This window comes from Bufo bufo, chromosome 8 (assembly GCF_905171765.1).
Source record: "Bufo bufo chromosome 8, aBufBuf1.1, whole genome shotgun sequence".
NCBI lineage: Eukaryota > Metazoa > Chordata > Amphibia > Anura > Bufonidae > Bufo > Bufo bufo.
In genome coordinates this window covers 29238033-29382211 of record NC_053396.1, presented here as the reverse complement: position 1 = coordinate 29382211, position 144179 = coordinate 29238033, and the positions used below count along the sequence as shown (strand labels likewise).

Sequence of the window (144179 nt, the reverse complement as noted above, 5' to 3'; positions counted from 1 at the left end):
GTTAGTAAAAGGGCTGGCGGGTACAGGACCAGGGATGGGGTCACAGTTAGCCGCTTGGGGTGTGCAGGGGTCAGTAGTACCGGGTAATGCGGAACGGACGGGGGGGAAAGGGGGTGCGGGGCCAGCGGGTCTTCGGGGGCATCGTTACATTGGCCGGAGGATACGGATGGGGTTAGTGAGTGAGGGTGGTAAGGATAAGGACGACGCGGCGAAAGGAGAGGTATATGTTTGCTTTGAGGGGCCTCTGGGGGCACACTTGAGGATGGAGGTAAAATAAAAAATTTGGAAGGGGGAATACATGGACATTTTTTTATTGCTGCCGCTTGAAAGGTTTAATTTGGATAGGGAGAGGAAGGATGATAAAAAGAAGGAAGACGAGGATAGGCGGTGGTACCGTTTGATTTCGCGGACGTTTTCCAACTGGATGCAGGCATTTGTGATCCTGGCCAGTGTCATTGGGGAGAAGGTGGCGGAGAATTGTTCCGCGCTTTTCTGTTATCTGGACGCGATAGGGGAGGCGTATAGGGTATATGGGGCTTGGGTGGTTGAGGTATGATGAGCAATTTCGGCAACGAAAAGCAGTTAGGTCTTGCATCCAGTGGGATCATAAGGATATAGGTTTGTGGATGGGGGTGATGGCTCCAGTCAGGGCGGGGCAGTCCTTTCCAGGGTGAGCCGGGAATTCTGGGCAATCGTAGCGCTCGCGGCCTCGCAAAAAGGATTATGTTTCCAGTTTAACGAGGGTGGATGCCGGTATGGGGATAAGTGCAAATTTAAGCACGAGTGTTCCTCATGTGGGGGGAATCATGGAGCGCAGCGGTGCTTCAAAGGTCGTAAAGGAAAAGGGAGGGGCGATGGATAAGGAAAAGAGGCGGACGCCAATTCGGGTAATGGCGGTGGAGGCGGCAGTGTTTTTGTTGGGGGGTTTTAGGGAGGGTTTTTGGATTCCGTTCGTTGAGGGAGAGTTTTGGCAAGGGAGAAAAAAGTCAGCAATGGAGCGTCCAGGGGTGGTGACTAAGAAATTGCAAAAAGAGGTGGAGTTAGGTCGCATGTCAGGGCCCTTTCTGGACCTGCCGATGCAGCATCTGCGGGTGTCACCATTGGGGGTTGTGCCAAAGAGGGAGCCTAATAAATTTCGCCTTATCCATCACCTTTCATTTCCAAAAGGGGGCTCGGTTAACGACGGGATTGCGCCGGAGTTGTGTTTGGTGGTGTATACATAGTTTGATGAGGCGGTTCGTTGGGTTCGGTTTTATGGGTGGGGAGCGTTGCTGACTAAGGTGGATATTCAGGTGGCTTTTCGTCTCTTACCGGTACACCCGGATTGTCAGCACTAGCTGGGTTGTTTTTGGGACGTTTTTTTTTTTGTTGATCGGTGTTTGCCTATGGGCTGTTCGGTGTCGTGCCCTTATTTTGAGATGTTCAGCACGTTTTTGGAATGGGTGGCGTGTGAGTGGTCGGGTTGGGGTTAGATTATCAATTTTTTTGATCATTTTTTGTTTATTGGGCCGCCAAGTTCGAATGGATGCTCTGTGATGTTGTCTACTTTTGAAGCCATGTCAGAACTTTTTGGGGTTCCCTTGGCGTGGGAAAAATGGAAGGCCATATGACGGTGCTGAGTTTTTTTAGTATCGTCATAGATACTTGAGCGATGGAGTGCAGGTTGCCTGAGGAAAAGTTGGATGATCTTCGGCGTGAGGTGTCGGCAGCGGGTGGGTGTAAAAAGATGCGGCTACGCGAGTTGCAGTCTTTGCTAGGTAAGCTGAATTTTGCGTGTCGTATTATGCCTATGGGGCGGATTTTTTGTGGGAAATTGGCCAGGGCGACAGCGGGGGTTCAGGCTCCTCATCATTTTGTGCGGCTTAATCGGGAACTGCAGGATGATTTAAAGGTGTGGGCTTCCTTTTTGGAAGGGTATAATGGGCTGTTGTCATGAATGGTGGCAGAGCTGGACTTGTTTACTGATGGGGCGGATGGGCACGGTTTTGGGGCGTATTTACAAGGTCGGTGGTGTGTAGGGGAGTGGCCGCTGAGATGAGGAGAAGAAGGCTGGGTGAAGAATTTAGTGCTGCTAGAGCTTTTTTCCCATTGTGGTGGCGGTGTCCATTTGGGGGGAATTTTTCAGAAATAGGCAGGTGCGATTCCATTGTGACAACTTGGGGGTGGTGGAGGCTATTAATTACATTTCGGCTTTATCTCCGCCATTTGTGTGCTTGCTTCAGCATTTGGTTTTGGGTTGTCTATCACTGAATGCTTTGATAGTAGCGACTTATGTGCCTGGGGTAAGTAACTCAATAGCGGATGCATTGTCTCGTTTTCAGTGGGACCGGTTTCGGGTGTTGGCACCGGAGGCGGACGAGCAGGGAGTGAGCTTTCCCCAGGAGCTGTGGAATCTGCCATTTGGTCGGTTAGAGAGGGGATCCTTGTCGGCAGGGACCTGGGCGGCATATGATAAGGCATGGGGGTTTTGGGAGGAATGGTGTCAGCGTTTTCAGGGGCACGGTTTAGAAGATGGGGTTCTGTTGTTGTTGTTGGTGGGGCATTGCAGAGAGGTGGGGTGGTCGGTGTTCAGAATGGGGAAGTTTATGGCGGGAGTGGCTTTTGGTTGTAAGTGTTGGGCTAAACTGGATGTGACAAAATCATTTTGGGTGTTGCAGGCATTAAAGGGTTGGAGGAGGCAGTCTCCCAGGAAGGATACGCGTAGGCCTATTTCCTTCACGCTTTTAGCGGACATGATGGAGCAGTTGGGTCAAGTTTGTGTGTTGGTTGGGGAGGTTAGGTTGTTTCAGTTAGCTTTTTCTTTGGCCTTTTTTGGGGCATTGCGCATTGGGGAATTGGCAAGTCCGAGTAAGAGTCGTGCGGGTGGCCTTCAGAGAGAGGATGTGGAGTTATTTGCTGACAATGTGGAATTTTGTATTAGGAGGTCTAAAACGGATCAGTTGGGTCGGGGTTGTCGGGTTGTTTTATACCAGGTAGTGGAATCGGTCACGTGCCCAGTTCAGTGTCTTAAAGAATTTTGGGGGGGCACAGTTGGGGGTCATGGGCCACTGTTGGTACATGAGGATGGGTCTTTTCTTTCACGTTTCCAGTTTTTAGCAGTGCTACGGGCTTGTTTGGCAAGGTTGGATAGAGACCACTCGCTGTTTGGGGGTCACTCTTTCCGGATTGGCGCGGCCACGGGTTGGGAAATGACGTCATTCGTCGCATTGGGCGATGGGAGTCTATCCGGTTCCGGTCCTATGTTAGGCCTGCGTTGTTATAAGAGGGGGAATGGAGTGTTGTCAGGGTCGGGTGGCATGTGAGGGACGTCCTTGTTGATATGTTGTATTTTGTAATTCCTGCAGGTGGTTCGGTGTGCCTGGTGTGGATCATGGGGCACTCGTACGTGTTCTGGGGAGCGTTGCGGGCAGCAGTTAGGCCGGATGAAAGGCAACTGGGTTTTCCGAGAGAGGTGGCAGTGATTCGCTGGTTGGGGATGAGAGGAATGCTGTGGAGTCGGGTTCTTCCAGAACTCCATAGTTTTGCAAGGTTAGATGTTTCCCCGGGGGTATTGGTGTTACATGTGGGGGAAGGGGGGATGATTTAGGGGTGCGCCCCCTTAGGGAGCTCACGAAGGATATTAGATTTGATTTGTTGCGTTTGTGGGCTCAGTTTCCAGGTTTGGTGACAGTCTGGTCGGATATTGTGCCACGGAAGCAGTGGAGGGACGCTAGGTCGGTGGGGACGGTCAACAAAGCCAGGATCAAAGTTAATAGGGCGGTAGGGCGTTTTGTGGTGAGGAATCACGGTTTTGCGGTGCGTCATAGGGATTTGGAAGTTGGAGAGGGGGCATTTGGAGGGGGGATGGAGTACACCTGAACGGGGTGGGGATTGATATATGGTGTTCGGGTTTACAGGGCGGGATTGAGTTGGCTTTGCGGGTGTGGCAGGACGCAAGGAGGTGAGGTGTCACCACCTTGGGTCGTGGGCGGTGGTGGGTCCTTGGAGTTGGTGGTTATGGTGGATCTTGCATGGTGGGGAGGGAGCCAAGTGGGCTCTGGACTCCCCAGGTACTGGAATTTGGGGCGTGATATGGCAGGTATCTGCCTATGTTTGTTGCCCATGGTTACCGTTTTCTGCCTCTGAGCTGGCGTTTATCGGCTAGAGGTAATTTAATTTAATTGAGGGGCAGGGCAGATACCCGTCAGGTTTGCAGGGCTCCAAGGACCCTCCCTGTGTTTTAGGTTTTCTTCGGGCGGGCCTTCAGGTGGGAAGGCCTTTTGGGGTTGGTTATATATATTTTTTATTGTATGTTTGTTATTTAATAAATGGCTGCTGTGGCAAATAAAATCCACCTCTGGTGTTGCGTCTTTATTTGGTTGGGAATAGGGGGGCATAGGGAAACGACTCGACAATACTCTTGACCTTATTCCAGATTACACTCCTGCCTTGTTCTTTGGATTGTTCCTCTGGGATCTGTTGGTTTGCTCCTGGTTCTGACCCTCGTCTCCATTCATGACTATGCTCCATCTCATACTTTGGCCTGTTGCATTCTCATTGATCTCCTGGTGATGATGACTCTTGGCTCAGTTCCCTTTCACCAATTTGTTACTATTCTGGGCAGTACCTGCGCAAGCTGCAATTGGCGTCACAAACTACTCATAGACTTATATGCACATATCCTGACCCACTGCATCATTGGCCACCGTACCACGGTCCTGGTCATTGCATTAAGTGGCGTCACGAACAGGATCTGATTGAATTGTGTACCTATCCCTGACAACAGAACCAGATCCAATTGTGTACTTAACCGGATCACAGTACTGCAAGTTCTGAGAAATGTACAAAACCCTGAAAAGTGACTTTATTGCCTTGTTGCTATGCCAGAAAGCGCTAAACGTGCACTCCAGCAGTCCAAGGGTCAATTCGCCATGCCCAGAAGCGGGAAAACACAGGAACGCCCTCTCAAGAGCGTGAAAATGATGACTACGCCCCCCTAGAAGCGGGAAATCGAAAGCCTGCCCACCAAGAACTTTGCAATGCGAGCCAAGGGAGTGCAGACTCCTCCCTCTGGGCTCCACCCTTACCTCCTGCAGGCACCAAGACGGAAAGAAAGATGGCCGCCGACGCTAAGCCTGCTCCTGCGAAGGACGCCGCCGACATAGTCGCCCAGGCTATGGACCAGCCTGCACCGCAGACGGCGATTGGACACCGCGATGACCACCAGGAGGCACCGGAACCAGCCGCCCGGCCGCAACATCAGGTAGGAGCAGACGCGCTCCCTGAGGCCCAGTCCGTACCTGCCCCTGCACCGCTCCCTGAGGGACCCGATACCTCCAACAGGCCTAGGCCTGCTACGCCAAGGACACTTACTGGTGCGGCTGAGGCGGCCAGAGCTCCCACTCCGCCGCCCAGAAGAGACAGCCCCAGGCCAGGCCACCTTCACCCAGAGGTCCCTCTAGAGCAGGGGTACTCAACTAGTTTTATTAAAGGTCCACATACCAGGGTCTGCAGTCAGGTGAAGGTCCGAGCTGAACGCCAACAGTAAAGATGCCATGCGATCATGTGATCCATGCACGTGGGGCGCTCTGATAGTGGAGCGCCCCGGGTAAGTCCCAGAATTAGTAATGGCCACATTAGTGCCCCAGTAAGAATAATGTCCCCATTAGTGCCCCCAGTAAGAGTATTGCCCCCATTAGTGCCCCCCTTCTCTGCTTTTGCAAAAAAATAAAAAATATTAGCATTCACCTGGCTGCGGTGAACATTCGCTGCTGACTGCAATCTCAGGACTGGTGCTCCAACGTGATGGCGTCTTGTAGGTCCTGTCCTGAGCTTCTAGTCAGCAGGGAGTGTTCTTCACAGCGTGAGCAAATGGAGGTGGAGGTACCGTAATACAGTGTTTCCCAACCAGTGTGCCTCCAGCTGTTGCAAAACTACAACTCCCAGCATGCCCGCACAGCCAAAGGCTGTCCAGGCATTCTGGGAGTTGTAGTTTTGCAACAGCTGGAGGCACACTGGTTGGGAAACACTGCCGTTATATATATATTTTTTTACTAGCACAAGTAGCGGTGGAGGTAAAGGCTGTACTAATGGGCGTTCCATGATGGAAGCGCTCATTAGTAAGGGTACTTTCACACTTGCAGCAGGATGGATCCGACAGGCTGCTCACCCTGTCAGATCCATCTTGCCACTACTTCGCCGTGCCGCTGCTCTGTGCCCATCGACTATAATGGGGATGGGGGCAGAGTTACGGCGCAGCACGGTGAGAGGCCGCCAGACTAAAAGTACTACATGTCCGACTTTTTCGTCTGGCGGCCCCCTCAATATAATAAACATTGGTGGCGCAGTGCGCCCCCCCTCAAAATAATAAACATTGGTGGCGCAGTGCGCCCCCCCTCAAAATAATAAACATTAGTGGCGCAGTGAGCCCCCCCATCACCCCAGTATAATAAACATTGGTGGCGCAGTGCGCCCCCCCTCAATATAATAAACATTGGTGGCGCAGTGTGCCCCCCAATATAATAAACATTGGTGGCGCAGTGTACCCCCCAATATAATAAACATTGGTGGCGCAGTGTGCCCCCCCAATATAATAAACATTGGTGGCGCAGTGCGCCCCCCTCAATATAATAAACATTGGTGGCGCAGTGTGCCCCCCAACATAATAAACATTGGTGGCGCAGTGTGCCCCCCAACATAATAAACATTGGTGGCGCAGTGTGCCCCCCAATATAATAAACATTGGTGGCGCAGTGTGCCCCCCAATATAATAAACATTGGTGGCGCAGTGTGCCCCCCAACATAATAAACATTGGTGGCGCAGTGTGCCCCCCAATATAATAAACATTGGTGGCGCAGTGTGCCCCCCAACATAATAAACATTGGTGGCGCAGTGTGCCCCCCAATATAATAAACATTGGTGGCGCAGTGCGCCCCCCCTCAAAATAATAAACATTGGTGGCGCAGTGCGCCCCCCCAATATAATAAACATTGGTGGCGCAGTGGGCAGTGCCAATGAGGGTTAAAAAATAATTTACTCACCTCCTCCAGTTGATCGATTAGCTGCCGGTCTCCAGTTCTTACTTCTTTCTTCAGGACCTGTGGTGACATCACTGAGCTCATTACATGATCCATCACCATGGTAATGGGCCATGTGATGAGCTCAGTGACGTCACCACAGGTCCTGAAGAAAGAAGTAAGAACAGGAGACCGGCAGTTAAGCGATCAACTGGAGGAGGTGAGTTAATTTTATTTTATTATTTTTAACCCTCATTGGCACTTCCCACTGAGCCACCAATGTTTATTATAATGGGGAAGGGGGGGGGCGCACTGCGCACCAATGTTTCTTATACTGGGGTGTTGGGGGGGGGGGGGGGCGCACTGTGCCACCAACGTTTCTTATACAAATACAGGAGGCGGGTGCCGGAATCAAATAGCCGGCACCCGACCTTTGTGACAGGGGGCTGCGATCAGCTACAATTAACCCCTCAGGTACCGCACCTGAAGGGTTAACTCAACTGCAGCTGATCGCAGCTCCCTGTCACAGAGGTCGGGTGCCGGCTATTTGATTCCAGCACCCGCCTCCTGTATTTGTAATACAGGTCAGTTTTCTTCATTGGTGGCGCAGTGGCCACAGCCCCTCCCCTCCTCCTCCTGTCTCTTCTTATTGGCAGCGGCGGGGGCAGCAGCAGCACAGGGGGGAGGGAGAGACTCCTCCTGCGCTGCTGAGAACTATCAGCTCCTGTGCCCCGCCGCTGTATTGAGCAGAGCTGCCAGAGTGTGCAGGAGGAGGAGCGCTACATGTGGAGGAAGCCCTGTCTCACTGCGCTGTGGGACAGGTGGAAGTGCGCCGGTAAGCTCCTCCTCCTGCACGGTACAGTGTGCAGGAGAGGAGCAGCGCTCTGAACGATGGCCGGGGTCCGGACAACTGGCGTCCGCGGTCCGTATTTGGACCGCGGTCCGCCAGTTGAGTACCCCTGCTCTAGAGATAACCAGCCTCACTACCAAGGCAGTACCAGGAACTGCCACAAGAGGTCAGCGAAGCTCTATCACAGCAGCTGCAGCCACAAGCATCATGCCTCTAACTACTGCCATAATAGAGTCAGAGAAGGACTGCCCTGTGGGCATTGTCATTGCCCCTAGAGACTTTCAACCATCAAACAGGAGCACTGCCCTGATGTGTGTGAGGATAAGGAGGAATCCACTGATACTGCTCCATGCACTCCGGAACCACCACAGAATCCAGAGCTTCTTGCTATGAAAGACCAAGGGTCTATCCTTTATTGCTGTCCTGAGAACCTGTCACCTGCCAGGAAAAAGCCAAGGCTTACAGAGGATTTTCCAGAGAAAGGTGATCCTGCAATTCCAAGTTCTGCAACAGAAAGCCACCAGGAGATTGCAGATGAAGTTTCTACTGGAGTTACAGCTGATGAGAGCACCCAGGTTAAAGAAGAACTTTTGCCTCCTCAAACATGAGATCAAGGAGGATGTTTTCCAGACTTTCCTGTGAGGAAAACTACCCATTGTGAAATTACCCACTACCTTGTGTGGATTACAATTAACTTTTATTGTTCCAGAGGAATACAAGTGACTTATGGACTTTTAGCTCCTGTCCACAGTCAAGCATATCAAGAAAAAAGACTCAAGTCATATTTGAGCGTATTGTTACACTGATATTTGCATAATGTTTTTGCACTAATTTCTTTACAAGTTTACCTGTTATGTAACGTTTAAGATAACCTGCCCATTGTGTATATTCTTATCCTAGGTGCCGCAATGTGAATTTATGCACTGTTTATGATGATTGCACTTAACCATTGCACTTAACAAAAATGTAGCAACTTACTTAAGTATGCCGTATTTAACAGCTCTTGTTCTCTCCCCCCTTTATACGGACTGTCTTCATACGGACGCTGAATACTAATGGCCTACACCCGGTGATGTGTACCCATAGGTACCCAGGGTAGGACCAAGTGGTAAGTCCTGGCAGATCCGGTAGTTACACAGGTACCCCTGCTGCTTCGGGAATCGTTAGAAGCCCTAGGCTGCTCCTTCCCGCTTGTTAAATGTTTGGGATTGTTCCCATCCTGAGGTGTCTCATTTCCAGGAGATCCATGGGATCGTACTGCCCTCCTCCTGTGACATTGCCAGAAGTATACGGAGACGATAAATACCTCCCCTTCTGAGCCTTTTGCCTAAGGTAAGGCGCCTCAAGCCTTAGAGCCATATTTTAGCTTCCCCTCAGTCATCATAGTGATCGTGCTTTAAGCCAAATTTCTTCAGGCTATGGTGCAGGAAAGGGAATACAGGATAAAGCCACCCTTTCATTTGCGGGCATTCTATTACATAATGGTGGGGTTACGGAGTAAAGACACCCCCATGCTTTCTTTGATGTCTACAGAGCTCAGGACATACAAAGTCAGTCAGTAATGTTTGCTTTGTGCAGTATTTAGGTTACCTGGTTATACCAAGAGAAGGAAACTGTGTGTTGGACACCTTACTCTAGCGGGCAGGAACCTGGGGAAAGCCGTTTTCTGCTTTGTCTTTGTATGTCATTATGTGTAATTCACGCAGCACTTTGTATTTTATTGGGTACCCAGAGCTGATTCTTTCTCACCCTCCTAAGCATACGCCGAGGACGGCTTCACTTAAAGTAAGGGGGAATGTAACATCCCAGAGAGGGGTTACTATACGCTTTGACCCCGCTGCAATCTGCTAAGAGCATTAATATTGTCATCTGATGTGATTTCCTCATGTCATTCACTACTGTGCAGTTGAAACCATTTTAAATGTTATATTTTCCTCTGTAATGTTTCAGGTCTACCAGCAGGTGGCGGCATCGTTGGTAGGCATAGTTTTAATGTTATGGCCATTCAGAATGGAACATTCCAGTTCTGTTCTGCCCCCCTGCTTAAGGGAAGTGGAGTTCCCCACGCCCTGCGGCAAGGGAGGGAAAAACCAGTTAGATCCAGTGTGTACCAGCCACCCCTGCCAGGGGAAGGCTGTGTTAGTAGGAGCTCCCAGTTACAGGGATCCCAATCCTGGAGCCAGCCTCGGCTGAGGCCAAAGATCTCCATTCCCAGACTGAGCCATCAGCCTCAGCTGGTCGACAAGCAAGCAGCACCTGCAGAACTCCACGATGAACCATTCCCTGTGAGCATAACTGTGAGTAACATCCAGAGACCAGGAGAAGCCAAATTCCTCCTCAGCTAGTCATTCCCATACACAGCAGAAGATAGACAGAGCAGAAGATATAGATTCCTGACTGATTCTCCAGGCACATTATAGAAGCAGAAGAGATATTGATCCCTGCCACATATTGTCAATACCTGCTGGGACCCAAGACCTATGCTGTACCCGTATGGATTCAAGCTGCCATTCAGTAAAGACAAGTTGGATTATATCTCAAGTCTGGATCTCATTTACTTCGACTACAACCCTCAATTACTCCTACTAACAACACTCAATTTATTGCAAGTGAGTCGGGATCCAGGAGTCCAGCCGTACCAAGGTAGGAGACACCGTTGACACAATACCTACTACACAGAGACATTATCCTCCTCTGGCATTCCTCACCTAGTACATGAGTTATTACATCTTAAAGGGCCCTGTTACAGTACCTGCGCAAGCTGCAATTGGCGTCACGAACTACTCATAGACTTATATGCACATATCCTGACCCACTGCAACATTGGCCACCATACCACGGTCCTGCTCATTGCAGATGTGACCTAGAAATCCTTCTGTAGAAAAGTCCACATCTACAGTACTGTAGCTGCAGTGGCTAGGGGACATTCTTAAAGGGTCACCAAGCCTTCCAAAATGTTTTGATATGTCATAGTGACATACCAAAACTTTTGATTGGTGGGTTAGAACAAGGAGAGAGAAGCAGTCTCATAGCAGAATAGAATCAATACTTCTATTGAGCCTGTCTCCTGCAGCAAGGACAGAAAGCGAGATATGTGATTAATTCTCACTCTTCGTTTTAGTGATCAGTGTCTCAGCACTCCACACCAATCAAAACCTTTGATAAGTTGCTATAACATATGAAAAGTTTTTGAAATCTCAGTGACCCTTTAAGGGTATGTCCATGTACAGTATATGGTGCAGGTTTTCCACTGTCAAAGCCTGCCAGAAAAATTGCAGTGCTTGACAGTAAAAGTGGATAAAATTTGAACAAATCTCATCTACATGGTGCACACACAAAAAATAAATCAAGGTGGAATTTGTACGGAAATTGATCCATGGTGTGAGTTTTTTAAATTAATCCGCAGCATGTGAATTTATGCTGTGCACTTCCACCACTGAGTTTCACAATGCATAGTGCTTAATCCAAAATCCACGACGAATCTACATGTAGCACATGTGGATTTTGTTGCGGAGTTTGCCGTGCAATTGACATACTGTGTGGAAATACCCCTAAGGCCCCTTTCACACGGGCGAGTTTTCCGCGCGGGTGCAATGCGTGACGTGAACGCATTGCACCCGCACTGAATCCGGACCCATTCATTTCTATGGGGCTGTGCACACGAGCAGTGATTTTCACGCATCACTTGTGCGTTGTGTGAAAATCGCAGCATGCTCTATATTCTGCGATGGGGCTGCGTGAAAATCGCAAGTATCCACAAGCAAGTGCGGATGTGGTGCGATTTTCATGCACGGTTGCTAGGAGACGATCGGGATGGGGACCCGATCATTATTATTTTCCCCTATAACATGGTTATAAGGGAAAATAATAGCATTCTTAATACAGAATGCATAGTACAATAGGGCTGGAGGGGTTAAAAAAAGAAAAAATTAACTCACCTTAATCCACTTGTTCGCGCAGCCGGCATCTCTTCTGTCTTCTTCTTTGAGGAATAGGACCTTTGATGACGTCACTGTGCTCATCACATGGTCCGTCACATGATCCATCACCATGGTAAAAAAAATCATGTGATGGACCATGTGATGAGCGCAGTGACGTCATCAAAGGTCCTATTCCTCAAAGAAGAAGACAGAAGAGATCCCGGCTGCGCGAACAAGTAGATTAAGGTAAGTTAAATTATTTTTAATTTTTTTTAACCCCTTCAGCCCTATTGTACTATGCATTCTGTATTCAGAATGCTATTATTTTCCCTTATAACCATGTTATAAGGGAAAATAATACAATCTACACAACACCTAACCCAAACCCGAACTTCTGTGAAGCACAAAACACATTGCACCCGCGCGATAAAAACTGAACAACGGAACGCAATCGCAGTCAAAACTGACTGCAATTGGGTACCTACTTGCGCGTGTTTGCCGCAACGCATCCGGACCTTATCCGGACACGCTCGTGTGAAAGAGGCCTAAGGCCTACACCTGTGTATTGTTGGCTGAATCTGCTGATAACAGCGGGTTGGGCCAATATTGTAATGTGTGTCCAGAGCCCCAAACTGTCCCCTGACAGATGATGTCGGGGTAGAGAAGAATTGAGTGAAGGGAAATTTTTTGCTGGATCCTTCTGTTCTCCCAGGAGATATGCTGCAGCCAGAGGTGTCTGGCAGTAGATTTTTCCTCTCTCCCCATTAAACACACACTTGCCGAACATGTATATCAATGGAGGAGCCAGGAAACAGTCAAAAGAGATAGCCGACAGCTTGTCACGAACCAGCGGGTGTGAACCCACTGTGCCACGTGTCCTACCTCCTCTAAGGGCATTGTCTAAGTGAACAACCCCGATCTTCACAGTACCCCTGATGGTGGGGATAGACTTTCCCGAGGGGAACACCAGGTCGCTACCTCTTGAGGAGTATGGGCACACAAGGCAGCTGGTCCAGGCGGACCAGGAGGTATCTGAGAAATGTACCAGAGGTTCAGGCATTGTCAGCAGGCTGAGTCGTAACCAGGATCAACAGTGCAGGACTGAAGGATGAGACAGAAGCGAAGTCAGACAGGCAATAGGTCAGGGCAGGCGGCACAGGTACAGGTCAGGCAATCTGGGTTGGCAACAGGAGAGTCAAGGCAAGCAGGCAGGGATGAAGCAGGTAGCAGAGTCCAGGAATACAAGTACGAGTCAGGAACACAGGAACACCAGCGGATATCAGGAACATTACTAGGACACAAGGACCTTGACACTGAGGCATCTGGGAAGGGGGCTGCTCCACTTATATATGTGCAGAAGGGCTAGGATTGGTTGGTGAGGTCACATGATTCAACCCACAAAACACAGGAAGTGACGCGTTCCAGCCCTTAAGGGAATGCTGCAGGAACCAAGCAGCAAGCATGCTGTGGCTAGGGCTGACCGGAAACACTGGCAGTAGATCACCGCTGAACACAGCGCCCAGGAACACAGCTATTGAATGTGTATGGACACCATTAAGGTGGACATACATATTAGATAGAAGTTGATGGGTGGTTGGACAGCAGTTGAACAATCATCTGGTGAACATATGTTTTGCAGGCACAGTCATACAGTTGGCCGTTACAGTTGTTCAAGCTGCCCATACATGTTCAATGAAACCAGGCAATAGACTAAAGATCTTTCATTTGTGAATAATCTTTCTTTGAACAAAAGATCTTTCCTCCAACTATTGGAGGAAAATATTAAGTTCTTTTCAAACGATAATTTCACCCAACAAATGTTCATTTTGGTTGAAATTGTTCCTTTTTATCAATTTTAGACTGTGTATGGCTACCTTTAGACCAGGGATGCCCAACCTGCGGCCCTCCAGCTGTTGCAAAACTACAACTCCCAGCAGGCCTGGACAGCCTACAGCTATTAGGGCATGCTGGGAGTTGTAGTTTTGCAACAGCTGGAGGGCCGCAAGTTGAGCATCCCTGCTTTAGACTCTGCAGACCAGTCTAGCCAGCAATTAATAGATTGCAATTTAGAGACTCCACATTCTGGTGCTTGACTGTAATCAAGTGCTTCACATCTATGTCTACATAGATTATAGTTCTTCACAAAATCATTTTGCTGGGGTGATAAACCAACCATGAGTGGACAAACATCTAACTGAAAATTTAGCTTTTGGCCAGATTTATGGAGCTCTACTTATCTTCAAAGCTTCATTTACTGTACATGAAAAGATCCATTCGAGAGATCCCACACTGTCCTCCTCTACTAGGCCGGGATAGAAGCCTGTTCTCATTAGACAATGAAGTATCTGTGATGAGGCTCTCGGGAATAACCATGGGAAAAATTGCATCTGTCCCCTGCATCACACAGTGACAATAGGGTAACTGAGCAGAGCCGTCCTGAGCCAGCCTTGGGTTTGTAAAGGAAATATAGCTACTATAGTATCGGAGACCACAGATGTTGGGCCTGGCCGTTTTAAGTCATCAGGACTATCTTGAGATGTGCATGTACACCAAGAAATGTAGCTTATGACTTTTGACTTCCAGGACATTTCTGTCCAGTTTGTGCTTATTTCTGCTAATTGGCCTTGATGAGTGACACAACCAGTGTGTAAGTCTGAAGAAAGTCTTGGCCAGCATTCACGGTTTTTCTAGGAACTGCAGCTTTTGCACAATTACATAAAAGTCACTCTCCATGAAAAATCACTATAAATCTCTGATAAAGGTGCCGGTTGAACAATATTCACATTAAAAGGGTATTCCCACCTAAAAATGTTATGGTATATCACTAGGATCTTACATCAAATTATGAGTGGTGTGGGTTTAAACAGTGGACCGTCCATTAGGTAATCCTAATCACGTGCAAGGAACTGCAACACTGCTCCACTGAAGTGAATCTGATGCAGTGCCCTACAGAACAGGTGGCAGGAGCATCCATGTGCAGAGAAATACTATGAAAGGTCTTCATTCTAAGCGTCTATGGGGTCCCACCAACATATTCTAGTGAGTCGTCAACACGAAAAGGGAGACTGTCACCAGGAAATCTACTGTTAAACCAGACACAAAGTCTTCTAGGGCTAGCTCAGCTGAATGTAATGATACCTTTCATTTAGCGATCATTCGGGAAAAAAAGTACTTTTAATCCATATGCAAATGAGCAGTTCAGTGCACAGAAGGCTGGCCCAAGTGCACCCTTGCTCCTCCTGCTTCCTCTGACAGACTCTCCCACTCCTTCTTCATGGACAGGGCCAGACAAGATAACCACGTGGGAACCTTGTACTGTCAATCCAAAAGGAGGGGCTGGCAGAGGAAGCAGGAAGAACAGGTGGGCTCACAGTGCCTGGGCCCGCCCTTGGTGCACTTAACTACTCATTTGCATAAGGATTAAAGGTATTTTTTCTCCAGAATGAAGCAACGGATCGCTAAGTGAAAGGTGTCATTATATTCAGCTGAACTAGCCCTACAAGGCGTTGTGCCTAGCTTAACTGCTGACAGGCTCCCTTTATATCGGGCCAGTAATTGGGAACAAACTTTTGTTTGGGGGTTTTCCAGGCTTTTAATATTGATGACCTCTCCTCAGGATAGGTCATCAATATCAGATCGACAGGAGTCCGATACCTGGGCACGTGCCATCTCCAGTCTCTTTTTCTGCTCGCTGTTGATAAATCTGATAGGTGGGGGTGTCGGATATTGATGACCTATCCTGAGGAGAGGTCATCAATATTAAAGGCCTGGAAAACCCTTTTAATGTACCGGTTATCAGTTGACAAACAAGTAAATAGCTGATCCAATCGTTTACACCGCAGGAAATATTACCATTTGTTGGAAACACATTGCCCGTTGTAAACAGAGATCTGCTGACAACAATTAAAGTGGGGATGAACAATCGTAGAAACGATCGTTTATCCCCATACAGCAGCGATCATTGCAACATGTCAATGCAGTTATCAAGCGAGCAATGAGAAATGTTCCTATAAATGTTCGTTCCTGATCATTGCCCGCCCTATAGACAATAGGGTCCTTAGCATTGTGAGAAAAGCCTTTCGACTACAGTTGGATCCAACATAAGTGGTGGCACAGCTTATTGTGTCCTGGTTCTTCCCCCCAGTCCTGGAACCCACTTAGGTCTTGTGAAACTTAGAAATCAGATTGTAAACCACACAGGACGAGGATCAAAGTGAACGCAGTCTAGCTCAGAAGAAGATGGTAATGAATAAATGAAGCCTGGGTCAACATTGACTTGGCCGATTACTCCATATCTACAGTACGGTCTACTAGAAAACCAAAAAAAGTTTACAAGGTTGATCAAATCCTTAAATGAACATCAGTGCAATAAATGAATCCTTCTTCTGGTGGGGTGTTTAATCTCTATTTCGGGGCAGTGGCGGGGTGAAGGTTCTGAGATGCTGAGGGTCTTCAGAGAAGCAACAAGCTTTGTAGTGATGCCAGTTGCGATTGTTGACTTTGAACAATGGAGGATTGAGCCTCAGGGTGGGTAGTCTGTAGCATGAATAGCATCTCTCACACAGCCCCAGCCCCCACAGATGGCCCTATAATAGCTCAGAGAGATTTCCTGCTGTTCGGCCTACAAGATTGGACACCATTAACTACTTCTCTTCCAGAGAGACCGCATTACATCTCCCCGGTGACCGTGAGCACTCTCGCCGAAAGGAAATGTGAGCCGGCATAAAACTACTGATGACTTTGCTGTAGTTTTTTTTCCTACTTTGTAAGCGGCGACATAATGCATGTATTGGTTTATTACAGTCCGTTCTGGGTGAAAGCTTGGCACCATCTGTCTTGGCACTGATTGCATTAGCCCACTGAGTGATATCATAGACCCAGTGACATCATGGAGGCCATTACAGACAATGATTGTGGGTCTATAAATGGGGAGGGAGCCGGGGCGGAGCGGTCAGTGCAGAAGAGACTAGGACCGAGGAGACACAAGGTACTGTGATTGCGGAGGTCATTTACCATGGGGAGCTCACAAACCACTAAGAGTTCAGAAACTCCTGTAGAACTGTTAGGTCCTGTAGCCTGCGAGAAACTCAATGTTATACAGGATGACATAGGGGGACATTGCCTACAAGGGAATGACATGCACTAGTTAACCATGTACACCCTTTGGTCTGTAGAAATAGAGAATGTATGTAATAGGTATAAGGATTATCTACTAGTAATGTCTGGTATGTAATTATAAGCAAATAACCATAGAGAACGAATAATAATATAATAAATACATCTCAGCTCCTAGATGACGTTGTAAACTATGGGGGAGATCTATCAAAACTGGTGTAAAGTAGAACTGGCATAGTTGTCCATAGCAACCAATCAGATTCCACCTTTCATTTTTTACAGCTCCTTTGGAAAATGAAAGGTGGAATCTGATTGGTTGCTATGGGCAACTGAGCCAGTTTTCCTTTACACCATTTCTGATAAATCTTCCCCTTTGAAGGTAGCCATTGTTAAATACACCTGGGGAGATTTTACTATTCCTGTCTAAGGGCTCCTTCAGACGGCCGTATCCGTTTCATGCGGTACGCAAATTGCAGATCCACAAAACACAGATACTGGCCATGTGCATTACGCATTTTGCGGAACGGCTAGCCCTATGGTAGAAGTGCCTATTCTTGTCCGCAATTATCTTTTTTTGCGGTGCTGCAGAACGGAACGCGCAAATGCGGACAGCACAGGGTGCGCCGTCCACATCTTTTGCGGTCCCATTGAAATGAATGGGTCTGATCCACAATTTTGATTGCGGACACAAATATACGGCCGTGTGAATGGGCCTTAAAGGGGTTGTCTCACTTCAGCAAATGGCATTAATCATGTAGAGGAAGTTACTACAAGGCACTAACTAATGTATTGCGATTGTCCATATTGCCTCCTTGGCTGGCTGGATTCATTTTTCCATCACATTATATACACTGCTCGTTTCCATGGTTACAGACCACCCTGCAAACCAGCAGTGGTGGTCGTGCTTGCACACTATAGGAAAAAGTGGCAGCCTATTTGGAGGCCTGGACCGTCGGAACGCACATAGGCTAGTGCTTTTTTCTATAGTGTGCAAGCACGACCACCACTGATGGATTGCAGGGTGGTCATAGCCATGGAAACGAGCCGTGTATAATGTGATGGAAAAATGAATCCAGTCAGCAAAGGAGACAATATGGACAATCACAATACATTAGTAAGTGCCTTGTACTAACTTTCTCTACGCAATAAATGCTATTTAGTGAGACAACCCCTTTAAGATTGAGACAGTGTGAACTTCTACTGTCTGTGAAAGTCTAAGGGTCCATTCACACGTTCGTATGTGTTTTACGGATCCACACGGACACCGGTAATGTGCGACATATTCTATATTTTTGCGGAACGGAAGTGCGGATCCGCAAATGCGGACAGCACATTCCGGCCCCATTGAAAATGAATGGGTCCGCACCCGTTCCGCAAAATTGCGTAACGGATGCGGACCCATTTTGCGGACGTGTGAATGGACCCTAAGGCCTCATGCACACGACTGCCGATCCGCATTTCTTTCACATCTTTAAAAATGTCCTACAGGACATGTTCTATCTTCTTTGCAGGCCAGCGGAATGGATACCATGGGCTGTCCACATTTTTTCCGGCCCCAATAAAATGAATGGTTCCGCATATTTGCTAATCAGATGCAGAACAAATTTACAATGTGTGCATGGGGCCTAAAGATCCACCGGATATACAGTATCAGAAGCAAGATGATAATCCTGGCCTGTCTAGACTACATTTACACCACCTATTAGGTGGCTTACTTTGAACCAAAATTTTGCACACTGTCGCATCTTACTAAGAACCTGTCAGCAGGATCAACCCCATTAAATCAGGCATCTTACTGGTTAAAATGATACCCGTCTTGTGAAAATTGCTTGTGGTGTTCTCGAGAAAAATAGACGTGTATTCTTCATGTAACTGAGGACTTGCATGCACCGAGGGGAGTGGCCAGCGCTGGAGAGCTGGGGAGCTAAGGTGCATTAAGGGGTTAGGTCCCGCCCATCAGTGCACTGAAGCCCTCATTTGCATAAAGAATAAGAGCCTTTTTTTCTCAAGAACCCCACAACCGATTTTCACAAGAAAAATATCACTTTACTCAGCGGGATCAACCCTTCCAGTATGCCTGGTTTAGCAGGGTATGATAGTCAATGGTGTCGAACTGCGAAATGACAGTTACAAAAAATTCATTTAAGTTGGATTTTTGTGCGACTGTCGCGTTATAGGGTTCCAAAAAAATTCCAAGCCCCAATACATATGGCCCCAGTCGACGGCCCCCCCGCCCCGCACTAGCACTAAAGACATTTTACTTGCTGCAGCACATACCTCTCACATCCAGGGCCTCCAGGTAATGTCTCCTCTGATGTAGATCTTCCCTGTCATCATCTTCTCCATTCGGTCCGGACATCTTCTCCCAGCCGCCTCGTCTCTGCAGAGTGTGACACACAGACAACTACGGCTACTTTCACACTAGTGTTTTCAATTCCGCTATTGAGATCCGTCATAGGATCTACATAGCGGAAGAAAATGCTTCAGTTTTGCCCCCATTCATTGTCAATGGGGACAAAACTGAACTGAACGAAACGGAGTGCACTAAAATGCATTCCGCTCCGTTTGGTTGCGCTCCCATCGCAAGCAGCATTTTTCTGTCCGCGATGTGGTGAGGAGCAAGACGGAACCGTCCTGGCACACAATGTAAGTCAATGGGGACTGATCCGTTTTCTCTGACAAAACGGATCCGTCCCCCATTGACTTTCAATGGTGTTCATGACGGATCCGTCATGGCTATAGAAGACATAATACAACCGGATCGGTTTATGACGTATGCATGCGGTTGTATTATTGCAACGGAAACGCTAGTGTGAAAGTAGCCTTAACTTCCTCACTTTTCCATCATCATCCCCCAACCTGGAGTACCCACAGTGTTATTTTGCTGCTCGCTGTGCTCCCCAATACCCCCAAATACTATCCTGAAGAAATATGAGTGCCCCCATAGTAATAGTGCTCCCCCCCTCATTACTAATACTGCCCCCTACAGTGATAACGCTCCCCAAGAGTGCCCCCATTATTAGAGGAGCCCTTCAGTAATACTAATACCCACACAGAGCCCACAGTAGTAAGGCCCCCCTATTGTGCCCCCCGTGGTAATAAAGCTCTCTACAGACACCAATGTATAAGCACTCCTATAGAGCCCCCTGTGGCAATCAGGACCCCTATAATGTCCCCTGTATTTATAATGCCCCCTGCAGTGCCCCCTATAGTTATAATATACCCTGTAGTACCCTCAGAAATGATAATGCCCCAGCCATTCCAACATACAGTCCCATGTAAATAACATCACTCCCCTGCCTTCAGCCCCTCCAACATACAGTCCCATGTAAATAACATCCCTCCGCTGCCTTTAGCCCCTTCAACATACAGTCCCATGTAAATAACATAACTTCCCTGCCTTCAGCCTCCAACATACAGTCCCATGTAAATAACATCCCTTCCCTGCCTTCAGCCCCTCCAACATACAGTCCCATGTAAATAACATTGCTCCCCTGCCTTCAGCCCTTCCAACATACAGTCCCATGTAAATAACATCACTCCCCTGCCTTCATCCCCTTCAACATACAGTCCCATGTAAATATTACTCCCCTGCCTTCAGCCCCTCCAACATACAGTCCCATGTAAATAACATCCCTCCCCTGCCTTCATCCCCTTCAACATACAGTCCCATGTAAATATTACTCCCCTGCCTTCAGCCCCTCCAACATACAGTCTCATGTAAATAACATCCCTCCCCTGCCTTCAGCCCCTCCAACATACAGTCCCATGAAAATAACATCACTCTCCTGCCTTCAGTCTCCAACATACAGTCCCATGTAAATAACATCACTCCCCTGCCTTCAGTCTCCAACATACAGTCCCATGTAAATAACATCACTCCCCTGCCTTCAGCCTCCAACATACAGTCCCATGTAAATAACATCACTTCTCTGCCTTCAGTCTCCAACATACAGTCCCACGTAAATAACACCACTCCCCTGCCTTCAGCCCCTCCAACATACAGTCCCATGTAAATAACATCACTCCCCTGCCTTCGGCCCCTCCAACATACAGTCCCATGTAAATAACATCCTTCCGCTGCCTTTAGCCCCTTCAACATACAGTCCCATGTAAATAACATCACTTCCCTGCCTTCAGTCTCCAACATACAGTCCCACGTAAATAACACCACTCCCCTGCCTTCAGCCCCTCCAACATACAGTCCCATGTAAATAACATCACTCCCCTGCCTTCGGCCCCTTCAACATACCGTCCCATGTAAATAACATCCTTCCGCTGCCTTTAGCCCCTTCAACATACAGTCCTATGTAAATAACATCACTCCCTGCCTTCAGCCTCCAACATACAGTCCCATGTAAATAACATCCCTCCCCTGCCTTCAGCCCCTACAACATACAGTCCCATGTAAATAACATCCCTCCCCTGCCTTCAGCCCCTTCAACATACAGTCCCATGTAAATAACATCACTCCCCTGCCTTCAGCCTCCAACATACAGTCCCATGTAAATAACATCCCTCCCCTGCCTTCAGCCCCTCCAACATACAGTCCCATGTAAATAACATCACTCCCCTGCCTTCAGTCTCTAACATACAGTCCCATGTAAATAACATCCCTCCACTGCCTTTAGCCCCTTCAACATAAAGACCCATGTAAATAACATCCCTCCCCTGCCTTCAGACTCCAACATACAGTCCCATGTAAATAACCACTCCCCTGCCTTCAGCCCCTCCAACATACAGTCCCATGTAAATAACATCCCTCCGCTGCCTTTAGCCCCTTCAACATACAGTCCTATGTAAATAACATCACTCCCCTGCCTTCAGTCTCTAACATACAGTCCCATGTAAATAACATCCCTCCACTGCCTTTAGCCCCTTCAACATAAAGACCCATGTAAATAACATCCCTCCCCTGCCTTCAGACTCCAACATACAGTCCCATGTAAATAACCACTCCCCTGCCTTCAGCCCCTCCAACATACAGTCCCATGTAAATAACATCCCTCCGCTGCCTTTAGCCCCTTCAACATACAGTCCTATGTAAATAACATCCCTCCCCTGCCTTCAGCCCCTCCAACATACAGTCCCATGTAAATAACATCACTCCCCTGCCTTCAGTCTCTAACATACAGTCCCATGTAAATAACATCCCTCCACTGCCTTTAGCCCCTTCAACATAAAGACCCATGTAAATAACATCCCTCCCCTGCCTTCAGACTCCAACATACAGTCCCATGTAAATAACCACTCCCCTGCCTTCAGCCCCTCCAACATACAGTCCCATGTAAATAACATCCCTCCGCTGCCTTTAGCCCCTCCAACATACAGTCCCATGTAAATAACATCCCTCCGTTGCCTTTAGCCCCTTCAACATACAGTCCTATGTAAATAACATCACTCCCCTGCCTTCAGTCTCCAACATATAGTCCCATGTAAATAACACCCTTCCCTTCAGCCCTAACATACAGAGGTGGTGTAAGAGAGGAGAACTACAACTCCCAGCATTCCTCTGGCTCTCACACTGAATCCATCCCTTCACTTACCTCTCCTCATGTCACAGAAGTCATCACAGGATCTTCTCCACTAGTTCTCCTCTTCACAGCTGAGCTCCGCCCCCTCCTGCACTGATCACATGACATCATCCCAGGTCCTTCACCACCCTGGAGCTCTGCCTCTAGCACAGCTCACCTGACTGTGATGTCATCACTGGTCCTTCATCTCCTGCAGTGCCTCCTGGTCAGTAGTCTCCCCTGTTTTTTCATTAGTAGGCAGTACATTCAGGGCCTGGGACAAAACATCTGAGCCCCAGGGCAGGCCCTAAATGTTTTAACCAAGTGAAACCTATGGTCATATAGCTAGAAAAACAGACAGAATGGCTGAATATTTTTAGTAAAGACCAATTAAAAAAAATTATTTTTAGCCCAAGATTAATAAAATACAATCATTAAAAAAAAATTGCCCCCGAAGGTGTACATAGCCTTTAACCACCTCAGCCCCCAGTGCTTAAACACCCTGAAAGACCAGGCCACTTTTTACACTTCTGACCTACACTACTTTCACCGTTTATTGCTCGGTCATGCAACTTACCACCCAAATGAATTTTACCTCCTTTTCTTCTCACTAATAGAGCTTTCATTTGGTGGTATTTCATTGCTGCTGACATTTTTACTTTTTTTGTTATTAATCGAAATTTAACGATTTTTTTGCAAAAAAATGACATTTTTCACTTTCAGTTGTAAAATTTTGCAAAAAAAACGACATCCATATAGAAATTTTGCTCTAAATTTATAGTTCTACATGTCTTTGATAAAAAAAAAATGTTTGGGTAAAAAAAAAATGGTTTGGGTAAAAGTTATAGCGTTTACAAACTATGGTACAAAAATGTGAATTTCCGCTTTTTGAAGCAGCTCTGACTTTCTGAGCACCTGTCATGTTTCCTGAGGTTCTACAATGCCCAGACAGTACAAACACCCCACAAATGACCCCATTTCTGAAAGTACACACCCTAAGGTATTCGCTGATGGGCATAGTGAGTTCATAGAACTTTTTATTTTTTGTCACAAGTTAGCGGAAAATGATGATTTTTTTTTTTTTTTTTTTTTTCCTTACAAAGTCTCATATTCCACTAACTTGTGACAAAAAATAAAAACTTCTATGAACTCACTATGCCCATCAGCGAATACCTTGGGGTCTCTTCTTTCCAAAATGGGGTCACTTGTGGGGTAGTTATACTGCCCTGGCATTCTAGGGGCCCAAATGTGTGGTAAGGAGTTTGAAATCAAATTCTGTAAAAAATGACCTGTGAAATCCGAAAGGTGCTCTTTGGAATATGGGCCCCTTTGCCCACCTAGGCTGCAAAAAAGTGTCACACATCTGGTATCTCCGTACTCAGGAGAAGGTGGGGAATGTGTTTTGGGGTGTCATTTTATATATACCCATGCTGGGTGAGAGAAATATCTTGGCAAAAGACAACTTTTCCCATTTTTTTATACAAAGTTGTCATTTGACCAAGATATTTATCTCACCCAGCATGGGTATATGTAAAAAGACACCCCAAAACACATTCCTCAACTTCTCCTGAGTACGGGGATACCAGATGTGTGACACTTTTTTGCAGCCTAGGTGGGCAAAGGGGCCCATATTCCAAAGAGCACCTTTCGGATTTCACTCCTCATTTTTTCCTGAATTTGATTTCAAACTCCTTACCACACATTTGGGCCCCTAGAATACCAGGGCAGTATAACTACCCCACAAGTGACCCCATTTTGGAAAGAAGACACCCCAAGGTATTCCGTGAGGGGCATGGCGAGTTCCTAGAATTTTTTATTTTTTGTCACAAGTTAGTGGAAAATGATGATTTTTTTTTTTTTTTTTTTTTTTCATACAAAGTCTCATATTCCACAAACTTGTGACAAAAAATAAAAACTTCCATGAACTCACTATGCCCATCAGCGAATACCTTGGGGTCTCTTCTTTCCAAAATGGGGTCACTTGTGTGGTAGTTATACTGCCCTGGCATTCTAGGGGCCCAAATGTGTGGTAAGTAGGTAAATGACCTGTGAAATCCGAAAGGTGCTCTTTGGAATGTGGGCCCCTTTGCCCACCTAGGCTGCAAAAAAGTGTCACACATCTGGTATCCCCGTATTCAGGAGAAGTTGAGGAATGTGTTTTGGGGTGTCTTTTTACATATACCCATGCTGGGTGAGATAAATATCTTGGTCAAATGCCAACTTTGTATAAAAAAATGGGAAAAGTTGTCTTTTGCCAAGATATTTCTCTCACCCAGCATGGGTATATGTAAAATGACACCCCAAAACACATTCCCCAACTTCTCCCGATTACGGAGATACCAGATGTGTGACACTTTTTTGCAGCCGAGGTGGGCAAAGGGGCCCATATTCAAAAGAGCACCTTTCGGATTTCACAGGTCATTTTTTACAGAATTTGATTTCAAACTCCTTACCACACATTTGGGCCCCTAGAATGCCAGGGCAGTATAACTACCCCACAAGTGACCCCATTTTGGAAAGAAGAGACCCCAAGGTATTCGCTGATGGGCAAAGTGAGTTCATGGAAGTTTTTATTTTTTGTCACAAGTTAGTGGAATATGAGACTTTGTATGAAAAAAAAAAAAAAAAAAAAAATAAGCATTTTCCACTAACTTGTGACAAAAAATAAAAAATTCTAGGAACTCGCCATGCCCCTCACAGAATACCTTGGGGTGTCTTCTTTCCAAAATGGGGTCACTTGTGGGGTAGTTATACTGCCCTGGCATTTTCCAGGGGCCCTAATGTGTGGTAAGTAGGTAAATGACCTGTGAAATCCTAAAGGTGCTCTTTGGAATATGGGCCCCTTTGCCCACCTAGGCTGCAAAAAAGTGTCACACATCTGGTATCGCCGTATTCAGGAGAAGTTGGGGAATGTGTTTTGGGGTGTCATTTTACATATACCCATGCTGGGTGAGAGAAATATCTTGGCAAAAGACAACTTTTCCCATTTTTTTATACAAAGTTGGCATTTGACCAAGATATTTCTCTCACCCAGCATGGGTATATGTAAAATGACACCCCAAAACACATTCCCCAACTTCTCCTGAGTACGGCGATACCAGATGTGTGACACTTTTTTGCAGCCTAGATGCGCAAAGGTGCCCAAATTCCTTTTAGGAGGGCATTTTTAGACATTTGGATACCAGACTTCTTCTCACGCTTTGGGGCCCCTAGAATGCCAGGGCAGTATAAATACCCCACATGTGACCCCATTTTGGAAAGAAGACACCCCAAGGTATTCAATGAGGGGCATGGCGAGTTCATAGAAATTTTTTTTTTTTGGCACAAGTTAGCGGAAATTGATATTTTTTATTTTTTTCTCACAAAGTCTCCCGTTCCGCTAACTTGGGACAAAAATTTCAATCTTTCATGGACTCAATATGCCCCTCACGGAATACCTGGGGGTGTCTTCTTTCCGAAATGGGGTCACATGTGGGGTATTTATACTGCCCTGGCATTCTAGGGGCCCTAAAGCGTGAGAAGAAGTCTGGAATATAAATGTCTAAAAAATTTTACGCATTTGGATTCCGTGAGGGGTATGGTGAGTTCATGTGAGATTTTATTTTTTGACACAAGTTAGTGGAATATGAGACTTTGTAAGAAAAAAAAAATAAAATTCTGCTAACTTGGGCCAAAAAAATATCTGAATGGAGCCTTACAGAGGGGTGCTAAATGACAGGGGGGTGATAAATGACAGGGGGGTGATCAATGACAGGGGGGTGATCAATGACAGGGGGGTGATCAATGACAGGGGGGTGATCAATGACAGGGGGGTGATCAGGGAGTCTATATGGGGTGATAACCACAGTCATTGATCACGCCCGTGTAAGGCTTCATTCAGACGTCCGGATGCGTTTTGCGGATCCGATCCATCTATCAGTGCATCCGTAAAAATCATGCGGACATCTGAATGGAGCTTTACAGGGGGGTAATCAATGACAGGGGGGTGATCAGGGAGTCTATATGGGGTGATCACCACAGTCATTGATCATGCCCCTGTAAGGCTTCATTCAGACGTCCGGATGCGTTTTGCGGATCGGATCCATCTATCAGTGCATCCGTAAAAATCATGCGGACATCTGAATGGAGCTTTACAGGGGGGTAATCAATGACAGGGGGGTGATCAATGACAGGGGGGTGATCAGGGAGTCTATATGGGGTGATCACCACAGTCATTGATCATGCCCCTGTAAGGCTTCATTCAGACGTCCGGATGCGTTTTGCGGATCGGATCCATCTATCAGTGCATCCGTAAAAATCATGCGGACATCTGAATGGAGCTTTACAGGGGGGTAATCAATGACAGGGGGGTGATCACCACAGTCATTGATCATGCCCCTGTAAGGCTTCATTCAGACGACCGGATGCGTTTTGCGGATCCGATCCATGTATCAGTGCATCCGTAAAAATCATGCGGACATCTGAATGGAGCTTTACAGGGGGTGATCAATGACAGGGGTGTAATCAATGACAGGGGGGTGATCAGGGAGTCTATATGGGGTGATAACCACAGTCATTGATCATGCCCCTGTAAGGCTTCATTCAGACGTCCGGATGCGTTTTGCGGATCCGATCCATCTATCAGTGCATCCGTAAAAATCATGCGGACATCTGAATGGAGCTTTACAGGGGGGTAATCAATGACAGGGGGGTAATCAATGACAGGGGGGTGATCAGGGAGTCTATATGGGGTGATCACCACAGTCATTGATCATGCCCCTGTAAGGCTTCATTCAGACGTCCGGATGCGTTTTGCGGATCCGATCCATCTATCAGTGCATCCGTAAAAATCATGCGGACATCTGAATGGAGCTTTACAGGGGGGTAATCAATGACAGGGGGGTGATCACCACAGTCATTGATCATGCCCCTGTAAGGCTTCATTCAGACGACCGGATGCGTTTTGCGGATCCGATCCATGTATCAGTGCATCCGTAAAAATCATGCGGACATCTGAATGGAGCTTTACAGGGGGGTAATCAATGACAGGGGGGTGATCAGGGAGTCTATATGGGGTGATCACCACAGTCATTGATCATGCCCCTGTAAGGCTTCATTCAGACGTCCGGATGCGTTTTGCGGATCCGATCCATCTATCAGTGGATCCGTAAAAATCATGCGGACATCTGAATGGAGCTTTACAGGGGGGTAATCAATGACAGGGGGGTAATCAATGACAGGGGGGTGATCAGGGAGTCTATATGGGGTGATCACCACAGTCATTGATCATGCCCCTGTAAGGCTTCATTCAGACGTCCGGATGCGTTTTGCGGATCCGATCCATCTATCAGTGCATCCGTAAAAATCATGCGGACATCTGAATGGAGCTTTACAGGGGGGTAATCAATGACAGGGGGGTGATCACCACAGTCATTGATCATGCCCCTGTAAGGCTTCATTCAGACGACCGGATGCGTTTTGCGGATCCGATCCATGTATCAGTGCATCCGTAAAAATCATGCGGACATCTGAATGGAGCTTTACAGGGGGGTAATCAATGACAGGGGGGTAATCAATGACAGGGGGGTGATCAGGGAGTCTATATGGGGTGATCACCACAGTCATTGATCATGCCCCTGTAAGGCTTCATTCAGACGTCCGGATGCGTTTTGCGGATCCGATCCATCTATCAGTGGATCCGTAAAAATCATGCGGACGTCTGAATGGAGCTTTACAGGGGCGTGATCAATGACAGGGGGGTAATCAATGACAGGGGGGTGATCAGGGAGTCTATATGGGGTGATCAGGGGTGATTAGGGGTGATCAGGGGCTAATAAGGGGTTAATAAGTGATGGGGGGGGGGGTGTAGTGTAGTGTAGTGGTGCTTGGTGCTACTTTACTGAGCTACCTGTGTCCTCTGGTGGTCGATCCAAACAAAGGGGACCACCAGAGGACCAGGTAGCAGGTATATTAGACGCTGTTATCAAAACAGCGTCTAATATACCTGTTAGGGGTTAAAAAAAACACATCTCCAGCCTGCCAGCGAACGATCGCCGCTGGCAGGCTGGAGATCAACTCTCTTACCTTCCGTTCCTGTGAGCGCGCGCGCCTGTGTGCGCGCGTTCACAGGAAATCTCGCGTCTCGCGAGATGACGCGTATATGCGTGACTGTGCGCAGCGCTGCCACCTCCGGAACGCGATCCTGCGTTAGGCGGTCCGGAGGTGGTTAAGGGGTTGTCCCATCTGGACATTTATGGTATATCAATAGGATATGCCATGAATGTTCAATAGGTGCCGGTCCTACCTCTGGGGTCCATTCCTACCTCACTGTGAATGGACAGCACCTTCCGCATGTGCAGCGTCCTCTTCATTCTCTGCAATGAGACTTCAGAAATTGCCGAAGTGAGCCTGCTGGTCTCAGCAATGAATGCAGAGAGCTGCACATGAGCAGCTGCCTGTCACGGAACCATGAACCAGACGTACAACAAGAGATAAGTGAAAATAAGAAGGCTTTATTGAAAATAAAGCTGTAAAGCAAAAGTCCAAACGGATGGTGAAACCGAGCAGAGTCTTTGCGAAGCCAGAGGTCAGGAACCAGGAGGGTAGTCAGACGAAGCCAGAATCAGGAACCAGCAGGGTAGTCAGACGAAGCCAGGATCAGGAACCAGCAGGGTAGTCAGACGAAGCCAGGATCAGGAACCAGCAGGGTAGTCAGACGAAGCCAGGATCAGGAACCAGAAGCAGCAGCAGTCTTAGAAGCATGTGAACACAAGAGGACCAAGCAAGGAACTGAAGCCACAGACCTCCTATATATATGAGCTAGGCATCCAGCTCCTCCCAGGGGAAGGAGGAGCCGCAGGGTGGAAGGCTACAAGAAACCCAGAAACCAAGATGGCCGCCAGCACATGTCAAACGAAGGAGAGCAGCAAGCAGGTAAGACCATGACAGTACCTCCCCCTCAAGGGCCCCTCCTCCGCGGAGCACAAAACGGTTTCTGAGGGAAGCGTGCGTGGAAGGCTCGGAGCAAGGCAGGAGCATGGACATCTGCGGAGGGAACCCAGGAACGCTCCTCTGGACCATAACCACGCCAATGGACCAAAAACTGCAACCGACCGCGGACCAGGCGTGAGTCCAGGATATTGCTCACCTCATATTCCTCACGATTGCCCACTTGGACCGGACGAGGCCGAGGAACCGAGGAAGTGAAACGATTACACACCAGTGGCTTCAACAGGGAGACATGAAACACGTTGGAGATCCGCATGCCAGGAGGAAGCGCAAGGGCATAGGCTACCGGGTTTACCCTGCGAAGCACTCGGAAGGGACCAACAAAGCGAGGCGCCAGCTTGGGAGTGGGCACTCGAAGGTTGAGGTTGCGGGTGGACAACCATACACGGTCTCCGACCTGGTAGGAAGGAGCAGGCGCTCGTCTGCGATCAGCCTGGAGTCTCTGGCGCTGCGCAGAGACCTCAAGGGACTTCTGGATCTGTACCCAAGAAGCACGTAGGACGGAAAGGTGATCCTCCACAGCCGGAATATCCTGGGGAGAGAATACCTCCGGTAACACGGCAGGTTGGAACCCATAATTGGCCATGAAGGGAGACGTCCCAGAGGAAGAGTTCACCGCCGTGTTCCTGGCAAACTCAGCCCAAGGCAGGAGGTCAACCCAATTGTCTTGGTGATCGGAGACATAGCAACGAAGGAATTGCTCCAAGGCCTGATTGGATCGTTCTGCGGCCCCATTGGACTGAGGGTGGTAGGCCGAGGAGAAGGAGAGATGAATCCCCAACTGGGAGCAAAAGGCGCGCCAGAACCTGGACACAAACTGACTCCCCCGATCCGACACAATCTCCTTGGGCAAACCGTGCAACCGGAAGACCTCCCTGGCAAAAATCGTGGCCAACTCTTGTGCAGAGGGTAACTTCTTGAGAGGAACACAGTGGCACATTTTGGAAAACCGATCCACAATCATGAGAATGACCGTATGGCCTCGGGATGCAGGGAGGTCCACAATGAAATCCATCCCCAGGTGTGACCATGGGCGCTCCCCGGTGGCTATGGGTTGCAGAAGGCCCAACGGAAGGTGCCGAGGGGACTTACTCTGGGCACAAACGGAGCATGCCGCTACATATGCGGCGATGTCGGAACGTAGGGAAGGCCACCAGAACAGACGTGAAACAGCCCAGGACAGCTGATTCTTTCCAGGATGCCCCGCGGTCTTGGAGTTATGGTAGGTTCGCAACAACCGAGTGCGCAACTCCTCAGGCACAAAACATCTGCCGTTGGGTCTCCCAGAGGGAGCACCAGATTGAGCCGCCAAAATCTGCTCACCCAGGGGAGAGGTCAGGCTGGTGCGAATGGCGGCCAGGATCTGATTCGGAGGTATGACCGAAGTCGGAATCGACTCCTCCCTGGACAGCTCGGAGTACTGCCGTGATAAGGCATCCGCCCTGATGTTCTTGGAACCGGGTAGGTAGGAGACCACGTAATTAAAACGTGACAAGAACAGAGCCCATCTGGCCTGACGTGGTGTCAATCTCTTGGCCTCAGAAAGGTAGGTCAGATTCTTGTGGTCCGTCAGGATGAGAACCGGAACCACCGAACCCTCGAGCAAGTGCCTCCATTCTTTAAGGGCCTGCACGATGGCCAATAACTCCCTGTCACCAATCTGATAGTTGCACTCCGCGGGAGACAGTTTCCGGGAGTAAAACCCACAAGGAAGCAGAGGACCCTCTGGTGTTCTATGCTGAGACAGAAGGGCGCCTACTCCCGTCTCAGACGCGTCCACCTCGAGGACAAAGGGCAACCCAGGGTTGGGATGCGACAGAATCGGAGCCGACACAAAGGCGGACTTTAGGGCCTCAAAAGCTCGGATGGCCTCGAGCGGCCAGACCTGGGAATTACTGCCCTTCCTGGTCAGATCCGTGAGAGGCTTGGCCAGCATGGAAAAGTCCCTGATGAACTTCCGATAATAATTGGCGAAGCCCAAAAAGCGCTGCAGGGAACGAAGACCACTGGGCTGGGGCCACTGTAAGACAGCCGAAACCTACTCAGGATCCATGGAGAACCCCTCAGCGGAAATGATGTAACCTAAGAAGGTTACCTGGGATCGGTGAAATTCGCATTTCTCAAGCTTACCGAACAGCTTGTTCTCTCGTAACCGTTGCAACACTCGTCTGACATCCAGAATGTGGGCCTCCATGGATTCAGAATATACCAAGATGTCATCCAAATAGACTACCACACACTGCTGCAACAGGTCACGGAAAACATCGTTGATGAATTCCTGAAAGACTGCGGGCGCATTGCACAACCCAAAGGGCATAACCAAGGATTCGTAATGACCGATCCTGGTGTTAAACGCGGTCTTCCACTCATCACCCGCCTTGATCCTTACCAGGTTATATGCCGCCCTCAGGTCGAGTTTGGTAAAGACCGTGGCCCCTTTAAGGCGATCGAACAGCTCGGAAATCAAGGGTATCGGGTAACCGTTCTTGATCGTGATGCGATTGAGACCCCTGTAATCGATGCAAGGCCTCAACTCACCGCCCTTCTTTTTCACAAAGAAAAATCCAGCCCCTGCCGGGGACGAAGATTTGCGAATGTGTCCGCGTGAAAGCGCCTCCCTCACGTACTCCTCCATGGCCTCATTCTCCGCTACCGACAGTGGATAGACTTTGCCACGAGGAGGAACGGCACCAGCTTGTAACTCTATGGCACAATCGTATGGGCGGTGCGGAGGTAGGGCAACCGCGCGCACCTTATCGAATACATCCCGGTACTCCTCGTATTCAGGAGGCAACAGAGAGTCCGAGGAAGTACACAGCAACTTGACAGACCCATGGATGCAACTAGCCCCACACTGCGGTGACCACGAGAGGATCTCGACCGATCTCCAATCGAAAGTCGGATTATGCTTCTGGAGCCAGGGGTACCCCAAGACCACCGAGTAGTGTGGAGACGAAATAACCTGGAGGCAGACCGACTCTCTGTGAACGGCACCAATGGCTATCCCCACTGGAAGGGTCTCATGAGTCACGTGTGGCGGCAGAAGGGGTCTGCCGTCTATCGCCTCAAGAGCCAGTGGGGAACCTCGAGCCTGCAGAGGAATGGAATTGGCGGCAGCGAACACACTATCAATGAACAAACCACCAGCACCAGAGTCCACCAACGCCTGGGTCGTCACCGAGCCCCCGACCCAGGAGAGGACAACAGTGATCAGTGGTTTGTCAACACGGGAAACCGGGGACGAGGAGACTCCACCCAAGATCTGCCCCCGACAGGATCTCAGGGTACGAGCGTTTCCCGGACGGTTCGGACATGCCAACCGAAAATGCCCACCGAGACCACAGTACATGCATCGGCCCTCGCGTCTCCGGAGTGCCCTCTCCCCCTCGGACAGGCGAGCAAACCCCAGCTGCATGGGTTCACCCCCAGACAAGTCATCCCCAGGAGGCGTGGGAGGAGAGGGAGGCACGGGTGGGACAGCAAACGTAGGCACCAATCTGTTAGAAGACCTCCGCAGGTTCTCCTTAAAGGAAGGTCTCTCCCTGAGTCTGGTGTCAATCAAAATCAGGAAAGAAATAAGAGACTCGAGCTCAACTGGTAGGTCCTTAGCTGCAACCTCATCCTTCAAGGCATCCGAGAGACCATGAGAGAAAGCAGCGACCAGAGCCTCATTATTCCAGCCCACCTCTGCTGCCAGGGTACGAAACTCAATGGCGTATTCAGCTACGGATCGTGAACCCTGTCTGATGGACATAAGGAGCTTCGCAGCAGAGGCAGCACGAGCCGGCACATCGAATACCTTCCGAAGAGAAGCAACAAAACCGGAAAACTCGGCAACCACCGGATTGTTGTTCTCCCATAAAGGGCTGGCCCAGGCCAAGGCCTTGTCCGAGAGCAGCGAGATCAAGAAGCCCACCTTTGATCTCTCAGTAGGAAAGGCATGTGGCAGCAACTCGAAATAAATGCCCACCTGGTTAAGGAAACCTCGGCACTGAGTTGGCTCTCCCCCAAAGCGCTGTGGAAGAGGGGCAGAACCGGTCATGCCCCGAAACACCGCAGGCGCAACAACAGGTGTCGGGGTAGACTCTGGCGCAACAACCGGAGCGGCAGTAGGAGCGAGCCCAGGAGCGACAACCGACCCATCGGCAACGGGAGCGAAATGAGCCGTGCGTTCAAGCAGGGTTTGCAACGCCACAGCGAACCGACCCAACAGGTGATCCTGCTGATCAAGTCTGGCAACCAGCGTGGGTAGCGAGGATGGCCCTGTACCGTCAGAATTCATGGCTTGGTCCTAATGTCACGGAACCATGAACCAGACGTACAACAAGAGATAAGTGAAAATAAGAAGGCTTTATTGAAAATAAAGCTGTAAAGCAAAAGTCCAAACGGATGGTGAAACCGAGCAGAGTCTTTGCGAAGCCAGAGGTCAGGAACCAGGAGGGTAGTCAGACGAGCCAGGATCAGGAACCAGCAGGGTAGTCAGACGAAGCCAGAATCAGGAACCAGCAGGGTAGTCAGACGAAGCCAGGATCAGGAACCAGCAAGGTAGTCAGACAAAGCCAGGATCAGGAACCAGAAGCAGCAGCAGTCTTAGAAGCATGTGAACACAAGAGGACCAAGCAAGGAACTGAAGCCACAGACCTCCTATATATATGAGCTAGGCATCCAGCTCCTCCCAGGGGAAGGAGGAGCCGCAGGGTGGAAGGCTACAAGAAACCCAGAAACCAAGATGGCCGCCAGCACATGTCAAACGAAGGAGAGCAGCAAGAAGGTAAGACCATGACACTGCCTCGGCTCACGGTGGGGCACTGTTCATGAGACTGGAACGGGTCGCAGAGGTAGGACCCACACCTTTCGGACATTTGTGGCATATCCGATACTATAAATGTCCAGATGGGAATATCTCATTAAAAGTGAGTTGCAATACCACATAAAACCTGCGGACAGGTGTGGCGCTATATATACAGTACAGACCAAAAGTGAAGGCATCAAAACTATGAATTAACACATGTGGAATTATATACATAACAAACAAGTGTGAAACAACTGAAAATATGTCATATTCTAGGTTCTTCAAAGTAGCCACCTTTTGCTTTGATTACTGCTTTGCACACTCTTGGCATTCTCTCGATGAGCTTCAAGAGGTAGTCCCCTGAAATGGTCTTCCAACAGTCTTGAAGGAGTTCCCAGAGATGCTTAGCACTTGTTGGCCCTTTTGCCTTCACTCTGCAGTCCAGTTCACCCCAAATCATCTCGATTGGGTTCAGGTCCGGTGACTGTGGAGGCCAGGTCATCTGGCGCAGCACCCCATCACTCTCCTTCATGGTCAAATAGCCCTTACTTTCAAAGTTTTCCCAATTTTTCGACTGACTGACTGACCTTCATTTCTTAAAGTAATGATGGCCACTCATCTTTCTTTACTTAGCTGCTTTTTTCTTGCCATAATACAAATTCTAACGGTCTATTCAGTAGGACTATCAGCTGTGTATCCACCTGACTTCTCCTCAACGCAACTGATGGTCCCAACCCCATTTATAAGGCAAGAAATCCCACTTATTAAACCTGACAGGGCACACATGTGAAGTGAAAACCATTTCAGGGGACTACCTCTTGAAGCTCATCAAGAGAATGCCAAGAGTGTGCAAAGCAGTAATCAAAGCAAAAGATGGCTACTTTGAAGAACCTAGAATATGACATATTTTCTGTTGTTTCACACTTGTTTGTTATGTATATAATTCCACATGTGTTAATTCATAGTTTTGATGCCTTCATAGTCATGAAAATAAAGAAAACTCTTTGAATGAGAAGGTGTGTCCAAACTTTTGGTCTGTACTGTATATATATTTTTTTTGGGGGAAGGGGGGGAGCGGCCACGTCTTAATCTAATCCTGTCCAACTAACCCCTTTAAAATGTGAATTCTAGGCTTATACATTAGGGGGTTGCAAATCATATTTTAAATACAGTATCTCACAAAAGCCAGGTCTAAAAAAGTGGCGTGGTGTGGCGTGGGTGTGTGGCGTGGGCATTGCACCCGCGCAGAATTCTCGCCCGTGTGAAAGGGGCCTTAGGGTCCATTCACACGTACGCAACTGTTTTGCAGTCCGCAAAATGTGGATCCGCAAAACACGGACACCGGCCATGTGCGTTCCGCATTTTGAGTACCACAAATGGCTGGCACTATAATAGAAATGCCTTTTCTTGTCCGTTGCTGCGGACAGGAATAGGACATGTTCTATTTTTTTGCGGAGCCATGGACCAGAAGTTCGGGACCGCGGAACGAAAGTGCGGATGTGGACAGCACACGGTGTGCTGTCCGCATCTTTTGTGGCCCCATCGAAAATGAATGGGTCCCCACCGTTCCGCAAAATTGCGGAACGGATGCAGACCCATTATGCGGACGTGTGAATGGACCCTAAGGCTATGTTCACACTTGCGTTGTTTTCCGGTATTAAGATCGGGCAGAGGATCTCAATACTGGAAAAAAAAACGTTTCCACTTAGTCCTCATGCATTCTGAATGGAAAGAGATCCGTTCAGGATGCATCAGGACGTCTTCCGTTCCGTTCAGCTGCAAGCTGTGGTTTGTGTCCGGTCATAAAAACAGAAAAAAAAATGGATGCGGCACTGAAAACAATGTAAAAGCCTAAAAAAAAACGGATCTGTCACCCATTGACTTTCAATGTATTTAGTGATGGATCCGTTTTTTTCTGTTTTGATTTCACACAACCGCACCCTAACGGAACGGATGCATCCTGATGTGCAAAATCAGAACAGACCCGTTTAATTCCGGTATTGAGATCCTCTGCCGGATCTCAATACCGGAATTAATAACGCAAGTGTGAAAGTAGCCTAAAGTATAAGCATTGCCCTCCTCCATGTGATTGTGACCTCACCCACGTCCGAGTCCTTGATAAGATGGTCAGTGATTCATCCTTGAAGATGTTCATGAAGGATCTGTGTTTGGTCCGCGTGTTTTGCTCTCCGTGTGTCATCCGTGTTTCACAGGTTCAAAAATGTATTTTCATTTCATCGTTGCGTTATTTTTTTTTACAGATCCATAGACTATAATGAGCATGATGGATCCGTGAACACGGACAAAATAGAGCGTGCTTCCGTGCTAAAAACACGGACCCATGGACAATGCTGAAACACTGATGTGCGGATACACACATTACAATGAATGGCCACGTGTGCTGTCTGTGGAGACCACGTACAGTACACGCCTGTGAATCACTGACACGTGAATGAGGCTTTAGTGGTGATTCACACGACCGCTCTCAGTCCGGTAAAAACGATCCGTGTGTCAGCTGCATCTCCCGGACCGACTGAGGCTCCTCTGACTCAAACTGACTGCATCATAGTAATTCATTATACAGTCAGTTCCTATCTGATCATGGGTCTACTGTACTGTACTCATATGATCATGTGATGATTAGTGTTGAGCGAACTTCTGTTTTAAGTTCGGCGTCTAAAGTTCGGCTTCCGGTTAGCGGAGAATCCCGATATGGATTCCGAATTCCGTTGTGGTCCGTGGTAGCGGAATCAATAATGGCCAATTATTAATTCCGCTACCACGGACCACAACGGAATTCGGAATCCATATCGGGATCCTCCGCTAACCGGAAGCCGAACTTTAGATGCCGAACTTAAAACAGAAGTTCGCTCAAGACTAGTGATGATCAGATAGAATAGATAAATCACTATGATGCAGTCAGTTCAAGTCAGGGGAGCCATGGTCGGTCCAGGAGATGTGGCCGACACATGGACTATTTTTACCGGACTGAGCACGGTTGTGTGAATCAGCCCTTACTGGAGGAGATCATGGATGAGGGCCGGTTTGGGGGAGAGATGAGAGACCTTTCCACACTAGTCATGGGCTAAGGACATACCGGGCAGCAGGGAGCTTAGGTGATTAGAGGGGACATCCTCATAGATAGGACAGCTTCATGGATGGTGTGGACTGCAGTAACGTTACGGTATAAGAGGAGGCAACTGCTGTGCCATTATAGTCTAACATGGCACCTCCTCCTGTCATGCAGCCTTAGGGTACAAAACGTAAGCACAGGCACCGGCCGCGTGAATCCCGTATTGCCCCATTGACCTGAATGAGTCCGCGATCCGCAATATAGGGCAATACAGCAATATACACAAACGTAAGCCACCCGTGCCAATGCATGGGCAGCGGCTGCGTGGATCCCGTGTTCCTCATTGACTTGAATGGGTCGTTGATCCGCAATATAGGGCAAAAGATAGGACATGTCCTATCTTTTGTGGTGCGGGGACATGGACCTAAAAACCCATGGAAGAACTTCCAATCCAGATCCACGCCTCCGCTCCGCACCACGCCGTTACTTGAGGATTGTGGACCCACTCAAGTCAAAGAGTCTGAAACCTTGATTCACACAGCCGGCGTCTGTATATATTGCGGATCAACCGTTTGCGGCCCTTAATACGGATGGGATGGCCTACGGTTGTGTGAATGGACCCTTACCCTGCACCAGTGGTGTACCTCCAATAGAGGCATACCACCAGCTGCTATGGGGCCCGTGGGGAAAAGGGGCCTGCAGTGAACTAAAGGCCCCGCCCCCCTATTTACACTCATTACTGTCCAGCTCCAGTATATTATGCTTATCATCAGTGGAGAAAGCTAAAGGACCTGTGATGATGTCATCACAGGTCCTGTACATCTAGTAAAGGAACTGCACAGAGCATGGTGTAGTTCCCAGGTTAGATTAGAGCATCTGCCAGGACCTGTGATGACATCATCATCAAGGAACTGCACAGAGCATCATCACAGGTCCTTCTGCAGTAGTAAGAGGAGGTCCTCCTCCGTTCTCTTCATTTGCCCCCCCATTCCCTATATATATATATATATATATATATATATATATATATATTATATACAGCAGTGTAATTTATATCTCATACCTCACATATCAGTACACTGCTGTATATACTGGCCAAGAATAGGTAGTGGGAGGGGCATGGGGGCCCAATTTAGATTCTTACTATGGGGCCCTGTGATTTCTATGTACGCCCCTGCCCTACAGAAAAATGTATTGCTAGACGGCTAGACCCGCCACAAATGACGAGCCAAACAGCAGGGGCTTGTGAGCTTCAAGTTGGTGACCCCTGATCTTCAGGAAGCTACAGGCAGACTGGAGCGTATTCGGTAAGAACAGCAGAATACACAGGGGTATGAAGATCAGTGGGGGCAGTGGACCCTCCTAGCTTAGGGGCCAGGTTCAATTGCGACCATTGCAGCCCCTATAGCTATGCCACCGGCTACGTCCCACCCGTGGCACTGCTGCATCTTGTGGTTGTCGTCAGGGGGGTAGTGCTTTATAATGCTGTATTTTGTAAGAGACACAGGGGCCCCATCAGGTACCAGGGCCTGGATAAGACTACTACCTCTGCAGCCCTAACCTCCTGCCCACAGCCTGGGGGCAAAGAACAGGAGTACCCAGCGTTGTTAAAGGGGTGGTTTTACCTTTAAAGGGGTTCTCTGGGCTTTTAATATTGATGAACCATCCTCAGGATAGGTAATCAATATCAGATCGGCGGGGGTCCGACGCCGATCACTGTATGAAGGGAAGGCGCGCGCTGTGTGCACGTGCCGTCTCTCTTCCTGCTCGCTGCTGCTATGTCTGTGGCGAGACGGGAGAAGGCACGTACAGACTGCGCGCGCCGTCTCCTCATACAGCTGATCGGCGGGGGTGTCGGGTGTCGCCGATCTGATATTGATGACCTATCCTGAAGATACATCATCAATATTAAAAGCCCGGAGAGACCTTTCCACACTAGTCATGGGCTAAGGACATACCGGGCAGCAGGCCGCAGGGAGCTTAGGTGATTAGAGGGGACATCCTCATAGATAGGACAGCTTCATGGATGGTGTGGACTGCCATAATTGTGAATTGCAGTGTTTTAATTATTTTTTTTTGTCTTTTTAGGAACGCAATTTTGCATGTCATTGCCCCAGAGCGATCAGTCACGTGCACACTTTTGGGGTCATTTATCAAACTGGTGTAAAGTAGAACTGGCTGAGTTGCCCTAGCAACCAATCAGATTCCACCTTTCATTTTCCAAAGGAGCTGTCAAAAATGAAAGGAGGAATCTGATTGGTTGCTATGGGCAACTCAGCCAGTTCTACTTTACACCAGTTTGATAAATGACCCCATTTGTTTTCTAGATACGTTTATTAACCCCTTAATGATCACCGATACGGCGGCGCAGAAGAAGCACAGGTCTTCTGCGCAGCGGAAAGCAGGAGCTTGGCTCCCGTATGACAGACGGGGCACCTGCTCTACTGTTTAACCCCTTAGATGCCGTAGTCAATATCGACTGTGGGATCTAAGTGGTTTCAGAGGGAGTGGGCTCCCTCTGTCAGGCATTGACACCCTGCAAATGAGAAATAGCAGCTGGAGATCTAATGAAGGCCCCCAGGCCTGCCCTCAGTGTATGCCTATTAGGCTGTGCCAGAGGCGCAGCCTGATAGAGTGCCTGTCAGTTTCCTACTGACAGCATAATACATTGTACTACAAGTAGTACAGGGTATTATAGAAGAGGATTGCGTGTCAAAGTCACCCTAAGGGCTCATGCACATGGCGGTTGCTCGTCCGTTCCGTGCATTGGGGATCGCAATTTGCGGTCCCCAATGCACGGGCAACATCCGTGCGGATTCCGCAGACTGATCCAGACCCATTCAACTTGAGGCACGGAGAGAAACACTACAGAGTGCTTCCAGGAGGTTCCGTGCCTCCCTTCCGCACCGGACCTTTCTGAATTGCAGACCCATTGAAGTGAATGGGTCTGCATCAGGGATGCGGTGCACAAACGGTCATGGCATGTATATTGCCGACCCGCTGTTTGCAGGACGTAAAACGGGCACGGCTGGCACACGTTTGTGTGCAGGAGCCCTAATAAAAAGTCTAGATAAGGGCTTGTTCACACGGCCGTTGTGGGTCCGTGGCTGTGTTGTGGCCAGCATACGGCGGGTCCACAATTCACTTGAATGGGTCCGCAATCACGGAAATGCGGAACGGAAGTACAGATTGGAACCCCACGGAAGCACTACGGAGTGCTTCCGTGGTGTTTCTGTCCTTTCCTCCACAATGGAAAAAAAAATAGAACTTTTTTGCGGTGCGGACGGATCACGGACCCATTCAAGTTGAATGGGTCTCGATCCGTCCCGGCTGCCGCACGGACGTTTCCCGTGCATTGGAGACTGCAAATTGCGGTCCTCAATGCAAGGAACGGCCGCACAACGGCCGTGTGAATAAGCCCTAAGAATAAAATAAAGTTTTAGTAATAAAAAATCTCCAAGTTTAAAAAAATACACTTCTTTTCATGAAAAAACTGCTTTTCGATGAAAACAATTGCAAAAAAAAAAAATCCCCTCCACATATTTGGTATCGCCACATCCCTAATGACCTGCACTACACAATTATCATGTAATTGGTCCTCCATGGTGAACACTGTAAAAAAAAAAAAAAAAAATGCCAGAATTGCTTTTTTTTACGTATCTGCCACAAAAAAATTAAATAAAAAGTGATTCAAAAAGTCTTACATACCCCAAAATAGCACCAATGAAAACTGCAAGACGTCCCGCAAAAATAAAGGCCTCACACAGCTCAGTAGAAAGAAAACAAAAAAAAAGGGTTTTATTGTGTAAAAGTAGTAAAACTTTACAATCTCTGTGGGGGTCATGTATCATGACTGGCGTTTCCCACATCGGTTTTGATTCCGCCTGCGCAGAGGGCCCAGGCCTCTCATAGATTTATTGCATCCTCTGACTGGCCTTGCGAAAGGAACCCCTAAGATGCCGCATTCCTCGCTGATTGCGGCATCTGACATTAATATTAAAATTAGGGATGAGCGAATCGACTTCGGATGAAACATCTGAAGTCGATTCGCATAAAACTTTGTTTCAATACTGTACGAGCGCTCTGTACAGTATTAAAATGTATTGGCTCCGATGATCCAAAGTTACAGTCAGGTCCATAAATATTGGGACATCGACACAATTCTAAAATTTTTGGCTCTATACACCACCACAATGGATTTGAAATGAAACAAACAAGATGTGCTTTACCTGCAGACTGTCAGCTTTAATTTGAGGGTATTTACATCCAAATCAGGTGAACGGTGCAGGAATTACAACAGTTTGCATATGTGCCTCCCACTTGTTAACTAACCAAAAGTAATGGGACACTTGGCTTCTCAGCTGTTCCATGGCCAGGTGTGTGTTATTCCCTCATTATCCCAATTACAATGAGCAGATAAAAGGTCCAGAGTTCATTTCCAGTCTGCTATTTGCATTTGGAATCTGTTGCTGTCAACTCTCAAGATGAGATCCAAAGAGCTGTCACTATCAGTGAAGCAAGCCATCATTAGGCTGAAAAAACAAAACAAACCCATCAAAGAGAGATAGCAAAAACATTAGGCCTGGCCAAAACAACTTAAAAAGAAGGAACGCACCGGTGAGCTCAGCAACACCAAAAGACCCGGAAGACCACGGAAAACAACTGTGGTGGATGACCGAAGAATTCTTTCCCTGGTGAAGAAAACACCCTTCACAACAGTTGGCCAGATCAAGAACACTCTCCAGGAGGTAGGTGTATGTGTGTCAAAGTCAACAATCAAGAGAAGACTTCACCAGAGTGAATACAGAGGGTTCACCACAAGATGTAAACCATTGGTGAGCCTCAAAAACAGGAAGGCCCGATTAGAGTTTGCCAAACGACATCTAAAAAAGCCTTCACAGTTCTGGAACAACATCCTATGGACAGATGAGACCAAGATCAACTTGTTCCAGAGTGATGGGAAGAGAAGAGTATGGAGAAGGAAAGGAACTGCTCATGATCCTAAGCATACCACCTCATCAGTGAAGCATGGTGGTGGTAGTGTCATGGCGTGGGCATGTATGGCTGCCAATGGAACTGGTTCTCTTGTATTTATTGATGATGTGACTGCTGACAAAAGCAGCAGGATGAATTCTGAAGTGTTTCGGGCAAAATTATCTGCTCATATTCAGCCAAATGCTTCAGAACTAATTGGACGGCGCTTCACAGTGCAGATTGACAATGACCCAAAGCATACTGCAAAAGCAACCAAAGAGTTTTTTAAGGGAAAGAAGTGGAATGTTCTGCAATGGCCAAGTCAATCACCTGACCTGAATCTGATTGAGCATGCATTTCACTTGCTGAAGACAAAACTGAAGGGATAATGCCCCAAGAACAAGCAGGAACTGAAGACAGTTGCAGTAGAGGCCTGGCAGAGCATCACCAGGGATGAAACCCAGTGTCTGGTGATGTCTATGCGTTCCAGACTTCAGGCTGTAATTGACTGCAAAGGATTTGTAACCAAGTATTAAAAAGTGAAAGTTTGATTTATGATTATTATTCTGTCCCATTACTTTTGGTCCCCTAACAAGTGGGAGGCACATATGCAAACTGTTGTAATTCCTGCACCGTTCACCTGATTTGGATGTAAATACCCTCAAATTAAAGCTGACAGTCTGCAGGTAAAGCACATCTTGTTCGTTTCATTTCAAATCCATTGTGGTGGTGTATAGAGCTAAAAATGTTAGAATTGTATCGATGTCCCAATATTTATGGACCTGACTGTATTACTTTGCATAATAACTTCATAAAATTGATTTATACTGGAAAAAAACATTTCCCGAATTCGGGTTCGGATCCAAGGTACCACTTGAAATAACTTCACTCATCGGAGCCAATACATTCTAATACTGTACAGATCGAGCGCTCGCTCCGTACAGTATTGAAACAAAGTTTTATGCGAAGCGACTTTGGATGTTTCCTCTGAAGTCGATCTGCTTATCCCTAATTAAAATGTAAAATAAAAAAATAAAATCATACTTACCTCATCCATTTGATCGCGCCCGCCTCCGCCATCTTTATTGATTCGTGTGGCCTGTGATGACGTCATACGTCACTACGCACGGGATTTTGCGTGGGATCTTCAATCAAGATGGCGGAGGGCTCTTTGCACTCAAATGGATGAGCTATGTATGATTTATTAATTTTTTTTCTAATACCATTTCAGTAAATATCGATTCGTAACTACAAAGCACGTGGAAATTCGGCTTTTCGGCGAGTTGAATTTTCCCTGAACTTCTGATCAACAATAAAGAGGCGACTATGGAAAAAAAAATGTATTAAAAAGTCACCGATCGCGACCTCTATTAATAATTAATTAATACATTAATGTTAAAGTGTAAAATAAAAAAATAAAAAAATCCTACTTACCTCATCCATCTGTTTGCGAAGAGCTGGTGTTCCGTTATTTTTTGCTACCCCGTTGTGACGTAGCCGTACCGGAAGGTTTGGAAGGAGGTGTGTCTCGCTGCTCGCCACCAGAGTGGCTGAGAAGGAGGTGTGTCGGCGCAGGCGCACAACAACGGGGTAGGCAAATTTCACACTTAGAGTTGGTGTGAACGCGCCGAGGGTAGGTAAAAATTACGCGCCACTGCGCATGCGCGCTGAGGGTAGGTAAAAATTATGGGCCATTGCTCATGCGCGCCGAGGGTAGGTAAAAATTACGCGCCACTGCGCATGCGCGCTGAGGGTAGGTAAAAATTACGCGCCATTGCACATGCGTGCCGAGGGTAGGTAAAAATTACGGGTCAAATTTTACGGGTAGCAAAAAATAACGGAACAGCAGCCATCTTAAATGAAGTTCCAGCGCCAAAGCCTTTTGAAGACGTCACCACGTCGGCCGGCATGGTGACGTCATGTGTCACCGCGCACTGGACTTCAAATTGGGACGGCGGCTGTTCGCGCTCAAGCGGTTGAGGTCAGTATGATATTTTTTTTAAAAATGTACTGCCATTTCAGGAAAAATCGAATGGAATTTTCCTTGAAATTCGTATGGGACTTCGATTCGCTCAAAACTAAATGAAAAAAAACAACAACAAAAAAACGGCCTGGTCACTAAGGGGTTAAAGGCAGGGCTCCCATGCAGTGCGCGCACAGGAGGTAAACACTCCCCTGCAGTGGCGCGTCTCCACCAGCAGGGGCCGCCTCCTCCTTCCTCCCGGCCGCACAGCCGCCTCACATGTCCGCGACACTTTGGGGTGTAAAGTGGACATGGCCGGGAGGTGACTGATGTGACGGGCGGACCTGCAGCCGGGGCACTCGCGGGGTAAGGCTTCCTCCGTGCACTGATATGTGTCTCTCCCTCCTCCTCCTCCCCAGACCTCCCTCCGCTCTCTCCCTCCTCGCCTGGCGATGAACAGCTGCCTTTGCATGAAAAGAAGGGACGGTTTTCCACGCCTTACAGTTAAGTGTCCTCTGGAGCCTCCATCTGCAGAGCTGCAGACCCGGTGCAGTGTGCTTGGTAACCATCAGCAGGCAGGCATTGTTGTCTTTGGTGTTTGCAGAGGATGCAGAAGGCCTCCCTGCTCATTGGATCTGGTGGGGGGGGGAATGCATCTGTTAACCCCTTCATGGCAGCAGGATGACAGAATTTCCTCTTGTGTCCTCCCTTCCTTCCTTCCTTCCTCCCTCCCTGTTTCTATGGCCGCAGGGCGATCATTCGGTGGCCATGATAACCGGGGGGGGGGGTCTGCAGAAGTCAGATGTGTTACCGGGGGGGCCTGCGTCTATCGGATCAGGGGACGCTGTGTTTCTGCAAGGGCTCGGATTCGTGTATTGGGGATGGAAAGCTGGCCTATAAGGCTTGCTGGCCTATAGATGTCGTCGTGAGGCCTCATTCGTATTTCCGTGTCCGTAAAAAAAAAATCAGTCCGTGTCGCACCCGTTTTTTTTGCCCACTGTGTGTCGTCCTTCTTCCGTGGACACTGCTCAGCTGAAAGGCCTTTTCCAGAGCAGTGGTCAGTGAAAAACGGACTGAACACGGACGCAGTGATTTTCACGGACCCATAGGCTAAAATAGTCGTGTGTATCTCCGTGACTTTTATTTATTTTATTTATTTTTCACTGACCCCCCCCCCCCCCCCCAGTTAGTAACAAAATACTGATGTGTGAACAGACACATTGAAATTAATGGGTACGTGGAAAATGCGGGCAACACACATGTCCGTGAAAAACGGAAATAGGAATGAGGCCTTATGGGGGGGGGGGTATTCACATGACGGTATGTATGCAAAAAATACAGAGGACATCCATGTTGCATCCGTTTATTTTATTTTATTTGCGGAACTGTTGTAACAGAACACGTCTTACTGGGCATTATCTTTTTTGCAGGGCCGCAGGGCGGGCGTACGGATGTGGACAGCGCACGGTGTTCTGTCCGCATCGTTTTTGGGGCTTCATTGAAATGCTGAACAGATGCGGGAAAAAAAATGCGGTTGTGTGAATGGGGCCTTAGGCCTCGTGCACACGACCAGACCGTGGCGAATCGGCAAAAAAAAAAACGGATGACTGTATTAGATCCGTGTTTTTTATTTTTATTTTTTTTGCCGGTCTGTTATAGCAATGCCTATCCTTGTCGGCAAAACGAGCGAGAATAGGACACGTTCTATATTTTTTTCTGGGCTACTTAACGGACGTACAGAGGCAGAAATGAAGGGGTCCGCAAAAAAAAAAATCGGAGTGGACACGGAAACAAAATACGCTTGCGTGCATGAGGCGTTCACACAGTGTTTGGTCAGTGAGGGTGCATTCACCCAACTTTATTATTTTTCGGTCTGCATTTTATTTTTTGCAGCATGCACATACAGATGCAGGAAGCGCACACAAGACCTTTCTGCATCCGTGTGTCCGTTCCGCGAAAGATAGAACGCATCCTTTTCTTGTCTGTAAATGCGAACCATGGACCCATTGAAGACATCTGAACGCAGATGTCACGTGGAGCTGTATTTTGCGGATCCGCGGCTTTATATACGGTCGTGTTATTGCACAAAACGCAGAACAGGGGCAAATCTTTCCATCGGGGCTCCCGCGCATGAACGTAGTTTGTTTCCGTGTCCGTTCAGTTTTTGCGGATAAGATGCGGACCTATTCATTTCAATCAGTCTTCAGAAAATGCGGACAGCGCACTGTGTGCTATCCACATCCGTAGGTCCGTTACGTAGCCTCAAAAAATAAAATAGAGCAGGTCCTATCCTTGTCCTTTTTGCGGAGGTCATCCGTATTTTTTTGCGGACAGCAAAACGCATATGGTCGTGTGACTGCAGCCTTAGGCTTCATGAATGTGACCGTATGTATTTTGCGGTCTGCAAAATACGGATTCTGGCTGTGCATCCCGCAATTTCTGCCAAAATGCCTATTCTTGTCCGCCTGGCTCTATCTCTTGCAGAACGGGTGTACGGATGCAGAAAGCACACGGGTGTTCTGTCCGCGGTTTTTCTGCCACCCATGTGTTTCATCTGCATCACGGACCAAAGTGGCGCGTTTTTCCACTGGACAACAACTGCTGTGTGACCAAACGCCTAAAAAGTCCACGGGTACTTGTGCTGTGGAGAAAGCGGTCAGGACGCGGTCAGACTGTGTGAAAGCCGCCTAAGGGGAGATGTTTATTAAAGAGGTTATCCGACCCGCGGTGGAGATCATACTTACCTGGTCTCCGCCGCTGGAGTTTCGCCTCTGCCGCCATTGATAGATGACACGCGACAACGTCCGTGTTATTCTTGGAAGTACATTCACGCGACCGTCTAAATTTATCCGTGTCCGATCCGCATTTTGCGGTATAGATGCGGATCCATTCATTCCTCTGGGTGAATAAAACGTGCGGACAACATTCAGTATCTTGTCCGCATCCGTGTTTCCGCAGTTCTCGTCCGCAAAAATAGGAAGCTTGTTACTACTATTGTCCGCACAGATCAGTCCGCAGCCTAATTCAAGTCAATGGATCCGCAAATTGCAGAAGACCTACGGAAACCATTTTTGCGGAACCGTTTCTGTGTAATCTAAGTCCCTGCTCCCTGAGCTTGGTGCAAAATGCGGACACACGGAATGGATGCGGAAACAAATTACGGACACATGATTCCGTTATTTGCGGATCGCAAAACGGAAAATAATTACTTACGGTCGTGTGAATGTAATTTCTAATTGTGTGAATTTCCACTATGCCGATGGCTACGTGGCACCGGGCGGCGCAGCGCTGGAGGAGATGCCCAGCCTGTGGTGACCACTCGCAGTCACTAATCCTATTATCGGACTACAGTGTCATAATGCGATGTCTGCAGCTTAAAGGGGAATCCTACCTTTACCAATGTGCTGGCAATTTGCGGAACGGCACGGACAGCCTTTAATATAACTGCCTATTCTTGTCTGCAAAGCGCGGACAAGAATAGGACAGGTTATATTTTTTTTGCAGACCACAGAACGGACGCGGACAGCACACTGAGTGCTGTCCGCATCTTTTGCGGCCCAATTGAAGGGAATGGGTCCGCATCCGAGCCGCCAAAACTGCGGCTCGGATGCGGACCAAAACAACGGCCGTGCGCTCCGTGGACTTATTGTGGACCGCATTTGCGGATCCGCAATAAACGGGCACCGTTCTGTGTGCATTCCGCATTAGATGCGGACCCATTCCCTTCAATCCGGAGATGCGGAACGGAGCCCTACGGAAGCAATACGGAGTGCTTCCGTGGGGTTTCGTCCCGTACTTCCGTTCCGCAAAAAGATAGGACGTGTTCTATCTTTTTGCGGAACGACCTGGTCGCGGACCCATTAAAGTGAATTGGTCCACGATCCACTGCGGCTGCCCCACGGTGGGTGTTCGTGCATTGCGGCTCGCAGTTTGCAGGCCACAGCACGGCCACGGGGCGCACACGTTCGTGTGCAAGAGGCCTAAGGGCTTGGGCTTCAGGTTGCAGCGAACACAGCCTGTTCTCACCCTGTTTCTGTGTTGGGATACAAGTTACTGACAAGGGGAATGGTAACCGCCTGATGTACATTTCCAGAAGGAATAATATTAGAACACTGCGATGTTTTTTTGAGGATTGTGGGATTGTTCAGTTGCCTCATTTTGGGTGACATTTAACGTAATAACTTGTTTTACTACTTTAGCGCCATAACTGCACATTTTTAGGGAAGAAAGAATAGATTTTTATTGCCACATTCCAATAGCTTTTTTAGTTTTCTTTAGATTTATGTTTTGAATTATTATTATTATTATTATTATTATTTATTATTATTATTTATTATTATTATTTTATGTAGTTTATGTGACATGTTAGGCTGGGTTCCCAACTGGGGCAGAGGTTCTGGTAGAAGCCCCTAACTCTTATTTGGTCAAACAGAAGAATGAAATACTGCAGCGGCCGGTATTCATGCCGGAAACCTGATGAGTCCCATTAGGGTCCATTCACACATCCGCAAAACACGGACAGCGGCAATGTGCGTTCCGCATTTTGCGGACCGCACATTGCCGGCACTATGAGAATATGCCTATTCTTGTCCGCTATTGCGGACAAGAATGGGGCATGTTCTATTTTTTTTCAGGACCGGAATTGCGGACCCGGAAGTGCGGGTCCGCAATTCCAGATTAGGGCCGCACGTCGTGCGTACGGCCCCATAGAAATGTATGGGTCCGCAATTCCGTTCCGCAAAATGTGGAATGGAATTGCGGATGTGTGAATGGAGCCTTATAGTGAATCGGGCACTGGTGGTGCCCGACGGAGGACCCCATTATAGTGAATCTGGCACTGGCGGTGCCTGACGGACCCCACTATAGTGAATTGGGCACTGGCGGTGCCTGACGGACCCCACTATAGGGAATCGGGCACTGGCGGTGCCTGACGGACCCCATTATAGTGAATCGGGCACTGGCGGTGCCTGACGGACCCCATTATAGTGAATCGGGCACTGGCGGTGCCTGACGGACCCCATTATAGTGAATCTGGCACTGGCGGTGCCTGACGGACCCCATTATAGTGAAGCAGGCACTGGCGGTGCCCAACGGAGGACCCCATTATAGTGAATCTGGCACTGGCGGTGCCCGACGGACCCCATTATAGTGAATCTGGCACTGGCGGTGCCCGACGGAGGAACCCATTATAGTGAATCGGGCACTGGCGGTGCCCAACGGAGGACCCCATTATAGTGAAACGGGCACTGGCAGTGTCCGACGGACCCCATTATAGTGAATCGGGCACTGGCGGTGCCTGACGGACCTCGGTATAATAAATCGGTGTCCGGCATGTGCCAGATCTGGTGACTCCAGTATATAGACTACAGCAATTTGAGATGAACTTAGCCTCAGGCCTCATGCACACGAACGTTGTTTTGGTCCGCATCTGAGCCGCAGTTTTTGTTCAGTATTGATGGCCTGTCCGATTCCCAGCACCATTATGTGTTTGAAGAGGCTGCGCCATTCACCACTTCCTAGGCCAGTGACGTCACATTCATCGGTCACGTGGCCTGTGTGCAACTCGGTCCCATTCAAGTAAATGGGCCTGGGCTGTAATACCAAGCACAGCCACTATACCATGTAGGGCGCTGTGCTCAGTGAGCTGTGAGGAGGACGTCGCGCTCACTCGAGCCACGAAGTCTCTTCAAACAGCTGATTGGCGTATCAGTCGTATCTTCACTGATCAGATACCGATATTGTAGACCAAGGCCTCATGCACATGGCGGTAAGTGTTTTACGGTCTGCGAATCACGGATCCCAGCTGTGAGCATGCCGTCCTTATTATTATTTTTTTCCCCGTCTAGAGAAAAGTCTGGAAAATATGTGTAAAATGTGGCGTGTTTTTTTTACGAGTCTGGTGTTTTTTGTAAAACGTTTTTCAGCCACATTTTTAACTATAGTACTTTTCCCAGAAGCGTTTTTTTTATTTTTTTATTTTATTTAATTAAATTAAATTTTTTAAATTTTTTTATTTTTTTGCGCTTTTACACGCACATCTCAGATGGTACGTTTTTTCAGCTTCCCATTAATTTGAATGGGCAAATCAGTGCTGATTCTGCGCCAAGATAGGACATGCTGCTTTCCATTGAAATAAATGGGAGGCTGTTTTGAGGCAGTTTTTTGGAACAGATCTGGAGCTGATTTTTTTTAGGCAGAAACGCTTCAAAATCAGTGGCAGAAAACTGTGTGTGTGAACACGTGTAAAAAAGAAGCAAGCAATAAAGCATGTCCTATATTGGGACAGAATTAGCGCTGATTTTCCCATTCAAATAAACGTGTGGGTTTTTTTCCGCTTCCCATTAGAGATGTGCACCTACGTGTGTTTTTGCGCATAAACGCACAAAAAAACGCTTGTGGGAAAAGTACTATAGAATTGAATAAAATCTAAAGCAATCGTCATTTTGAGGCGTAAACATTTGTTTGGATTCAGCACTGATTTATTTTGTATTATTTTTACACGTGTATTTTGAAAATCAGCTGTGTGAACTGACGGGGTGCATTCACACGACCGTATATATTTTGCGGTTTTCAAAAAATACGGAGGACATCCATGTGACGTCTGTGTTGCATCATTTTTTTTTTTTTGTAGACCCATTGTAAGGTCTCATGCACACGAACGTATTTTCTTTCCACGTCCGTACCATTTTTAAAAAATTTTTTGGGCCGCAAAAAAATGGAAGTTACTCCGTGTGCTTTCCGTTTCCGTATTTCTGTTCCGAAAAAAAATAGAACATGTCCTATTATTGTCAACGTTACGGACGAGGATAGGACTGTTCTATTAGGTGCCAGCTGTTCCGTTCCACAAAATACGGAATGCACACGGACGTCATCCGTATGTTTTGCAGCTCGCAAAATACATACGGTTGTGTGCATGAGCCCTACCAATGCCTATTCTGGTCCGTCAAATGGACAAGTATAGGACATGTTCCTTTTTTTTTTGCGAGGCCGTAGAACGCACAGGTTGGCTGTCCACGTCTTTTACAGCCATGTTGAGACAAATGGGTCCGCATCCGTTCCGCACCAAAACTACGGCCTTAGGCCTCTTGCACACGAACGTGTGCGCCCCGTGGTCATGCTGCGGCCCGCAAAATGCGGGCTGCAATGCATGAACACCATCCGTGGGGCAGCCGCAGCGGATCACGGACCCATTCACTTTAATGGGTTCGCGATCCGGCCGTTCCGCAAAAAGATAGGACATTTTCTATCTTTTTGCGGAACGGAAGTACGAGACGAAACCCCACAGAAGCACTCCGTAGTGCTCCCGTAGGGTTCCGTTCCGTGCTTCTGTTCCACACCATTCTGCATCTTCGGATTTGCGGACCCATTGAAGTGAATGGGTCCGCATCCGTGATGCGGAATGCACACGGAACGGTGCCCGTGTATTGCAGATCCGCAAATGCGGTCCGCAAAACGGCCACTGAGCGCACACGTTCATGTGCAGGAGGCCTTATCCTGAGTATAAAATCATTACCATTGATTTCCTGGAAGCCCCCTTTAGGGCTCATACACACAACCGTATTTTCTTTCCGTGTCCATTCCGCTTTTTTTTGCAGCCCGTATGCGGAACCATTCACTTCAAAAGGTCCGCAAAAAAAACGGAAATGACTGTGTGCATTCTGTTTCCCTATGTCTGAAAGTCTGTTCTGCAAAAAAATAGAACATGTCCTATTCTTGTCCGTTTTGGGGACAAGGACAGGCATTGTTACAATGGATCTGCAAAAAAAACGGATTCAACATAGATGTCATCCATTTTTTTTTTTTTTTGCGGATCCATGTTTTGCCGACTGCAAAATACATATGGCCGTGTGCATGAGCTCTTAATGAACTTTTCAGGTCTGTGGTTAAATCTGATGGTCTAGAGCAGGGATGTCCAACCTGCGGCCCTCCAGCTGTTGTAAAACTACCACTCCTACCATGCCCTGTTGTAGGCTGTCTGGGCATGCTGGGAGTTGTAGTTTTGCAACAGGTGGAGGGCAGATTTGGCATCCCTGCTCTAGAGTATGGATTAGGCCTCATGCACACGACCGTTCTGTTTTTTGCGGTCCGCCAACCGCGGATCCGCAAAAAACAGAAGCCGCCTGTGTGCCTTCCGCATTTAACAGAATGGGCGGCCCATTGTAGAAATGCCTATTCTTGTCCGCAAAACGGACAAGAATAGGACATGCTATATTATTTTTTATTTTTCATTTTTTGCGGGGCCACGGAACGGTGCAACGGATGCGGACAGCACACGGAGTGCTGTCTGCATCTTTTGCGGCCCCATTGAAGTGAATGGGGTCCGCACCCGAGCCGCAAAAAATGCGGCTCGGATGCGGACCACAAAAACGGTTGTGTGCATGAGGCCTTACTCTACTGACTTCATATTGTTCTCACAGGGTTAAAGTAGAATGGATGTGAATTGGTTATGACAGGGGGCTCATTAACAAAGTCAGTCAACCATAATTACATCAAAACAAAGAATTTTTGCATTTTTTCCTCCTAATCTGTTCAGAGAAATCGTGGCAGCAAATTCTTTGTACTTTTAGTAAGGCCTCATGCACACAACAGTGTACGTTTTGCGGTTCGTAAACCAAAGGTGCAGCAAAAATACAGATGCAATCTGTTTGCCTTCCGTACACTTTTTGTGGACCCGTTGACTTCATTCCGTAGTCCGCATAGTGGTTCGCAAAAAAAATGCAGATGCAAAACGGACGGTATTCGCATTTTGCAGACCTGCAATTTGCAGAGGTATAAGTTGCATAGTTGATAAGGATGAAAACCATGGGCCCATCACTTCCTGCAGTTTTTTGTGCATCACATCCACAGCGTAATACAGTACCAGCGAAGTAGATGAGATTTTTGAAATTTCATGTACACGGTGCCCAAATTGTGGAAATTGACCTGCGGTGAGGATTTTGAAAACCACAGCATGTCAAATGGATCTGGGGCAAATCTGTGTCAAAATGGTAACATGCATATTTTGGTGTGGATTTGACACGGTGATTTATGATGCAGAGTCTGTGTCTGACTGCTGGTCTACTGTGAGTACAGTACAATAGTACCTGTGGTCTGATAGGAACTCGCTGTATCGTAAATACCTATAAAGCAGTGAGTTTGCTCAGAGGAGCCGCTGTCGGTCCAGGAGATGCGGCCAACACACGGACCATGTGTCCCGGACTGAGCATGATCATGTGCATGAGCCCTAAGCACCATAAATGATACGTCGGGTTATTAAAAAGGTTATCCAGAAATTGATACTTATGACTTATCTTCAGGATAGGTCACCATTATTCTATAGGCCGGGGCACCCCCACAGATCAGCTGCTGGCTCACCGGAGCTCTGGAGGGCGAAACTGGCTCCCGGCAGCTGTCCAAGCATAGTGCCGTGCTTGGGATTGCTGCTCAGCCCCTTTGATGACTTGCAATTGCGTAGGTCATGTGACCAATGTATGGTGACCTCACAAGACCTAGGAAGAGGCTGAGGCGCTCGCGAATCTCCGGCCTCTTCTAAAAGCTGATGGGCGTCGGACCCTCTCCCGTCTGATATTGATGACCTATCCAGAGGATTTAAATTAGTGGATAACCCCTTTTAAGAACAACAGTTGGGGGGGTAGTGGCGGTCAGTTTTACGCTCAAGGCTTCTTGGCCTAAGGTGAAGTTTGTCACATTTCATATTTCGTTGGGGAATGTTTCCCCCACTCTCTTGCGCTTTGATCCAATCTTTATTTCAATCTGAAAAGACATAGAGAAGAATGGATATCTGACGTAAACCTAGCCTTGTTCTCAAGCAGTCTTTTTGTAGAGTGGTTGCCGATTTCTCAGCAAAGCCCCATTGTCTCTGGCTTGATGGATCATGCTTGTTGGAGATGGTTTGGACAGCTGCCTGCTGTGGTTTCTTGTTCCTTACTTTTTTTTTCTTGCCTTACAGCTTGGGTTTCCATTGTATGGCAGTGACTATGGACAGTCTGTTTTTAAGTGTTTTTGTCCTCCAAAAAGTCTTTTAGAATGCGGATCACACAGTGGCCTACATTGTCTGGCATGGCTACTAAATATCTGAATCGGCAATCTATCCTATTAGAGATCTTTTCCCTATAAATCTGATTATTGTGCACCCCTTAGAAAAATCAGATGGACTGGTCCTGAACATAAAGTCACTGGCTCAAATTTACTAATCCTGTAGAAGCCATAAACTTAGACGTCTAGACGTACATCGGATTTATCACTGGTTCAGGCTGGAGGATAAATCTGTCTAACTCTATACCAACTATGGGTTGGCTTACTTGTTTAAGACAGATTTTTAAGCCAGAATCTCGCCTTACCGATCAACCTTCCCCCAACACTCCCATTCTGATGCCACCACTGTCCTCCTCCGGTATCTACGGTACTTCCTGGTCCCACTCAACAGTCAGGAAATAACCACTTAGACTAGTTTCCCACTAGCCAGAGCTCTCTGGATCCGGATTTGCCCGGCTAAGTGCCCGCCGGCCTCATTAACTATAATGGGGACTGGTGGAGATCCCCCCCCCGCAACCTGGCAAATACCGCTGCGTGCAACTCTTTTTGTCCGTCTGATTCTCAGCATATTTCCCAGGTGGTGGCCGGGTCTCCGCCAGTCCTCATTATAGTTAATGGGGCTGGCGGGCATCACTTAGTGTCCGGCAATGCCAGAACCAGAGCCCTCCGGTAGGCTACTTCTTGCTGGAACAACTTACAGGATCTCTTTGACTAAGGCTAGTTTTACACTAGCGTTAAGCACAGTAATTGGCTGAGCGTTCTTTGTCTCGAAAGGGACCTGAAAGTAGAGACTGGCGAAGGACTGGCCACATATTACATAGCTGCTCATTCAGTTGAGTGAGCACCATGTTTATCCACATCTTTCTCAGGCGATCAGTGATATATCCGGATTCACTGGAGAACATGATGTGAAAAGTTCACTTGACAGGATAAATCTTTTTGAAACAGTTGACTGTTCTTGGTTGAATTTGCTGTATAGGATTTAAAGGGTAATGTAGGAACGATATTTGCATGTAAAAGAACACGACTTGCTTATGAAATACATTTATTAAATTATTCCCAGGACATCCACCAAACAATTTGTTCCCCTCTCCCCGGCCATGAACAACTGTTGCTCCTCGTTGCTTCTACAGGCAGCCATTTAGGATGTTCATAAAACTTGTAAAAAATTATTACTTCACCTTTGGGTTGACAAATAAAAATCCCCAGTGTCTGTCTAAGAGCATTATAAAAAGTTAATGTTCAAGCTGTATCTTCTGTTTGGCTCTGTGTTACTATGTGGAATTAGTGTTTGATGTGAGTTCATCTTCGATGAAAGGCCCATTTGGTGCAGAGAAATTTCTTGGATTTTGTTTACAGTTGTGCCAGTGGAGGAAAGCGTGACGTGCGGGTGGGGTGGGGTGGTAGGAATGGGCCTATGGGTGTGATTGAATAGGGTAGTAAATGAAGAGCTCTGTGATAAATTGTACCTTTCTTTGCAGGAACGCACTATAATGCCTGAGGTTCGGGACCTTTCAGATGCTTTGTCTGACCTGTCTATGGATCCCATCACTGGTGTTGGGGTAGTAGCATCAAGGAATAGAGCACCTACAGGCTACGACGTGGTAAGTATTGGTCTGGCAACTTCAGAACAGGATATAAGAAATTCTGCTTTCCTCTATGTTGTGTTTTTTTTTTGTGTGTTCTAGGCATGAACCTGATGTGCCTGGTCAGGATCTGACTGGCCCACCAGAGGACTCTCTGGTGGGCCCAGGCTCTAGTACCATAATAGGCCCCAAAGATCCAGGAGAAAAAACTCTTTTGTCTGCCTTTGGAACAAATTACTTGCCACTAGGGTCTATTACTTTGATTTAAAACCTTTTAAATGTTAATGCATTTGATTTTGCAACATCAAAGTCCTGTCAAAGTGTTGTTTTTTTTTGTAAAATGGCCCTACATGAATTAGGTAACATACCTTGGTCCTTGTTTTTTATGTCCTCAAATGCTTTTTATTATTTTTTAGATTATCCTTATAAATCCTGTGTGCTTCTACAGGAATCAACCACTGCTGTTCAGTTTTGGTATCTGCAGAAATTGCCAAACAACATCTCCTGTTTATCAGTGATGGCTTCTAAATGTGAGGAGGCAGATACACGACTGGACTTTGATGTTGCATTTAGCCATTAGGTTAAACAGATTACCAAGAAGTTGTCAAGCAATAAAAAATGCACTACCAACAACACAAAATATATTCTAAAAATGGTAAACCAATCTTCCAGTGGTGAAGGTGTCTACTACTTTCTCCAAAGAGGTCTACAAGACACCTACTGTACAACTCCTTAAAGGCTATGTACACCTTTGGGGGTAATTTTTTTTATTTATTGCATTGTACTCATTTTGAGCTAAAATTAATTTGATTAAAAATAGGGTGTTCTTTTTGCTTAGATGCTCTAGTGGCACCCTTTGGATTTTCTGTATTTTCCGTCGGACCAGGAGCTGATGGGCTCCTTATCTCTGCTCTCTGACCTCCTAAACACTCATTATAGCTCAGTTCTTATCTTACTGATAAAAATGTAGCCTAAATAAGTGTTTATGACCTCTTAGTAGTTTAGAGATGAGGGTTATTAGATGACCAGCACAAAGAACAGCTCAATATTTTTAATAAAGGTCAATTGAGAACAATTTTTCGCCAAAAATAAGTAACATGCACTCATAAAAATTGCCTCTGAAGGTGTACGTAGCGTGACAGTTAGATTTTAAGTATGAAGGAAGTGATTAATCAGTTGTCTGTAGATCAGTGATTGAGGAGGTGTGGTTCTGACCAACTCTGCTACCACCTCGACAGCAGCAGTAGTTTTATACCCACACCCCGTCCCTATCCGTTATCCTTGTGGTTGGGGAGGAAAGGCCCAAGATCTGTTGAGTGATCTTTCACTAAAAGTGGTGATGAATTGGAAGGTTGTATAGCTTTATGATCTCATACTTATGAGATACTTCCACAAATACTCTATGCAGATAAGTTACTGACTTGTATGTACTACACTCTTGGTGTTTTGAGAATCATTGATGTAAAAAATTCTCCAGGCAGCAGATATCAGTTTGGTGGGGGTCTGACACCCAGCAACCCCAATCAGCTGTTTCGGGCTGCAGTGGAGCCGGAAACATTACTGTGAGCAGACAGCTCCGTACACTGTGTAGTGGCCAAATAGGGTACTGCAAGCTTAGCTCCCATTCAAGTGTCCAGGATTTTTCTGTGGAGACGTCAGGCAAATGTGCACTTTGCCAATAAAGCTGAGGATGGGGCATCTTGCCTCACCGCGCATGTGCCCTAATGTGCAGTGCATGTGCATTGAAGCAAGAAGTACCATTCTTGGCTTCGTAAAGCCTCTGTGGAAGAGTCCTGGACTCTTCTCTTGGTAAGCTTGAATTTCATTTACTTTATTTTGGGGGAATAGTTGTGCAGGTTGGGACCCTGAACCCTCGGCTGCATAACGCTGGTGGTTTCATGACCCCAAATCAGGTGACGGGTTCCCATGAAGAACTGTGATCTACTCCAGTATGGTTTCTCACGTTGTCATGCAACTCTATACCCTCCCCACTTTCTCATTTGGAACTCGCTTGTCTTTATATAGACATGCCTTTACCGCGGTGCTATTTTTATGTCTTCTACGATAGCCTGCTGCACCATATACACGTATGCACTCTCCGAGGGGCACATTTCTCTACTGATTCATTAGACCTCAGCAAAATAAAGGAATAGGAATTTGTCTTGACTGTAAAATATTAACAGATGTTCACAATCCTGACATTTGCCAATTGGAGTAGAAGTTGCTTGTTTGTGAATTGCACTCGAAATGTCAACGTTTCACCACGAAGGGGGTGCCTACGAGTTTGTGGCATCAGATTTCAAGCTAGAAATGTTGAGGGACTGCTGCAAATGTGAAGGAGATATTTTATCAGATTTTTTTTTCTTCTGTAGGATGGAGGAGGGGAGTCGCTGAGCTCAGGAATATATAGCTTTCTATCATTTCATTCAAGGTTTCCATGTACAGTGCTGCCCATAATTATTCATACCCCTGGCAAATTTTGACTTAAAGTTACTTTTATTCAACCAGCAAGTAATTTTTTGACGGGAAATGACATAGGTGTCTCCCAAAAGATAATAAGACGATGTACAAGAGGCATTATTGTGGGAAAAAAAACATTTCTCAGCTTTTATTTACAAAAGTGTCCAGTCAAAAATTATTCATACCCTTCTAAATAATCAATAGAAAAGCCTTTATTGGCTTTTACAGCAATCAAACGCTTCCTATAATTGCAGACCAGCTTTTTGCAGGTCTCCACAGGTATTTTTGCCCATTCATCTTTAGCAATGAGCTCCAAATCTTTCAGGTTGGAGGGTCTTCTTGCCATCACCCTGATCTTTAGCTCCCTCCATAGATTCTCAATTGGATTCAAGTCTGGACTCTGGCTGGGCCACTCCAAAACGTTAATGTTGTTGTCTAACTATTTCTTCACCACTTTTGCCGTGTGTTTTGGGTCATTGTCATGCTGAAATGTTAAGGCCAAGTTTCTCTGCAGACTGCTTGATGTTGTCGTTGAGAATCCTCATTATTGCTCTTTTTTCATGGTGCCGTTTACTGTGATTAGGTTCCCTGGTCCATTGGCTGAAAAACACCCCAAAGCATTAGGTTCCCACCACCATGTTTGACAGTGGGGATGGTGTTCTTTGGGTTGAAGGCTTCTCATTTTTTACGCCAAATGAAGGAAACATCATTGTGACGAAACAATTCAATTTTTGTTTCATCTGACCATAACACAGAAGACCAGAAGTTGTCTTCTTTGTCCAGATGAGCTAAGCGAGCTTTTGTGTGCCTTATCTGGAGAAGTGGCGTCCTCCTTGGTCTGCATTGTGCAGTGTCCGTTGGATTGTCTGCCTTGAGACATTGCCACCACCATCCCAGATTCACCAGGATGGCCTTGGTGGTGATCCTTGGATTCTTTTTCACCTCTCTAACTATCCTCCTGGCCAGCACAGGTGTCCCTTTTGGCTTCCGACCACGTCCTCTGAGATTTTCCACAGTGTGGAACATCTTGTATTTTTTGCTCAAATGTTAATAAAAGCTGAGAAATGTTTTTTTTCCCACAATAATGCCTCTTGTACATCGTCTTATTATCTTTTGGGAGACACCTATGTTATTTCCCGTCAAAAAATTACTTGCTGGTTGAATAAAAGTAACTCAAAATTTGCCAGGGGTATGAATAATTATGGGCAGCACTGTATAATCTTATCAGGAGAGAGAGCCTGGGAGCCCTATGTACAGAGGCATACGAGAACATGTGGGAAATAATGAACATCTATATATGCCGAACATATCCCCCTGTGATAACTGACAGATCCACCTTGTGGACATGTAACCGCTGAAGCCAGTGGTTGGTGGCAGCAGAGCAGGTGACCATGCCCACCCCCTGGAGTAAGTTAATGCGTTGCGGACCGGAAGATAGACGTGAGCGAGGCAGTGCGCAGGATCGGAGTAGGTAAGTATGTTTCTTTCCAAAGCAGACGCAGGCCTGGGGCCATCCTGGAAAAGTTCATTATTCCCAGACAACCCCATTAAAGTAGGTTATCTATAGGCAGAGGAATATATATGTTTGTATGCTCCCCATAGTAATAGTCCCAATGTCCCTCCTGGTGCATGTTCATACCCTTGTATGCATTTTTGCTCACCTTGAAGAAGAACATAGATTTTGGTCCTGTTTCTTGGACCTTTCTTTGAGGGGTCTTGGTGACATGGAGATCTCTGTATAAGCCCATTTAGCCTATGACCTATGTGATGAGGGATAGGTGGTAACCTGAGTTAGGACCACTCTTTCATTGCACATAAAACGGTTAGCCATAGCATTAAAGGGGTTGTCTCATCATGGACAATGGGGGCATATTGCTAGGATATGCCCCCATTGTCTTATAGGTGCGGGTCCCACCGCTGGGACCCGCACCTATATCTAGAACAGAGCCCCGCAAGTGGAGGAGGGCGCACTGCGCATGTGCAGTCGCCCTCCATTCATTTTCCATGGGGCCGGCGAAAATAGCCGAGCGCTGGCTCGGCTATTTCTGTCGGCCACATAGAAATGAAATGGTGGCCGCGCATGCGTGGTACGCTCCCATTCACTTCTATGGGGAGCCGGCTTGGTGGTGGCCGGACTTGAGTCCTCCAGCCATCACCTTGCGGGGCTCCGTTTTCGATATAGGTGCGGGTCCCAGCGGTGGGACCCGCACCTATAAGACAATGGGGATATATCCTAGCTATATGTCCCCATTGTCTACGATGAGACAACCCCTTTAAATCTAAGCCTAAAGTAAATAATACTGATTATCTTGTGACAGCGGCTCCTGTCATGATGTGGGATATACTATATTAGGTTATTTCTTGAAGTTGATGATTTGGAAGCAGGAAAAATGAGCAAGAGTAAGGATATGAGCAGCTTTAACAAGATCTAAATTGTAAAGGATGGACAGCCAGGTTGGAGAATCTCTGAAACTACACGTCTTGTGGGATCATCCTGTTATGCAGCGGTTGGCACCTCCCAAAAGTGGTCCACAGAAGGACAACTGGTGATCTAGTGATGGGGTCATGGGCACTCGGTCTCATTGATGCACATGGACGGTAAAGGCTAGCCCATTTGGTCTGATTTCATGATTAACTATTTTGGCACAATTTTTTTTTTTTACGGATATTATCCCTGTCAGAACATACAGTGTATCACAGCTTGCTGCAGATGGCCACACTGCAGAAGTAGTTCAGGAATGGTTTGAGGAACCTGAAAAAGAGTTCTAGCAGTTGACTTCACCTCCAAATTTCCCAAGTCTCTGTCTGATCAATCATCTGTGGGTTGTGCTGGAAAACCAGTCCAATCCATTAAGGTTCCAGCTCACAACTGCTGCAAACATCCTAGTGTCAGATACCACTGGACACCTTCAGAGGTCTTAGGCCTGTACTTTGGGTCAGAGCTGTTTTGGCAGCATGGGGCGGGGGCCTACACAACATTAGGTTTTAATGTTATGACTGATCGGAGAATACTGCATGTGGTTGAAATCTAGCAAACTCTCGTGAAGCTATTTTGGACAATCTAATGATCAGAAGTGCAGTTACATTGTAGCTCACATAGTGGATTAATCCTCAGCTTTCTTTGAAGCTTTCTCCACCATCTGCAGGATGTTAATTTCATATAATGCCTATTAGATTTCTTCTGAATCCACCTCTTCATGGACCATTTAACAGAATAGACCTCCAAGGTCATCTTTATAAAGCTGGTGGAGGTACTCGCACCTAATACACTGCCTCACAAATTGTCGAATGGGTGGTCTGAGTACAACTTTCCTCGTACAGTAATGACCTATCCTGAGAGAAGTAGTCGTGTAATGTACACAAGGCTTTGTTTCTCAATGAAAAATCTTCCTCAACGCCTAGTGCAAATAAACAAGAAAAACCCATTTCCTTTCAGGCTCAGAGACATCTGGAAGTTGTACTTCATCAGCAGCACGTTTACCTTGGTTGAAAGTCTTTTAGTTGTCCTTCTTGTCTTTTGTTCCTTTACTTCTTTTACCTCCTTCACTCAGCCTTAATACAAAAAATTTAATTTAATGTTTGTGTGTTATAGTGGATACTGTCAATATCTTTTAACAGTAACATCTACAGCACCCCGCTGCCTTAACGGTGAACTCCACAGTGCCCCGTCTCCTTAAAATGGGACCTCCACAGCAGCCCAACCCCTTCACTTTGACCTTCACAGCAGCCTGCCCCTTTAACAGTGAGTTTCACAGCACACCATCCCCTTGACAATGACCTCCACAGGGGCCACCCCCTTAACAGTGGCCTTTACAGCAATCTGTCCCTTAACACTGACCTCCACAGCAGCCTGCCCCTAGGGTGGCCAGAGGTCCAGTTTTAGGCCGGACAGTCTGGCTTTCAGACTCGCTGTCCTCCGTCTGGCACAGGGCCTGGACGGACTCGGGGATGTCCTTTTGAACAGCTCACTCTCAGACAGCAGCACTAGGGCTGCAGTAAACTAATATTTTATTAATCGAGTATTCTATGCATTTTATTTTGTATGATTAATCGAGTAATCTAAGAAACACCTTCTTAAAATAATGTATTGCTTTATAAAAACAATATTTTTATTTATTACATCAGATTTTCATTAGACTATCACAGATCTCAGTCACAGATAACCCCCCCCTCCCCAAGTCAGTCAGTATTGCCCTCAAATCAGTCCCCCCATGCCGCAAGCCCACGATCGGACTCCCATGCCACCATGATCAGACCGCCTGCCACCATGATCACACCCTCCCTTGCTGCAGTACAATCAGCCAGACCCCCATGCCATCTATTGCCATGTCCCCCAGTGCCATTAGATCAGCAGCCCCTCCATGCCATGTCCCCCAGTGCCCCATAATGGCACTGCTATCAGCCCCTTCATGCCATCCAGATTGCCATGATGTCCCCCTTCCCCTGTGCCTCCATGCCATCCACTCCCACGCCATGCCACCATGTCCTCCACTCCCCCAGATCAGCCCCTCCATGCCAAATCACAGGTGCCCCCATTAACCCCTCTCCAAACCAATAACTTTATACATGCCAAATCACAGGTGCCCCGATTAACCCCTCCCCCCTCCAATAACTTTATACATGCCATTGCCAAATCACAAGTGCCCCCATTAACCCATCTAAGCCCCCCCCCAATAACTTTATACATGCTAAAATCGCAGGTGCCCCCATTAACCCCTCTCCATCCCCCACCTCCCTCTCATATCTCTTTATACATGCCAAATCACAGCCTGAAGCCCCAATTAACCAGTCTGCCCCCCCTCCCCCCATCACGGCCAATAACATTCCATTGCCAATTCACAGGTGCCCCAGTTTCCCACCGGGCCCGCCGCTGCTGGTGCTGCTAACTTTATACTTAGCTTTAATGGCAGTGCGGCGTGCGCTGGCACATGGAGTCCGCAGGAGACGCGTCTTCATCCCAGCATGCCCTGGGACCTGACGTCACATGCGCAGATCTTTTAAAAATATTTGAAAAAATAGAAACGGATCTGTTTGTCCGTTTCACAAATGGACAGGCGGATCCGTTCTTGTAATGCATTTGTGAGACTGATCCGGATCAGTCTACAAATGCTGTCCATTTGCATGCAGATTGCTGGATCCGGCAGGGAGTTCCAGCGACGGAACGGCTTGCCGGATCACTCTGCTGCAAGTGTGAAAGTACCCTGCGCTGCTGCAGTCCCATAAAATGAGTATTCCGTACTGTGTACATTGCTGACAGCTCAGCGGTGTAGGGAGAACCGAGTTTTAGCGCATGGTGCTCTTTAGGGGTGAAAAAGTATTTTAGTTTTCTATTTTTACCATAAAGTATATTAGCAAAAGATTTCTTAGTGGATTAGGGACAACATATTAAAAGTTAGTATAAAAGTTTAGTTACTCTTTTTTAAAGAGGCATTCCCATCTCATTGATGGCCTATCACTAGGACATGCTCCTCTTTCCAGAATGGGCCCCCCAAGGAGATCACACTGCACTAGCGAGGACACCCTTCATTTGCTGCTGTCAGTTCCAAAAATAGCAGAGTGCTCCCTTAACTATGTCTAGCCTGAGCTGTGCGCTCTCTATTCGCTTCCTCTGCTGTTCTTGGAATTCTCCCCGCCGACATTCGTGTTGCATTCTCCTTCGCTTGGGGGGCCAGTTCTAGACACAGGAGTAGGTCCCAGAGATGGGACCCGCACCTGTCTGACTTTGATGGCATATCCTGGTGATTATGTCGCCAATGTCTGAGATGGTTACAGCCCTTTTAACCCCTTCTCATCACACCCAGTGGTAGTTTTTTTTATATTCTTCTAAGAGCTAGAACTTTTTATTTTTATTTTTTTACTTTTTTCTTCTTCAACATAGCTGTATGGGACCATTTAATATACTAAGAATCTATTTTATAAAATTATTTTTGGTTGGAATGGAAAAAGGCAATTCTCGTGTTTTTGTTTTTATGGCGTTCACTGCGCAGTAAAAGACATTGTTAACTTTATTGTACTGGTCATTGCGGTTGTGGTGATACTAGTTTGTCACAGTATTTATGATGTCCTCTACTACCTTTTGAAAGAGAGAAAGTTGCTATAAAGTTTTTATAATTTTTACCATTGCGTCTTTAGACACAGAGTAATGGGTTCTCTGTCAGTCTAATGCCTCACGCCAGCCGGAATGTCTTTAAATGTGCTGTGCAGATGCCGTGTTGGATGTGGGATGGAAAACTGAAGAAGTTTCCAGTCATGTAGGGAATGTGACACTCCTTAAATACTGGATAATCTGGAAAGACGAGATGGCCTGCCATGGAACCGTATCTTGTAATATGATGCTAATCTTTGGCGTTTTAGCCATTTATTTTCGAACTGCTGCAGTGTTATGATCCATTCGAGACTTGGGCTAGGTTCACATAGGCAGTGGAGGTTGTTACCGATTCCCAAAAGCCGTCGGGAGGCAGCAGTATTTTGTCCAGCAGAATTAAGGAAAAATAACTGAAATCCTTACAGACCCCATTCTAGTCAGTGGGGTCCGCCAAATGCTGTTGGTGTTTGGTCCAACACCACAACAGCCCAGCCTTAGGAGGCATCCATACAGTGCCCTGCAGTCAGACCAGTCATCAGGTTCTCGGCCAGGTTTATTAGAAAAAGAAATGTCCTGGTGACACCAACTATATAAAGGGGTTATCCATAAAAAAATATTACTATGCAATGAGTACGGCATTTCAAATGAAGTACTAATGTCCTCCAGCCATCACTTAGCGGGGCTCCGCTCTCTGTATAGGTGTGAGTCCCATCGGTGGGACCCGCACCTATAAGACAATGGGGGCATATCCTAGAAAAAATGCCCCAATTGTCTGTGATGAGACAACCCCTTTTAGGAATTAGAAAGCCAGGACTCCTATCTTCCAGAAACTTCCCCACTCTTGTTTGTGGGATGTCCCCGGTAAGGTAGTTTAATATTCTTCAGGTCAGTGGTGATGGGCTGCATTATCTGAGATCGCCCATGGCCAAGAATTTCACAGTTTCTTGAAGAAAGCGGCCATGTTTTTCTAGACCTTCAATACTTGTATGTTGACTTTGCTTATTTTCTCAGTAGATTGTATGGGAAAAACTGTGTACCAAAGTTTAGATTCTGTATCGTAGTAGTTGTGTGTGCTGATGTGTATAATCCCTTTTTATAAATGTCTTTGTTTCAGACAATCTGGTTCCTCATCGAAAACCACCACGTTCATCTCTGGCGACTGTGGCTTACAAATCCACCTCAGAGATCAACACATTCCTTCAGATTATGTCTGACAGCAAGTTTGCTCATGTTGTGGTTGACTTGTACAGCTCTAGAGGTTTGCAAATTATAGAGGTGTTCTACAACTTGGCTATAAAAGTGGTATGTTAAAAAAAAAAAAAAAAACTAGATAGGAATCAGAACAGTAAACAGACCCAAATTTTGGCCTATGGTGTTTCTCAACCGTCAGGATTTTCAACAGCTTCATCAACACTGGTGTTCATTTCAGGGCAAGTCTTAAGACACTTGACTTTCTGTGGCAAATGGAGCAGTGGGGGAGGGGGGCTTCTGCATCAGCCAGTTGTCTTACTGCTGGAGACGGGCCTCATCTTAGTTTTCTGAGGCGTGATGGACATTGATTTTATTTTAGTGTTATTTTTCAGTTTTAGACTGTCCTAAGGGTACTTTCACACTAGCGGTTTTTTTCTTTTCCGGCATAGAGTTCCGTCAAAAAGGCTCAATGCCGGAAAAGAACTGATCAAGCATATCCCCATGCATTCTGAAAGGAGAGTTATCCGTTCAGGATGCATAAGGATGTCTTCCGTTCAGTCATTTTAGCATGCTACGGTTTTATCTTCGGCGAAAAAAAACTGAAGACTTGCCGGCATTTCTTTCCATAGGAATGTATTAGTGCCGAATCCGGAATTCAAAATACCGGAATGCCGGATCCGTCCTTCTGGTCTGCTCATGCGCAGACCGAAAAAAAAGGCGAAAAATAAATAAATGCCGGATCTATTTTGCCGAATGACACCGGAAAGACGGATCCGGCATCTCAATGAATTTTTCTGATTGATCAGGCATTTTTAAGACTGATCAGGATCCTGCTCAGTCTTACAAATGCCATCAGTTGGCATCCGTTTTGCCGAATCACTCTGCCGCAAGTGTGAAAGTAGCCTGAGTGAACCTTTATATTTTTTACGTGACTTTCAGTACAAATCGGAGGATACAGTTTTAAGGTATGCTTTTAAAAGTATATGGCCCCTTCCAGGCAAAAGGCACTTTTCACATAGGTTGGGATATGGCTATTGGATAACTTTGTTCCATGCTCTTGCTTGTGTAAAAATGTATGAACTTGATGATAATATAATATAGTATATCCAGTGCCTTGAAAAAGTATTCACACTCCTTGAAACTTTTCCACATTTTATCACGTTATACCAACAAACTTAAAGGGGTTATCCCATGATTATTATTAAAAATGAAAATCTGACCTCATATAGGACATGACAATCTCTTTCTAACAAAGCTAGAACCAGCCCTATACCTCACATGGATCCAGAGATCTCCAAAATCATTGCTCTGCTCGATTTATATCAAGCTGGCAGCTCAAGGGGAGTGTCTTTTCTTCTTTTCTTCTGCAGCTCAGGGGGCGTGTCCATGCTCTCCCTATCACAGCTCAGGGGTCGTGTCCATGCTCTCCCTATCACAGCTCAGGGGGCGTGTCCATGCTCTCCCTATCACAGCTCAGGAGGCAGTTGAAGGATGAAACTGAGCATGTGCGGCCTTCTCAGTGAGCAGGTCAGAGAAATAAAAATAAAATAAAACGGCAGGTGACACTGTACAGATTCATTTTATTGAATAACTTAGTGACTGCAATTATAAAAGTATTCAGATCCAGGTGCTGGTTTGAAAACTGAAGAATATTTCTCGTTGGACAATGTATTTTTATTGGGATTTTATGGAATAGATCGGGGATCAGCAACCTTCGGCACTTCAGCTGCTTTGAAATTACAACTCCCAGCATGCAAACCTGCTCAGCTGTTCCTCTAACTCCCACAGAAGTGAATAAAGCATTCTGGGAGTTGTGGTTTCTGAACAGCTGGAGTGCCGGAGGTTGCTGATCCCTGTGATAGACCAACACAAAGAACCAAGTATCCCTGACCTGTCTGTGTTCCTTGGTTTTCATCATGATGTTTGATCATCTGTGGCAAGGCTTGAGAATTGCTGTTTACAGACGCTCTCCATCCTATCTGACTGAGCTTGAGCTATTTTGCAAAGAAGAATAATGGGCAAAAATTTCAGCCACTAGATGTGCAAAGCTGGTAGATACATACCCCAAAAGACTTGCAGCTGTAATTTTTAGTGAAAGGCGGTCCTACAAAGTATTGACAGGTAGAATTATTTTTACAATTACGTGCAGCAGTAGCTCCAGAAGTTCCCTTTTCAGGATGTTCAGTTCTGAAAATAAATTTAAAGAGTGGCTTCACATTTGTACATGTGTAAGCATTGATTTGCTTTGCTCTGTTGTGTTGTCTGATCATGGAGAGATTTTCCGTGGCAGACGTGACTGTAAATTAAATGTACAGTAATTGTAATGTGTCATTGGTGGGGGGGGGGGGGGGTCCAGTCATAATGACCTGATAGGTTCGAGATGCGTGGGAGAAGACCACATTGGTGCTAGACTGCTCTAGAAGGTTTGTCTGTTTGTGGCATTTTAAGTTTTTCATAGTTTTTTCTTTTTTAGCTTTTCCATTGACTAGGACTTAGCACGGAGGGACACCTCTTGAGCCAAACCAAATTCCCTTCTCGTAAAAATGTTATGCTCTCAAGGGAAAACGTTACATGTTTTTTGAGGTTTTGAACTTGGCTGGTGAGTTATGAAAATCACATGAAATTATGGAAATAGTGAATCCACTCCAACCCTAAACCTCCAGAAAATATGTTCAAGAGCCAGAAATGCACAATCCAAAGCCATGTGGGACCTGATTCAGATTCTGCTCCTTTCTACCAGAAGAGACTTGGTCATTTTATTACGATAGCTTAGGTTCATGCACATGTCCATACAGTAGCACAGTGCTGGACAGGATCTGTATATTAGTGGCAAAGATGGGATCAGATCATGGCCTAAGGACTCTCTCCAAATTGTCTACTGATTCTGTGCAGTAAGTTAGGTGCTGCCCTTAGGAATAAACAGTGGAAAGAGAAAGATTGGGGGGGGGGGAAGCAAGACACTTGTCCGGCATGTGATCCAGGAAGTACCCACAGCGTACATCAGGGAATGCAGCGCTGGCCCAATAGGACTGTTAAAGTGTGTAGCGCGCGCTAAAAGGAATTTTAAAAATGAGGATAACTCCTTTTAAAATTGTTTTCACACCATTCTGACGTGGAAACCTGCCAGATGTCTATAGACAATGTCCACCACCATGGCTTGTCCATAAAAGTGTAGGTGATGTGGAATCAGAGTGCACACTGTCATTCATATGTACCTGTTTATTCAGGTGTATGTGAGCACAGGAAGCAATAATTATTTTATGAGAGGCACTGCAAACACCATAGTTTAGGTGGCCTTGGTTTTTACAGGTTTTTATTGTATGTGTAAAGTTTTCAGGAAGAACTATGTCATAGGATCACCATCTTGGTGGCACAAAGACTAATTCATGGCACCAAGAACTTTTCAATAGTTTAGAGGATTGTCGTTCAGACGGACCTCAACCAGCTTTACTTTGCTTCTCATACAGACAAAGAAAGCATCAACACAAAAAAGAAAATCCAAGGCTGACCACTAAATATCTCCCTAGCTGTCGGGATTTAGGCCTACTGTCCAAAGTCTCAAAAACAAGTCAGCTGAACATACTAGAGTTCTTGTCTCCTGCATCACCTGCTGTGAGGAACTGTGGCAGTAGCTCATCCCTTTCGTTTGGTTTTGATACTTCATATTACACCTGCCCTAATGATCTTCTGTCAGTCACAGGCAAAGTTATCTTTGTACAATAATTGAGGAACATGTTGTCATTTTTGGGGAAGCATTTCACTTGCCTCAGCGATCTGTTCTTGAAAAATGTGCACAAAGTCCTGCACTTTTATTTCAGCTTTAGCTTTGGTCCTGACACTTTTCACAGTCAGAGCACAACGGGTGCCTGGATGAAGACCAGGGAGTGATGAGTACACTCAGCGTGAGCAGCACTATATGCACTATTATATTCTTTATAAGACGCACTGCCATTTTCCTCCCACTTTTAGGGCAAAAAAAGTGCGTCTTATTAAGTGAAAAATATAATAGACTCAACCATCCATAACTGGCCATAGCTAAAAGATAATTATTGGTAAGGCAGTCATTGAGATCTTGTTACTCCCTTCCTGGAATAATTCCACTAAAGTACTACTGTTTCTGCTGTGGCCTGTACAGGAAATAACAACTTGGCACTCTTTTTTGTCTCCTTAGACTTTGTCATCCTCTATGTCATCCCTTGAGAAATTACAAACTCTTGCATTTCTCAAATACAAAAAACTGTATGTTAGATTGTAGCTATCTCAGTACTAATTTCCTACTTGTCCATGTCACGTTGCAGGTTTCTCAGACAACAGACGGCCTGGATGCAGATCTTTGGAAAGATGGTTTATTTAAGTCCAAGGTGACAAGATATCTTTGCTTCACGAGAGTCTTCTCAAGAGAAAATGTAAGTTTGAACAACTACTGATGACCCAGTTTCCTCTCGTTAGCTGTCAGCTACTCACCTTCTTCTGGTTCTTCCACAGAGCCATTTAGGGAATGTCTTGGTAGACATGAAATTGATTGATATAAAGGACACATTACCTGTTGGCTTTATACCCATCCAAGAGACAGTTGACACACGTAAGTATTTGTCAGTCTTAAAAATGAAAATATAACTAAATATAAAAAGTCCCAAACCAATGTTCCATTTGGAGCGCTGCAGGTTTGTCGTGAGGTGGGTACCTTTCACACACAGTCTGCAAAAATTATATAAAACCACGCTTCTCAAATCCAACAGTAGAAAATCACGCCCACAGAGAGTACCTCGGATATGGTGGGTTCCTGGTTAGGTAACCTCGACTTCCTCAATTATAAGGGAAACGGCCCGACATAGGGAAGTCCCACAAGTTCTTTATCTTATACGGTTATTTTGTTATACTCACAAATTTCCATAAAATCTCAAATGCTTATCAGTTCTTTCGCCAAATGCCCAACCCGGCTTTCGCCTGCGCTTCGTCAGGGGCATCTTAGAGTCATATGATTATAGGGGATAAGAGCACCGAATATTGTGGAAGTTGAGGTTACCTAACCAGGAACCGACCATATCCGAGGAACTCTCTGTGGGCGTGATTTTCTACTGTTGGATTTGAGCGGCACGGTTTTATATAATTTTTACAGAAAGTATTTGTCAGTGTTGAATGTCCTAAAATAGCTTTAGTTAGATTGTGGTTTCCATTGAAGACCAACATGGGTAAAATAAACATCAGAACATTCTTCAGAATTTGGGCTTTGAAGTTATCTTAGACATTGGCTTAACTGGGCTTTAAAGGGGTACTCCCGTCTTGTGAATCCGGTGTAATTAAATTCCAAATAGCATAAATGATAACTTACTAAATATATTAAATTTTCAGTCTTCGATCCTTTTTCAGATATCAGGACTTTGATCTTTGTTGTGTTTATACTTGGGAGCCTATAGTTATGGCCACCACAGCGATACAGCAGTGGTGGCCACGATTGTGCAGCTTCTTGTAGCTGTGCTGTTTTCCATGAGTGGCCGGCACCTTGGGAGCGCGCACGTTAGAGCTTTCTGCCCGGCCACCTCTACTCAGCTGCATTAGATGTTTATGGAAGGCTTCAGGGCATGCGCTGAAGCCCTAAAACTGTTCTATAGAAAGAGTTATAGATCTGCCAGCCGCTCCATCCTCCACTGATCAAAGAGCACTAGCTGTAGATGAGATCTGCAGTGAGTTTGTCTCTAAATTACTGTCATCTCTATATGTAAATATAGAGATAACAGTGTTTAGTTTAGAGACTGCTCGGTCTCTGTCTCGGCAGCACCTCTGCAGGGACCGAACAATCTAACCCGTGACAGCCACACTTTTCAATGGTAGTTGTCACGATCCAAAAGCCTGCTACACTATTCTTGTTTTTCCACATGCTGCTACACTACCAGCAGCGGGAGCGTGCACGATCTGCCAGACAAACTGTCAATCAAAAGCAAGCATCCCCCCGCCCACAGCACAAGTGCAGGCAAAGAGGGAGCTGAAAGAGCAGGCAAAACAGGCAGATAGGAAAACCCCTTTAAGTTATCTGATGGTTGGAGGTCCAATTCCTTACATCATCTTCAGCGGGACGAAATGAAAATGTAGAGTTGTCTGTGAAATAGTCCTTCAGTAGATGGTTCAATGGATGTTCAACCATCAGCCTTCTTCTATCTAATGTCCATGGCCACCTTTAGACATCAAGCCTGCAAGCACTGAAGGAAACCTTTTTGGAATCTTAAATTTTAGTTGACCATACCTGGCTTTTTTTTATTTATTTTTTTATTATTATTATTATTTTTATTCCTATAGAGGAAGTTGCCTTTCGAAAAAAGCGTCTGTGCATTAAGTTTATCCCAAGAGACTCCACGGAGGCTGCCATCTGTGACATCCGCATCCTGAGCCGCTCAAAACAGGCCCCACCTCAGTATACGTTCATAGGGTGAGTATGATTGGTTTGAAGACTTCTGCAATGCCATTCCTGCATATTGCCTCGTACGCTGGTACAAAAAAATCCACTTGGTGATTTCCAGAAGTTTTAATGAGCAGCTCATGGTGAAAAAGAGCGAAAAGGAACTATTTTATAAAAGACTCATTAAAGGCTTTGGGCACCTTTTTGGAGCAATTCTTTTTAAAAGATTGCATTTTTCATTACTCATTTCTTCTAATGTTCTTTTATTAAAAAATTTCTGTTATTTTTGTGATACTGATTTTTAACCACATATATTTGTAGACTATCCCTCCTGAGTTCCATCAGCTGTCGGCTCATGTGAAGCCTTATCTCTGATCTCCTGACCTCATAAACACTCATTATAGCTAAGATCATATGAAACTGATAAGAATATGGTTTAAACGGAGCAAGGAGCAGCCGATTATCTTGAAGGAAGCATTCCTTCCCAACAACTGGCCGCTCCTACAGTATTGCGATCGCTCGTCCTCATACGGCTGCATTATTTCTGGACAGGAGAGTGCTGTCCTCAAATGATGATTTTAGGTGCCTGCAGGAACTACAGTTTCACCCAATGGATGAACTTATTGCTCACCGGCTACACCTTTACCACGCGAAGATTGTTGGCACCAGTGTTGGCAAGAACGCTCATCCCCGATAATCTGCCCGACTATCAGGCTACCATTAAATGGTAGCTTGTTCCGTATTTCATTACAGAAGTTAGGTCGACACTGTTTGATCTTGATCCTGCTGTCGTGTTCCTGAGGTCAAAATGGTCAAAGTGAGGATTCGTTCACATCTGCGTACGGGATTCTGGAGAAGCAGAATACCGGACTTGTATTTTTCCAGCAGAAAACCGGAAACGGATCCCATTATGGTGAATGAGTATCCAGCGGGCCCTTGCTGGGTCCAGCTATGCTGGATACGGCTATACCAGTATTCCGGCAGATGATCACCATTTTTTATGGGGTATTCCAATTCTGGCAAATAAAGCATATTCATTGCATGATGAAAAGTTATGCAGTTTACCAAAGTAGCGTCAAAATATCAATTTCTCCCAGTTTTCAAGTTCTTGGTTTGCCATCAGTTAAAGGGGTTATCCGGGATGCCACAGGATCCCATTCGGCAGTTGATCCCTGCTTGGGATTACAACCTGCAGCGCATATAAAGCTCTACTGAAAGATTCAGACTCGCGTATGCGCTGCGGGTTCTAATCTTATCCATCTTGGATAACCCCTTTTAAATAAGTGTCCGTTACTATGTCTAGTGAATGAAAACTTCTCCCGGTCATGTGGTGATACGGCTGTGATAACTACTGTAATGAGCCATGCACCCGTGTGTCCTATCAAATGACCACAAAGGAATTGTATCCATTAGACGTATGGTAGGGATGACTGCAAGCAGAGATCTTGAAAGAACATTTTAAAAAAATGTATACGGAAAATTTTATTATAAAGTCTTATAACTTTTCATTATATGATGAGACATGTATATTTGTTAAAACCTTAATATCCCTGTAACATTTCAGCACGGAAACCCATAACGTCACGAATTTCATCGGTCTGGCACATGAGAACTTGGAGGACTCTTCTCAGCAGATCACTGCTACCTTTAAAATATAGCTTCCTGGCATTAGAGGAAACATTTCCCCCCCAAACCACCAGGAGTGCCTGACCGTTCTGCCCCTGCGGTGTCCTTATTTCTGTCGGCAGATATCTTATTTTCCAGAAATCGTGGCCCGGCGCTGTATGCAAATGAACGGTTTGGAATCAAGATGGTGGGAACATTGAGAACCATCTTCAGTCGTAACTGATGTTCCTTAGGACAGGAACGTCATCAGCATCCCTCTTGCTAAAGCCAAGGCAAGTCCACCCAGCTTCACTGCACAGGCGCGCCAGATTAGGACACAGCGGCGCATGCGCAGGATCTTGGGAGGTCTGCTGAATGCGTTTCATGTTCTCATGGATGTCAGTCAAGATTGATGGGGTGGGATATGGGCATAGCAAGCTTGACTTTAGTTCTCAATGTCTTCACCTTGTTAACGCCAAACCATTCATTTGCATGAGGTGCGAGCATAGATTAAAGTGGATTTATGGCAAAATGAGGCATCTGCTAAGGCAATTAAAGGGATTCTGTCACCTCAAACATTGGTGGCATATCGCTATTTCTAGAACAGGGCCCGCATGCGTTCTCCGTTCACTTCTATGGGAGTTCTAAAACGTACTGCCAAATTTTCGGAAGTTCTAGAGAAACGAATGGCGCACGCAAGCGCGTCCACCGCTCCATTCACTTCTTTGGGACTACTAGAAATAGCCAAGACAGTGCTCATCTATTTTCAGAACTCCCATTGAAATGAATGGAGGGTGATCGCTTATGTGCGATGTGCTCTGCGTTCACTTTGGGGGCTCCGTTCTAGAGAGAGGTGTGGGTCCCGCATCTGTCTGACATACGTAGGTAGCATATCCTAGCAAAAATGCCACCAATGTCTGAGATGAAATCTAAAATATTGTGCCGCACAGGATGAGCCTAAGATCAAATAAGGTGCTCTCAGTAAAGTAGATTCACCCGATCTACTCAATATAGACAGAAATGCACTGGGCGCTTTCTGATATCTCCACCAATACTGAATGTATTAGATATACGAAGTGCTACCCTATAGTGAGGGGTACTAGGCACAATAAAATATCGAATATAACCTAAAAATCGAGGACATCAACAATAAAATCGGTAACATAATCTATAAAAAAATCGCTGAATAAAACAAAATGCCTATGATTTTTCGAACCATAAATGCAACAGCATACACAATAGCAGCACTAACCGGTGTGGAATGCAAAACCTTTAAGGCTGGGTTCACACCTGAGCGTATTCGATAAGCGCTTTTTACAGGCGTTTTTATCGGGCGTTTTTGTATTTTGGAAACGTGCGTAGTACGCGCGTTTGTGTGATTAACCACAGAGGCATCCAATGAAAAACTGCCACAATACGCCCCAAAGAAGCTCCTGTACTTCTTGGGGCGTAGGGCGTTTTACAGCGCATTCGTACGCGCTGTAAAACACTCAGTTGAGAACCATGCCCATAGGGAAACATTGTTTTTTGCCTGAGCGTTTATGCCCGCTATGTTAAAAGCTCAGCGGCGTCCCGCCGAAACACTTAGCTGTGTGTTCCCAACACACATAAGCCGGCATAAAAAATCTAACAGTCTTACCGTTCAATGAAGCGAATGCCCATAAGTTGCTCTCGACGTTGGTCTTTCGGTAAAATCGACCGTAGTCTTACGAGTTTTCCGAATTTCTTCCGTCCGGATCCCCACGCCGGCGGCTTGTTTGCACGTGAACCTCGATGGCTGTACACGGTCTTTAATTCGGCAAGTTTTGAGTCGCCTATTGCGCGGCAGACGGTATTGGACGGGCAATTTCATATAATATTACTTTATCACCCTTGGCAAGAGATCCTTTGGGGGGGTTTAAACCAGACGCGTTTCGGGGTATTGCATAACCCCTTCCTCAGTGGTTCAAAGGTTTTGCATTCCACACCGGTTAGTGCTGCTATTGTGTATGCTGTTGCATTTATGGTTCGAAAATCATCATAGGCATTTTGTCTTATTCAGCGTTTTTTGTTTTTTTTATAGATTATCGATTTTATTGTGATGTTTTATTGTTGCTGTCCTCGATTTTTATGTTCGATATTTTATTGTGCCTAGTACCCCTCACTATAGGGCAGCACTTCGTATATCTAATAAATTCAGTATTGGTGGAGATATCAGATAGCGCCCAGTGCATTTTTGTTTATAATGTCTGAGATGAGACAACTCTTTTTTTAAAGGGGTTATCCAGGAAAGGATAATGATGACCTATCCTCAAGATAGGTTATCATTATCACATCGGTGGAGGTCCAAGTCCCGGCACCCCCGGCGATCATCTGTGTCAAGGAGCAGCCATGCTAACTGCGCGCAGCAACTTTCCGAGCATGGCGCTGTACATTGTATAACGACTGCATGCTATTGCAGCTCAGCTCCATTGACTTGAATTAGGCCATGTGACAGGTGCGCAGTGACCTCACTTTGCCTAGGAAGAGGCTGCGACGCTCATGGAGAAGCCGGCAGGGGTTCCGGGTGTTGGACCCCCACCAATCCGATATTGAAGACCTATCCAGACGATATCCATTTCTGGATAACCCCTTTAAGGGTACCACCATGCACAAGAGGAGCAGAATGGTCAGGTACCCCTGGTGGCTTGAAAGGTGATATCTAGCTGAGGGGTTCCCTTTAAATCACCTTTTGAGGTAACCTTTTGCTTTCTGCGTTTTTGAATGGAAGATTTTGATGACAAAAGGGTTAAATATTTGTGGTAATGATGTTGAAGAACTGTTCTGCCCGTACTCCGGTTTCTTTGTCTACAATCAGAATATGTTTAAAGACCAGAGTCGGTCAACTGTGACCAATCTGCAGTAAGGAAGGGAAAGTCTGAAGGTTTGTACGTTAACTCTTAATTCACCTGCCTGCACCATGTCTTAATTTGTTCCTCCGTCGTACAGGGAGCTGAACAGTATGGGCATCTGGTATCGAATGGGGAGAGTTCCACGGGCTCCAGAGTCTCCACAACCTTCAACGCCTTCATCCCCATCTGCAGTGGTCACATCTGCATCTGCTCCAAACCTCCCAAGGTGATCTCCTCTCTCCTTATTAGCTGTGTTGTGTGATTAATATTTAAATGGAAGCCAGCTTGGCGACTAGTCTACTTTCACACTGGCGTTTTGGCTTTCCGTTTGTGAGATCCGTTCAAGGCTGAAATGGATCAGTTTTGCCCTAATGCATTCTGAATGGAAAAGGATCCGCTCAGAATGCATCCGTTTGCCTCCGTTCCGTCTCCATTCCGCTTTGGAGGCGGACACCAAAACTCTGCTTGCAGCGTTTTGGTGTCCGTTTGACGAAACTGAGCCAAACGGATCCGTCCTGGCACACAATGTAAGTCAACGGGGACGGATCCGTTTTAACTGACATAATATGGCACAACAGAAAACGGATCCGTCCTCCATTGAATTTCAATGGTGTTCAAGACAGATGCAGATGGTTGCATTATCTGAACGGACCCGTCCATGACGGATCCGTACAAAACGCGAGTGTGAAAGTAGCCTTAGTTGTTATTGAAATCGGTGATCGAGCCGGTAAATTGAGGAAGTGCCAGGTCGTCTGCTACTTTCACATTAGCGTTTTTCTTTTCCGGCATAGAGTTCCGTCACAGGGGCTCTATACCGGAAAAGAACTGATCAGGCATATCCCCATGCATTCTGAATGGAGAGTAATCCGTTCAGGATGTCTTCAGTTCAGTTGTTTTGACTGATCAGGCAAAAGAGAAAACCGTAGCATGCTACGGTTTTATCTCCGGTGAAAAAAACTTTTTTCCTTAGGAATGTATTAGTGCCGGAGCCGGCATTCAAAATATCTGAATGCCTGATCCGTCCTTCCGGTCTGCGCATGCGCAGACCTTTTAAAAATGAGAAAATAAATACCGGATCTGTTTTGCCTGATGACACTGGAAAAACGAATCCGGTATTGCAATGCATTTTTCTGACTGATCAGGTATTTTTCAGACTGATCAGGATCCTGATCAGTCTGAAAAATGCCTGATCAGTCAGAAAAAATGACATGCGTTTGCATACAGTTTGCCTGATCAGGCAGACAGTTCAGGCAACGGAACTCTATGCCGGAATCAAACAACGCAAGTGTGAATGTACCCTTAGCTAGCTTTCCATTCTGGCTCCTAGATGGAAGTTTTGAGCATGGTAACTCCCTCCGTGATGTCCATATGCATTAGTCGTTCATATGGACAGGGGTGGTCATCTTTAGGCAACCCGTTTATTACCCCTGTACTGTAACTTTTAAAGGAGTTATGCCATGATTGATGTAAAAAATGAAAATCAGACATAATATAGTACATGACAATCTCTATCTAACAAAGCTAGAACCAGCCCTGCACCTCACATGGAGCCAGAGATCTCCTCATTGATTGTTTCTGTTCTGCTAGATTTATTTCAACCTGGTAGCTGAGGGATTGTGTCCTTTTAAACTGAGCGCGTGCGACCACCTTAATGAGAAGGACAGATAAATAAAGAAAAGAACAAACAGCAGGTGGCGCTATACAGATACATTTTTATTAAATAACTCTGTGGCTATGCAAAAATTTTATTTGCATGCAATGAGAAAAGTATTCAGATCCAGGTGGTGCAGGTTTGAAAAATGTATAATTTTTTTTTCATGGCCTAAACCTTTTAATGTTCTGTGGAATTCTAACCCATGGTTTGGGGAAATACTGACCTAAGTTTAAGGGTTCCCACACACGACCGAATTTTGCATCTCCATTTTTTTGCAGATTGCACACGGACCCATTCACTTCTGTGGGTCCCCAAAGAAACAAAAATAACGGACAGCACGCAGACGTCTTCCTTGTGCTGCCCGCAATCGTGTGTCCGTTTCGCATATTACAGAACATTTCCCATTCTGTAAAGAATAGTAATTTCTAGTGATGGGAGTGAGCACAATGCGGATCGCACATGGAAGGCGTTCATACTTTGCAGAGAAGTGGTTTGTGGACTGCAGTACGGACACGGTCACGAGGCCTAAATGGAATGTGTTATCAAATGAGCTACAATTTAAAGGGGTTCTCCAGGCTTTTACTATTGATGATCTATCCTCAGGATAAGTCATTAATATCAGATCTGCGACACCCGGCACCCCCGCCGATCATCTGTATGAAGGGAAGGTGCGTGCATTGGGCTCGTGCTGTCCTCTTTTCCTGCTCGCCATAGACCTGGCAGGAAGAGAGAAGGGGGACGGCATCGGACCCCCGCCGATCTGATACTATCCTGAGGATAGGTCGTCAATATTTAAAGCCCAGAGAACCCTTTTAAAGCATACGTGCCAACTTTTGAAGGTTTGTCTCTAGGAGGTGGAGAGCTGTGGCATGATGACACTGCCCCTCCATCTACCAGTATGTTATAGGTAGCAGCATCAGCCAAAGTTAACATTAGGCTGGTCCAGTGGGCGTGGCTACAATTATCATCAAAAAGTGCCCACGTTTTTTTATTTAAAGATTTGTGCGTAATCTAGGGAATCTTACAGCAAAACAGAAGATCATTGGGAGTGCGAGGTGTCGAACAGATATTGATGGCTTTCAGTATAAAAGAAAGGGTCAGCCACTTCTAAATTAAAATATATTGGCCCACCAATTTACACATTTTTTTAAAGAATTTTTTTCTGTAAAAAATAAAAATTAAAATCCTTAAATTATTCAGCCTTGACTCTGGCAATTAAGCCTCACAATAGGCTGACTCCTGTCCTTCCTTTTCTGCCCATATTATGTTTCAGCAGTCACCTCATTATCATCACCGGTGGGATTACAATGACAGATAACACAGGATACACCATTCTCAATAGGTGATGATCACAGCTCATCTCCTCCCCCCTTCGCTGAAAATGTCAGAGCAAGCCCATAATACATGCCCATGTAGGCTGTTGGGCCCTCCCCAGACCTCAGGTTCCTATGGTCCATGTGGCTGTTGGCACTGAGGCAGATCGGATGCCCCCATAATCATGTACAGAAATAGGAGAGGCCCGTCTCCTTTCCCATTTTCTACGCCTGGTTTAGGCGTAGAAAATGGTCTTTATGTAAGACCGCAAGGAAGCCGTCTTACATTTAGAAGCGGCGGTGGATCCACAGAAGTTATGTAGAGGCCGGTGCCTCTACATTACTGCGGCAGATCCAGTGCAGGGCCTTATTAAGACCGCCGATCTTAATGAATGTGCCCCAGTGTTTATTAGTATCATCCAAGACCCCCTTGGAGTGAATTGGCCTAAGGGTCATGATCAGGGTTTGGAAGTAAACCCTAAATCCGCCTGTCGTGGGTGATGGAGGGGGCCCACAGTAATCTTTAAAGTGGTTTTCCGGGACTCCTATATTGATGACCTGTCCTCAGGATAGCTCATCATTATCTGATCGATGGTGGTCTGACACCCAACACCGCCACTGATCAGCTGCTTGAAGAGGACAGCGCCATACATTGTATAGTGGCTGTGCCTGGTATTGCAGCCCAGTCCTATTCGCTTGAATGGGACTGAGCTGCACATAGGTCATGTGGCTGATGAACGGGATATCACAGGCCTAGGAAAAGATGCCCAAGTCCCAGTGTACAGGCCACACCCTTACCCATTGACAAACCATGGTCTTTTTATGTAAAAACGGACAAAATGTTACATTTTTGCAATTTTTAGAATGGGAGCTGAATACTGTCTCGCACCATCCTGATCTCTGCATGGCGTAATCCAGTCCGGGTAACGCTCCTACAATTTAAACGTGTATAAAAGGACTCATTATTCATCATTGATCAGTTAACGGCGGCTCATCGCCTTGGAAGTGAGACACGCCATCCTCCGCATGATTGAATTGGCATCTCTATCCTTCTCGAATAACCTGATTCATCTTGGACTTCATGTCTCGATGCAGTTTACGGCTTTGCCGGGAAATTGAATCAGTTTTGTTTTACTCGACAAATAAAACAAGCGTCAGAATAAAATGTATTGTAATCTGGTTGAGTTAAAACGCGCTGTGTTCTGCGGAATAATTGAAGGTTCAATTAATGGGGTACGGTAAAACCTGTCTGTCTGTCTGCAGATGTATGACATCGCTTGGCGTGTGTGTAATGAGCGGCCGGCTCCTCTGACAAGATGTTTATTTCTCTCCCAAAGTTATCATGATTTTATGAGCTGCATGGGAGACAAATGCCCTGCGCCACTTATCATGTTTGAACAGTGGGGAATATTTACTGGCGCGCTGCAGCAAGGGCTTGTGGGTATATGAATTCAGAACTGGTGATCTATATTACAGGCTTTCCAGCAACATAAAGAAAATCCCATCAGTATAGGTTTCCGGGTAGATATGCTCCATAATGTGCCTCTGGAGCAGCATATATATAATGTGTAGTAGCAGTTTTCTAGGGGGACGTTTTAAAGAGGACCCATCGCCTCTCCTGACATGTCTGTTTTAGAACCTACTTGCATTCTCCATGTAATAAGCTTCTATTCGTATGGCTTTGTTATGCTATTCCTCTGTTATTATTACTGGAAGTTCATGAATTTGTTTCCAAAAGTCCATAATGGATCCAACTGGGAGTGTGTCCCTGCACACTCTGATACTGGAAGCACTAATTGGGTAGTCTCAGACTGTGCAGGGACACCCCCCCCCCCCCCCCGGCAAGACCCAGTCAGTCCTTTATTGCAGACGGCTGGTAATTTATTCTTAAACTTCTGGTAGGAATAATAGAGGAATAACACAACGCAGAGTCATAAGACGAGATGCTCCAGAACTGTTATTGCATAGGGAATGCACATGTCAGGAGAGAGGGGGCAGGACCTCTTTATCCACTTCACGTTATCACATACGTGTACGTGATAATGGGTAAGGGATTATATGGAGCACCCGACCGCAATGACTGGGATCGGCGATGCCCAACCCGGCCATTTAACATCTCAGTTGCTGCTTTCAGTAACGATCGCGGCATCTGTGGAGTTAAGCAGAGGAAGGAGCCCTCCGATCGGAGCCCCCGCAGTGAAAACACGTGGCTTTGATCAGTTACCATGACAGCTTGGGGCTTGCTTAAAGGGAACCTGTCACCTCTACTATGCTACCCTCACTGAGCGTTTCTAAATGTTCATCGTGTTACCCTGAACGTATAAATTACACTTTTAATTTCATTAGCAGACGAATTCAATAAGTATTATGCATTTTTGTACTTCCCGCCTTTTATGCAAATTAACATAAGAGTCATATCTTATTACTTGTGTGACCAGAGAAGAGTCATATTTTCAAGCTCTGACTCATCTCAGGTCAATTTGCATATGTATCAAATCGGTTTTTATACACACTAAAAGCACACAGAGCTATGGGGACTGGGTATTGCGGATGTGCTAGCGGCCATGTCCTCAGCTCTATACATCAAATCCCGGTGACAGGTTCCCTTTAGGCCTCTTTCAGACGGGCGTTGCGGGAAAATGTCCGGGTGCGTTGCGGGAACACGCGCGATTATTCCGCGCGAGTGCAAAACATTGTAATTCTTTTTGCACTCGCGTGAGAAAAATCGCGCATGTTTGGTACCCAAACCCGAACTTCTTCACAGAAGTTCAGGCTTGGGATCGGTGTTGTGTAGATTGTATTATTTTCCCTTATAACATGGTTATAAGGGAAAATAATACATTCTGAATACAGAATGCATAGTAAAATAGCGCTGGAGGGGTTAAAAAAAAAAATGTAACTCACCTTAATCCACTTGATCATGCAGCCCGGCTTCTCTTCTGTCTTCTTTGCTGATTGTAGGAACAGGACCTGTGGTGACGTCACTCCGGTCATCACATGATTCATCACCATGGTAAAAGATCATGTGATGACCGGAGTGACGTCACCACAGGTCCTGTTCCTACAATCAGCAAAGAAGACAGAAGAGAAGCCGGTCTGCGCGATCAAGTGGATTAAGGTGAGTTACATTTTTTTTAACCCCTCCAGCGCTATTTTACTATGCATTCTGTATTCAGAATGCTATTATTTTCCCTTATAACCATGTTATAAGGGGAAATAATAATGATCGGGTCTCCATCCCGATCGTCTCCTAGCAACCGTGCGTGAAAATCGCACCGCATCCGCACTTGCTTGCGGATGCTTGCGATTTTCACGCAACCCTATTCACTTCTATGGGCCCTGCGTTGCGTAAAAAACGCAGAATATAGAGCATGCTGCGATTTTCACGCAACGCACAAGTGATGCGTGAAAATCACCGCTCATGTGAACAGCCCCATAGAAATGAATGGGTCGGGATTCAGTGCGGGTGCAATGCGTTCAGCTCCCGCATCGCATCCGCGTGGAGTACTCGCCCGTGTGAAAGGGGCCTTAAGGTTCCCATAAACTGCCTGTAAAGCTGTGTGTGAAGCACAGCTTAGCAGGCAAAGCGTCAGAATCCCATAGACCATAATAGTTCTCTGTTATAGTCTATGGGACAAATGATCAGAAGATTGCAGGTTCTAGCCCCCTAAGAGCTACAAGTTATGTAAAAAAAAATTCAAGTCGTGATCCGTTTTTCCAGTCCGTGAAAAAAGTATGACCTGTCCTATTTTTTTCACGGACAACGGTTCACGGACCCATTTTTTTTTTTTATTAATTTTTAGATAGTGTTCCTTTTTTTTTTTTTTTTTTTTTTGTATCTGCAGTAAATTTTTATACTGCAGTGTCTGCACGGACGCACCAAACGTTAGCTTGAGTGCGTTCTACAGGCCTGAGCACCAATAAGTACCTTTTTTTTATTTTGTGCTCAGTTTTCGTATATTTTTTTTTTTGGGGCGTAAAAAATACATTTTTGTGTTTAAATAGAAATCAATTTTAGGTAGTGTTAGTGTAGATTTTTGCACGCACATAATGTGTGCGTGCGTTCTGCACCTGCTGAGCGCTGACATCCATTTTTCTGATCGGTCTGCTTAATTTACTGTGCAGATTTTTTATTTATTTTTTCGTGTAGTGTGTATGTATATGTGTGTGTATGTGTATGTGTGTGTGTATATATATATATATATATATATATATATATATATATATATATATAGATATAGAATTCCATTTTTTCCATTTTAGTTAGGTAGTGTTAGTGTCGATTTTTGGACGCATTTTTGTGTGCATCCCGCAATTTTTTTTTTTTACTTTTTTTTTTTCTCTACTCCTTTTCTCAATATTTCAAATTTATTACAAGCCCCTTCACATGTGAAAACACTACATACACACTCCATACTAAATAAAGGTTTACACATTTCACACGTTACACCCCAATAAAATAAAAATGGCCCATCCATCCCAACGAGTATACTCAGCTGAAGAAGCATACGCCTATCTTGCCTCTGATACTGAGTCTGCCAGTGAGGGAGAAGATGCCACTTTCCTCTACTCCTCTACCCCCTCATCATCATCCGCTGATGAGGGACCCTCTAGAAGGCGCCCTAGAACAACAGCGGAGGCAGCCCCCCAGAGTGAGCCCATATGGACCCCACCCCCTGACGATTATCAGCCCCAAATTCCAGATTTTGTGGGCAACTCCGGAATACAGATACAGTGCGGGCTTCACAGAACAAGATTTTTTTTAAATTTTCTCTGAAGATTTTGTAAATTTAATGGTGGCCCAAACCAATTTATACGCCCAACAATTTATAGCTCAGAACCCTACCTCGCCATACACTAGACCCCTAGGTTGGACCCCAGTAAGTGCAGCAGAGATGATGAAGTTTTGGGGACTCTTGCTGCATATGGGTGTAGTAAAGAAGTAGGGGTGCACCGAAATTCCGGCAGCCGAAAATATCGGCCGAAAATGCACCCAATCCACTTCGGCCGATATTGTTACATATCGGCCGAAAATATGGGGTGTGGGATTTTTCACCCACCATCTGCGGGCGGGCGCCGGGCGGGCGGTTTACTTTGTCACTGCATCTCCCTTACAATCGTGAGGCTCCAGTAACTAACAACTCTGCAGGCAGAGCGGAGGCCGGCGTAACGTCACTTACTCACGTGACGCGCCTGCTCCGCCCACTTTATGAATGAAGGAGGCGGAGCAGGTGCGTCACGTGAGTAAGTGACGTTACGCCGCCCTCCGCTCTGCCTGCAGAGTTGTTACTGGAGCGTCACGATTGTAAGGTAAAAATGCAGTGAGTGATGCTGTGAGCAGCAGGGCCGGGGCTGTTATGGGTAGGGGGATCGGTCTATGGCACTGCTATGGGGAGGGGGGATCTGTGCACTGTTATGGGGAAAGGGATCTGTGCACTGTTATGGGGAAAGGGATCTGTGCACTGTTATGCCCATAACAGTGCACATATCCCCTTTCCATAACAGTGCACAGATCCCCCTCTCCATAACAGCGCCACCCACAGATCCCCCTCTCCATAACAGCGCCACCCACAGATCCCCCTCTCCATAACAGCGCCACCCACAGATCCCCCTCTCCATAACAGCGCCACCCACAGATCCCCCTCTCCATAACAGCGCCACCCACAGATCCCCCTCTCCATAACAGCGCCACCCACAGATCCCCCTCTCCATAACAGCGCCACCCACAGATCCCCCTCTCCATAACAGCGCCACCCACAGATCCCCCTCTCCATAACAGAGCCACCCACAGATCCCCCTCTCCATAACAGCACCACCCACAGATGAATTTCATTCATGAAAAATAATTATTAATAAAATCATTAAAAAAAAAGTTATTTTAAAGTATTTGGGCAAAAAGGCAGTTTCGGTTTCGGTTTTCGGTCAAGGGAATCCTGAATTTTCGGTTTCGGTTTCGGACCAGAATTTTCATTTCGGTGCACCCCTATAAAGAAGCCAAACGTCAGACAATATTGGAGTTCGGACATTTTCTACCAGACTCCAGTTTACAGTCAGACCATGACCCGGAAGCGTTTTGAGTCAATTCGGAAATTCCTACACTGCAACTACAATACAGTGCCCACCCGAAAACGACCCGACTTTTTACCCGTCTGTTCAAGGTTAGGCCCGTCCTTGACCACTTTAACACTAAGTTTGCTGAGGTATACACCCCTGATAAAAATATATGTGTAGATGAGTCCCTGTTACTTTTCAAAGGGAGGATTAGATTCCGCCAGTACCTGCCTAGCAAACAGGCAAGGTATGGCATAAAAATGTACTAACTTTGTGAGAGTAGCTCCGGGAACACCCAACATTTCTGCGTTTATGAAGGGGAAGATTCCCGCATAGAACCCCCAGAATGCCCCCCCATCCTAGGAGTCAGTGGAAAGATTGTGTGGGAGTTACTGCACCCACTGCTGGATAAGGGTTACCATCTCTGTGGATAACTATTATACCAGCATACCCCTATTCAGGTCCCTAACTGCCAGAGGTACTGTGGCTTGCGGCACAATGCGCAAAAATCAGAGAGTCCTCCCTAGATCCCTGGTAGGGCAACCACTGAGAATGGGTGGTGATTAAGTACAAGGACAAGAGGGACGTCCTTGTACTGACCACCATTCACACTAACGCCAGCTCCCCTGCCCCTGTACGAGGTACCACTACCCCCAACCAGTTTGTATCCTGGACTACAACAGGCACATGGGAGGGGTGAATCTTTCAGATCAACTTATGAAACCCTACACGAAAAACCAAAAGAGTGATACAAAAAGCTGGCCGTACACATTGTACAGATGGCAATGTGCAAAGCGTACATCCTATTTCATTCTGCAGGCCACAGAGGAACTTTCCTTCAGTTCCAAGAGGTGGTTATCAACGCCCTAATTTTTCAAAGCCAGGCTGGAAAGGGTCCCAGTACTTCAGGAAGTCATGGTGCCCGTGTTGTACCAGGGCAACATTTTCCAGGTCAAGTCCCTCAGACAGCAAGGAAGGGAAGGACCCAAAAAAGATGCAGGGTGTGTTCTAAAAGGGGGATAAGGAAAGACACCATTTACCACTGCGAAACCTGCCCTGAAAAAACCTGGCCTGTACATGCAGGGGTGTTTTAAAATCTACCACACATCCATGGAGCATTAATTTAATTTCATCCATGATGTACCCTGTAGTTTTACCACCTCATATCTCTGATTTAGTCCGCATAGCTTACAGATCCATTTTTCACCAACCACTACAGGAATTTTTTTACTTGCAACATGGCACCTAAAATCCATTTCTGTTTTATTCAGGCCTGCAAAAACCATATTTTTTACTTTGCCTCTAGAGCCCTGCTGTGCGCCCATACATCATTTTTTGAGCACATATGGGGTGTTGCCGTATTCGGGGGGGAAATGGGGAACAAAATGGTGGGTGCATTTTGTCTTGTTACCCTTTGGGAAAGTGAAAAATATGGGCGTAAAGCAACTTTTTTGTGAAATTTTTCATTTTCACTGCCAAGTGTTTCCTATTTCTAGGAAACACCTTTTGAGGTCAAAGTGCTACACACCTCTAAAGATTCCTTGAGGGGTGTAGTTTCCAAAATGGGGTCACTTTTTTGGGGGTTTCTTCATGTGACATAGCTCCCATTTACCATTCCAGCTAAATCCGCTCTCCAAAAGCCATATGGTGCTCCTTCCATTCTGAAGCCTGCTGTGTGCCCATACATCAGTTTTTGAGCACATATCAGGTGTTTCTGAAAACTCCAGATTCAGGGTAAGGCCTCATGCACACGACCGTTGTGTGCATCCGCGGCCGTTGTTCCGTTTTCCGTTTTTTTTTTTTTTGCGGACCCTTTGACTTTCAATGGGTCCGTGGAAAAATCGGAAAATGCACCGTTTGGCTTCTGTGTCCGTGATCCGTTTTTCCATTCCGTGAAAAAAGTATGACCTGTCCTATTTTTTTTCACGGACAACGGTTCACGGACCCATTCAAGTCAATGGGTCCGTGAAAAATCACGGATGCACACAAGATAGTCGTCCGTGATCCGTGTCCGTTTTTCCTATAATTTTCAATGCAAACTTGACTTATTTTTTTTTTTTTCACTTTTCATGTCCGTGGATCCTCCAAAAATCAAGGAAGACCTACGGAAGAAAAAACGGTCACGGAACAACGGAAATCCGTTTTGCGGACCGCAAAAAAAAACCGGTCGTGTGCATGAGGCCTAATAGATTTTGAGTTTTGTTTGGCTGTTAACCCGTGGTGTGTTGCAGAAAAAATAAATAAAAAAATTACAATCTGCAAAAAAAAGTGACATTTTGAAATTTCATTCCCATTTTCCTTTATATCTCGTGGGGCACCTAAAGGGTTAACAACGTTTGTAAAATTCGTTTTGAATAGCTTGAGGGGTGTAGTTTCTAAAATGGGGTGATTTATGGGTGGTTTCTAATATGTAAGCCCCACAAAGTGACTTCATAACTGAACTGGTCCTTTAAAATATTGGGTTTTGGAAATTTTTCTTAAAATTTTTAAGATTTGCTTCTAAACTTCTAAGCCTTCTAACGTCCGAAAAAAATAAAATGTAATTTTCAAAATGATCCAAACATGAAGTAGACATATGGGGGATGTAAAAGTAATAACCATTTTTTGAGGCATTACTATCTATTATAAAAGTAGAGAAATTGAAATTTGCTAATTTTATTTAAAAAAAAAAAAATTTGGTATTTATTTATATATAAAAATGAAATATTTTGACTCAATTTTACCACTGACATGAAGTACAATATGTGACGAGAAAACACTCTCAGAATGGCCTGGATAAGTCAAAGCGTTTTAAAGTTATCACTACATAAAGTGACACTGGTCAGATTTGCTAAAAATCGCCTGGTCCTTAGGGCTCGTTCAGACGAACGTTTTTTGTGTACCGTATACGGAACCATTCATTTCAAAGGTTTAGCAAAAAAAAAAATGGAATGTACTCTGTATGCATTCCGTCTCCGTATTTCCGTTTTTCAATTCCATTCAAAGATAGAACATGTCCTAGTATTGCCGCAAATCACGTTCCGTGGCTCCATTCAAGTCAATAGGTCCGCAAAAAAAACGGAACACATGTACTCCGTATGTCTTCCGTATCCGTTCTGTTTTTGCAGAACCATCTATATGTAATTACTGTATACTGTATATGCCATATGGAAGAACGGAACCGGAAACACTGCTGAAACGAAAAACGGATGCGTTAAAAACGGCCCGCAAAACACTGAAAAAGCTATACGGTCGTGTGAACGAGCCCTAAAGGTGAAAAATGGCAGGGTCCTGAAGGTGTTAAAATGCTCTGTTCATTGTAAAGTAATATATTTTGTGCGATTACTCCGTTACACACAGATTTTTGAATTTTATATATTTTTTTAATGTATTTTTATATATAATTTTTTTTAATAGTTGAGGTATCTTCTAACTTCTTTACAATCTGTTCTGATTGGGGTGACACTAACAGCCCATGGTGTGAAATCCCCGGGCACCCTTGGAACAACTCTTCTTAATGTTCATGTTTGCATTAAGGTTATTGTAATTGTTTCAGCCTTCGCCTAATATGATGGAGTTTATTCTAATTACAAATGTAGAGCGGTTGTTTGTGTCAGTTTAGTTCCTCCAAATGATGATTAATTGTAAAGACTGTAATTTGAATGGAGACATGTCCCAGATTATTTCCTGAGGGGGACTAGTCTTTATACTGGTATTTGATTTGCCATATGCTCCTGCTCCATATGCAGAGGAGCGATGGAAGCTCAGAGTCTGGAAAGCGGCTTCTCGTCTTTCAGTGCAGTCACTTTTTCTTTATGTATGGGAAGCTAGATGATACGGTATCTGGGAGATTCCATTCCTCTTTTTTACAGACTGTATGCAGTCCTGTTTTTCTCATCCTGAATCCAAATCATTTAATTAGAAATAATTGTTAAACGCCTGATTACCTGCAGCCACCACTAGGGGGAGTTTGCTTACTGCGTACAGTTTTTTTTATTTTTATTGAATTCAGTTTATCAACAGTATGCGATAAGCTCCTGAGCTCCCTCTAGTGGTGGCTGCAGGTAGCCACCCATTTATCATTTTAGCTATGCCTGTATGTTGAATTTGTAGCTCTGCATTCAAAGGGTTTTACACTGGATAGGTCATCGAATAGGTTATCTGATCGGTGAGGGATCAGCTTTCCTTTCACGCTTTTATGACCTAGGCGTAGCTCATCCCCATTGAAGTGAATGTGGCTGGACTGCAATACCAAGCACGGCCACTATACAATGTATGGCGCTGTGCTTGGTTTGCAGAGAGAAGGCCGGGGCGCTACTGTGAGTGCCGATGTCTTCTCAAACAGCTGATTGGCTGGGGTCCCAGGTGTCGGACCTCCACTGATCAGATACTGATGACCTATCAAGAGGATAGGTCATCAGTATAAAACCCCTTTTAAGGGTCAGAGTTTTCATAACACTTGTGATATGTCATAGATTGTGGGGGTCTGAGTGCTGAGACCCCCACCGATCGCTAGAACAAGCACATATCACACTCTCTGCTTGCTGCAGGAGACGGGCTCAATACAAGTCTATGGGCCAGTCTTTATTCCATCTTCTACAGCGAGGTTAGAGAATGGAGTATGCACTCGGTTCTACCAGTCGGTGGAGGTCTCAGCACCTAGGCCTCCAACGACCAAAACTTTTGATAGGTCTATAAAAAATTGAGCTCCAACCCCTAAAAATATATATTAGAGGAGTTGTTCAGGCAGTGGACATTGGGTGTGCCAGTGTTCCCATCTGATATTCTTCAAGTATCATACATGAGTCCCATTAATTAGAATAGGGTGCCTTTTAACAGATCTGATTATGTCTAATATCACCACTTTACACAGCGTTGGTGCGGCCTCATCTGGAATATGCAGTTCAGTTCTGGGCACCAGTCCATAGAAAGGATCCTCTTGAGCTGGAAACAGTACAAAGGAGAGCAACTAAACCTATAAGGTGCATGGAGGGTCTTAGTTATGAGGAAAGATTAAGAGAATTAGATTTATTTAGTCTTGAGAAGAGACGTCTAAGGGAGGACATGATTAACCTATACAAATATATAAATGGGCCATACATAAAATATGGCGAAAAGCTGTTCCATGTAAAATGTGCTCAAAAGATAAGAGGGCACTGCCTCCGACTGGAGAATGAAAAAGTTCAGTCTCAAGAAGCGTTGAAGCTTCTTTACTGTAAGAACTGTCAATTTGTGGAATAGTCTACCTCAAGACGTGGTCACAGCAGGAACAGTAGATGGTTTTAAAAAAGGCTTAGATGAATTCTTAAAATTAACATTAATGCTTATGAAAATGTGTAGAAGTCTGGGTCTCCCTCCCCTTTTCTAAAATTTAACTGGTTAAGGCAGCCTCATTGTCCTCCTCATTCCCACCTCAGAACCACATATCTCCAACGCATTCGCCACTCTAATACAGGCAAGTTCATACTCATCCCTCCAGGGATTGTGGTGCCTTACCCACTAACCCTAGGAGCGCCTTCTCCCTCTTGGCGTTTCACGTTCTAAAATTCACATCCCTACCCATTCTTTGGTAGAACTTGGACTGGTGTTTTTTTTTCTCCAACGGTATGAACGATATGACTTGACTGGCAGTACTGGTATTAGATGGACTGTTGTACGTTCTTACATTACTGCCACTGGTATTAATCATGCTGTGTACTTCTCCTTTCAGACATATATCTCTGACGCTTCCTGCCACATTCCGAGGTAGAAATAATACCCGTCCAGACTTTGAAAATCAGCAGTCCAACCTGTATGCAATATCAGGTAAGCCCCTGATTATTACAGAGGTGGAATGCTGTAATAATGCTTGCTAGTGACTTGGCCTACATGATCATTTTGTTTTTCCAGGTTTTTTTGTTTTATCGATTTTTTTTTTTTTTTTTTTTTTTTTTTTTGTTAGTTTTCTTAATTGGTATTTTGCTTGTTATTGAAGTGGGACAAATTCTGGTCAGAACAAATGAATCACGGGAATGTAATAATACATGGATAATAGCCATGATCAGAACCTCTCTGACACCCGACAACTGCCTGTCGTTTTCTCCTCTTTGTTCCACCACCATCTCCATGGCCCAGCAGATTTCACTTGGCTAATGTATTTTATATTTATAACTTTCTTTCATTGGGAAAACAGTCTATGACACAAAGCAATGTATTCTTACCGTGGTTCAGCTGTAGATTAAACATTCCTTTCATAGTACTTTTCTCCAGGTGCTCCAGAACGTCATAACACATGCCCTTACTTCTGCAGAACGTTATAACACATGCTTTTAATACTTCAGAACTTCATACCATGATCTTACTGCTGTAGAACCTCATAACACAGGCCCTTACTGCTGCAGAACTTCATGATACATGCCCATTGTGCTCCATAACTTCATAACCTATATTCGTAATGCTGCAGAACTTCATGACATGATCTTACTGCTGTAGAACTTCATAACACATGCCCATACTGCTCCAGAACTTCATAACTCATACTTGTACTGCTGTAGAACCTCATGACACATGATCTTACTGCTGCAGAACTTCACACATACTGCTCCAGAATGTCATAACACATACTTGTACTGCTGTAGAACCTCATGACACAGGCCCTTACTGCTCCAGAACTTCATAATTCATACTTGTACTGCTGTAGAACCTCATGACACATGCCCTTACTGCTGTAGAACTTCATAACACATGCCCTTACTGCTGCAGAACTTCATAACTCATACTTGTACTGCTGTAGAACCTCATGACACATGCCCTTACTGCTGCAGAACCTCCTTACACATTCCCTTACTGCTGCAGAACCTTCTTACACATGCCCTTACTGCTGCAGAACCTTCTTACACATGCCCTTACTGCTGCTGAACCTTCTTACACATGCCCTTACTGCTGCTGAACCTTCTTACACATGCCCTTACTGCTGCAGAACCTTCTTACACATGCCCTTACTGCTGCAGAACCTCATGACACATGCCCTTACTGCTGCAGAACCTCATGACACATGCCCTTACTGCTGCAGAACCTCATGACACATGCCCTTACTGCTGCAGAACCTCATGACACATGCCCTTACTGCTGCAGAACCTCATGACACATGCCCTTACTGCTGCAGAACCTCATGACACATGCCCTTACTGCTGCAGAACCTCCTGACACATGCCCTTACTGCTGCAGAACCTCCTTACACATGCCCTTACTGCTGCAGAACCTCCTTACACATGCCCTTACTGCTGCAGAACCTTCTTACACATGCCCTTACTGCTGCAGAACCTTCTTACACATGCCCTTACTGCTGCAGAACCTTCTTACACATGCCCTTACTGCTGCAGAACCTTCTTACACATGCCCTTACTGCTGCAGAACCTTCTTACACATGCCCTTACTGCTGCAGAACCTTCTTACACATGCCCTTACTGCTGCAGAACCTCATGACACATGCCCTTACTGCTGCGGAACCTCATGACACATGCCCTTACTGCTGCGGAACCTCATGACACATGCCCTTACTGCTGCGGAACCTCATGACACATGCCCTTACTGCTGCGGAACCTCCTGACACATGCCCTTACTGCTGCAGAACCTCCTGACACATGCCCTTACTGCTGCAGAACCTCCTTACACATGCCCTTACTGCTGCAGAACCTCCTTACACATGCCCTTACTGCTGCAGAACCTCCTTACACATGCCCTTACTGCTGCAGAACCACTTTCAGAAAAGTTAGAGAAGCTTCATGTTTTTTCAGTCATGGTCATGAAGCTCCACCGTCTACTTCCAAAATAGGTTATTGTTCTATTATTCAGCACAATGTAAACTACTATACAAGTCTCATGTCTGTGGTCACATGATTATTTGCGTGTTAAATTCCCAATTGACTTCTACTGTCCCATATAAAGTGCTTGTCGCATTGTCCTGTATACCCCGTGTCGATGTATTTGCTGTAAGTCTTGTCTTAATGAATGAATGAATACTTCTATAATTGAAAACCTAAAAATGACACATACTGTACATTGCAATTAGAACTTTCATGCCGATGTTATTCTCGCAAACAATTACATTTCACACTCGTGTTTTGTGCGGATCCGTCATGGTCGGATCCGTTCAGATAATACAAGAGTCTGCATCCGTTCAGAACGGATCCGTTTGTATTATCTCTAACATAGCCAAGACGGATCCGTCATGAACACCATTGAAAGTCAATGGAGGACGGATCTGTTTTCTATTGTCAGTGAAGACGGGTCCGTCCCCATTGACTTACACTGTGTGTCAGAACGGATCCTTTTGGCTCAGTTTCATCAGACGGACACCAAAACGCTGCAGGTAGCATTTTGGTGTCCGTCTCCAAAGCGGAATGGAGACTGAACTGGTGCATTCTGAGCGGATCCTTTTCCATTCAGAATAAATTAGAATGCAAACTGATCCGTTTTGGACCGCGTGTGAGAGCCCTGAACGGATCTCACAAACGGAAAGCCAAAACGCCAGTGTGAAAGTAGACTAAGAAGAAAAAAGTCATTTTTTTGCTGCAGTTGTGCAGTATTCAGACACTGGAGAGCCCCCTATTGTACAAAGACAGGTACTTCTAGTATCTGCTCTCTATATGGACCATAATGGTGAAAAAGAATATCAGGATATGGCATATACACATAAAAAGAGGTGCCACATTTTTCTTTAGGCTGCCAGAATAGTACCATATGCATTGCAGACCTGCTTTTAGTAGTGAACACGGGCTTTCAGGTAGCTCTGTTGAATATAGTAGGAGTGATAGTCCTATCAGCATCTTTCATCTGTCTGCACATAAACTGCAATTGTAGCTTTAAAAAAAAAAATTCCTGCAACAACTAAATACAAATGTAAAATATAATGTACATATATCGGAAACGGAGCCCCGCACCAAGCGAGCTCCCCATAGAAGTGAATGAGAGCGCACTGCGCATGACCACCCACCGCTCCCATTCACTTCTATGGACGAAAATGGCAGCGCTCGGCTATTTTCGGCGGCCCCATAGAAAATGAATGGAGGGTGGCTTTGCATGCACAGTGCACCCTCCACTACTTTCAAGGCTCCGTTCCCGATATAGGTGCGGGTTCCATCGGTGGGACCCACACCTATAAGACAATGGGGGCATATGCTAGCGCCATGCCCCCATTGTCTGTGATGAGACAATCCCTTTAATAACTTGCGGCAATGCGGAGTGTGCAGAGGTCCTGTCAGGGAACAGCCTGCTGGATCTATGACGCTAGTCTTCAACCAAGTCCTGCATAGACATATCACCTGGCCCTGTCAATCAAGACAGAAGGAGGTTCTGTGCACTTGACTGCTCATTTGCATATGGACTAAAAGCACTTTTTCTCCAGAATGAAACAACGGATCGCTAAGTGACAGTTATTCCTACTAGGCACTGTGCCTGGTTTAACCACAAATCTCCTGGTGATAGACTTCCTTTAAGAGCTTATGTTGGAAACGTGCAGCATGTTCTCTATTGACCTCACTGGGGTACGTTGGGCACGGTTTGGATCCATCACAGCATCATAGACAAGTTTTAAAAAAGTGTTTTTGCATTGCGGCATCCCAGGACCCATAATTTTTTATTTTTTTACTGTTTACAGAGCTGTGTGAGGGCTTGTAGTTTTCGTTAGTATCGTTTTGGGGTGGATAACACTTCTTAATTGCTTTTTAATCTATTGTTGGCCAAAAAAGTAAGATGCAGCAATTCAGTTTTTTTTTTTTATAATTTTTTTTACGAAGTTCACCGTATGGGATAAATTACATAATTGTGTAGTGCTGGTCGTTGTGGACGCTGCAATACCACATATGTGGAGGGGGATTTATTTTTGCAATTTCTTTCCAACGACAAACTTTTTTTTTTTTTCAATGGAAAAAGGTGTATTTTTTTAAAAAACTTTTGTTTAATAAAACGTTAACCTTTTTTTTTTTTTTTACCATTTACTAGTCCCACAAGGGTACTGTAACAGGCGATCTATTGATCGCTTCTATTAGGGATGAACCGATTATCGGAGTTACCGATATTATCGGCCGCTATTCATGATTTTTAAAGTTATCTAACCTTGCCAATAATGCGTCCAGTGCGCTATCACAGAACATAAGCAAGCTACTGTCAGCGCGCTCATGTTCCCTCAGCAGCACAGGGGAGGAGGAGTCCCTCTCCCTCCCCCCTGTGCCGCCGCTGCTGCCAATGAGGAGACAGGAGGAGGGGCGGGCGCACTGCGCCACCAATGATAATTAACGTCTAATACAAATACAGGAGGCGGTGCCCAGCCTATATGACAGGAAGCTGCAATCAGCGGCAGTTTACGATGCGGCACCTGAGAGGTTAACTGCTGCCGCTGATCGCAGCTCCCTGTCAGAGGCAGGGTGCCGGCTATGTGATTCTGCGCTGACACACCCACCTCCTCATTGGTGGCGCAGTGCGCCCCCCCCAGCCCCCAATATTAAAAACATTGGTGGCGCAGTGCGCCCTTCCCCCACCCCGCAGTATTAAAATCATTGGTGGCGCAGTGCGCCCTCCCCCCACCCCCAGTATTAAAATCATTGGTGGCGCAGTGCTCCCCTTCCCCAGTATTAAAGTCATTGGTGGCAGTGCCACAGGGTTCCCTCCCCTCCTCTTCATTGGTGGCAGTGGCCACAGGGTCCCCTCCTCCTCATTGGTGGTGCAGTGGCAGCTTCTGATCGGAGCCCCAGCAGTGTAATCCTGGAGCCCCGATCGGTTACCATGGCAGCCAGGACGCTACTGAAGCCCTGGCTGCCATGGTATCTTCCCTGCTGCTGTGTGCACTATGCACAGGGCAGCAGGGAGAGTGTGAAGTCCTAGTCACCCTAATAGAGCTCTATCAGGGTGAATAGGACAAGGGACTAAAAGATCCCAGGTAAGGGGAGAGATAGTTATTAAATAAAAGGTTAAAAAATAAACACCAAAATATTAAGTATAAATCACCCCCTTTCCCAATTTTACATATAAAATATATAAACAATAAATAAATAAACATCACATATTGCCACGTCCAAAAAGTTCAAACTATCAAAATATTTTAAAAAAATCTCCTATGTGGTGAACGCCGTAACAGAAACCATTTTTTTATTTTTTTTAAAACTGAAAATGCACAGAATATCGGTATAAGTTATCGGCTATCGGCCTGAAAGTTCACAAAGTTCAATATCTGTCGATCCCTAGCGTCTATAATGCATTGTGCAGCCTATGCTATATAGTGCATTACACCGTCAGTGTTATACTTACAGTCACCATTAGAGTGGGCCAGAGAGGCGCACTTCATTAGGTCCTAGGCTGTCATGGACAGATATCGGCGCAATCTCGTTCGTGGGGGCCGATGGGAAACGGAGGGAGTCTGCTTTCTCTGTAACCACTTAGATGCCTCGGTCACGTGGCATCTAAGGGGTTTAAACGGCCCTGAGCAGAGCTTCTGCCGATCCAGTCCGTTAGACCATGACACCGGCTCTCGTGTGAGAGCAGAGCCCACGCTTTCTGCTGCACAGGAGACCCACGCATTGCTTATCCTAGACCGCTGTAAAAAGACGGCGGCCTGAAATAAAGCTCATTAATGACCACCATAAAAACACGTATCGGCGTTTAATAAAGCGTAAAAGGAGCGCCGATCGACTTGTATGTCATCAGGTTGCCACTCATTTATTGCTTTACTCCTTATTGTACATTGTCTAGAAATTGAGAATGGATTTGCTGAGTGAGCAGTTGGGCAAGAGTGAGCGAGGAGGTCACCGGCTTCATAACTGGAGCAAATTTTGTTAGAGATTGATTTTATCAGTTTTCTGTTGAAAAGACAAATTGTCTGTCAGGATAAAGTGTATAGTTCATATGTGGACATGGGCACACCGGCTCTATTGTGTTATTTGTAAGCGGTTTTGGAGGGTAAATTTAATATCTTCTGGTTTGAGAAATGAATGGGGTTGACTTGCCTTGAAGGGTTGAAGAAGCGAGATGATGGCCCTTACTAATTGGATGAAGGTAGGTGAGCAACTTGTCCTGCAGGGGCTGCTGAAGAAGGGACCCCGTCTTGCTATAGAGGTCCATGCATTCTGTCTCCAGAGAAGTCATTCTACAGTGAACTTGTCATTACTCATTTCCTTTCGATGTGAAAAGCAACAAGAGAGTTAATGGTAGGATGATGTTGCTCTGAAATGCGTTGGGTTCTTATTGTGTTCAAGTCCTCAAATCATAGCCTTGGGCGAGGTTTACACATTAGGATATTTCTCCCAATCAGGCCATCATGCTAATAATTCTTTATTGGTACTGCAGTCTAAGTTGCCCACAGATATTTTGGCTCGATAGGAAAATTATTTCCACTGGAGCAAATTAAATTTGCCAAACGGAGGTCTTCACTGATGTCACCACTTATGTGTTCTGGAGATGGATAGGATCATCTTGCTCATTTACACGCTATAGTGGACTACTGTGGAATCGATTTAGGGTTAGATTATAGAAAGCCAAGGGTTCTGCTCAATTCTGGGCAAGAATAAAAAGTTAAAGGCTATGTACACCTTTTGGAGACAATTTTTGTTTAGGATTACATTTTACTCATTTTTGGCTAAGGCCTCTTTCACACTTGCGTTGTCCGGATCCGGCGTGTACTCCACTTGCCGGAATTACACGCCGGATCCGGAAAAACGCAAGTGTACTGAAAGCATTTGAAGACGGAACCGTCTTCCAAATGCGTTCAGTGTTACTATGGCACCCAGGACGCTATTAAAGTCCTGGCTGCCATAGTAGTAGTGGGGAGCGGGGGAGCAGCATACTTACCGTCCGTGCGGCTCCCCGGGCGCTCCAGAATGACGTCAGAGCGCCCCATGCGCATGGATGACGTGATCCATGCGATCACATGATCCATGCGCTTGGGGCGCCCTGATGTCACTCTGGAGCGCCCCGGGAGCCGCACGGACGGTAAGTACACTGCTCCCCCGCTCCCCGCTACACTTTACCATGGCTGCCAGGACTTTAGCGTCCCCGCAGCCATGGTAACCACTCTGAAAAAGCTAAATGTCGGCTCCGGCAATGCGCCGAAACGACGTTTAGCTTAAGGCCGGATCCGGATCAATGCCTTTCAATGGGCATTAATTCCGGATCCGGCCTTGCGGCAAGTGTTCCGGATTTTTGGCCGGAGCAAAAAGCGCAGCATGCTGCGGTATTTTCTCCGGCCAAAAAACGTTCCGTTCCGGAACTGAAGACATCCTGATGCATCCTGAACGGATTTCTCTCCATTCAGAATGCATTAGGATAATCCTGATCAGGATTCTTCCGGCATAGAGCCCCGACGACGGAACTCTATGCCGGAAGACAAGAACGCAAGTGTGAAAGAGCCCTTAAAATAATATTTTTAATTGGCCTTTATTAAAAATATTGAGCCATTCTGTTACTAACGATTAACAATTTTTTTTTTTGTCTAAGGGCTCAAATTGCAGTCCCCACTGCACCGAACGGTTGGACAATGGCCGTGTGCATGAGCCCTAACTCTGTGACTGGTACTTTCACTTTGTGCCGGTCATCTAATAAACCTTATCTCTAAACTACTAAGAGGTCATAAACACTTATTTAAGCCACATTCTTATCAGTAAAGATAAGAACTGAGCTATAATGAGCGTTTATAATGTCAGAGATAAGGAGCCGTCAGCTCCCCAACTGATGTAAAAGAGAGAAAATCTAGAGGCTGATTCTACAGATTCTCAGCTCTGTCCCAAAAAAAAGGGAAAAAGGCTCCATATTTTTAATAAAGACCCAATTGAAAAAATGATTTATCGCTCAAAATAAGTACAATGCAATAATAAAAAAAAATTGCCCCCAAAGGTGTACATAGCCTTTTAAGTCAGTAATCAAAGCTAATTGACCCCAAATCCCACACAGTACAGTACACTTCTTCTATAATTCCAGCACCTTTAAGAAGGGTTCTTATCAGACACGGTTCCTTTAGGCCTCATGTGCCAGGGACGGCTCAGTAAAAAACTAATGGTTTTTCGTGCAAGTGGAATCAGGTTTGTCTGCGATCGCCTTCAGGATTGCATCCGTTTTGCATCCATGAAGAAAACCTGAAGAATAACATGCAGCACCTTCTAGCAACCATTACCCTCAGTTCACACCTGAGCGTTTTACAGCGCATTCCTACGCGCTGTAAAACGCACAACAAGGAGAAACCAATGCTTCCCTATGGGAATGGTTCTCACCTGGGCGTTTTACAGTGCGTACGATCGGTCTGTAAAACGCCCGACGCTCAAACAAGTACATGAGCGTTTTTTTGGGCATTTGTCGCGCATTCCCGTACATAGACTTTCGGGAACGCGCGACAATGTGTGTTCGCTTGTCTCTGTATGCGCGATTGTAAACGCCCGTACAATCACGCATACAGAGCGCTCCTTTCAGAACGCTCAGGTGTGAACCCAGCGTTAGAGAGAGACTGAACGCATCCGGATGCCTTTGTGCAGGGAATTGACAACCATTTGTTTTGTGTCCGGTCTGTGATTTGTGTATTGGCTGAGGCCTTATTCACATCTCCGCTCTGTGCCGGACCAGCCTGCCAGATTTCCCAAATCCAGTGTTGCAGGATCCTCTACTCCACCACTGGATCCCCATTGACTGCAATGGGATCTGGCAGTGATCCGGACAATTTCTGTCATAAATGCTTGGTTTGAACCGGACATAAACCAACATAAACCAGCGAAACCCGTCATTTAGGGCTCATTCAGACGGCCGTATGCTGTCCGCAAAAATGCGGAACCATTTTTTTTTGCGGATAAGATTCTGCCCCATTCACTTATAAGGGGCCCTTTTCTTTCATTGCACGGCTCGGCAAAACAAATGAAATATGTCCTATACTTGTCAGTGAAAATCAGGACAAGGCCCCATTGAAGTCTATGGGTCAGCAGACATGCTCAACTGTCCTCAAAAAACAGATCTAGGCCACAACAGCCTGCCAGATCTCCAAACGGAGAAGTGAACGAGGCTTTGCAAAGTAAATAAAAAAGGCTGGTTGAACATCCCATAATCTGTAGCAGGGGTCAGCAACCTCCGGCACTCCAGGTGTTGTGAAACTACATCTCCCATCATGCACACTTGCTTGGCTGCTCTCTAAACTGGAAAGAGCATCCTGGGAGTTGTAGTTTCTTAACAGCTGGAGTGCCGAAGGTTGCTGATCCCTGATCTATAGTACGTTACGGGTTGTACTTCTTTGGCCACACTCTGGCTACCATTGTAAATTTTCTCATTGATTTCAGTTCGCGCTCATGCACACGACCGAAAGTATTTTGTGGTCTGCAAAAAACACAGATGACGTCCATGTGCATTCTGTATTTTGCGGAACGGAACAGCTGGCCCCTAATAGAACAGTCCTATCCTTGTCTGTGATACGGACAATAATAGGACCTGTTCTATTTTTTGCGGAACGGAAATATGGACATACGGAAACAGAAAGCACATGGAGTAACTTCCATTTTTTTTGTGGACCCATTGAAATTAATAATTCCGCATACGGGCCGCAAAAAAAACCCGGAACAGACATGGAAAGAAAATTAGTCAAGTCCTCCAGCACTCAGTAAGGTGCTCCCTTTTAAATTGTATTTTTACACTTGTGCCCCAGCAGGTTCTTCCATAATAATAATTATTATTATTATTATTATTATTATTTTTTAACATTCTATAGTGTTTTCCTCTAATTGATTTGGGAAAACTGTATGGCATTAATTAAAATGATTGTCTTTCATTTGTTTTAGTTACGTTTCACTAAGGACTTGGTCCTGGGTTCTTAGATGACTTAAAGGCACCTTCTCCATATATTTGTATAAAAAAACATTTTCCGCTAACTTGTGCCAAAAAAATAAAAAACTTCTATGAACTAGCCATGCCCCTCACTGAATACCTTGGGGTGTCTTCTTTCCAAAATGGGGTCACTTGTGGGGTATTTATACTGCCCTGGCATTTTAGGGGCCCTAAAGCGTGAGAAGTACTTTGGAATCCAAATGCGTAAAAAATGCCCTGTGAAATCCTAAAGGTACTCATTGGAATTTGGGCACCTTTGTGCACCTAGGCTGCAAAAAAGTGTCACACATGTGGTATCGCCGTACTCAGAAGAAGTAGGGCAATGTGTTTTGGGGTGTATTTTTACATATACCCATGCTGGGTGAGAGAAATATCTCTGTAAATGACAACTTTTCCCATTTTTTTTTTTTATACAAAGTTGTCAATTTACAGAGATATTTCTCTCACGCAGCATCGGTATATGTAAAAATACACCCCAAAACACATTGCCCTACTTCTCCTGAGTACGGCGATACCACATGTGTGACACTTTTTTGCAGCCTAGGTGCGTAAAGGGGCGAAAGTCCAACGAGTCCCTTTAGGCTTTACAGGGTTGCTCACAATTTAGCCCCGCCAAAATGCCAGAACAGTAAACACACCCCACAAATGACCCCATTTCGGAAAGTAGACACCCCAAGGTATTCACTGAGGGGCATAGTGAGTCCGTGGGAGATTTTTTATTTTTTTTGCCAGAAGTTAGCAGAAATGGAAAATGTATTTATTTTATTTTTTCCTCAAAGTGTCATTTTCCACTAACTTGTGAAAAAAAATTAAATCATACATGAACTCACCATGCCCCTCCGCGAATATTTTGGGGTGTCTTCTTTCTAAAATGGGGTCATTTGGGGGGTATTTATACTATCCTGGCATTCTAGCACCTCAAGAAACATGACAGGTGCTCAGAAAGTCCGAGCTGCTTCAAAATGCGGAAATTCACATTTTTGTACCAAAGTTTGTAAACGCCATAACTTTTGCGCAAACCAATAAATATACACTTATTGAATTTTTTTTTAATCAAAGACATATAGCACAATAAATTCTGACACAAACTTGTATAGAAATGTAATTATATTTGAACAATTTTACCCGAAAAATTTAAAAATACACTTTTTTTGAGAAAATCTGCGGTCTATTTTGATATCAGAAAAACGAAAAATGTCAGCAGCAATCAAATACCACCAAAAGAAAGCTGTATTTGTGAGAAGAAAAGGAGGTAAAATTCATTGGGGTACCAAGTTGCATGACCGAGCAATAAACCGTTAAAGTTGTGGAGTGCCGATTTGTAAAAAAAAGTGCCTGGTCACTAGGGGGGTATAAACCTGTGGTCCTTAAGTGGTTAAATCAAATCCACCCTGGCTAAAAGTAATTTTTTCAATTGTTTTTTATTTAAAATTTCCAATCGTGTTTGTGATGGACTGAATTTTAACCACACCTATTTGCAGACTATCCCTCCGGAATTCCTTCAGCTGGCAGCTCATATGTGATGATCTGACCCCATAAACACTCATTTAAGCCATATTCCTTTTAGTTTGATAAGAGATTAGCTATAATGAGTGATCATAAGGTCAGGAGATCAGAGATAAGAGCTTTACATGAAGTCAGCTGACAGATCTCTGGAGGGATAGTCTTCAAATAGACTGATTTTGTTTTAATTTTTTTAACCACATGTATCACAAAAACTGCTAAAACATTTTTTTTAATAAAGACCAATTCCAAAAATTATTTTTAGCTCAAAATGAGTATAATGCAATCATTAAAAAAATGCCACAAAGGTGTCCATAGCCTTTTAGCTGGCCATATACGTTAGTTGACTGCCAGCTATAGCTGCCAATTTTTGCGGGATCGGCCTAATGTACGTAGTCTGACCTCAAGCTTCGTCCTCCAATGGCAGATGTTGGGGAAGATAAAGATCCGGTAGTTGGGTTGCAGTATGCCTGGTCCTTTTGTTTCCAAGGTAGATAATTTTCCACCTTAGGTGTGTGTGTGTGTGTATGATGGCTTACTCCGCTCTCCCTTTTGGGAACACATGCATGCTTGGCCGACCTATGTGTATAGGCAAAGGGTCAGAAGGAATAGCTGAGAGTTGGTAATGGTTATCTAAGGCTACTATCACATCTGCGTTTTCCTTTCCGGTATTAAGATCTGTCATAGGTTCTCTAAACCGGAGGAAAACGCTTTCGTTTTGTCCCCATTCATTGTCGTGAACGGAACGGAGTGCACCAGAATGCATTCCGTTTGGTTGCGTCCCCATCACGGACACAAAATTGCTGCAAGCAGTGTTTTTGTGTGCGTCATGGGATACTGATCAAGATGGATCTGGCCTGAAACACAATATAAGTCAATGGGGCCAGATCCATTTTTTTGGACACGAAAAAAGCCATATTCGGCACTAAAGCCAATGTAAGTAATGGACGCTGGACCGTTGTGTGTTTTTTTTTTTTTTTTTTTTTTTAATTTTAAATATAATACAACCGGATCTTTTCAGAATGGGTGCAGCCGGTTGTATTATAATTACGGAAGCGTTATTGCCGATCCCCTGCCGGATCCAGCAAAAACGCCTAATATGGTGGGCTTTAGGAAGTCGAATAAAGATGGAGAGCTACTTTTAGAACATGCATAATAAGCTCTCTTCTAGAGTATCTTTCTCCGATCCCGGTGTATTCACCGTGCACGTACCTGTTGGCGCACGCCCCTGTTTTTGCAATAGACCTGGCTTGCGAGAGGTTAATGTGGGCATCCATGCCATTGTTAACAGAATGGCACTCGCCAGATTGCTTCAGCAGATTTTGATGCCCAAAATTGTTTTGCATTTCGCCATCCGCTCGCAGCAGCTCGACAACAATGAATGCGCGCTTCCCACGTCCTCTCGGAAATCCTTAATACGCCGTCTGCATCTGCTTTTAATTTACTCCTAATAATTGAAAGATGCAGCCGAGTTTTCCAATTAAAGCCCCGCTCTCTGCTGTTTGTGAACGCTCCGCCATATCGCTGATTGCAAACTGACAGGTGAACCTGCCCATGAATTATACATGAGGCCCGGCGTGCGGCGTCCGCGCTAAAACCTGTGCCATCCTGGAGAATTTTAAATACAGGATGTCATTTGCATAATATTAATTTCTTTATCAAGTGTTCTCCTGTATTCAAAGCTAAAATCGCTCTGACAAGCCGCAGAAAATAGCGCCCCCCCTTTCCGTTTTTTTTTTTGTTTCGCTGAGGATTTATTACTTGTATAATTCCAGATCCCTACTAATATAATATGAACGGCTCTCAGATTTCTATAGAAGGCTTGTTAATTGTTCCAGATGGCACTTGCTGATTATGCAAAATGATTATAATATTTTTTTTTTTTTATTCCTCTGGAGATATTTTGGACCAAATTAATTTTTTTTTCTATCGCTCTGTATCAACGCTGAGTTTAATCTGTTCTTACATTTTGTCTGGGTTGTGTCTCCTTGTTCCATTTTCTCTCACTGACAAAGAAGGATTAAACCCATTTTTCCCCTTTTGTGAATCAGTACAATGAAACGCTGTATTTTTTTTTCTTCGTCAAATTCATTTTCAAATACTGGACAAAAGAACAGGAAGTAGAGCAGAGAAGGAGTCTTTATTCTTTAGATCGGCAACTTATCTTATTGATCTGAAAAGGGTTTTCCGAAAGGCATCTTAAACTTGTTATGCAACTTCTTAAACTTTTTTTTTAATTTTATTATTTTTTGATTTTTTTTAACAGACCCCAGGGTGGCTGAACCCGCAATGGTGATTATACTTACCTGGTCCTCGCCTACAGGTTCCGGCTCCGTGGCCGCCTCCGCAGTTCTCCGGTCTCTCGGAATCGGCATCCCGTTGACAGAGGTCATGTGACCGCTTCAGCCAATCACTGGCCGCTGCGGTGACCTGTCAATCGTGCAGCACGTCGCTGGGTCACATTCAGCGTGGGTGACAGGTGACTTCAGTGGCCAGTGATTGGCTGCAGCGGTCACGTTAACCTAGGTCAACAGCATGTTTAATCCGAGAGACCTGGGACCTATGAAGGCAGCCGTGGAGCTGGAGCCCAGCGGCGGGGACCAGGTAAGTATGATCACCACGGCGGTTCCAGCCACTCTGTGAGATCTGTAAAAAAAAAAAGATAAAAAGTTGCCCAACCCCTTCTTAAGGAATTTTCCAAAATTTCATATGCAATTGGTGGGATCTAACTCCTCCCGCAGATCAGCGGTTTGAAGAGGTCACGGTGCTCTGGTGAGCGCCATGGCCTCTTTGTAGGTCAGCGACATGACATTCATCAGTCACATGACCTATGGCAGGTGCGGCACTTTCCTGTTCAAATGAATGAGGCCGAGGTGCAATACCAGTGGATGGCACTGTGCTCTGTAAGCTAAGAGGAGGCCGCATCGCTCACCGGAGTGATGCAGCCTCCTCAAACAGATGATCGGAGGGACTGCTTGGTATCGGACTCCCATTGATCACAAATTGAGTGATAGGCCTATAGTATGAAAAACTCAGAAAATCTCTGGGCTAGTCTAGAAGAAGGGCTAGAAAACCCAATGGTATCTAGTGTTTACACTTTGGTAGGAGCCATTTTGGAAGATGACATAGATGAGTTGGACATGATCATGTAGACTAGGACCAATTGCCAATAGCAACGGTCTTTACTTCTTGTATGCTTTTTATGACTCCTAATATGAATAAGATCTGTCAACAGCAGCTTAAATATAGTTTTCTTATTATATAGATTTTTCTTCTATGCTGTATAAAATGGAAAAAAAACCTAAGCTAATATAAGAACATACAATATTATAAAATTAGTCATGTACCATAAGATAATAATAGTTTTGCATAGACTTCATATAGCGCTGGGTGCAACATATTATTTTTTTTTCTCTGAACTTAACATTTTTTCTTTGAAATATTCAACACCCTTGACATATGTGTTTTAGGGCAAGGAAGTCACAATCTCTTGCCACTGTTGCTTCAACGTTCCCATGTGTGGGCCTTGCTGTAAAGATAAAAACCTCCATCTAGCTCATATTTTATAAGTACAGCAAGGGCCATATGTCAAGGGATATTCTCATCATAGACACTTATGCCATATCCACTCCTCTTAGCTGTAGGTCCCACCTCTGGGACCAGCCCCAGTCTTTAGCACAGGGGTCCCTCAATTCCTTTCCTTGTTCAGAGTGACATCACACCTGCATAAAATGTGGTTGTGCAAGTGTAGCTCTCTCCATTCAGTTCTACAGGAGTCCCAAGAACAGCTGACTCTCTGCCAGTCTCCGAATTCCCATGGAGGGGAATGGAGAAGCCAAGCTTGTGTTGCCACTCCTCCACTTACTGCGCCACCGGTCGAAACAGTGGGACAACGAACCTTCTTCCTGTAGATAGGTGAAGATCTCAGAGGTCTCAGGCACGCATCGCTGAGACGTTTGCTATAAAAGTAAATGATGAGAATACCCCTTTAGTGTTTGGGGTTGATCTATGACCAACATATTGTCACGTTATTGAGCCTCACAACCTTACTTCAAGAGATTAATGTAGCTTTCTCGTGGAAGTGCTCCATAAAGGTCTGTATAATATTTCCTTATCGTGGTGATGCCAATGATTGCGTTCCATCTTGCTCCAGACACTTCTCCAGTGCATCTTCCGAGATGACACTTTCTTATACATTAACATTCTACACTTTTCATCACGAACCATCATCATCTTCTCGTTCCTCAGTAGAGAGTCTTAAGAAGCCTTGAGTGTGTAATTATGTACTCTAGTGAAAGACGTGTTATTAGGTCTACTTGTAGTTGGATGAACGTTTGGATCAACATCACTTGAAGACCCCGTAAAGGCTGAGGAGAATGATAGTACATGCTGTCATTTGCTTCACTTAGTCCACACCAAACTATAATCGACTATAATGTCCTGCTGAAATTGATCTTTAGTTGGCAGTGATATGTGCTAAACCATAGCACTTAAAGGGGATGTGTCGTCAGAAAATGTCCTATTCTTTAAATCACGTTCTTATGTAAAACATATTTTAAAAAAATTTGATATTTTACTTTTCCATGCCAGTATCTATATTTAAAGGGCTTCTCTTGGAAATAAGATAGGTGACCTATCCTCAGTTGTAAGACCCCCGCCAATCAGCAGTTAGGAGAGGCTGGACATCGCATGAGTACCGCAGCCTCTTCCTAGGCCGTTTGACGTCACTGTACATCGGTCACATGGCCTAGTTGCAGCTCAGCCCATTGAAGTGAACAGAGGTGAGCTGCAATACCAAGTACAGCCGCTATACAATGTATGGCGCTGGGCTTGGTGAGCTGCTGGAGCTCCGGTGAGTGCGGCGGCCCCCTCACAGCTGACTGGCGGGGGTGCCAGGATTCAGACCCCCACCCATGTGGTAATGATGACCTACCTTTGAAGATGGCTCAGCATTATCATTTCCTGGATAATCCGTTTAAAACAAAATTCTGCAATTTTTCACATTGGCCACTAAGCTTAATAATAGGCTTACACTTCCTGTTCTGTGGAGATCCCTTTTTTAGCAGTCATCTTATTATCATCATAGGCAGGATTACAATGACAGATAACACGGGGTCCACCATTCACAATAGGTCACTATCACAGCATATCTACTCCCTCCTGACTTCTGCACAGGTCACAGCGCATGCTTAGGAAAATCTTCCGTAGAAGTCAATGATATCAGCTCCTGTCCATTGTGTCTATGGCCGATGTGGCTGCCGTAAAGCGTTTTCTAAATTCAGGCAAGATGGCTGTCTCTCTATAATAAAGTACAGAAAGTAGATTTAAAAAAAATCTACAGTCAGAAAATGTAAAAATATTACACAAAAAGGATATGTGCCAATATCTGGTTTTATTCTTAAAAAAAAAAAAAAAATATAGATGATACATTTTCTATAAAGTAACTCTGCCACGAAAAATTTTCTATATTTCTATATCTGAATGCTTTTGTACTTGCATGTGATTTAAAAATTTAGTATATCCACTGAGTTATTCTGTGAAATCTCTGTATAGCCCCACCTGCTGTTTTCTTCTTTTTCTTATTTCTTGTCCACCTCGCTGAGGTGGTCGCACATGCTCAGTTTAAATCTTTAACCGCCACCAGCCATATCTTCTGTTCGAGGCTGTGAAAGGTACAGGGCAAAAGCTACAGCAGACAGGACATTCTCCAAGAGCTGCCTGTCTGAAATAAATCTAGCAGAGCAACTTCAAAAATGATTGTGGAGATCTCTGGATCCATGTGAGGTACAGGGCTGGTTCTAGCTCTCTTAGGGTCCATTCACTTGTCCGCATCCATTCTGCAATTTTGCGGAACAGGTGCGGACCCGTTCATTTTTAATGGGGCCGGAATGTGCTGTACATCATCCGCATTTCCGTTCCACAAAAAAAATATAAAATGTCCTATTCTTGTCTGCAATTGCGGACAAGAAAAGGCATTTTCTATGAGAGTGCCGGCGATGTGCGATCCGCAAAATGCGGAACACACATTGCCAATGTCCACACATACGGACGTATGAATGGACACTTAGAAAGAGATTGCCATGTACTATATGAGGTCTGATTTTTCCTTTTTTATATTGATTTTAAGTAGTGTGGGAGAATATGGCAAACACAAGCTCATTAACCCACATACATATGTATGCACGTTGTCTATAGGCGAGCAGCAATACTTAGCAGTCCCTGAGCAGTTTAATTAGCACAATTTAAGTTCTAACAATGTGCGAATAACTGCAGTCAACAAATTGTCTTTTTCAGTGATAATCGGGTTTTACTTGTCACTAACCCCACCGCCTACGTTACTGATATGACCGGTATTCCAGAAAGGATCGCAGCATCACAACATAATAAAATTGATTCGTTTCAAGTTCTGACTTGCGAGTTGCTGCGACCCTACAGTCACAAGAAATTCAGCCGGTTTGGATTTCTTGCGACTATAGGGTTGCAGTAACTTGAGACGCAACACCATCACATTGACTTTATTATGTTGTGATGTACATTTAGCCATAAGAGTTGTCATGGCCAATAGGGAGCCTGTCTCTTGGGTTTTCATCTCGTAAACCACCACCATAGCGTTCTACTGCTGTTGAGTAGATTTCAATAGAGCATGTTGTAATGCTGTATGACGCTATATGCTAATCACCTCTGAATAGTCATCTGGGCCGCGCCGTTCCTTGAGGCTTGGCGCCCCATAGAGTTACATAAGCCATTAGAAGCAATGCTGAAATATGTTGAGTTTCAGGTTTCCAGACATGCCTAGTGAAGCCAGGTGGGCTTGCCTTTCCTTCATCCATGCCCTGTGCATGTGCCAGATGCCTCACTTGGCCTGGACCATGCGCAGCGTGCAGATAAAGCCAAGGAAGGGGCTCCTGTTTCCTGGTGACGGACTCCTTTTAAGTCTCTCAGAATAGGTTTTATGCTAAAGACCTTGCACCATTTTTGTAGCCTGCCTTTGGACCTATTGTTTCTTACCAAAGTCTTTTTGTTGCTAGAATTGGATACAGTATGCCAAAGTTTCCATATGTGAAGTATGGAGATATTAAGCCAGTGAGGCGTCTAGGCCCCAAAAACAATTATCATTGGGAAGCGGAGACCCACAACGTTCAAGAGGTCCTTGTTCTTCATGAATATCTTGCCCACATTGTCTTGAGTCTTATGCTGCACTAAGACTGCCCAATTGTTGGGCAGATTATCAGGAACAAACATTCCTACGAACATTTGTTCCCTATAATCTGTCCCTGTAAAGATCACCTGATGCAAATCGCTTGTTCATCACCATAAATGGTAAGTGAGCGCTGCATGTAAATGAAGAGCTTCACTTCTACTGACGAGCAGGCAGTTTTCGGGAAGGAGCACTTTCTTTTCAATAATTGTCTGGTCATTGGTGTGGTGTAAATGCACCTTCATTTCCTTTAGTTTGGTCTTCGTACATGGCCAAATTGAAGTGCGGCGATAACCAGAGAAGGAGGAGTCCAGCCTTTTTAAGGGAGCTGTCTAGTTTGTCTCAGATCTTCAACCCCAAATTACTTCATTTTCCGACTTGTCAAATATTTTTACCACTTTGGAGGCCTATGCAAGACCTAAAGTCTCATCTATGTGGTAACTAACTAAACAAGAGGTATCCATAAGTGTCTTCTGGCAGGCTGGTCCTTCTGCAGTCATCCTGTACGCTCAGGTCCTCAGTTGTGGTCATGACCTGATTGAAACATGTATACAAAATGCCCAGGGCTTAAAGTGGTTCTTCTGGCTTTTAATATCCTCAGGTCATCAATTTCAGATCGGCGGGGGTGCCGGGTGTCAACTGAAGGGAAGGTGCGCGCAGTGTGCACATGCAGTCTCCTGTCTCTCTTCCTGTTGCTGCTATGTCTATGGCACAGCAGCGGCGAACAGGAAGAGAGACAGGAGATGGCACTTGCATACTGTGCGTGCCTTCCCTTCATACAGCTGATCAGCAGGGGTGTTGGGTGTCAGACCCCCGCTGATCTGAAATTGATGACCTATCCTGAGGATAGGTCATCAATATTAAAAGCCCAGAGAACCCCTTTAAGTGCACAGACAGACTTCAGGAAAAGGTTGTCAGAAAACTACAGTGGATTCCCTAACCTGTGGGGACTACAGAATTGAGACTTTTAGGTCAAGGCTGGGCGCCTTCACTCTGGTTTGAAGGAAACACAACCGCTCAAACTCTCAGCAGTACTGAGACACTGAATAAGGAGAGCTTCTTATACCCAGGACTCTCCTAATTCATCAGGATGGCATGAGAGGCATACAGCATTCCCGAACTCTTTCTGGAGGCTGCACAGGGGATGCATGGTTGCCAATAGTTGTAAATTTGCAGGGACTCTCCCAAAATGTCTGAAACAGTCCTGGCAAATTTTGGCTGTCCCGGGCCAAAAGTGGGCAAGTCTTATGGAAGTGGGTGGTCCCTTTGTGTTTGGGGGTCCCTTTGTGTTTGGGGTTACAAGCCCCAAATTTACCAATTGCAATAGGGGATGTTCTCATTATGTAAAAGTGTCCCTGATAAAATTGCTAGTCACAGTGTTGTCCTTCTCTCCCCATTAACGAGCGACACTGGCTCACAAGTTTAAGGGGTTGGCCACCTTTTGGGAAGTTTTTGGCAACCCCCTAAGCCCTAAACTAGGCAAACCTGCAAAGAAAAGCATCCTTACCTGCTCTGTGCTGCTGAGTCCCCCCTCCTCTGCCTCGCTCGGGATCCCCCAGTGTCAACATCCGCTTTGACACCACTGCAGCCAATCACTGGCCGCAGTGGTGACCTGCCCCCCTTTGCATCACATGACCAATGGACATGATAAAAACGGAGACTGTCACCTCTGTGGTCAGCAATTGGCTACAGCAGCGTCAAAGCGGTTTTTGACAGCAAGGAACCAAACGACGCACTTGAGGCCCTGTAGTTAAGGAGCCTGGGAGCAGGTAAGTATTTATCCCTTTTGTGACCAACCCCTTTAATATTCACAGCCAGTGCTCCCTTCATAAGATGCTAGAATGCCGACCCCCCCCCCTCCAATACAATGTGATTCTCGAAGTCCCTCCGTGACAGTGCTGCCCCCAGTTTCCCCCCTAACCATGTCATCCACAGACTACAAAGCTCCATTGACGTGTATAATATCCAACATCTCGGAGAGTTCTCTAAAAGTTCCATGGCTTTCCCCTTTTTATGGCATTATTTATGGGATGAGGATCGAATCCTGTCTGTATACCTGATGCGTTACAGGCAATGAATTTGAGGGGTCAGGTCCTGTAGAATAAGACTGATGAATTCGCCCTGCTATTGATTAATCATAACTAATTACGCCCTGACAAGGTCTGCGTTAATAGCCGAATAGCGTAACCTTTTCTCGAGATTGGTGCAAACACTTTGGCTTTTCCTCCAGGGCTCTGCAACTGCTCCACTAATAAAGAGAAAAATCTTTGATTTGCATTAACGAACGGGACTAATTGTTGTCTTGTTAATTGGCTTCAGGGACCGAGTATTATCTTAATTACAAGGCTCAATTATCCTAATAGCTGCAATGCCAGACAATTGAACATTTGCGCTGTTATTTTTATTGGGGCCAGCGCTAACCGAATTCATTCATTAGCAGGAAAAATTATGAGCCTTTTTGATGACTTATTAATGCCCGCTCTTTTCATCGGGAGAACTCGGATGCTCAATTACGTAAAATACATTTGACTATATTCAAATTTTTGAACGCTCATTTAAAAAGCCGTTTATTAACCCGTGGGCAGAATCTCTTATCACACTGAGTTTAGTCCTACGGGCTTCATGATGCCTAGCGATAACTTTTGATCAACAGAATGAGATTTATTGATTTAAAGGGGGGGTTTGGGGAGTTCAGTATTGATGGCGTATATCCTCAGGATAGGTGATCAGTGGTGGTCCGACACCCGCACCCCTGCCGATGATCCGTTTGAAGAGGCCGCGGCGCTGCTTCCTCCTCACAACATACCAAGCACAGTGCCATATAATTTTTAGTGGCCGTGCTTGGTATGTGACCGTTGGACATGACGTCAATGGCCTAGGAAAAGGCTGCAGAGCTACCTGGAGCAATGCAGCCTCTTCATACAACTGATGATCTGGGGAAGGTGGGGTGCCACCGATCTGATGTTGATTAGATCATCAATTTTGAACACCCAAAAACCCCCTTTAAAACAAGAAATATAAATCCAATGAGAAGAAGGTGAAATGAGGCGCTTGAGTCATGCTGCCAGTGCAATGGAACTTAGTCTTACTGCCGAAGTTCAAGATGAAAGCTTTATTGAAGACTGATGAAGCCAAGGATCTTCTCTTCCGGGGGGCCGTCAGTGCAGATCTCAGTAGTTAAAGCCTCCTGAGATCAACAGCGCATACGCTAATGACTTCTCGCCGGTACAAGCTGGAGATTTCAGGGCCAAGTATCCGAACGTTGAGAATGCCTGGCCCTGTCAGTCAGGCCATGAGGGGGAAAGGAGATGGGAAGTGGTGCTCCAAAAGGCTAGGTCAGCCCCCTTCAGTGCGCCGATCATCTAAAGTAATAATTATTCTGCAACGGTTCATTTGCAGCAGTAGAGGGCTGACTTTATTCACCAGGATTAACCCTAGCAGGCAGTACGCGTGGTTCAGTAGGGCTGATCATGGTGACAGATGTTCTTTTTAGGAAATCTCATCTACACATGGTAAGAAATATCTGCAGCAGGTCGCTTTATGTTCTGGATTGTTAACCTGTTCAGGATCATATCCATGAAGGATCTGTGGCAAAACCTGAGGTGTACGTCCCACATGTATCGGATAACGCCGCCAAGGATTTGTGTGCAGCCAATCCGCAGCTTTCACCCTTTGCAATGCAGAGTCGGCAACAAATCTGCATGTAACGTGTGGATATTGGGGTGGATTTGGTACGGAGACACGGCGACTCTGCAGCAGAAATTCCACTGCGTAAAGGCTAAATGCACACGACCAGGATTGCGGACTGATTTGCATGCGGAAAATCCGCACCGTAGGTCATGTACATTGTATTCTATGAGAATTAAAAAATTCTGATACAGATTTTGACCTGCGGTGCAGATTTTCTAATCTGCAGCATGTCAATTTTATTAAATTTTTTTCCTGACCTGATTTTATCCATTCACTTCAACGGGGAGAGAAAAATCCGCATGTGGAAAATCTGCATCAATCCGCATGTAAATCCGCACCAATCGATGCGGATTGTCCTCACGGATTTCCCAGCGGATTTCAGTGTGGATCCTCCGCACATGAATCCCGAACGTGTGCATTAAGGGACCATTCACACGTCCACAAAATGGGTCCCCATCCGTTCCGCAATTTTGTGGAACAGGTGCGGACCCGTTCATTTTCAATGGGGCCGGAATGTGCTGCTCGCATCCACACTTCCGTTCCGCCAAAAAATAGAACCTGTCCTATTCTTGTCCGCAATTGCGGACAAGAAAAGGCATTTTCTAGGAGAGTGCCGGCAATGTGCGGTCCGCAAAATGCGGAACGCACATTGCCGGTGTCCATGTTTTGCTGATCCTTAAAACACATACAGACGTGTGAATTACAGGTGACAGGCTACCTACAGTAGGTCATGCACAAAATGCTGCTGTTACCATTGACTCTAATGGAGGAGAATGTTCTCTCCTCCATCACCGACTTTGATTGGTCAGTAAAGCGGACATTTTTGATTGGGAGGGTGCTTCTTTGAAACTTCTGCAAACAGGAATGCAAGTGTGAACAGGGGCAGTATGAAATCCCGACAGCCTCCTTGGTTTCAAGCAACTATATCATCCTCTGAAAAAGAAGCCTGTTTAGATTTCTCTGTATTGCTGCCTTCGGTATGTTCCCGTAATTCATTGTACGCCCAGTTTGTGTTTATTATGTAATGAGGTGTAATTTATATACTAATCAGTGTACGGTAAAAGCGGGATGATTTCCATATTAATATAATATTTTATTATCATTTCAGGCAGAATTTAGCCATCCATGTAGGCATTTTAATTTATGCATCGGCTGAGTGATCTTCTGGGTGAGCGCTCCTTAGCGTGCACCCTCCAATTACCATACAAATCAATGCATGCTATTGCTTTGTCTACAACAATGCGGCAATCTTCCTATTTTGGGTGCCTCTACTTCCACCTCTGTATATGTTCAGTATGGGAAAAACTTTGAATATTTTGATATGCGTCCAAAAAAATTGTGGCGCTCCTATGAGAATAAAAAAGTACTAGTAGATTCATTTTTTATATTACATTATTTTAATGGTATCATGAGCAATAGTTTTTCTGATACAAAGCTCCAAATCTCCTGCAAAGCCATAAGTTGAGTTAAAACCTAACATGCTGGCTGCTTGCAGCCACTAGGGGGAGCTTTATTACATACTGTATTATTATTGAGTTTATTATAGGACTGTCTGCAGTGTGCTCCCTCTAGTGGTGACTGCCGTGCGCAAAATAAACTGAGTCTGTGCAGGGATGTTGTTCTCTGTATCAGAAAAACAATGCTATCGAGAGAGATTAGTAAGTGAATCGGCATAGCATAGAATTTTGGACCTAAAAATGATAAAAGGCAGACATTCACTTTAAGGCTATGTTCACACGGCCAAAATCTACAGCAGGAAGATCAGTAGCTGAAAACGGGTCCTTTTGTAATTTCGTGGTGGGTTTTAGAGGAGTTTTGGAAGAGTTTTTAGAATTGGTTTTAAAGTGTGTGTTTTTCTAAGGCCTCATGCACATGACTGTATTTTTGGTCCACATCCAATTCGCATCCGTATGTCCGTTCCACCTTCCTGCAAAAAACATAGATCATGTCCTATTCTTATCCGTTTTGCAGACAAGAATAGGCATTTTTACAGTAGCGCGGAATGGGAAAGTACAGGATGCGATTTGCGGACCACGGAATGGATGCGGAATGTGTGCATGAGACCTTATCCAATTCTGAAGCCTTTTTGGGGGGCAGGAGCGCTGCTAAAAAAGCTTGTAAAACCACTTCTAAAACTGCTAGCACATGGTGGTGTTTTTTCGATTTTTTTCAATGGGCGGCCGATGGTGGCTGTTTGATTCCACAGCGTAAACTGGACGTTTTCCAAACCGGAATCCAGTCCGCATTCCGCAAGATACGGCCAAAGCTAGGACATGTTCTATCTTTTTGCTTGTGCGCAGGCATGGATCCGAAAGCCCATGGAAGTGCGTCTGTGGGCTTCCGATCTGTGCCTCCGCACCGCAAGAGATAGGAGATGTCCTGTCTTTGGTCGCATCTTGCGGATTGCGGACCCATTTAAAGGGGTTGTCTCATCATGGACAATGGGGGCATATCGCTAGGATATGCCCCCATTGTCTTATAGTATAGGTGCGGATCCCACCGCTGGGACCCGCACCTATTTTGAGAAGAGAGCCCCGAAAGTGAAGGAGATGCCGCCCTCCATTCATTTGTATGGGGCCACCGAAAATAGCCGAGCGCTGGCTTGGCTATTGCCGTCTGCCCCATAGAAATGAATGGGAGCATGGGCCGCGCATGCGCGGCACGCTCCCTTTCACTTCTATGGGAGAGGCGGGGATTAGCGCTTGGTGGTGGATGGACCCCGGGAAGTCTATATATCGATATCGATATAGGTGCGGGTCCCACCGCTATCAGACAATGGGGGCATATCCTAGCGATATGCCCCCATTGTCTAAGATGGGAATACCCCTTTAAGTCAATGGGTCTGCATCCGCACCACGGAGTGCACATGGCCAGTGCCCATATATTGTGGACCCGCCGTTTACGGTCTGATCATAAGCCCTTAATGATATGTTGCACTGATATAATGATACAATCTCGTCCTGGCCATACACCTGATGGTTGATGTTTGGATGCCTTTTAAAGGGATTGTCTAGAATCCTGATTTACCACTGGGGCCGCTGCTGATCACGTGGAAGGGGGTCCCGTGTGAATGGAGCCATGGTTGTGCATGTGTACAAATGTTTGGGGATTGATGGAGATCGCGGCGTGCAGCACTCAACTACCTATGTCAGTCCCATAGTCTTCATTGTTTATGACCATGGCTCCAAACGGGAAGTCTGGGGCCCCCATTCCTGTGATCCATGGGCAATTCAGCCCCCCATTGATCAGACCCTTATCTAGCCGGTGGATAGGTGATAAGTTGCGATTCTGTGGCAACCCTTTTAATCCAATGTGCTTTCCCGTGTCCTGAGATGAAGGCACTTGACCATGAAGGGTCCCTACGTAACGCGCATAATCCCCATGACAAATACTCTGGTCTCGGCCGTCACTGAGCAGCATTGTCCTACGGGATATTGACCAAAATGGTATTCTGAATTCTCTAGATTAGTCAAGATTTAAGCAATGATAGAAAGATGACCTCTACCAACATCCTCCATGACAGTACTTGTAAGCATTAAAGGGGTTATACGCGTGACACAACCCCTTTAAGCCCAGAAGTGTTGTCATCAGGAACAAAGCTTTACTTCTGGACGTGGCATTGTAATTTAATTTGATTTCTTTCTTTATTTTTTTGTTTTTATGGCCAAAGACGGCAGAATCCTAACCTGAAGTGTGTTCTATTACGCGGCACGTGATTGTAAGGAGGCAGACCCCATCTGTACACCCTCCCCCGCAGTCCAGAAAACGCGCGCGCTCGGTCCATATTAATAACTCGCTCTGGAAACGTGCGACTTTTAGTATTTGCTAAGTAATTAAATGTAACATTCATGCAGTTTCCATCTTTCTGCGCGCGGCCCGTGTTTTCTGATCGGGGAGCGGACGTGGCTGACAGCCCCGGCGAATGCCTGTGATTTGACATTATCACATTAATAACGCATCCATTCTTCAAAGCGTTTTTAGGCATGATCTGTATGATAAAGGGCATCTACTTAATTACAAGCTTGCTTAATTACAGCTGTGTGGAAGCTCGTTTGTTTAGGAGGATGCTAATTACACTGCTGAGCCCTTGGCATGGGCTCGGGTTCTGTACGGCGTACGGTGGCAGAACGCCCAGATGAAGTGGCTTCGGCTTTAATGACTGCAGGTGACACGGGGGGAGCTTGTTATGCCGGAGCGGCGGTGCCCTAACTCACATGTGACAGACGCCCAGATGAGCGCGGCTCCGTGTGGACCCGACGAACAAGGAGACATATCTATGAATAACCGTCACAGCCGTATCTGCGCTGTCACGTAACGCGCGGCCCGGTTTTATAGGGTGGCGAGAAATGCATTGACACAAATATAAAAAATGTCTTTTAATTCTTTTCTGGGTTGATTAGAGAAACTGATATCCTTTCTAAAAGATTGCTGTCTGGGCCTGTGCAATTGTAGAGCTGTCATTTTCCATGATATTATTATTATTATTATTATTATTATTATATTTTTTTTTTTCATTGTTTTCATCTTTTCCACCCATCATTACCGTCCCTTTTATTTCTCTTTCAGCAATGGATGGCGTCCCTTTTATGATTTCCGAGAAGTTTGCATGTGCGTCAGAGGCGGTGAGTGTACAGTCCACACTATAAACGGTCAGATCTGTGTATTTTATTTTATTTTTTTTAGGCTTTTTTTTAACGTAACTTCTACTTATCAGTGTACATAAAAACTATTAAAGAGGTCGTCTGAAATTACGACCTGTAACCGCGCCAATCCTTTCCAAAGGAAACTTGGTTCATGTGAACAGGTCAGATGCAACCCGTGAACAAGAGACTCTAGAATGAAGGTAGATCGGTCTCGAGCAGACCCTTATACTCGGCCTTTTTTGTTTTCCGGAAAGTCCTCCAAGGCCACCTGCACCAAAACCCCCAGGGAACGCTTGGTGTTGCTTGGTTTTCTGTTTTGACACCCATGTGCAGATACGACGGCACTTTCAGCAGAATTTTGGCGCGCACAGTCCCGTGGATAATTCCACCAGAAACCTGACAGTGGCAGCTCCAAGCCACGACCACGCAGAGAACGGACATGTCTCTTCTTGGTGCAGCCGTGGCTATACGCCGCTGCTCCGCGATCCTCAGTGCTACCTGCCATTGAGATGTATGGGAGGCAGAAAGAACATGGGGTTGGCGTGTTTTCAGAAAAATTCCGGTGTGGGCATTTTTCTTTGGTCTTTATGAGCCCGTGTCCAGAATCCACATAGGCCTTAGACCAGATATAATTTTGCTATTTTGCCAAAATAATAACGTATTAATAGTTTATAGAGGAAAGTAATTTTGTCACTCCAAAAAAAAAAGTTATATATATATATATATATATATATATATATATATAAAATTATTTTCAATTTTCTTTTTTTTCTTTTTTATAATTTTTTTATTTTTTACTTTAATAGAAAATACAAACCCACCAGTATACAATAAATTAGGATTATACTAAAAGAAAAGAAAATCATATAAAGTATAATAACTAGATTTGTCCTCTTAATACTTTATCGGGCATTAATATTAATTCCTGGTGTCAGTACTTCACCCATTAGAAATTTATATTAATAATTCAGCCTTTTGCAGTAGATATCTATTTTCCAATGTGCATGCAGCTTATGCGTGCTGTTTTTGAATTATATATTTGATAATATATATTTTTGTGTAATAAATTATTATTATTTTTTTTTAAATGTGGTACACTTTTTAGGTGAAGTCTTACATTTTATATATACTTTTTTATTTTTTTTACTACAGTGAGAAGTTCTGTGTATGTGTATTAGATGTTGTGCTACAGTAGCTGAGAAATTCTCCATTCCTTTGGTTTTCCTGCCCTCGTGTGGTCACTAGTGGAATTGCAGGGCACTGCCCTTGCTGCTGACTGTTGTGTTGATGGCTGCTTGTGTGAAGACAATGCTGCAATACACTTTTTGTAATACAAAGATTCCTGTCTTCTCTTTAACTGAACCTCTTAAATTCTGGTTAATCAGAAAGAGGTTTCTTTGTTTCAGATGCAGCAGGTTGATCTTTTGGGCATTACGATCAAGTCCCTGGCCGAAATAGAAAAAGAGGTAAGAAGGGAGCGAGGGATTTAGAAAATATGGACTCCATAAAGTGCATTGTATTTTTTTTTATTTTTTTTTTAAGATATCTGTAAGTATCTAAATCTGCTGTACTATTCTAGATACAAAGGGGTAGATTTATCAAAACTGGTGCAAAGCAGAACTGGCTTTGTTGCCCATAGCAACCAATCAGATTCATCCTTTCATCTTTCAGAGCTATCGGCGACTAAGGCAATTTTCCTTTTTATACCAGTTTTGATAAATCTTCGCCAAAACCTTTCACATGCACCGATCTCTCCGTCCTAGGTGACCTTCTCAGGTACTGTAAGACCTGTGCCTCGCATGGGTCCGGAGATCTCGCGCTCGCTCCGCTCTTAGTGAATGGAGAGTATTGAGCGCATGCTCCGATAGGAGCGGATCCTAGAGGTCCACCTTTTATCTGACATTTGCAGCATATCCTTTTGATAGGCCATAAACGCCACCGCTGGGACAATCCCTTTTTCCAAGTGTCTTATACTGATGACCTATCCTTAAGATGGCGAATTTCAATGGAGACCACGGCTCTCACAAGTCTTCATTATTCCAAAATGTAATCGCCAAAATAAAGCGACGTTTCGACCAGTGTGGTCTTTTTCAAGCTTGTGAGTGCCGCGGTCTCCTTTGAAATTGACTTTTGCTGGGGGGGTGCTTCGGACTGGCACCCAACACTGCGGGCACCACAACAGTAAGGCTACATGCACACGACCGTATGTGTTTTGTGGTCCACAAATTGCAGATCCGCCAAAAATAACGGATGACATCCGTATGCCTAAAACGGACAAGAATAGGACTACGTGCGGGGCTACGTAACGGACATTCTGATGGGGACAGCACACAGTATGCTGTCCGCATTTTTTGCGGACCCATTGAAATGAATAGGTTCGCATCCTATCCGCAAAAAAAAAACTGAACGGACACGGAAACCAACAACGTTCGTGTGCATGTAGCCTAAGGCTGTTTTTTGATGTGCTGCTACGCTCCCCCTTTTTTTTTCCTATTCTTAAGATAGGTCATCAGCAGTGATTACCGAAGCGAGTTTCGGATCTTAGATCCAAAGTCATTTAGGGTACTTTCACACTAGCGTTTTTCTATTCAGGTATTGAGTTCCTTCCTAGGGGCTCAATACCGTAAAAAAAAACTGATCAGTTTTATCCTAATGCATTCTGAATGGAGAGCAATCCGTTCAGGATGCATCAGTTCAGTCCCTCTTACGTTTTTTGGACGGAGAAAATACCGCAGCATGCTGCAGTTGTATCTCCGGCCAAAAATACTGAACACTTGCCGGAATGCCAGATCCGGCATTAATTTACATTAAAGTGAATTAGTGCCGGATCCGGCATTAAATGTTTTGGCAAAACGGATCCGGCTTTTCGGTCTGCGCATGCGCAGCCCTTTAAAAATGCAGAAAAAAATTTAATGCCGGATCCGTTTTTCTGGATGACACCGGAGAGACGGATCCGGTATTTCAATGCATTTGTTAGATGGATCCGTCTAACAAATGCCATCCGTTTGCGTCCGGATTGCAGTCTCTGCCGGAAGTGTGAAAGTACCCTTAGCTCAAAACTTCGGATTAACTCTGTATGGAGTCTCCGTTCAGCATTAAAATGTACGGCCTCCGATGAGGCAAAGTTAGTTATTGGCGAAGACTCGCGAGACTTCATTGAATACTTCGGTATTTGATTTCTAAAGTAGAAAACCACTTTAAAACTTGGATCTAAACTCTGCGTCGGTTCTGAGGTACCATTCGGAACCAAAGTGGAGTTTGGATCCAAGTTTTAAAGTGGTTTTCCACTTGAATAACTTCGGTATTTGATTTTTAAACTACGTCTTGCAAGACATCGCAAAGTAACCCGGGTCACCCGGGACCCCCACTGATCAGCTGTTTGAAGAGGCCACAGGGCTCACTTGTCACACGTCATATTCATCGGTCACATGGCCTAGGCGCAGATCAGTCCCATTCAAGTGATGCGATACCATGCACAGCCGCTATCCAATGGACGTGCTGTGTATGTTGAGAGGCGAGGCTGCTGCAGCGCTCCCCGGAGCCCCTGGTCTCTTCAAACAGCTGATCTGCAGGGGTGTCGGGAGTCTGACTGTCACTAATCAGATACTGATGACCAATACGTGCGATACGTGGCAGTTAACCCCTCAGGTGCGGCACCCAGCTCTGTCACAGAGGTCGGGTACAGGCTGTGATTCTGCCGCCGCACCCGCCTCCTGTATCTGTATTAGATGTTAATTTTCATTGGTGGCGCAGTGCGCCTGCCCGCCCCTCTCTCCTCATTGGCAGCGGCGGCACAGGGTGGAGGGAGAGAGTGACTCCTTCTATCCTGTGCTGCTGATGGAAAGCGGCGCTCGCTGACAGCAGCGCGCTCCAAGTTCAGTGATACTAGACTGCGCAATAGCGTAGCCTAGTATCGATAAAAGGCAAATCCCGGTACCGAACCGATAACGGGACAAAAGTATCGATTGGGTATCGATATTTCAATACCCGCAACAACCCTAATCTGTGACATTTATGGCATGTCAAATGGATATGCTATAAATGTGGGACCTCTGGGATCTGCTCCTATCTGTAGAATGGGGCCCCAAAATGAACACATTCACTGCTATGGGACACAAATTGCCGAGCGAGTTCAAGATCTCAGAATCCATGGGAGGTACAGGGCAGGTTCTAGCTCACACACAGCCTTTTACACTATGTATCCATGAGAAGACACTGGGGGAGATTGGGGGGACTGACGGAGGTTTTAAAACTGGTGTAAAGGAAATCTGGCTTGGTTGTCCATAGCAACCTAAGAGTTCTGAAAATTGAAACGTGGAATCTGATTGGTTGCTATGGGCAACTAAACCCGTTTTCCGTTACATCCATTTTGATAAATCTACCCCAAAGTCTTAAGGCAGGAAAGAAAAAGAGCATCTTATAGGAATGTCTTGCTGAGCCCTGAACTTGAAGCTGAACAAGCACTCCTATCAGCCAGCAACCTAGTGCAGGCGCACACTTACACATGTGTCAGTCACACAGGCTTTAATGATCTCATTTTACAGATGGGAAATAACTGACAAGATAAGAAGAAATGACCTGAGAAAACAGGCAGCCATTTTTATAATTGTACTTTATGCCAAAGAGCTCCTAGAAGAGCATTTCCCTGTGTTTATATCGCCGTTCTTCCTTTCTTTTCCTTACCTCTTTTGTTTCTTCTGTTCCCAAATGGCTGGAGATTCGTCTTGATTATAATTGCTGTTAGCCACGCATATCTAATTTGTGTCTTTTTAAGAGCTAATTAGCGAGTGCTCGACATCTTTATGTGTTGTGCTCAGATCCAGTCGCCTCCTTCAGCTCCGGGAGGTTTGTGTTTGATAAACAGGCTCCCACTTGACTGCTGTAACCCCTTCTGTTTCGGAGCAGACTCCGTTTCTAGTTCAGGGGTTTGCTTACAGTAATACTGTACGTTAGTATTTGGTACCAGTATATTTTCTATAGAGCAGTTATCCCCAACCTTTTTTGCATCACGGACCAGTTTCACGCAAGACAATTTTTCCACGGTCCTTTGCGCTTCACAATTAATGCCCTCTGTACATATAATTTCCCAACCCCTCGTCTGTAGAGCCCCCAAAAAAACCTAAATACTCACCTCCCTCCCTCCGTCTGCAATGAGGAGGTAGCGATGATTTAATCGCAACCATCCTGCACCATACTTCAGCCTCAGGATTCAATTAGGCTAAATGGCAGGACGCACGAGCCAATGGTTCCCGTCCTCTACGGCCCGATACTGGTCCCCGGCCCAGTGGTTGGGGATCTCTGTTCTATGACATCAATGGGCTACTCAGACAGAGCCAGTTAGAGTAAAATTCCTTTTAATCTGGCACCTACAGAAACCAATAGGCCTTCCGTTTTTCTGGATTATTTGAGAGTCCTTGAAAAGTTTATAAATCTTACTTCTAAGAGTAGAAATCCTTCAAGAGGAAATACCTAAATACAATTTTTAAAATGGCGTTTCCCCCAAAGAACACTTATCCCCTATCCGCAGTTAAGTGTCTGATTTCTGGGGGGTCCAGCTACAGTAATCCTGGGAGAAGAGATCCCGGAGTCTCCACATGAATGGTGGTAGTGTGAATGCATGACCACCAGTAACTCTCCTCGGGGAGAGAGCGTCTTAGTCGGCGTGAGGAGACTTTTATAGGCCATACATGCTCAGCTGGAATTCTGGGAAGAAAGGGATGTAAATGGATTCTTTGCAAGCTCTGCCTCTAATGCCACCAGATGTAAGGCAGCTATCCTATAAGACCGTGTTTCCCAACCAGTGTGCCTCCAGCTGTTGCAAAACTACAACTCCCAGCATGCCCGGACAGCCTTTGGCTGTGCGGGCATGCTGGGAGTTGTAGTTTTGCAACAGCTGGAGGCACACTGGTTGGGAAACACTGCTATAAGTCAATGTTCGACCCCCTCCCTGCTCAGGTCACAGAGCATGCCTAGAAAGCTCTCCCATAGAAATCAATGAGTCCCCTTTCTGTCCATTGTGTCTATGGCCCATGTGGCTGCTGTCAAAGAGCAGGAAGTCTTGACATATTTTAAGCCTAGTAGCCAGTGTGCGGACTACATGATTTTAGGATTCAGATAGATAGAATAAATAAAAAATCACCAATATGTTTAACAATTATATTTATTAATTTAATATGTTTAAAAATTAGATTTAATCAATAGGTCATTTTCTGATGACACATTCCCTTTAAAGGGAACCTGTCACCTGGATTTTGGGTATAGAGCTGAGGACATGGGCTGCTAGATGGCCGCTAGCACATCCGCAATACCCAGTCCCCATAGCTCTGTGTGCTTTTATTGTGTAAAAAAAAAACACAATTTGATCCATATGCAATTTAACTTGAGATGAGTCCACTCCCTGAGATGAGCCCAGCACCGCCCCGCATCCTCAGAATCTCCTCCTTGCTCCCCGACGTCAGAAAGCCAGAGCGCCGTAATCTCGTGATGCGCGAGCTAGCGCATGCGCAGTTCCTTCCCTGAGGCTGATGCCAGCACAGGGAAGGAACACTATGACGACACTGCGCAAGCGCCAGCTCGCGCATCGCGAGATTACGGCTCTCTGGCTTTCTGACGTCGGGGAGCAAGGAGGAGATTCTGAGGATGCGGGGCGGTGCTGGGCTCCTTCACGCTGGACTCATCTAACATACAGGACACATCTCAGGGTAATTTGCATATGGATCAAATCGGTTTTTTACCACAATAAAAGCACACAGAGCTATGGGGACTGGGTATTGCGGATGAGCTAGCGACCATCTAGCAGCCCATGTCCTCAGCTCTATACCCAAAATCCCGGTGACAGGTTCCCTTTAAATAAGAGACAGAATGGCTTTGAAAAAAAGGTTCTCACTTGACAGATTCCATTCCCACACTTCCCATTAAAAAAAAAGTGTCATTCTCACCTCACAGATTCCCTGCTGCTCCTGTTCCAAAGCTTCCTGGGTCCTCTGTCAATCTCTACTTTATGGTCTTTCTTGACATAGGAAATGTGACCAAAAGGCCAATCACTGCCCGCAGAGGTAACCCGCCTCAGCCAGTGACTGACCGAGCTGTGACATCCATGTCAAGAGGGACCACGAAGTAGAGACTGGTGGAGGACCTAGGAAGAGTTGAAACGGGAGCAGCAGGGAGTCTGTGAGGTGAGAGTGACTCTTTTTAAAAAAAAATTAAATGTTTTTCCACAAATCTAATATAGCCTCTAAAAATGGATTTCTGGAACTATAACATTGATGGCCTATCCTGAGAATAGACCATCAGTGTCTGATTTGTGTGGGTCTAGGGATGAATGAACTTGCATTTTCAAGTTCGGCGTACAAGGTTCGGGTTATCTAAGAATCCAGTTACGGATTCCGCTACCACGGACCATAAGTTATGGTCTGTGGTAGCGGAATCCATAACGGAATTCTTGGAGAACCCGAACCTTGTACGCCGAACTTGAAAACGCAAGTTCACTCATCCCTATGTGGGTCTAATCTGAGGGACAGCACAATGGAGAGGCCACGTCCTCTTGGCGGTTAACTTAGACACAGCAGTTTGAACATACAGGCGGCTGTGCCTGGTTTACGCTGCAGATTTAACCCTTCGCAATGCATTACAAAAAATCCACATGTACCTCAATTACGTAATGAATTTTGCCTCTGTATATTACATCCTGTGTCTGTACCCAAAGAGCACTACATGTCAGTGACTGGCACTACCACTCTTGCAGTAAGATTTGAGAAGCACTTACCGAACAGTTATGTACCACCGCTCCTCTCTGTCTAATCATCAGGTCAGGTTTTTAATACTAACCAAATAATACTGTCATATAGACAGAGTAATACTGCCATGCAGTCATTTCTTTTTGCTTTCTCTCTATCTGGCTCGGGCTTTCATGAAGGCTTCTTTTAGCTACAACTTGCCTATGCGCGAAAGTCTTTGGTGCCTCTCTTTAGCACGTTAACCCTACTTTATCTTGCAGGCTCTACCTTGCCACATGCACTGGTAGCTCATACATGCGCCAATTTTTTAACCTGCCAGCTGTCCCATGTATGTTCTTTTAAAGATCCCTATAATCAAAATGTGTACCCCAGATATTTAATTTTACTGTTAGAAAATGGCTCCATGCCACTTTTTATCCAGTGTGGCCCCATACACCTTGGTTCTATAGACGGTGCAGCCACCTAGAGTGCCCCCATCCACCTTGGTTCCATAGATGGTGCAGCCACCTAGAGTGCCCCCATCCACCTTGGTTCCATAGATGGTGCAGCCACCTAGAGTGCCCCCCTACACCTTGGTTCCATAGATGGTGCAGCCACCTAGAGTGCCCCCATACACCTTGGTTCCATAGATGGTGCAGCCACCTAGAGTGCCCCCCTACACCTTGGTTCCATAGATGGTGCAGCCACCTAGAGTGCCCCCCTACACCTTGGTTCCATAGATGGTGCAGCCACCTAGAGTGCCCCCTTACACCTTGGTTCCATAGATGGTGCAGCCACCTAGAGTGCCCCCCTACACCTTGGTTCCATAGATGGTGCAGCCACCTAGAGTGCCCCCCTACACCTTGGTTCCATAGATGGTGCAGCCACCTAGAGTGCCCCCATCCACCTTGGTTCCATAGATGGTGCAGCCACCTAGAGTGCCCCCATCCACCTTGGTTCCATAGATGGTGCAGCCACCTAGAGTGCCCCCATCCACCTTGGTTCCATAGATGGTGCAGCCACCTAGAGTGCCCCCATACACCTTGGTTCCATAGATGGTGCAGCCACCTAGAGTGCCCCCATACACCTTGGCTCTGCAGACCTAGGTCCTAAAGACAGTGTAGCCACCAGAGTGGCCTCATCCTTTGCTCCAGGTTGCCACCTGTGTCTTCACTGTCCCCATTCTCATGTTTGTACTGTATATTAGCTATAGGATTTTAATTTGGAGACGCGAAGTAATTTTGTCAGCCACAAGATGGCACTGCTGACCTATTGTTTCAGCCTTACCGTGCAGGATTAATACCAGCCACCCTCCTTGCCCTGCCGGTTACTTGGTAATCTGTATGTATAATATCCAGCTGACAACCTTTTCCTGCTTTGTCTTCCCATAGTATGACTACAGCTTCAGAACAGAACAGAGCGCTGCTGCCCGCCTGCCTCCCAGCCCTGCCCGGTGCCAACAGATGCCCCCATCGTGAGATCCAGGAAGGTGGCTAATGCATTTGGCGCGCACAAGTACTACTGAGCAGAACCCATTGCTGCTAACCATAACTTCTAACCCCCTGCCCTGCCGGAGCGGCAGACGTGAAGAGTTGGTGGAGTTTTTTGTTTGTTTTTTTTCTAACAGATTCTGTTTTTTTGTATTGGTATTTTGTATATATAGCTACTTAAAAAAAAAAAAAAAAAATCCCCCCCTGTTGAGTTGTATTATCAGTGCTGAGCCCTCCGGCTCGCAACGCTCCAGTGTTAACCTGTACTCAGTTTGTCTGCACACTTCCAGTCCCTCCCTAGTGGCGGTATCCACGAGCATTCAGGGACAGTGGCATGTGATGATGCGGTATCGCTTTAACCAAACACTGAGCACATACTTCATCTGTGATCACATCTGGCACGTGCCGAAGCCTGCACGTGCTTCAATAAAAAGTGGATTGTGCGTGGCAGATGTGGAGACCCCATCATGTTCAGAAATGTGATGGTCTTGTGATTATTCCATAGGTTTTAAAGGGGAAGGTCCAAGCTTGAGTCTCCTTTTTTTTTAATGAACAGTTCCCACTCTTGTACATAAGGTTTTGCCTGGGATTGCTGCTCCGCCTGACACCCTTAAACGGGACCGAGCTGCAATGCTAGACACAGCCTGTGGACAAGAGTGGCACTGTTTCTGGAAGCATGCCCTTTTTTCTATTCTAAACCTGGTCTGGCATATAAGATAAATGCTGGCGATTTTGGCAGGACCGTCTGACCATTGGAGCCCCATGCGCATGACTCTATTTGGTTTTCTTATATAGATCCTGTCCGTGTTGCATCCACATTTTCTGCAGACCCATTGACTTTGATGGGTCTGCAGTCCACATTTTGCAGACGTGTAGGACATGTTGTATCTGTTTTCGGCATGGATATACGGATGCGCAAAGCATCCATCTGTCCATTCCGCAAAAAGATAGACTGTGCAAAATGCGGACCAAGGACCCATTGAAGTCAGTGGGTCTGCAAAAAATGTGGATGCAACACGGGCAGCATCCGTATTTTGTAGATCCACGAGTTGTGACACCCAAAATGGACACTATGTATGGGGACCTCCTGACCATCCTGATGCCAGATGTTGGGGAGATATAAGGATTGGGCACTTGGATTTCAACGACCCCTTTTTGTTCTCGCGGAGAGTTGTCTTGCAGCAGCTTTTCCCACTCTTCCTATTCAGGACACGTGCATGCTCAGCCAAGCCGAGCCTGCACATGTATGTAGGGGCCACTAGACACTTTTTGAAAGTGCCCCTGTCTTCATATAAGGTTCCATATCAGTCCATGGAAGCCCTCAACAGCCTATTGAAATGTCCTAGTGTTTGTAACTCCAGGCTTGAAAGACCTCAAGCCAATGTGAAAGGGAAGATACAGGTTCAGAAGAAAATTAAAGTTCTTAAATATTCTTCAGTAGAATTATTAATGGGTGACTACTATCGTCACTTCCGTCCTCATGGTCTCCCTTGGAGACATCCTTCACAAGTTGCTTTGTAGGGAATATAGCACAATGTTCTCTGATTTTCTAGCCATAGTGTCTAAAACGTGTGCTTCCCCTTTAAATGTGAAACTTTCAGCCATAAACGTGGTAGCAATGGAAAAATCTTAGGACCTTGTTCACACATATGACCCATGTTAGCAACCCTTCCTCTGAAGTTTCTTCTATAGAAGCTTGTACAGCACAAATAGCCTTGGATGAAGTCAGCAGTGTGTAGTAGACCATAGGTTGGGCAAGTCCCACCCGTCAATAGTATGGGTGTTGACAGAACATATATCTTCAGCTGGGCCATACATTTGCAAAATGGACCAATTTAGACTATGTAACTTAAAGGGATTTTCTGATGATACAGATTTTTTTTTTTGCAAGTGGGCACAGCCTGCCCCCTAAAACAGAAGATTCATGCTTACCTGCTCCACTCCACCCAGGTCATCTTCTGATGCCCGCACAGTTTTCTTCCGGCGGTGCATGGGCATGGTTACATGCACGGCTCCAGACAATGACTGGCTTCAGCAGTGATGTGGCCACCAACGCCACACATCAGCTGCTAAAGCCAGTCATTGGCTGGAGTGGTGCATGGGACCATGCCCATTCCACTGCCGGAAGATGGATGTAGCGAAGGCAGCATGGAAGACTGGAGCGGCAGGGAGCAGGTAAGTACGACTCTTCTGTTTCAAGGGGCAGGCTGCAGGCAACTGCTAAAAAAAAATAAAAAATCTGCATTATCGGAAAACCCCTTTAAAGCTGATCTCTACATCAAGACCTTCAGTTTTGTTAGAAATGACTTATGTACACAACGTTGTATTATCTGTCGAAATTCATTAGTCCTACCCCCATAGCTTAAAGAGCACTATTTTGGGCATTGGTTGGGTACAGTTTGTGCCCATAGATTTTGGAGTTAAGCTGACCGTTTAAATTACATGAATGTTGGCCAAAGCCTCCTATTTAGGCTCGACCGATCAACCATCTAATGTACATGGGGACCCTCCATGAAGGCAAATGTTGAGGGAGAGACAGATTGGCTGTTGGACTTCGACACGCCCGTTCCTTTTGTTCTAAGATGAGATAAGCTGCTGCCAGGGGTATGGGACAGAGGCTTTCTCCTCATTAGGAGCCAAACATGCGTGTGTATATAAAGGGATAGCTGTCGGCCAAACATACACATTAGATAGTTGTTGCTCAAATGCTTGGCCAGCCTAAGGGGCATAGTCATTGATCAGACTTCAATTCCAGAGTTTGTTCACGTGGGCTGTCCTCAGGATAGGCCATCACTAGCTGATTGGCACTGGTCCGGCACCTCTCACCCCCGCCAATCAGTTTTTTTGTGTAGTTCTGTCACCAGAGCATCCCCAACATTGTACGGCACTCGTCACTCACTTCTATGGGAGCAGTGCTGCAGTTGACGATACCCTGTAGCTCCGGTGACCACTTCTGATGGCGTGTTACACAGAAGAGCTGATCGGTGGGGGTGCGTAATGCCGGATCTTCACCGTTCAGCTAGTGATGGCCTATTCGGAGGCTTAAAGTGTAATTCTCATTCTTTTTTATTTTATTTTTGTAATGTATAGGGGCAGTAATACTGACCATTTTTGTAATATATTTTAATTACTGAAATTGTACATTTCTATTAGAAAAATAGCTCTAAAGTGGCCCATTTTGAGCCTTAGCAATGCTCCTCTGTCTCCTGTTTACATAACTGTAGAGACTTGCGCAACACTGTGTTATGTAAACAGAAGACAGAGGAGCTAAGGCTCAAAATGGGCCACTTTAGAGCTATTTTTTCTAATAGAAATGTCCAATTTTAGTAACTAAAGTATATTACAAAAATGTTCAGTATCACTGCCCCTATACATTACAAAAAAAAAAATAACATGACAGTTACACCTTAACAACCCCTTTAACAACTCAAAAATATTAACAATAGCAGGTAATGAGAAATAACTCCTCATTTCTCTTTGGATGTTCATTTCTAATGACCTTCTGATCGCCTCCGCTCCTTCCACAAATACTTTTGTGTGAATAAAAGCAAAGCGCAACAATGGTAATTTTCTTGCTTCATGAAGCTAAAAGCAGATTAGATGTTAGACAGATGGCGTGAGCCAGATAGTCTTGTGGGGCGTTTGAAATTCTTTTTGTATCAGGCACATCCAGGATACATTTCATAACCGACAGATTTTGCGTAATTATTCTTCTAAATTAAAAATGCTGGAGGTTTACGAGAGGCAGTTCTGCAGGCTGTAACACAATATTGTGCGAGAGCCGGACTCTTAATTAAATCTTGAATGGACTTTAGAAGAAATGTATTCTGTAATTTCAAAAAAGGAAGATGATGAACCGGTTGAGTTAGTCAATCATTGAATATTTTAACTGGTTGTATGGCCATGGGGACTGAAGTTTTTTTGGGATAGTTTATTTGAACAGCATATTAAAATTTTATGGGTTTCCCGATTTGCAGAAACTTCAGAAATAAGTATGCGGACCGTCATCTGCTCTTGAAACCCTCATCAATAAGGGATATCTGTAACCAACCCGTTAATTTTCCATCATTTAGGATCTTCATACCTTAAGATACACTAATATCAATGTCAGTTATTTTGAAGTTAAAGGGATTGTCTGGGATTTTGATAGCCTATCCTCAGATGTCTGATTGGAGGGGGTCCAGTGCCTGACAACCCCCACCGATCAGCTGTTTGAAGAGGCTGCCGCACCACAGTTTACCGAGCACAGTGCCATACATTGCAAAGTGAATGTGCTTGGTATTGCAGCTTACTCCCTCTCACTTGAATTGGGTCTAAGCTGTGCGTAGGCCATGACTGATGAACGTGATGTCACTGGCCTAGGAAGAAGTCACAGCGCTCACTAGAGTGCCTCTTCAAAAAGCTGATTTATGGGGGTGCCGGGAGTCGGACCCTCACCGATCAGATATTAAAGGGATTTTCCGGGCTTTTACTATTGATGACCTATCCTCTGGATAGATCATCAATATCAGATTGGCGGGGTCCAACATCCGGTGCCCCCGTCGATCTGCTGTATGAGGAGACGGTACGCACGTGCCGTCTCCCTTCCCTCTTCCTGTTCACCGCTGCTGTCTATGGCAAACACCAAAGACAGCAGCAGAGGACAGGAAGAGAGAAGGTAGACGGCACGTGTGCACCTTCCCTTCATACAGCTGATCGGTGGGGGTGACGGGTGTTGGGCACCGCCTATCTGATATTGATGACCTATCCTGTGGATAGGTCATCAGTATTAAAAGCCCAGACAACCTCTTTAATGACCGATCCTGAGGATAGGCCATCAATATCAAAATTCTGGACATCCCCCTTAACGACCAAATTTAAAATCCAAAGTGTATGAAGATCTGTATATTTTATATGGACTTTTATTAGTCCGGAGAGGCATTAGTGACAATATACAATGCCATTTTTGGCAAAGATCTGGCTTCAGGATAGGCCATCAATATTCTGATCCCAGAAACACCTTTAAACCGCTACATTGTAGACCAAATTCACAAAGGGCACAGCGTTTCGAATCTTTGGCAATCCAGATTATGTTAAAAGGTAGGGGCAAGAACACGAGCAGATTGTCACCATTTTGATCTCTACCACAGAATCCTCATTATTGACACACACCTGTCCATAGGTGTCAACAGGTGTCCAGTTCATAATGCCAAACCAACGCTATGGTCACCCAATACCCGAAGTGTTCCCTTTTATGTGTTTTCTGTTAGGACTTCCTGGAAGTGTGCAGTTTATGTATACATATTATTTTATATTTATTTAACATGACTCCCTGTATTTTAAGGGGATTTTTTTCCTTGTGATATTAGTATGTATTCTTAATATAATTTGTTAAATAAAAGTTTGTCTTTAACCTCTCCTTTTTGTTTTTTGTTTTTTTCCAGTTATTAGTAATAAGTCATTTATTAAAGGGGCCGTATGAGATTTTGGTTTTGATGGCCTATCCACAGGACAGGTCATGAATATCTGATTGGTGGGTTTCCAACTTCCAGAACCCCCGCAGGTCAGCTGTTTAAAGAGGCCGCAGCTCTCTGGTGAGTAGAGTGCTGTGGCCTCTTCCTAGACCAGTGATGTCACATTAATTCTGCGCCTGGGCTGCAATACCAAGTGCAGCCACTATACAATGTACAGCGCTGTGCTTGCTAAGCGGTGAAGAGGCTGCAGCCATCACCGGAGCACCACGGCCTCTTCATATAGCTGATCAGTGGGGGTGCCGCTATTGATGACCTATCCTCAGGATAGGACATCGGTAACCTCTTGGACAACCCCTTTAAAGGGGACCTAAACTTTTGCTGAAACTACTAAAGAGCTCTCTACACCTTTTTGGTTTTATCGACACTGGTCAGTTTTTCCAGCATGTGGAGTACGGGTCTGTAGAAAGCCCACACCTTGGAGAAGCAGATGAGAGCGCTCTGAGAACCATGGCTGCACCTTTTGTTGTTTTAAGTTAAATTAATAAATCTGCTTTTCTCCTATATTATGTACTCGGGAGAAAAGACTGACAATTTGAATACTAGAAAATATCCCAAACGAGGCTATTCATATATAGCAGATAAGACACCAGCTTCCTGTTGCTGCCACTAGGGGGCACCATGTGAATGCAGCTGCAATGCAGGACATTAGGAGCTTTATCACAATCCGCCTCCTAGCGGTGGCAACAGGCAAGTAACCCAAAAGTGATCTAAATCATTTGTTCCACTAGATTTTTGGGGAAAAATGTAACAATAGATATGGCAATTGCAGTTAATGGCCAGGGATGTATCTACAGACTATTAGGATACTTGCTCACGGTGCAGATTATGCACGGTTTTTCAATGTGGTTTCTCGTGCGGAAAAACCACAGCATAATACAGTACTAGCAAAGTGTATAAGATTACACAAATCTCATGTACACTTTTTGCTTTTTTTTTTTCATGCGTACGGATTTTAAAATCCACTCTTAGATGTGCATAAAAATGCTCACTGGTCGGCAGCACATCTCTCCGTGTAAGAAAACTGAATAGAGACAAACAATCGTACAAAAGAGCTGTTATCACATCTCCTGCATACCGTGTCCCAGTCTATACAGCAAAGCCTACAGGAAAGGCCAGCCTGTCTATTCTAGTGGCATGTGGAGTGTTTCAGGATTTTGTTTTTTTTCCCATATGCACAGTCGCGTACATAAAAATACCACCAAAAATGTTTAAGATAAAGAATTAAAGGGGTTGTCTCATCTCAGACAATGGGGGCATATTGCTAGGATATGCCCCCATTGTCTTATAGGTGCGGGTCACACCACTGGGACCACCACCTATATCGGGAACGGAGCCCCGCAAAGTGGTGGTTGGAGGACTCTGGTCCGGCCACCAAGCACTCTACCAATAGAAGTGAATGCGAGCGCTCCGCGCATAACCGGCCACGGCTCCCGGTCACTTCTATGGGCCCGACGGAAATTTTCAGAGGCTCAATAGAAACGAACGGAGGGTGGCTGCGCATGCGCAGGGCGCCCTTCACTACTTTCGGGGCTCCGTTCTCAATATAGGTCCTGGTCCCAGCGGTGGGACCTGCACCTATAAGACAATGGGGGCATATCCTAGTGATATGCCCCCATTGTCTGAGATGAGACAACCCCTTTAAAACCTTATTTTAAATAATGTTCAGTTCTGATGAGTCTTTTTTAGTTCTGACCTGCGCTATAGCTTTTTGTTGCACTATTGATTGATTTAAACTACTGAGTGACCACTGTAGTCCATACGATTGCATACAACCTACTGTATTCCTTTGGACTATCAGTAGTGCTAGTCATAGTGTAGGCCTAGCGTTAAAATCCCAAAGACCTAAATGGAGGGAGCCAGGTGCATGTATGGCCATCTGTCCCTTCAGTCTACACTAGATAAGGGTCACCTCACTTGACTTTAAATAAAGATTATAATCCACTTTATTATCAAAGGGGTCATCCAGGTTGTGCTGCAATCCCATGCGGTGGCCACTTCCAGGATCATGTGCCATACATTGGGCACGTGACCCTAGCCTGGGGTTAGCACACAGCGCATGCGTGAGTCTGAATCTCTCACAAGCGCTGTGGCAACAGATTAAGAATCGGCCATGTGCTGCGGGTTATAGCCCCAGTCTATGGTCAAAGCACAGGATCACTGCGCAACCCAAAAAGCCCCTTTTAAGAGTTAGTGGTTCTTTTCGGAGTAAATGTTAAAATTCTCTGTGAATTAATTTTCATTTTAGTCATATGATTTGAGATGATCATGATGTGATGTTTAGGTAGTAGGGTTTGAAACAGCTTATGTGTTGGAATTGTGCATACTTTATATGTACTATGGTTTCAGAAGGGTGAGAGAAAAGCTAATTTTGCTAAAAAGAATTGCTTTTATGGCTCCGTGAAATTAGGAACAACCCCTTTTATGGCATGGAACCATTGTATTCGTTTTTTTATTTCATTTTTTTCCATGAAATCCCCTGCTTATCTTGCCCCATTCTGTACAGCAAAGCTGACAAGTGAAATTCAGAGAACAGGAAGCATCAGCTTGTTGTGTCTGCTCTAGTGGTCGATGTGCAAACTGGAATATTTTGAAAATAAAAAAAAAATTAGAAAATTATAAGTGGTTGACTGTAAGTAGAACTCTTGTATAGGAATATTATAGCATAGTTGTAGAAATTCAGGCTCTTCATCTTAATCCAGTCCAATTTAGGAAATAAAGGAGGTAACTTACACAATGGAGATATGAGGACACCACAAGCATCATCTTTTATGTATTTGTGTGCTGATTTTTGTTTTCATCCATCTTGTTGTAGTTCCTGCCACATATGTTGCCTTTCTCTGTATATAAACTCCAAATGATAAAATGCTTCATCCCAAAGGATAAAAAGTTTCCTTAAAAGTCAGAGCACAAATATGAATCTGCATCCTTCTTATGAATTACTTGCTATCCGCCTGTCCCCTAAATGTGGAATGTCCTTTTGAGGTTGAGCAGATTAATCATGTGGTTCCTGCCGTTCTTTTCTTTTTGTTTTTGTAACCTCTGGTTAGTCCAAATGAAAACCATTTGTGGGACAGAAGAGGAGGGGAAGCTGGATTTGTCCCTGACCTCTAAAGGGTTCACCTGATGGAATATCAAGCATACACGCCACATCATTAACCAACCACGCAGTAGTGTATTTAATTTATAGGGTCTTGGAGGACATATGTTTCATGAACTGGGTGTTGTGCACATCATGGTCTTGGGCAAATCGATAAACAATAAAAGTCCAAAGCTTTCTTATGACAGGTGTAATGTGGAACTTTTTCCTTGGGGCCATTCCTACAAATCCAGCAATGTTTTGGGCTCTACTGGACATGTATGGTTAAGGCCTCATGCACACGACAGTGTTTTTTCACTGTCAGTGATTTGGCTTCAGTGGTCCGTGTCCGATTTTGCTTCAGTTGTTGTGTTTTCTTATTTATTTTTTTTGTCTGACAGGGAAAAAAAGGAAGGTTAATGAAAAGTGTAATTTTATTGCACCAAGGTCTTGTAGAAAAAAAACGGACGCGGACACTGATGACATACCAGTTGTGCATCCGTTTTTTTGGACGGACCCATTGAATTGAATGGGTCCGTCCTCCGTTTTCCACTGACAAGAATAGGACAGGTTATATTTTTTGGACAGACTGGAATCACGGACGTGGACAAAAAATGGAGGACTATCAGTTTTTTTTCACAGCTCCATAGAAATGAATGGGACCTCCGCTAAACTGTGAAAAATGACGGAACGGACGCGGATGCACACAACAGTCGTTTGCATGAGGCGTAATGGTAAGCAATATCTGCCATGTCTTGGCTTGCACCTTCTCATTCTAGAAGTCATCCTTCCTACTTATATTATTTACATACATGATTTTCTCGCTTGTATCATTGGGGGACACAGGACCGTGGGTATAGCTGCTTGCTGCCACTAGGAGGTGACACTAGGCAGAGAAGTGATAACTCCTCCCCTGCCGGCTATACCCCCTCCCGTCTGGAGAGAGCACATCAGTTTTTAGCTTAGTGTCGTAGGAGGCAGACCTCCTTAATTTTATTTTTCACAGATTTCATGGATGGGGCAGACCTCCTTAATTTTATTTTTCACAGATTTCATGGATGGGGCACAGGCACGCTTGTCTCCCTGGGAGGCTGGCCGGTGTTGCTTGTTCCACCGCCCTGCCTCCCACAAGAAGACAAAGCGGACCAGGGCAGCCTCGCTCCCCTGCTTCCCGCCAGCAAGAGGGCCACCTCCTCTCCAGCCCTTCTCTGCCCGGACGCCTGGTGCCAGCGGTCGTGGGGTGGCCCTGCTGGTACAAGACTAAGGGTGAAGAACACAGATGAAGACAGGTGAGTATTACTGTCCCCCTCACACCATGGCCCTTTATTAAGGAGGCTGCGAGTCCTCCACCAGTTGCCGCATATCACCTCAGAATTCGGTAATGAAGGGGTTAATCCCAAACCCGGCGGCGGCATTTTAGATTTTCTCTACAGTATGGCCTCCTCCCACCCCCTCCGATCTAACGTGGCTCATATCGGGCAGGGGACACTCAGAAACTGGCGCCGCTGCGCTCCATTCCGTTCACCCCTTTTCTCAGACCGAGCGGGCTCCCCGGTCGGTCAAGCACTGTACCTTTTAGGCAGGTATAATCTTTGGCGCCTGCTAGTGCCGTTCGGGGTACCTCCGTTTCCCGGATCCGGCGGACCTGGATTGCGTCGGAGCGGAGATCCCAGTCGGCCGGGCACCACAAAATCTAGGCCCCGGCTTCATTCGGGCCTTCCGATTTCTTCCCAGCCACGCTGTTTTTCCCCCGGCCCACGGGGCGTGCTTCCGCGGCCAGTGGGCACAGGCGGCCTCATTCTTGCACCGATCCAGGTACCGCTGTGTTCGGCTGGCGGTGAGTCCCGGTCAGCCTGCATAAAACTTTAGTTCCCGGCTTTGCGGCCTTCTAGGCCGCAATTCCCACCCTCAGGTATGGAGGGGCGGGTCCATTTTCTGGTGCGAATTCTCCTTGGGAGCCAGCTGGCTCCGCCCCGGTCCTTGGACAGTTTAACCCTTCCTAATCCAGTGACCAGATTACCCTTACCCTGGGTCTCTATCTGCAGGCACGATGTGCATTAATATTGCAGTATGCAGCCTTTCCTGCCCCTTGTCCATTTGAGGTTAGGTCCTCACCCAAATAAATAATAATAAAAAATAAAGAAAATATCGAAAAAATTATTTTTTTGTTTTTTAAATAAAAAAGTGCGCCCATACAGGCCTGCCCTCCTCACAGACCGAGCTCTCTATGCCCAGGGCCTGTGTCCGTCCCGGATAGTGGAGGGTTTCTCACAGTTCCCAATCCGCCCTCCGGGGCTGTTTGGTTGATAATGCTCCAACTGCGCAAAATCCAGTGGAGTACATCTGAAGGATTCCCAATCCTCCTTACGGGCAGTTTGGTGGATGGTGCTTGTAACGGATCTCCTGGCACCCCGACCGGGTACCTCCGTTGATGGATGATCCTAGTGCTTTCCGAGGACTCCAAGCACTCCACTTGACACCGTACGCACTGCAAACCCCACGAACCGCCGAAGCTTGGTTGAGGTCTCACAGTCTCCTACCCACCCTGGACCTACGACAAGGCTCCAGGCTCCAGTGGGTGAACCTCTCCTAAAACCAGAGAGCAGGAACAGCTCTTAAAAGAGCTAGTAGTTATAGCCAGGGGAGTATAGCAAATCTTCAGCGTATAGCAATCCCCCAGTATTGATCAGTTAGCCAAACATCAGCCTCAACATGATAAAGGGTAAAACAGGAACACTTTATTGAGGGCTACCCGCCCGTATTTATGCAGGTCCCCATCTGGTGTACACGCCCCTAGGGGACCAGAAGGAAGACTGTGACACAGGACAGATACGTAGCAACTCGGGCTACACAGACACAACACATCCCCACAATGCATCATGGTTTCCTCCTCTCTGCCCTGGAGACACCCGAGGAGCAATTCAATTATCTCTCAGGACAAAGGGAAACCGCCAATACACATGTGGAGACAACAGGACAGAAATCACCACCCAAACACACAATGTCACACCCCCACAGCAAACACAGACATTTAACATATTCCCAGATAGCTCAAGTCTGAGTGCATATCATTAGGTGAATGGCACTCAGAATACACAAATACAATAAAACTAGCTATCTGGGTACCCTCACATAACAAAATACAATTCCAAAGACAGATTTAAGCTGTGCGGCCGGTCTGTCTTCTCCTTTAAAGTTAGTATGGGCCATAATCCTGAGGCAAGAGGCTGGTAAACAGGCCTCTCCAAAACCCAGTGGCGAGGTTGGTTTCACCACAGTGCTCCACCTGGGCAAAGCCAGTGGAGTACATCTGAAGGGTTCCCAATCCGCCCTCCGGGGCCGTTTGGGTGATAATGATCCAACTGCGCAAAATCCAGGGGAGTACATCTGAAGGATTCCTAATCCACCCTACGGGCAGTTTGGTTGATATGGCTCAACCTGCGCAAGCCAGTGGAGTACATCTGAATGATTCCCAATCTGCCCTCCGGGCCGTTTGGTTGATAATGCTCCACCTGCAAAAATTCAGTGGAGTATATCTGAAGGTTTCCCAATCCGCCCTCTGAGGCCGTTTGGTTGATAGGGCTCCACCTGCGCAAAGCCGGTGCAGAACAACTGAAATTTTTAAGACCTCTGGAAATTCCCAATCCACCCTCCTGGGTCGTTTGGCTGATGGATCTCCTCCTGCGCAATCCAGTAAGTGGATCTTTAGGAGTTCCATTCCAACCCCGGGGTAGTTTGGTTGTTATATCAATACCGGCGCGGCCTGCGACAGCCATGGGCTAGAGGCTGAGAGGTGGAACTGCGCACGGGCGGGACAAAGCAGGGCATATTTCCTCCTGGCTCACCTTCGCACTCCCACCCTTCCTCCCTAGGATCACGCAAAAACCTGCCCCCTGGAGGGGTTAGTTCCGGGGGGGGGGGGGGGGGGGGCAACATGAATCCTGTTCAATCTTCCAAGATTACGGTACTGGTGTATACATTACCTCCTTCCATAGGCGGTATTTACACTACTACTGGTTACAGTACTTTACCTTTATGTACTACCTCCTTCCTTAGGTGGACTGACCGCACTAGCACTGGTCTCAATGCCAGCCATAGGCGTCCCCAGCTCCGTAGGTGGCGGAATTGCAGTTTCACTAGGCACAGTACTGTCTGTAAGTATTAGTCTCTTGTATAAGTGGCATTATGGCATTCTCACTGCCGTTGCAGTGTTTACGTATACATTGCCTCCTTACTTGGGTGAAGTAATGGACACTTCCCGCCGGGTACTGAACTCGTTCCTGCTGTATGCGTTACCCCCTTCGGTAGGTGAGGTACTTGCACTACCTCGGGTTACAGTACTTGCTGAATACGTTACTCCCTGTCATAGGTCGAGTGATTGCTCTGCCACTGAGTGCAGTGCTTACCGTAGTCACCTCCCCCTACATAGGTGGGGTAATTACACTTCTGTGAATTGTGTTTCTGGCTATCGTGCTATCCCCTTCCTTAACCAGAGGATCGCACTACCACTGGATGCTATTCCATCAGTCATTTGCCATCACATGCTTCCTGTGGCATTACCCTCTACAAATGTTCCTTTACGGGGGAATCACTAGCATTTTTTGCGTGCTATAATTTAACTTTGCCACGGCACTAGATGCCTGGCTTCCTTCAAAGTGGTCCGTGTCAACAGTCGGTACCTCTTGTACCTGGTACTCTCCTTCTAGTGGCATATGGATACGGCCACGGGATTCTATGGCTACTTCCAGATCGTATCCTTCTGTTCTTCCGGCACGGGTTGGGGGCACGGAAATGTTGACCTTTGTGCTCTCGGGGGGGTCTCCCAGCAACACTTATGTGTCCTAGAGACCCCCCCATCCCCATGGGCATCCACCATTCAGGTCAATCGCATTATCCAGAATGCTGTGTTTACGATACAGCAAGCAGAGTATTCCATTGACTATGGATTCTTGTTCACCACTCTTCCTTATCTAGGTGAGGGTGTTATGCTAGCACTCTGCAGTGACCACTACAAGGGGCTTTTCCTTCGCATGGAATGTCTTCACGCTAGAGCTAGATGATCGTAATCGCTGTAGTGGGACAGCCCCCTCAGGTAAGGGTTCTACCCTACCACTGCTTCGGCGGTTGCTCCTGTTCAGCGCCCTTTTCATGTTACGCTGGCGGAGCATGCGGTAGCTCCTACTGCACAAGGGGTGTTTGCGTCACCATTACATGCTAGGGTTCCTGCTGCACAGCTTTTTCGTCAGGTGACGGATTCTTCTGACACTGGAATTGGCGACCTCTACAATGTGGCCCCCTCCTCTGCTGGAGTATGGCGTTAGCATTACTCTTGTGGCTTCCCTTTTATGGCCTCATCTTCAGCGGAGTATTGCATTACCTATAGATTCTGTAGAGCGTCAGTCTCAGAGGCAATGGGCTTTAGCTCTGGCCTCTTTCTGGTTTACACTACCTATGAGTGCCTGTTGTTCTGGCAACTGTTGTCCTTCTGTCGTCAACTCAGGCGTGGCGATGGTGTAATTGTCATTGCTGATCAGCACCTACCTTCGAGTGCGTTCTACTGGGTAGCTTAGTCCCTGCGGCACTCATCAACCACTAGGTTGCCGTTATAAGCGGGACTTGGATTTTTAATGGTTGATGCCGTGACACCATCGGTGCTACCTCTCTTCTGATATGAATAATGTCTACGTCACCCCAAGCCAACTGTGGTCATTCTTTCACTGCTCATTCCAGTGGTGGACTTAGAGTCTCCCATGATGGCTAGAGCGCGTGTCCGTCACGCCTTTTCACCGCTATTAAGGGTTTCGTCCCTGGGAGGGAACACATTTTTCCTTCCCTGTCCCTCCTCGAGCTGGATAACTGTTTGCCTTCTCCTCTGTCTGGCTGACCAGTTGCCATGGGTCGTACGACTCTGGAAGCCCGTCTCCATTTTTTCCTCGCACCCAGGGTTCCTCGGGTAAGGTGGAGGTGTTGGACGTCGTATTCGCACTCCACCCGGCAAGAGTTTTTCTCTCATCTTTGTGCCACTCATCCGCCTTTCCAGGCAGGGTTGACACATGGTGAATTTAGGGTCACTGACGGGGCTTCCCATCACCGATGATGCTCTCATTGGCTTTGCCTTTACCTTTCTCCGAGGTATTGGTTCTTTGGTCTGCAGTGGGACATTCCCGGCTCAGGCGTTTTATTCTCGGTGGTTTCTCAAGCAGCTTTTCTCGCTAGAAATCTCACCACAAGCCCCTACAGCTGTAAGGACATTGGTCTACCAATATTACGCTTCCTAGGGAGCGTTCTCTTGGCCAGAGGAGGATCCGGCGGACCTGGATTTTAGTTCTACTCCCACAGTTGCGGCCAGGAGCCAGCGTTTTGGTGGCAGTTTTCGGAGTTAATACTCCTTCTTGTTCGTACCTTTTTTCTTTTAGCAGGAACATAAGGCAGTGCTCTGCCCAGTATCCTCCTTCTTTGCAGGAGGTAGTCGCCCTTCCACGTCCTCACAGACATGGATTTCTCTTCTTTCTCCCTCGCATTCTACAAACAGAGCTCTCTTTCAGCCATGTGATTTGGCCTCCGAGGTTTGCTTGTCCATGACTAGTGCTTACCGCTGTATGGGCTTTTACCAATTTTGTCCTGGAGGTCCTTGTCCTTGCTACTCGGGCGTTCCGCTCCCGGGGTAAGGCATGCTCGCTGAGTCTTGGCCCACCTGACCAGCGGCCTGCGTTTCTCGGATTTATCTCCGTCATGCAGCAGCTTTCCAGTTGTAGAAGGCAGAATCTTGGTCTTCCGGGCACACGTTCACCTAGTTTTACCGGGTGTCTTCCTATGGGCGGCTGCTCCAGGCAGCAAGGTCTGGCAGGCGGCAGTGGGTTACACGTCCTCGAGGTCGTTTTTTCTCCATGGGCGTGTGGTTTGTTTCCCTCCCCGTGGACTGCTTTAGGACGTCCCACGGTCCTGTGTCCCCCAATGATACAAGCAAGAAAACAAGATTTTTGTCAAACTCACCTGTAAAATCTCTTTCTCGCTTAGTTCATTGGGGGACACAGCTCCCACCCAGTAATTTCTGTTTGCCGTAAATGCTGCCGTTGAGGAGTCGGTATGGCCATCAGTTCTGGTTCTATCTGACTGGCATTGGTCAGTTATTGGTTGTTTACCGTATGTTTTTTTTTTTCTCCTACTCCTATTGCAAACTGATGTGCTCTCTCCAGACGGGAGGGGGTATAGCCGGCAGGGGAGGAGTTATCACTTTTCAGCCTAGTGTCGCCTCCTAGTGGCAGCAAGCAGCTATACCCACGGTCCTGTGTCCCCCAATGAACTAAGCGAGAAAGAGATTTTACAGGTGAGTTTCACAAAAATCTCTTTTTTTTTGTGTGCTAAGAATATTTTTTGTTGGCTTCTTTTAAGACGAAAGTTAGAAATTTAATGTATCGATCAAATATGAACTCCCATGCACCAGGAGCTTGTATTTTGCCATGGAAATCACTCTTGGACTTGAGATTTGGACAACTGCCTTTGCAGAGACAAACAATTGAGGGCCCTCATGTATAACATTATATAGGCCCCTTACTTTCCTCATCTCATCATAGAAAACCTCATTATGTCTCTCTAAGAATCAAGAAGCTTTCAGGTGACAGTGGACTCTCTCCTGCTGCGTTTACATCTACGGCAGTAGATCCGGCAGGGAACAGTCTGCTGAATTTCGCAGGATCCGGCATTGCCAGACTCTATAGTTCACCGCCATAGTTCATCCCCATTGACTGTAATGAGGTCCGGCAGTGATCCAGCCACTTTGCTTCATAAATGTAGGTTTTTGGCCAGACAAAAACTGTTGTATGCAATGGTTTTTGGTCCAGCCGACAGCCGGCATTTGTGCCGACCCAGCTTGCCGCAGATATGAACACAGCCTTACCTGCACAAGTTGAACCTATGGTACAGATGTATCCTTCCTTATCTTTCCTCTTGTCTGAACAAGTCCACAGATACGGGGGTTGACTAAGAACTTAAATTGGCCCTAGAATGCAAAAAAAAAAGTGGCTTCATGTTGTAGGTGGGCCCAGATTAACAGAAGGTGGGACCAACATGAGTAGGCATGGTCAAATCAAATAGGTGGGGCCAACAATACCACTGAGGGACAG

General features: G+C 45.8%; 1 protein-coding gene across 3 annotated transcripts; it reads left to right on the top strand.

Annotated features, from left to right (window-relative positions):
- The first annotated feature begins 44420 nt into the window (after positions 1-44420).
- On the top strand, positions 44421-131866 carry MVB12B (multivesicular body subunit 12B). 3 transcript variants are annotated; one of them, XM_040442677.1, is made up of 10 exons: positions 44421-44549; positions 55700-55822; positions 69839-69946; positions 70026-70122; positions 71835-71964; positions 76507-76635; positions 91117-91211; positions 118186-118241; positions 119648-119728; positions 127369-131866. In XM_040442677.1, the coding sequence occupies exons 2-10, from the start codon at positions 55712-55714 to the stop codon at positions 127453-127455; spliced, it is 894 nt and encodes a 297-aa protein (XP_040298611.1). In that variant the 5' UTR covers positions 44421-44549; positions 55700-55711; the 3' UTR covers positions 127456-131866. The 3 variants fall into 3 exon arrangements, with proteins under 3 accessions (XP_040298611.1, XP_040298610.1, XP_040298609.1); XM_040442676.1 differs by lacking the exon at positions 44421-44549 and adding an exon at positions 44551-44686 and having other exon boundaries at positions 119669-119728; XM_040442675.1 differs by lacking the exon at positions 44421-44549 and adding an exon at positions 44551-44686.
- The last annotated feature ends 12313 nt before the right edge of the window (positions 131867-144179 follow it).

Bases quoted from the DNA above. Each gene is read 5' to 3' on its own strand.
- MVB12B (XM_040442675.1), top strand. From the start codon at position 44,636: ATGAACAGCTGCCTTTGCATGAAAAGAAGGGACGGTTTTCCACGCCTT. The intron at 70,123-71,834 runs GTAAGTATTTGT...TTATTCCTATAG, and splicing joins CCAAGAGACAGTTGACACAC to AGGAAGTTGCCTTTCGAAAA. The intron at 119,729-127,368 runs GTAAGAAGGGAG...GTCTTCCCATAG, and splicing joins TGGCCGAAATAGAAAAAGAG to TATGACTACAGCTTCAGAAC.